The 123,046-nt window shown below is 40.4% G+C and overlaps 1 protein-coding gene across 1 annotated transcript; it reads right to left on the bottom strand.

The window, feature by feature from the left end:
• Window positions 1–21,116: 21,116 nt before the first annotated feature.
• Window positions 21,117–63,531, bottom strand: LOC127624174 (uridine diphosphate glucose pyrophosphatase NUDT14-like). Its single transcript, XM_052098876.1, has 5 exons — window positions 63,398–63,531; window positions 44,623–44,666; window positions 34,531–34,595; window positions 29,405–29,708; window positions 21,117–25,360 (listed from the first exon to the last, which is right to left on the bottom strand). Exons 1-5 carry the CDS (start codon window positions 63,476–63,478, stop codon window positions 25,111–25,113), a joined length of 744 nt encoding a protein of 247 aa, XP_051954836.1. The 5' UTR covers window positions 63,479–63,531; the 3' UTR covers window positions 21,117–25,110.
• Between the last annotated feature and the right edge of the window lie 59,515 nt (window positions 63,532–123,046).

Genomic DNA, 123,046 nt, shown 5'->3' with positions numbered 1-123,046 from the left:
ACAATTTGAAAAAAAAATATTTTTGATGAAATCTAGACAAGCCCCATTTCCAGCAGCCATCACTCCAACACCTTATCCTTGAGTAATCATGATAAATTACTAATTTGGTGCTAGAAAATCACTTGCCATTATACCACACGCAGCTGAAAGCTATTTGGTTAGTTGAATGAAGCTTAAGATTGTATTTGTGTTTGTTTTTGAGTTGCCACAGTAGCCTATGCAATAGACTGGCATGTCTTAAGAGCAGTATTAGGTAAAAAATGGCAAAAAAGAAACCACTTTCTCTAGAAACTCATCAGTCAATCATTGTTTTGAGGAATGAAGGCTATACAATGCTTGAAATTGCCAAAAACTAAATTTAAAAAAAGGTGTACACTACAGTCTTCAAAGACAAAGGACAACTGGCTCTTACAAGGTCAGAAAGAGATGTGGAAGAGCAGATGTACAACTAAACAAGAGGATAAGTACATCAGAGTCTCTAGTTTGAGAAATAGATGCCTCACATGTCCTCAGCTGACAGCTTCATTGAATTCTACCCGCACAACACCAGTTTCATGTACAACAGTAAAGAGAAGACTCAGGGGTTCAGGCCTTATGGGAAGAATTGCACAGAAAAAGCCTCTTTTGAAACAGAAAAACAAAAAGAAAAGGTTAGAGTGGGCAAAGAAACACAGACATTGGACAACAGAACATTGGAAAAGAGTGTTATGGATCTTAAAACCATTGAGATTTTGTGGAATCAGTTTGACCAGACATGGGCAACATACACCCAACACAATGTGGCCCCCCATGCACTACTTAAAGCCTGATGTGGTCCCTTTACCAAAATAGTTGGCTACCCCTGAGTTAGACTGTAAGGTGTGTGAGAAGTGCCCGACAAGACAGCCGCATCTATGACAAGTGCTACAGGAAGCGTGGGTTGAAATGTCACCTGTGTATCTGGACAAACTGACAGCTAGAATGACAATGATCCGCAATACTGTCATTGCTGCACATGGAGGATTTTTTTGGAAGTAGTTTAAGAAGTTCTGAAATTTTTTTTTCAAATTGTAATAATAATTTTTCACGTTCTTAATGTCCTGACTATAAATTGGGATCAGTTGAACGCCACTTTGGTGATAATAAGAGCAAAATCTGTACATTATTACAAACTTTTGTCCGCCCCCCGGCATTGCCGGCAAGATGTCGCCCTGGGCGTTTGCCCATGTCGCCTATACCTAAATCCGCTAGTATTCGTGCCATTCTAAACTGAAGTGTAAGACCAGTGCATATTTGTTAAAGGGGTCATATAATGCCATTTTTGTACAAGTTAATATGAATCTTTAGGGTCTAAATGAAAACTTTGTAATATACTTTTATTAAAAATTCTCATTAGTATTTTAAGAAAACACTAATTTTACCTGCTCAGAAACAGCTCTGTTTTCAGCACGCCGTTTTAGTGCATATGACTTTAAATGATAATGAGCTTTGGTCACCCCGCCCCTCCGTTAGGGTTAGCGATTTGCAAAGATTAATATAAAGGTTAATAAAACGTTACACTTACTTCTTCTGGAGGTGCAGAGGGAATATAAATAGTTGGTACCGAATCTTTTTTCAGCAGCAGCTTCTTAGCAAAACCAGCTTTATACTGACCCTCGTTTATAAAGCAGTCTGGTGAAAAATGATTCGCGCAAACATGAACGCATTGACGTTGCTCGTGGGGAATATTCCCATCGTAAACAAAACTCAGCCACTGCGTCTTCAGCGGTTCAGATTTAGGAACATCAAAATGACTTCTGTGTTCGTTATGACACACCGAAGAACAGAACACCACAATCGCTTAGGCGCCAATATGCTCCAGTGTATCAACAATGATGACGGACATGATTGACAGCTCGCTCACGAGCGAGGGCGGGTCTGTGTTGAAACACTGCTGTCAATCAACAATCCTGGGAGGGGCGTCCGACCGTGTGACGTCACGTGACGCCGTGTGAACGGCTCGATTTGAGGCAGGGGAAAATATATAAGGAGATTAAAACAAAAACACTGGATGGATTTTTATCATAATAGGATGGTTGTGTACAGGCACAGCCAACACACACATTTCAGTACAATCAACTTGAAAAAGTGCATGTACCATTATATGACCCCTTTAAGAGCTACTGTTTGTCTTTTTTTTACAGGTATTGTTTTTACATTATATATGTTAGCCAGCTGGTGGTGGCAAAATAACTTTTTAATGTGCAATATGAGCCAGTTAGGTGACGTGAAGTGAATTTTGCATCAGCCAGTGTTTACATACAACACACTGTGATCGCTCGTATTACTTCTAAAGCTAGGAAAAAGCTTTAAACGAACAACTTCAGCATTACGGCTCATCACAGCCGAGAGACACAACAGACTGATTAATTACACAAAAAGTTGCTTCTTATCAGACTTTCCACATTAGAGTGGGCACACTGTTTAAAATGGTGGAGGACATTGTGGTTTCTATAGTGAATACCTCTTGCGCATCTACTACCAGGAAATAAGTAGAAATATCCCCGCTTGGACGCTATTTTTCACTGAGAAAGCTGATCTTGGGTGTGGCAGGTGATCACACATTCTCTCTCTCTCTCACACACACACACTCACATCATCCATCCTTGTTTATCCAATAACTTGTTAGAAACAGCACAAGCCGTGATACTATTTCTGAAGTGACATTTTTTAATTACTTACGAATGCTTGGATGCATCATTTGGTTTGAAACAGCAATGGCAGATTCTGATCCGCTGCGTAATAAAGTAGTTCCATGCACAAATGCGTTCATTTTTAAAAATGTAGTTGTTCATTGAACAGTTGTAAATAAGCAATATCATACGCACAATCTCGGCCCTAAATCAGCACTTCTGTGATGAACTACGGCACTCAGCCTGCAGACTTGTGTGTGTGTGTGTGTGTGTGTGTGTGTGTGTGTGTGTGTGTGTGTGTGTGTGTGTATATATATATATATATATAACAAATAAAATCTATTTTAAGTTAATTTTGACTGATTTACAAACTGCAGTTAGTAATGTGATTGAGGTGTAATTTTTTTGTATCTAAGGACCTACAGTATAGTGCCATTTCCAACATTCAAAAAATAGCTCTTTGGCTTAATTTGATTTATTTGTGGATTGCGGTTCCTCATGTTTTAAATTAGTTTTTGTTTGTTTGTTTTTTTACTTAAAATTACTATGTAATCTCAACACAAGCACTGAGTAGAAAGAACCTAGCTGAATTGGGTAAACCCCACAAAATTAGAAGTGTCAATGTAACTCTAAACACTCACAAATTTCTTTGTTTCCTAACTAGTGAAAGTGAATGTTAGCATGCTAAAAACATGCTGGTTGGATGCACCACAGATTAAGTGTAGTTAAGTAAAAATGTTATGGATAGCACAGCAATTGCTCAATTAAGCAAGCATTCAAATTCATGGGCTATGTCTATCTGTCCTCATCGTTAGCACAAGCTCCATTCTTTACCATAATGACAACCCACAAAATTTTAAACACTAACAAGTATCCTTTATATTCATCTTGCCCAAAAACACATAAAATAACACTGACTTTTAACATTCACTCTATCGAGTCCCATGCAAAGCATGCTGGAAAAGGGAAATACCCTGCCCTGTTTCATCAATGCTACATTAACAACACAAAAAGTATTAACGTAGTCCCATCTCAAATGATTGAAGTAAAATCAAATTTAAATGGAAAGATGTTTCAGAATTGTATTTCTTTAGTTTTTTAATTAAGTAAATTGAACCCATTTTATTTATTTATTTATTTTAGTAAAGTCCTAAATAGATAGCTGTGGATGCATTTGTATACCTGGTATAACTTGTAAGTTGGTAGGTATATATTGTGAGTGTGTGTGATTTTAATAGAGAAAATGGGAGTAATATAGACAGTGTGGCTGAAGAGTCTCCCTACACCACCCAATGCCCTCTTAGCTGGAAAATGTCATGTCATTAGGCAAAAAATAAATAAATGCAGTGATAACATAGGCAGCAACCTCACCTCATCAGGAATATTTGAAATGCTGGGTGCAAAAGCCTGAGCTTGGAGGAGGAGGAAGAAGAATATGTGGGTGGGTAATAATAACAGATGTGCAGTGAAGTCGATGGGGGAAGGGGAAGTGTTGGACTGATAAATAGAAAGGTTGGCGGCTGTAGTGTGGTGGTGCTGCTGGTGGTAGTAGTAGGCATATCTTGGTGGCTTCGCTCATCCATTTTTCATGGCTTTTCCTCTGAGGCCTCACACATAAACATATAAGCAACACATTGATTCCCTTTTATCTTGAATCATGGCCTTGACCCATTTTAATGGATTTCATGACTTGTTAGTTGCTCATTTTCTTCTATCAAAGCTACATCACCATGGACAGCTGTGACAGGGATATTAGAAAATAATGAATCCCCCGCTGCAATTCTGACAAGACTAAACCATATGTTAAAATGACAGCATCATCCAGCCATGCAAAAACAACAAATTAGGGCATAAAATAGCAACTTTATAGTTGCTGACAGGTTATAAATCAATTGTATGATCCATTTGCTTTTTGTATTGTTGTGCTTAGTTCTCATCCCTTTATTTGATGCATGACATTATTACAGCAGCTTGTTTCCATAGTGATAGGCTTACACTTTTACTGTAAATCAAATACAGGAAATGAAATGTGATAAGGAGATTTCCTAAAGGTGAGAAAAAAAGATCACAGAGATATATGGCTGACAGATACTATGTTTTTGTTTCAAGTTACACATACTGTAAGGTACTATATTTACTCTTCTTATACAGGTATTGATCTCTATAGAATCTATAAGAATTAATCTCCATATTATTGTAATCATGGTTGCCCCCTCCACCTACCAAATGTCTACACAAATCAGAGCTGTATGTGTTTGTGTAGGGATGAGTCAAGAGAGAGGATTCAAATACAGAACTTTAATAATAAATAAAAGAGAATACAACGAAGATGGTAAACAAACTCAACAGCCGTATGCTGGCTTACAACACTCTACATACAAACAAGAACCAACAACAGAACAAGGGACAAGAGGATATATATATATATATATACACACACTAGGGCTAACAAGGAGACAAGGAACACCTGGAATAGAATTAGGGCAAGGGATAGGAAGACAGACATAAGAGGGAAACACAAAACTTCAAACTTGGAGTCTCTTATAAATGTCAAAGTAAGAGTTATGGTGGTGGGGGGGCACAAGAATGACATTACAGAACACCCCCCCCCCCCCCCACACACACACACACCAAAGGGTGGCTCATGAAGCCAAAAAAGAATAAGGAAAGACAACGAAGCAGACCCCGGAGACAGGCATAGAGGGCAGGAGGACAGGAAAGTGGCTCCTGAAAGGGAGCGGAGTTCAACGGCCTGGGCGGAGTTGGTGGAATATCCAGATAACAAGATGGAACTGCCGGAGGATCAGGAGACCAGGACGGAACTGGCAGAGGGTCAGGGGGCAGAGCCTCAGGAGGCAGAGGCTTAGGGGGCGGAGCTGCTGAATGTAAAAACTCTGAGGGCAGAGCTGCCAGGGATGGATACTCCCTTGATGAAGCTGCAGGAGGCAAGGGCTCAGAGGGTGGTGCCGCAGGAGACTCAAGAGGCTGAGCCACAGGAAGTTCAGGGGCAGTGCCGCAGGAAGCTAAAGAGGCAGAGCAGCTGGAGGAGGAGCACGCAGAGCCACAGGAGGAGGAGCGGGCGGGCCGTCAAGGGTGTCTCCGGGCCCAATGGAGCCAGGATCAGAGGGGCATCCATTGAGGGGTCTCTGAAACCACCGAAGATAGGAACAGAGGGGCCTCCATCGAGGGGGTCTCCAGAACGAGCGAAACTAGGAGCAGAGGGACCTCCATCGAGGGGTCTCCGGAACCACCGGAGCTAGGAGCAGAGGGGCCTTCTTCGAGGGGGTCTCTGGAACCATCGGAGCTAGGAACAGAGGGGCCTCCATCGAGGGGGTCTCCAGAACCACTGAAGCAAGGAGCAGAGGGGCCTCCATCAAGGGGGTCTCCGGTACCACCGGAGCTAGGAGCAGAGAATGACAGTAAGGCTAAAAGCAATGTATGGTTAGGAGAATCTCACAGTAAGCCTAAATATCATGGGCATGATTACCCAAATATATCCATAAAGAAAATGTACTGCTGTTTTAAGTAATTTGTGGAACAATTGTATTACCATACAAAAGTGCAAATCAAAAGTGCAAAAAATACATTTTCATTGAGAAATCAATACATTTCAATTTGATTTCATGTGTGTTGCAATAGACACACAAAGCAATTCTAAAATATTTGATACCTTAAGCTAGACATGCAGATAAGTAATTTTAACAGTAAAAAAGTAAATATTTTACAGAAAAAAAAATGTTATTGGTTAACGGGTAGTAACCATATCATGTACGGTAAAAATTATAATATATTTAACAAGACTATATAATTTACTGCAAAATATTGTTAACAATATGTGTTTTTTTTTTTTAGATGTATAAAGGTTCATTTTACCACACAAATATATATTATATTTAACAAGAGAATACATGTAATTTTTATGGTAAACTACTGTTAAAATTATGTTAAAAAAAACAACAATCAGGCGTTTGCAAAAGTCACTGCATCACATTTCATTGTATTTTATGGGAAGAGTTATATTTGTTCTTATTTTTAATATCACATGTACATTGGGGTGTTGAACTTTATGTAGTGTAGTTAATGTTTATTGCATTGTTTTGGTGTCACATGGATGTTTTGTGTTTGTGCGTGTGACACTATGCACTGTCTCATGTGTATTAATTATTGCTCCTGGAAGGGCCAATCTTTTTATCATTAAGCAATCATATGGCCTTGTGTAGTTTCTGCAATGATTAAAACGTCCTGTTTACTTTCGTAACCTCCGTTTCCTGATAGAGGGAATGATACGTTTTGTCGATGTAGTGAAACTAGGGCTCACCCTTGGGAGACCCAAACACCTCTGATCTTTGAGAAAAGGCCAATGGGAATTGGCGAGTGGAATTTGCATACCACTCCCCCGGACATACGGGTATAAAAGGAGCTGGCTCGCAACCACTCATTCAGGTTTTTTGCTGAGGAGCCGAGACAGGGTCCCGGCCATTTCAGCGGGTAGTTCAGTGTTGTGGCAGGAGGGACAAACCGTCTCATTCCCTCCATCAGGGAACAGAGGTTACAAAAGTAACCAGGACGTTCCTATCTGTCACTCACTCGACGTTGTGTCAATGTAGTGACACTAGGGGTCCCTATACGAAACGCCAGAACTAGCTGAACTGTGTTACGTGGACTGGCGGTGCGAGACGGCAAACCATTGCGTGCCTCGTAGCCAGCACACTTGGCCATCACGTAACCTCCCCCAACGCTCCTACGAACGTCATACGGCCCCCTGCTCCTCGGGAACAATTCAACTGCAAAAAATGGGGACAGGCCGCCCCGGCTGTGGCCTCTTCTCTTTTTTTTATTTTCTCCCCAAAAAAGAATGGAAATCGTTCAGCTGGGGGCCATAAATGTCCACGTCATGGGGGTGTCCTTTCCCAATAAGAAGACACCACGGAGACCATAGCCTGCCCGAAGAGGAGGCAATTGTGTGGAAATATGTCACATGGCTTACCGAGTCTTGTCGGCAGCGTTGCATGTGGAGAAGTCCCCATTGTAGATCCTACCCAGAGGGGATGGAACTCTGCAAACACGGTGACTGGTGGCAGAGGGGGACTCTTACCAACAGGGAAACTGTCTCATGGAAGTTACATCACACAGGGTTACATAGAAGCAACCAGCGCATGAAGAGCACCTACCACAGTACAGGTCCTATTAGCACATGTACTGGGCCAGCATCGAACTTCTCCGCGAATCTGCCTGCCACAGGGCTAAGCAGGAAGTACGTCCAGGGCCCACGGTCTCGTGAACACTGATGGGAGGTAAAAAGTGCACATCTCCCCCAGTAGGGGAAAGGCACTATATGCAAGCGGTACACCCGGCCAGTGGTCTCGCAAACTTACCTGTTTGTACCTGACAAACTGCCTCCTCACGGGGCAGATTCACTTGCAGTTTCACCACCCGATCCCTATACGGGGTTGTGGGAACCTTGGGTTTATAGCTTGGTCGGGGCCTCAGGACCACGTGAGAGCATTCTGGACTGAACTCCAGGCACGTGTCGCTGACAAAGTAAGCCTACAGGTCCCCTACCCTCTTGATGGACATGAGCTCAGTCAGGAGGGCAGTCTTCAAGAGACCGCCTTTATCGCAACTGACTCCAGGGCTCAAACGGGTCTCCCCGCAGTTTTCTTGCCCTGCACTTGAACCCGGGCAGGTGCCTGGCAAACTGAATCGCATTCCCAAGTCGGAGGATCCCGGTCAGCCATTGGGATGTGTTGGGGAGTGCAAGCCATGCCCCCATGCTCAGGACGAGGGGGACCAAGGAGACAATCACGTTAAATGTACCAGCAGGTGGGGCCTCATGGTGGGGCAGAGCCGGATGCGCCACATTGAGGGGGCTCGCACCCCAAATTCGTGGCCGTGCTGAGTCTGGGGACATCGAAGCACTTACTTGGCTCTACGCACCATGGTCACGCAGGACTGGTCAGCAACGGGGGAGAGGGAACCGTCCTCGTAATCCATCACAACCTCCTGGGCGTGGGTGTGTTGTGCCGCAGCTGGGCATGCAGGGTCGGAGGGCCCGCCTCCGCAGTGTCGTGCCTGCCATAAATGTGCGGTGTCCGGCGATCACAACAACCATTATATAAAGAGTTATAGTTGCCGCAGAGGGACGCCCCTGGCGACGAGCAAATGGGGTGCAAAGTCCTGGACGGTGTGGCCGAATAGACCAGCCTGGGAGATGGGGCCGTCAAGGAACCGTACCTTGTCAGCCTCCCTCATCTCGACCAAGTTGAGCCATAGGTGGCACTCCTGGACCACCAAGATGGACATCGCCTGACCGAGAGTCTGCTCCATGACCTTCATCGAACGGAGGGTACACAGCTCCTGCATCAATCCCGGGTCAGAAATACCCATGTGCAGTTCTCTCAGCACCTTGGCTAGGTGCACTTGCAAGAGAGCCAGTGGCGACATTAGCCTACAGGCCCTGGACAGGAGTCTAGGGCGGTTCCACAAGGTGGCTGTGCTTTGAGGGCACAGGTGCACCGCAACCGACTTATCCACCTGGGGAATCATAGAGCACCCCCCTGGCAGCCCCACCGTCAAGGGTAGTGAGAGAGGAGGGGCTCAGAGATCGGCGTGAGCGGAGAATACTTTTTTTATAATACTATCAAGAATACTAATTTTGCCCTAATATCAAAGGTCTTACTAGAAAAAGAGAAATTATGATCCAATGTGAATTTTCTTGATTAAAAAATATAATCGTGTCAGGTAACGTGCATGTAAAATGGCTAGAAACGCATTTTAGTTTAGCGTAAAGCTGACAATATTGACTTGTCAATATTTTGTAGAAATCTGTTGAGTATGAAACAATTGCGTGAGTGTGAGGGCATTAAAATAAATTGGTAAGGAAGTCAGAGTTGTGTTAATATACTATATAATTATATAATATATTTTTTTTTTAAATAAATAATTATGAGAAGTGCCCTTTTCCCCAATTGAGCCCCTGCCCCACAAAATGTCTGTGCAGATCCCTGCTCCCCAAACCTGTGTAGGTGTTTGACACCCTTCATGAGTGCTATTAATCAACAGCCATCAAGTTTTTAGTTGTGTTTGTTTTAGCCCATGACCACTACAACAAACACTGTTTTCTGAACAGTCTTATCAAGCACAAATGGTCTTCAATGGGCCGTCACCGCAGAGTGGTAAAAAAAGAGTGATTTGTGGCTACTAGGAGATTGAAGTAACACATGGCAAAGTACACTGCTTTATATCCTCCCATAACGTTTAAAGAATGGACATAAGAATGAATAAATGGCATTGGTTGTCCTCAATGGAATCTCACTCTTCATGGTCTATAAACGATGTTCATAGTAAGCCGTTGGCCACCTAAGCCTCATTCATGAAGACATGATTGACAACTTTGGTAGTGAAGTGTGTCACATTACATAATGAAAATGTCTCCTTGTATGAAGCGTGTCACTCTTAAAAGCTTAAATAATGTGAAATAAACTATTTCCTCATGCGCTATTCATCATTAACATTCATCATTTTCTAATTTATTACAGCAGCTTAGAAAGAAAGAAATGGTTCATTTTTGCCATTTATGTCCCTCATATACAGTATATATGCATAAAAATTATTTCAACAATGAAAACAGTAGCCAATGACAACTTATACTATATAGTTTTTTTCTAAACAAATCAACTTAAACAACAATAAAAAATATTAAAATTTGTTTTCATTATGATGCTCTTTTTGTTCCCTGTATTTCCAAATTCTTACAATATGCAACTATTTTCATGAAAACAAAATATATGGAAAGAAAAAGTTACATTTTATCTTTAATATCTTTATATGATTTTTATTTTGACTTTATTTTAGTTGACAATGTATTTTTAAAATACTGTTTTTGTGTCCTCAGATTATGTTTCAACCCTGTTACCATTCATTTCCCCCATTTAATAAATTAATAATTAGTTAAAACAACAACAATAACAACAACACACAAAAAAAACTGATTAAGTCATAATGACTAAGACAAGTCACTTCTTTTTTTTATCAGTTTATCTTATGTTTTGCTTTGCTTGCCAGAATGGAATGCATTTAAAATGTCAACCCTGTTAACATTGTTATGTACAGTTAAAATGTGAGAAATTAAAGAGGATATTTGTAGACATATCTGCATTAAATGATATAAATACTACAACCTAGTAGAGTCATGACCTCTCTGAAGCCAAAATTATATTTGCATATACGTATTGTAAATTGTGAATTAATATTATTTTACTTTGTATTAATGATAATTAGATTCATAAATTATATTAAAAACAGTATTTGTCTCATATAATAACATTTTACAGAAATGTATTTTAAATCACCTTTTTCAACTTATATATAACAATGTATTACTGGATGAGCAATTACTTCAATAGATAACAGTCCATTTTGTGAGGTCACATCCCTCTACATATTTGCAGTGGTGCAGAACATGAGGGCATCCGACAACTGACAGAGCTGAGACTCCCCACACCCTGATCACTGATGTACTTAGTCCTCTTGGAGGAAACGTTACTTCCTCCTGCCCTGCAACATAAAAAAGTGCAATGGACACATTTTTGGATATTCTTGGCCCTCTGCACATATAGTTATACAGATTATGAAAAGTAATACATAATCAGTGGTTGTCCAGGAGAATTGGATATCTTGTGTCTGCCTGACACAGCCCTGACAGATTTTCTCCATTGGAGCAGGTACAGATTGCTCTGCCCAATCATTTTTACAATTAGACCATTTACAATGGGCCCAGTCAACCCTGACAAAGTTTGTCAGGGAAAAAGAACTCCTGGATTCACTGAGGCTGCAGTCTGGAAATGAAACTGATGCTCTGCATACTTCCCTTATGTATGTATGTATGTATGCATGTATGTACAGTATGGATGGGTGAGAAGCAGTTCACAATAAATTATGTTAACAATGAATAATTAGATCTCACTTGAAAATGCTGATGAGTTGTGTATAATCAAGAGACTCTTCACCCTCATTTCATATGGGTCTCTGAAGAGGGCAGAGAGCTGGGACATGCCTATGCTATTTGTGCCATTAAATACGTAAAACCTCTCTGCTGAGGGTTGAGTGACGATTCTATTTTGTTAACAAATTAATTCAAGTGGGGCACATCTATTTATTATCCATTAACCTTTCCCTAACTTGACAATTTTTTTAAATTCCATTCTCCTTATTTACCATTGCCTTCGTAGTTTATTCAGTTTTGTCTACTCTATTTCATCTGTGCTATTTATGTACAATTGCAAAGCCATAAACAACACATTTGTGAGACTATTGTAATCACAGTCATATCTTTATTAATCTTAATAATTTCAGGGTTGTTTCTGTCTTGTTCTAAAATGCAGTGTCAACCTCCACTCAAGAATGATTTTTTCTTCCATTTGTGAAACACGGTTATATTTAGGCTAGAGTAGACCAGGATGTCCGTCCTGTTTTATGACATCACACCGTGACCTAGTGGCTTCAGAATCTCATGAGAGCTGAGCATATCAAACTCTACATGCTTTGGCTGCCCAAAAACAGCCAGCGACATGAACTCATCCAGGATATCCTACAACAGAGTCTGAATGGTGACTCCCCTGTTTGCTTGTTTTTATTCTAATCCATTCCAAGCCCCACATCCGCCCACTGGTTCAAGAAAGGTTCACTGAGTCTAAGATAGTCAAAACTCCTTTGCTCCTTCTTGCTCATCTCTATAGAAAAATACAGAGAGAAAAGAAAGAAGCAGATTTTGTAGGGGACAGTGCTGGGGAGTGTAGTCGGTGAAGCCCCATAAATATCTACAATGTCAACAGATAAGCAGAGAGGACCTTGTGTTCTCACAGCAGGTCCTCTGCCTCACTCTAAATCAAAATCTGAGATCATTCCTTTAACACAAAAAGCACTGAGAGTGACCCCTTCATGAATTACAATGGCCAGGACATGACTCATGATAGCTGAGATGTTAAATGCATCAATGAACCAATTATAACTACTATGATAATAACCAATGTACATATCCACAACATTCAATTGTTTCTTAAGTAACATTTGTGTCTTTAGCATGGGACTGGTAAATAATATTATGACTCACCAATGCAAGTGGACAAAACAGATTGTAAAATTATTTAAGGAAAAATAAATTAATGACTAACTGGGAAATGCTATGAATTTATTAGGATGTCAACATCCAAAAGGGCCTCCACCCAATTATCATACCAGGGAGTGCACCTATAGGTCTTTACAATTTTGCATACATCTGCACCGTTTTTAGCATACATAGAGCGAGTAGTGCGTTTGCACTGAAAAATGCTACAGGACATAGTGTACTACTGTACAATGATGTACTTTTTCAACCAAAGTGTGGAATGTTGGACACTATATGCTAAACAAATGCAGCTTACCCTTCTCAGCGGAAGGGGTTATCATGCCGCAATGCTAGCCAGGCAAAACAATGCCAAGATGGTGGACATGTTTACTACAGAAAATTCTGAGGAGAAGACAGCACCTTTAAATGAAAGTTGAATGCTTTCCCTTCACCCCAGGTTGTGTGAATATGCATCATTATGCTAACACGCTAATGCTAGTGTGCTCATACATTTGAAACAAAATTTCCCTCCATTGAAAAAAGGTGAATGCTTCTGTGTAGTAAAATAAAAAAAGCACTAGTGTCCCATTTGAGACGTAGCCTACAAGGCCTAGTTCATACTGTATAATGTAAGTATCTACATAGTGTATGGTACATAATTTAAAACACACACTATGACACCTGTTGACCAGCTGTTATTGACCATCATTTCCTATGCAAAAGGCTCTCAGGACACTGAGTGGGCAGCCATATCCAGTTTCGCTGCCCCCAGTTTGCACACCATTTCTCATTAGCATACAGATGGACAGTGTGTTGGAATCATATAGTGTGTCCTCCAACTCTTTGTTGGCGAGTAATAACTCCAGTGGTGGGCACAATGCTCCCTGCTCTTCAAAGGGCTGGTCACACCTGGGAGTGTTCTGAGAAAGGGAGTAGGAACCCATAGCCAGCTGCACAGATGGCCTCTCATGCTAAAACACAATGGGTGAGCTGTAAGAGGTCCATGTGTCGGATTACATATGAAAGTGCTCCGCAAAACTCTGGACGAATTTGGGAGCTATGACGCGTGAGAGGAGCTCATCACTTTTTAATCACAAGTAGTAACATAGTGGAAATATCATATGTTTTGACAGGCATGTGTGGTAGGATATCATTCAGTTGTTCATTACCTGTATACTAACATACTACTATGACTGTAATATCTTTTGTGCATTTCACATTTGTGGACAGGAATCAGAAACGAAATGTTTTTCATTAAATGTTTTGATTTGTTCAGAGAGTTTACTGACATTCCGCAAGACTCCTTTCCAAATGGTAAGGTGTGGTCATACTAGAATTTGCACTCCATTCAATCCCATTTAAATGCATCTGAACACAGGAGATTGGACACGCAAGCTCATGAGAAGAAATTTTGCTCCACTGCAAATTCGGATTATGAGAAGACTTGGAAATGTGACCAAAAGAAGAAAATATCACAAACAGACATCCTGCCTCAATAAAAAAAATATATATTTTTAAGTTGTCAAGTGAGTAGATAGTATATTTTAACATTCTGTATATATTATTATTTTCTATTTGAGATTCAAACTAGAGGCGCTTGAGCGTGACATTATATCCTGTTTGTTGTGGTGTCCAAAATAATTTTGCATGCACAAATCCTTTTGTGACCATGTCTGTAACCCGTTAGAATTATTTGTTTTCAGGAAAAATTATGGGTTAAATAATAACGTTATTAAAGGAATAGTTCACCCCAAAATTTGTATTCTCTCATCATTTACTCACCCTCATGCCCCCAGATGTGTATGACTTTCTTTCTCCAGCAGAACACAAACAAAGATTTTTAGAAAAATATCTCAGCTCTGTAGGTCCATACAATGCAAGTGAATGGTGATCAGACCTTTGAAGCTCCAAATATCACATAAAGGAAACATAAAAGTAATCCATATTTCTAATATCTTCAGAAGCAACATAATAGGTGTGGGTGAGAAACAGATCACTATTTATGCTCCTTTTGACTCTAAATCTCCACTTATCTTTACTTTCAGGTGTGAAAGTGAAACTAAATAGGCACCACATGTGACTTTCAGATGTAAAAGTGAAAGTGGAGATTTAGAGTTAAAAAGGACTTCAATATTGATCTGTTTCTCACCCACACCTATTGTATCACTTCTGAAGATATGGATTTGGCCACTGGAGTCTTATGGATTACTTCTATATTTCCTTTATGTGACTTTTGGAGATACTGATCACCATTCACTTGCATTGTATGGACCCAAAGAGCTGAGATATTCTTCTAAAAATATTTGTTTGTGTTCTGCTGAAGAACGAAAGTCATACACATCTGGGATGGCATGAGTTAATGATGAGAGAATTTTCATTTTGTGTGAACTATCCCTTTAACTGGTTACCAGCATGTAAAATAACATGCTTTTTTGTTCAATCTTTTTTATGTTCTGCCCAAAAAAAAAAAAAAAAGACAAGACAAGACAAATGTTTGTTCAACCATTTCTAATCACATATATGATGTGCATTGATAAAAGCAACAAGAGTAAAAGCGAAAGCATGGAAAGTGAATAATTGATGTTCAGTTGATGAAGAATACAACTCAGTCTCAGCTCTTTGGAAGATACATTGAAGGTTAGCAGATGCTCTGTGAAGCACAAAGGCAATCAGGCAGACAGGAAGACTTGCATCTCATTGAATAAAACCCTGTGGGGGTGTTCCATGACCTGTTGCCTTCTCGTTCCCTGGCAACTAGTTCTTCACACAGCACGACTGTAGTTGTGCTATAGAATGTTTGTGGAATGTAGTAGGTGGGTTGGAAGGCAAGTCACGATTCACAAAATCCACCTCTTCCAAGAAACTCTGCTTTCAGGTCTGGAATGAGAACATCTGTATGTACCTCTGTCCAGGAACCCACATGTTGACAGCATTCATTTCACACCAGCATTCATTTCAAATCCAAAATTACTTTCTCAGAATTTAAAAATCCATCATGATGTTCTCACCTTCATGTTGTTCCACTCCTATATGACTTCCTTTATTCCATGGAACACAAAAGGAGATACATGGGAGCGTCAGTCACCCATTGGGGGGTGGGGGATTCAAATGCAAAACATTGACGGTGCTGGCACGTACCTGTTACTTTTCTCAGTGCTGGCTATATATGGGCAAATAACAGTCATTTATTATTACTGGATGAGAATTTTTATGGTAGTTTTATAAATACTGCTGAAGAGGTAAAACTATCAAATTCATTTTGAAAACACAAAATATATCACGAGTCATATGTGGAGTTAGTGGAGATGTTAAAGGTATCCATAGTAATTATCAGTTGTTGTTTTCTGGGTGAAGAAAGCAGACAGGCATATATTTCAGATAAGCAGGTAAGAATTTTATTTTTCTGAAAGGGTTCATATTTCTGAATGTTTAATATGATAGTGTACAAATATGTATGCCATGAATATTATTTTCTAACTGTTTGCACAGGGTATTGGCCTGTACTGTATATATTAAAGATGCAATCCTGTTAGAATTACAGCCTAAGGATATGCTTGCATTATTTCCCAATGTCAGGATGGACGGACGGACAGACTAGACAGACAGACAGACAGACAGACAGACAGACAGACAGACAGACAGACAGACAGATAGATAGATAGATAGATAGATAGATAGATAGATAGATAGATAGATAGATAGATAGATAGATAGATAGATAGATAGATAGATAGATAGATAGATAGATAGATAGATAGATAGATAGATAGATAGAAAAGCCCTTATCTGTAACACAACCCTACATGATGATGTAGCTAGAAGTAAGAACCAAATGATCAAGCTCATATCAAATTCAGAGTGCCCTACCCTGAGGTTTTGGAAGCCATTCACAAAAGAGTGAAAGTGAAGGCAAGTGTTACTGGAAGTCAGGTCTAGTCTCAGCAGGACAGTATGGAAAATCGAATCTTCACATTAGGCAAAACAGATGATGATGCTCTAATTAATAATTAGTAATAATTAATCTGAAAATGTTAATGTTAGACCTATAATAAATTGAATGAATAAATAAATAAATAATGACTATGATGATAATAATAATATATTTATAAATAGAAAAGCAGTTTTAATTCATAGATGAAAAATAATTATGATTATATGGTTAGATAATAATGCTTTGAAAAACTGAAACTGTTAAGAGACTGTATAACTATAGAAAGAAAACTTGCAGATTTCATGCCACAGGCTATGTTTGAATGGTTAGACTTGGGAGGAAATAACAGGCAGGACAATCCCTTGACAACTACAGTCTCACTGTGCACAGATTCCAAGTATTTAGGCTCTGGCAATTAGCCTACTTTACTACTAATACTGTAAGTGACTTTGTTTGAATCAGTTCTACAAATATCTATGCAATTATCATGCAGAAAACGAATGCAGAACTGCCATAAAATATACACTAAATAGCAGATATTTAAACAAAATGATTTTGTGACCACGAGGCACTTAATTGCTGGTTTGAATTTTTCGTAATTATTTTGGAGGAGAGCAAAAAAAAAAAAAAGTGTACATGTCTTGCATTGACAAGAAAATTATAAATTAGACACGATTATGTAACAGAACCAAATTTCATAGCTAGATTAACACACTGAACTGTAACTATGTTGTCATTTGACAAAATTTCAAACAAAGGTGAATTTCAAAGTTGATGCATATGCACCTGTGACATATATGATACATTTGGCCGCCAGATCACATAAGCTCTGCAAATAAACTAGCAGACAAAACGACAGATCAGTGGCTTGCATATAAGGTACCACCACCATGTTATCTGAGGCTACTGTTGTACCTTTCAGACCCAAAGCAGAAAACAACAGGCCTTAATTAATCACCCTCCTGCCTAGCGTGACAATTCTCTCCTGAGGATGTTTGGGTATTCCCCACTGAAGCACAGCTCTGTCAAACCACACTGCAAATCAGTCCTGCATCTTGGCCTCTACCTTTTCTGGCAAAAGCAAGATAATTTTATTGGCTTGCAATCAGACTGCACATTAGAGGGAGCCAGTGGTTGATATCAAGATGGGGCAAGTTCACATAAACATGCACATCTGTGCCATTAATGCATAAAGATCATTTTATCTACAGTGAATCTTATCAGCTGCACTTGGTGTGAGAAGCAGGATGGGGGAGTGATGACAGATCAGAGCTTCAGAGAAATAGAAGTGCCCTTTCCCTTAAGGGAGGGAAAGATCGGAACCAGCATGACATTTTGAATCTGACGCTCAACATGAGCTGAGATGCTGACCTCATCACCTCATCAAGAACATTTTGTTATGTTACATTTTCCTTTTCATAGATGATTTATGAGAGCATTGAAACTTAAGAATAACAGTAAGCAGGGGTGTAATAGTGGACCTGAGTAACAGGCGCCCTCACTTGAGATGACCGGCCCACTGCAAGGCAATATTGATATTCCATGGTATTATCATGAAATCGTTATATAGTAATAACATGCTATTTGTAGGAATAAAACATTACGGAAGACATTTTCCATCCGTAAAAACAGGGAGTTCCCCCAATCTGCCCTGTCTCCTTCCGTGTTTAGCTCCTGACCCTTACTAAATAAAGTGATGTGTGCGGATCAAACTGTCAGTTAAAGAAACATCTGTTAAAAGCAGATTTCTGATTAAATTGCTTTAAAATAAATAAAAAAATAAAAACAAACAAATCCAATCAAAACAAAGCAACACAACACAAAAAGCAAAGCATCACAACAGAACAAATCAACACAAAACTGAACAAAGAAACACAAAACACAAACAAACAAAGCAACACACACACAAAAAAGCAAAGCAAGCACATGCATAACTTAGCTTTAACCAACTGTGAACTCGGCAGTTTACAGGTGGCAAATACTCAAAACATATGTGACGATGGTACTGTGCAAAAGTTTTAGGCATTTATGAAAATGCGAGGATTTCTTAAAAATAGAATGACATAAATCGTTTTCATTAATCAATTAATGTCATACAAAGTCCAGTAAAAATAAAAAATCTAAATCAATATTTGGTGTGAACACTTTTGCCTTCAAAACAGCACCAATTCTCCTACTTACACTTGGATACAGTTTTTCTTGTTTGTTGGCAGATAAGATGTTCCAAGCTTCTTGGAGAATTCTCCACAGTTCTTCTATGTATTTAGGGTGTCTCAATTACTACTGTCTCTTCATGATCCTAGACTGACTCGATGTTCAGTGGGGGGCACTGTGTGGGCCATGCCATCTATTGCAGGGCTCCCTGTTCTTCTATTCTTTTTGCAAAAGTAATGTTTGGCAGTTGAAATGTATATTTCCTATTGACACACTAAAATTGAAGAAATAATTAACCATCTTAAGACAAATGTTTTTGTGAAACATCTTATGTGCCTGAAACTTTTGCACAGTAATGTATAGGAAATTATAACATACTGACAATTGACTTGAGAAACTGTCTGGTTTGCGATACCTATTAGAAATATGTGCATCAAAACAAAACCCAAATTATATTATAAAAATGATGGGGTTGGTGCAAAACATAATGCAGCACAACTGTGTCTCTTGCACATAATTTACATTGTACAACAACTCTCCCTCTGCAAATCAAAATGATGCCAGGCTCCAAAAAGTACAACTTCTGGAATACAGACCTATTATTCTGGTGCAAGTGGTGGTAAACCTATGGCTGATAATTAGAGGGGCAATCACAGTGCAGGGCACATTTCTCCTATGCTGTGAAGAGAGGGTGAGAAACATGCAGCACAAACTTAAAGTTTGAAAACTTCTGCAGAACACAAAAACAGGTATTTTGATAGAGATATGATGTGAATATACTGTCAGAGTATACAGAGTCCTGAACATAATGTGAAAAATAAATACATTGGTTTAATAAATTAGTTAATATTAACCAATCAAAGCATATTTTCTCTATTCTTAAATTTATTTATTTTTATATATATATATATATAAGCTGACAAATGAGCAAATTATTTATATTATGCATTTAGTGTACAGTGCACAAGCCCTTTCTAGGTCATCTGAACAAAGCCATCAGTAAATCAAGAAGCATAAAACACATGCTTAAACGCACTTGCCACGTCTTCGCCTCTATTCTGCCTCACAGATCATGCTCATTGTATGCCTTGTTGTGAGGCGTGCTGTTGCTATAGAAAATTCATGGTAGTTGCACTCAGTTACTTAATGCTATTATTTGTGACCCCCTCACCCAACCACCTGTCCCTCCTCAACAATCCCTCACCCCGGACATCGGTCAGTGAGGTTGTCTAATGATTACCAATGTGCCTAAATAAAGCAGAGATGAAAACAAACATAACCTTGACAACTCAACTCCTCTCAATGCTCTTCTGGAGACGGCTACACAACGAAGAGCTCTCTCTGACCCCTAGAAAGCTCTGGATGAGAAGGCCTTGATGAATAGTCCCTCATCTTAAATGAAAACATCATGATTGTTTGGCACATGAATGGCAGATTGTAACAAAAAGGTGTGGGACTAGAAAAAGGAGAGGGCAAAAGAGAGTGGCATGGGGGCAAGTGGAATAGATAATCTCACCACAACAAATATCCTCTCACTGAATTTATTATTTATCAGGTCATACCATTAAAGAATACTACAGCAATAGACTTCATACAATTTATAGGAATCCATCAAGTCATTTAAACATAAAGAAATATTTCACCCAAAAATGAAAATTCTCTCATCATTTACTCACACTCATGCTATCCCAGATGTGTATGACTTTCTTTCATCAGAACGAAACAAAGATTTTTAGAAGAATATCTCAGCTCTGTTGGTCCAATCAATGCAAGTGAATGATGACCAGAACTTGAACGTCCAAAAAGGATAAATCCGTTTTTAAGTTAGTTTTAAACCTATAAATCTATAGCAAATGTTCTTCATATCGCCACCTACTGGGTAGGGATGAGAATTCATTGTAAAAAAATTATTAAAAAAAAAAGAAAAAAAGATGTTTCTCATCCACACCAACATATTGCTTCAGAAAACAATCATTAAACCACTGGAGTTGCACGGATTACTTTAATGCTGCTTTTATGTACTTTTTGGACCTTCAAAGTTGGGCCACCATTCACTTCCATTGAATGGACCAACAGAGCTGAGATATTCTTCTAAAAATCTTAATTTGTGTTCAGCAGAAGAAAGTCATACATATCTTGGATGGCATAAGGGTGTGTACAAATAAATGTAATTTATGGGTGAGCTATTCCTTTAAGGCAGTGTTTTTAAAAATGTCTCAACTCTATTTCTTCAGAACTACAATGGCACAAAACAAATATGTTAGTCCACCGTGCGTCATATGAGAGCAAGTTCTAATAAATGAGTCATTAATTACCAATTAAAAGACATCTCTTTACAAAAGGGTCATATCTTGAGAGAAAGCCCCAGTGCTTCCATAGCGTGAGAGTAAATGATAAGAGAATTGTCATTGAGTGAACTATCATTCTTACTTAACAACATTGCTTTAACAGAATGATTAGTGAGCTGACACAGACTGAAATTGACATATGAAAGTAGAGACTCAATAGCCTTAGGCACCAAATCTTTTTTATTCATTTAAACTGAATGCAGATCAAATGTCATACAGTGAACATGCAATATTTACTTTCTGATATATACAAGATATGTATATATTACATATTTTAAATATGTATAGTATATTTGCACGAGGTGCCATAAATGAAAATAATATATATATATATTTTTTGTGAAATCAAAGAGATAAAAAGACATTAATGATGATCTGCTGAAATACTGAAAATCAAGCATTAGTAACAGTGGCACATGACAATAAATCCGAAGCCCTATCCTGAGATAAACATACAAAAAAAACAGAGTTTTGTAAGAAAAAGATACATAATACCTAGTAGTGCCCTCAAAACAATGCATAAATCTTAAATGTCTCATTTGCATACTTTAAATGAAGCATGTCCAATTGAACCCACCAATCACAATGCTAAAGGTGCAGAAATCACCAGTTATCTACAAATGTCTTACACCCACTCCTGTCTGGCAGGAAACTTTCAACTTTAACATTACCAACATGCTCTAGCTCCTCTGTTGTGGACCAAACTAAACCCATTTGCTCTTTTCCACAACACTCTTTTTGATTATGATTATATGAAGATGGTAACGTATTATTAGCATACATTACTGTGCAAAAGTCTTAGGCACATTATATTTTCACAAGAACAGTTATTTTATATTTGTCTTAAAGTGTTTATTTCATATATTCTGCTTTTAGTTTATCAGTAGGAAATATATGTTTTAGATTTCAACATTCCCTTTGGAAATACAATTGAAAAGAAAAACAAGGTGCCCTACAATACATGGTATGGCCCCCACAAAGCTGATATCGCAACATCATTGAGTCAGTCTGGGATTACATGAAGAGACAGAAGTAATTGAAGCAAGTTCTCCAAGAAGCTTGGAACATCTGCCAACAACCAAGAACAATGTGTCCAGGTGTTCCTAGGAGAATTGATGCAGTTTTCAAGGCAAATGTTGTCACACCAAATATTGATTTAGCTTTTTTTTTTTTTTAATAGGCTTTGTATGGCGTTAAGTGATAAATGAATAGCATTATTTTTGAAGACATCCTCACTATAAGTGCCTAAAACATTTGCACAGTAATGTGAGTATTGATCATTTAAGTTATAACACTCAATCACAACAGAATAGTTTTACAACAAGATGCAATCAGCTTACAATACTGTATTTATTTTAAGTGGTGGTGATCATTTGTCGTGGCAGAAACAAAGACTGAGTATTAACAAATGCTAAATAACATGTGTAATTAGCTTGGATAACATGAATATCCTTCACTAAATAATCAAACCCACAATGAAACCAGTGAAAGATCTGTGCATAAGAGAATCAGAACTGAACAGCAATAGAGCAAGAATCTGATTTAGAATTTTTTTTTTTTTTTTTGGTGTACTGAGGATTTCTATGAAACAAAATCAAAATTCAACAATCTTAATAAAATGTTTATAAGTGAATTTGCAAACAACCTCTGAAACACTGGAGGAAGATATTGAGAGTATATTATATTATTATATTCATGTAAGATGAATCAATTGATCTTCATGTATGGGATTCAAGGGATTTGTTCTTGTGACTTTAGAAGGTACTAGTAAATCTAACTATTCTGACTCTATATATTTTTTGGGGGAAAATATTAATTCCAGGGTTTTATTCAACCTCAGCAGGCAAGCTCATGCACTTCTGATATACAGTCATTCTGAAAGATTTGAGAACATTGTTACTATGATGATTATGGCAAAGCAGCTTTAGACTTGTAGGACTAGAATGGTACTAATACTTCTTTAGGATTGAACAATATGTATCTCATAAATTCGGTGGAAAACACACACTCAAAACAATCAACTTAAAGTTAAGCGGCAATGTACAATAATACATCAATACATTTCAGCTTTGTGTAACCCAAGATAAATAATGGTCATTTATAAATATTAAAATTCATATCTTTGATATCAATATCACATTTTATAACATACTGTATATACATAAATATAGAACCCATCAAAATTATGTTTTGGTGGATTCAAGCCTTAAATTAAGTTAATGAGCGATCATGGCCAATCAGAGCTTTGCATTGTTGACTACGTGCTCAGAGTGCACTGAGACGTGCAGATATGCGGAGAGTGATGGAGGAAGAAAACTTTGATCTGAACTTGAGTATATAACACAGAAATATTGTGTTTTAAACCTCTGAAGAGGTCAAAACTGTTAAAAAACTTGTTATATTGCATGATCAAGTGTTAATCTTGTTGTTGGATGCTGCCGAATTTATATTTTGACTTGCTCATTGATGCCATTGTTGTTCACGTGTGCCTTTATAAAAGAAGAGAAGTGAATACAGAGGCCAGGTCTCTTTTCTTGAGCTGGATTGTCCTATTTGATGGCAAGCCTCCTGAAAACGATTAAAAAAAAAAAAAGAGAGAGACAACGAACCTAAAGAAAATGACTGTATCTTCCCTTACCCTTCTGACCAAAAGAAAGAAACTTCCATCACAGACACTGACTTTCCCTTTTCTATAGATTGACTGAAATATTTCTGGTTTCAAATTTAAGAGAAAAGAAAATCGATCAGTATCTTATTCAATGTGAACTTGAATCATGGATTGTTTGTGATCACATATAACAACTGAATGAGAAAGATTAATTCATTTGAACACATTTGAAGATCTTATAAGAGATGCATTCTCTTTTATTTGAGATTTACAAGTAAAATTGTGAATATCGGTATATACAGAGAGAAATGTAACAGGTGCACCCAAGGTAAATAATTGAGGTTTCATTTTGTATTGTTGTCTTTGATGTTTAATGTTTTGTATCATTTATTTTATTACATCTAAAATGTAAATGAATACCTAAAATACTTTAGGTAAAAAGACATGTAATCCTTAACATATAACTCCTGTGTGTGTCTGTTATTGCTCAGCAAACCTGCTACCTATTTCCTCGTGCCTTATAGTCTTCTGGTATTTTTTCCTGGTCCATTAAGCAAGTACCCGTTACAATTGTCACTAACCCTGAATGTACCAAAGTCAGCTTTGGACCTGAAAAAATGCAACAGCTTGTTTATTTATTCTTTGCTTGGTAAAGAAATGACTTAATGATTGTTTACAGTAGTGACTATCAAGTTTTCACAGTTGGGTAGCTGCCTGTGTATTGTCCACATATAATCACATTAATTATTGTGACTAGTTAATATTATTTTACTTTCTTTTTAATTTTTCTAATTATTATTCTGTATACAAAACTGGTGGGAAAATGACAAGTGGTCTCACTTCTTGGCCACAACGTACAGCTTTATAAATGATCTTTCTTTAATTTTCCCAAAGTTAAATGGTACTGTATCAACGTGGACTTTCAAATCTTGCCCTCTCAAGTTTGAGAGGAAATGATCACTGGTACAAAGACTTAAAGGGCCACGGTGTGCTTTCAACAAGATGGCTGTTTGAAATTCCTCACATGGTAAAAACAAAGAATTAAGTTACACCAAACAAACTCACAATGAACCTCTTTAGTTCTATGGCAACCTATTGGGATGTCTCAGCTCCCACAGAAAGCGGATAGCACACAGGTGCTTCTTACATCAGAATTTGAAATAAGACTATAGCTATAACCACAACAAACAGAACAAAAGTGTAAGAAACAACTGAAAAAGTCAACACTGTTAGTGACCATTTTGAATACAATATATACAAAATGTACTGTATGTAATAACTGGTATTTCGAATAATGGCTTGCAACTTTTACATTACACATTGGTGGAGATCTTATACTTTGGCGACATGTTGCTGTGGAACCACATAAAGCTGAAAATGACGCCCATCGTTTTCGGGATGCTCTCATCAAAAGTGAAGGTCATTGCTTCATGTAGGGGAACTTTGACCACCTCAATCAATTCGCCCTCTTGAGGTTTACCCCCGCCCTCTCCAACGCAATTCTCATCGGACACCTCCACGTAGAACATGGTCTGCTTGGATCCAGTGACTCCAACTCCTGACCTGTGGTGGGAGGAAGGCACACGGGACTCAGGCCACTTGACAAGGAAAAAAGAGCAACACAAGAACAAAGAAAACTGAGGACGCCTGATTTTTCCTTAACAAAACACTGCAGCTATAATCAAACCCTCAAAATATCCAGTCATTTTTAAGTGACTATTTGATGTCAGTTGTAGAGTAATGAGTGCTGTGACAGAAGCTCGTTCACAGTGGCATGCATGTTCACACAAGAACTTCTGTTGTTTTTAGCGCTAAACACGCAAGCTACTGTGAAAGAGCCGCTCTTATAGCGCTCGTCAGGACCTGCAGGTATGAGAAAGACCTTTCATACCTTAATGGGCAACAACATAGCAGCATCTGGTGAGTGCCACTGAGGGCTTACTTCACCTGAGACTCTGTCATGGAGATATCACTATGGAGATCTCCCTGACACCCAGAGGCATTACAGGGATGGAAAGCTTCCAGAAGTCCCTCCCTTCCCTAGTACTTTGCAGTGTAGAAAAACTTATTCTGAATGTAAAATGTGCTCATAAAATATGGAAGAAAATTACAAGGCCCTGATGACTGCTCAGTATCAAAGTGATGGATGATTGCCTGAGGGAGTAAAAATGGAATAAGCCACGACAATCAGTTTTTAGCACAAGTTTAAACTAACCACAATGCATTGCAAAACGCCACTCTACATCAAAGTGTCTGAACTTAAAAAGGATCTCCTGGATTCTAATGTATCAGTCACCAAAGAAGAATGGGGTCTATGTTGACACACAGTCATTAAGAGCGAAGAGCAGATATGACAAATTAACAACGGAAGTCCTCCTGAGGCACGTATAGGGGCCAGAAGTTAGGCTTTTCTTTTGATGGATGACAATTGCAGATTTATTTTCAACACAAAAAGTTTGAATTCAGCAATCTTTCAGAAAGAAAGAAACATTTACAAATCATTTTCTTAGTAATTTTGTCAAATTTTTCTGTAAAAATATCGAATTATCCTTCAAATAAGATACATTTACTTGAGAAGCAAAATGACTCATGATAACAAGTCTTGTTTTCAGAAAAATCTAACTGAATTTAGTAAGTTAGTAATATAGTAATAGTAAAACTATTTGCCAATAGAGGAAAAATAATAAACTAAAAAAAGAAAATAATTTTCTGCAATGCAAGTGTAACTTTATTAAGCTGGTGCTTAAGTTCATTCATTTAACAAGCACACATATTTAATCAAAAGTAAAATGAATAGAAGTTACCCCAGTTCCGTGAGCTCTGGTTATATGCACACAGAAAAATAAGTATACAAAGAAAAATAATCTATAGATAAAATGTTCCTAAATGCTCTGATTTTAATTACAGATGAAAGCATGTTTCACATTCTACTTACCTTTTGATCTTTCTTCTCCAAGAATATATGAATATTAAAAATATATATAGGCTATATTTCATTTAGCGTGTCCACAGCACACAATATGTGGAGCACAGCCTGACTACCATATTTACTATTAACATGGAGAAGAATGCCTTGCATGCAGACATGTAGATGGATATTGAAACAGTCAGGTCTAATTTTTTTTTTTTAAAACAACACATTTTGACCAAAGTTTTATGACATCGGACATTATACTACCAATTAGACTGACGACGCAAAGCCAGAGAGAAAAGATAAGCTTTGAGACATGATTTAAAGCTCACGTGTGTAATTTCTACATAATTGACAAATAACGATAGTTTTCAAGTTCTCTTGGTTCTCTTACATATCAAGCTGGAATAGGAGAATATATTGAAACATAAAATTAGGTACTTCAGCTTTAAATATCTCAGTGCAGAGGAGGACTTAAAGATTAGGGAGGCAGAAGGATAGCAGTGGTAGGGTAACAAGGGTAGTTACCGGAGGGGACTGTGTTGTACAGAACACACGTACTAAGTTTGGACAAACAGCAATCTCATTTAAGGCTATCCATTACTGGAACGGTTTACCTACTGAACTGAGAGAAGGAACTAATTACCTAACGTTTAAACATAAACTTAAGATATGGCTTAAGTAATCCAACAACCTATTTTCAGCTCTTTACATAATCTTAATGTTTTTTTTATATATCTCTGTCACTCTTGTAATGTATTTATGTATTTGGAATTGTATTTCTCTTGCAGTATTGAGTATAGTGGACACTGATTTGTTATAACCTGCCCAGGGACTACGGATAAAACTTAGCTTATTATTAGCTAACTCTGGTACATTTACATTGAAGTGTGAAACTGAAATGTTGATTAATGTGCATTGTCCCTGGTAAATAAATAAATTATGGTAAATAAATAAATTCTCTCATCGTTTACTCGCCCTCATGCCATCCCAGATGTATATAACTTTCTTTCTTCTTCAGAACACTTTATTGCATTTTATGGACCTACAGAGCTGAGATATTCTTCTAAAAATCTTAATTTGTGTTCTGCTGAAGAAAGAAAGTCTGGGATGGCACAAGGGTTGAGTAAATTAAAAGAGAAATAACATTTTTGGTTGAACTATTCCTTTAACACCAGTAGGTTATTTAGACATTAATTTAATTTTAATTTATGCATTTGGCAGACGCTTTTATCCAAAGCGACTTACAGAGACCTTATTACAGGGACAATCCCCCCCGGAACAACCTGGAGTTAAGTGCCTTGCTCAAGGACACAATGGTGGTGGCTGTGGGGCTTGAACCAGCATGCTTCTGATTACCAGATTACAAGTTATGTGCTTAGACCACTACACCACCACCACTCCACCACCACAATATATATATATATTTATTATTATTTTTTCTTCACATTTTAGCGCAAGCAACTTGAAGTAGGCCATCCCCTCGCTCTGCATTCCTTTATGTAACAACCCAGCCCATAAAACCAACGGGTGCAGCATGAGGCCCACATGTGTTTCTGATGGTCGGCAGTCGGCAGGTGTGTCTCACTGTGTCTTTGTATGTGTGTATTTTGGTAGTTTGTGACTCCATGTGATATCTTAGCAAATCAGAGATGGCAGTGGTAGAGGTCACAGTAAACAGCAATAAGCAGATGTTGCATGCTCACACAGACTCTGGCAGGTGTGAGATCGTTGAGGTTTATGATGGTTTCCTCACTAAAGACTGATAACAGCATTATGCAGCATGGTTCCTTCTTCCTTTATAGATGAGATTGGGACACATTTAACCCCTGAATTCTTTATCTGAGTTGTTCTTTACTCTAGGGCTGTTAAGGATGGAGGATTAAAGTGAAGGTTAAATATTAAATTGGGAGGCATGAATCCAATGAGATAATAATGTAAGCCAGTCAGAAATAGTGCATATTACTAGACCTCTGTACATTTCCACATGTAATCCTTTTTATCATTATCAGTATTGTATCAGTGATGACAATGTTTGTGTTATTATTAGGCACTTTCACACTTGAAACCTGTTAAACTGCCTTATGAACATATCACATCGGTTTTTAACACAAACAACCATCCATATTTTATACTTAATGTCATCACTACAATCTGTTAAATCTTTTAAGTAATTTGCAAGAATTTACCTTTAACCATTAATTTAATTAACTGACATTTATTTACTGCCATAAGAAAAACCATCATAAATCAGCCTGGTGACGCTAGACTGCAGCTGATTAAGCTTGTCATTTAACTGGTCTCCCAGCCTTGCCAGCTAAACAGTACCCATAAATTATCTAAAACCAGCCAACTAGACCAGGCTGTGGTACCAGCTAAGACCAGCAAACTATGTTAGAATGGTTTAAGATGTTCTTAAGGGTTTCCACAATGCAGTTAACTAGTTAACTAGCTATATCACGAAAATATATTTCAACTCCAGCATCACACTGGCCTACAGGTAATTGAAGTGGAGTAATTGTTAACTATCAGTTGGTTTACACTTCAGTTTTAATACCTGAACTGTTAATGATCTTTTCCAGCAATTCTACAAAGATTTAAGCAAGCAACTGGAATTGATTTAGATTAATAAGGATGTTTGTGTGAAAAAAAAACAATTTACTTACCATAAGACTCTATGTTACTTGGGTTCTCACCTGTAAGATGTGATCCTTCTCAGCTTGATGACTGGCACATCATAGCCGCATTCTTCCAGTACTTCCTGCCTGGCGATCTCCTCCAAAGAGAGGTCGGGTTTGTCCACCAAGCCTGTACACAGCTCATAGGTCACCCCTGCTGAAGCTGGAGGCTGGTGAGGGTTGCTTGACGTCTCGTCGCTTGTCTCACCAGCTTGGCCCTCTTCTGGGACTCTGGGTTCTGGAGATGTAGCTTCTGAAGGCTCTTCCTCGGCCAGCTGCAGGGGTTTATGTTTGCTCCGCTCCCATTGACTCATGTATACGGCTGTGGAGTGTGGAGATATACCAATATAAATATATAATATGTCACTATATGTCAAGTGTAAGAGGGCTTTAGAAAAATTATAAATGAGGAAACATCTGAGCGAACAGCCATTTTGATTGATGAGGTCTCAAATATACAGTAAGTTCTTAGCAATGCCTCAACATATACTGTGTCAGATCATGTAAGCAATCACACTTTGCGCTCCCTTCACATAATAAAATTCAAGTTTGGTGAACTCTAACCTGCAAATTCACATAAAGAAAAGATGTCTCACCAATTGAAAATAATCTTTACAGATTTACCTCTTGGTTCACTTCAAAGAATACAAATTTCAAAGCTGCATTATAAGCAGTGTTGCAGAAATGTAGTAGATGGCGTATTTTTACATTTAAAAGTTACTATTGTTTGTAATTTATTAGTTAAAACAAAGTCCTAAAGTGTAACAATATCCTGTTGCCAAAATTGGTTGCAAAGTCTGAATTTTGCATGCTTTAATAATAGTGTGGCGGTACCTTCAATGAGGCTTGACAAATACCCAAATATTCAGATAACATATGGTTTTATCTAATGGAAATTAAAGTACAGTGATAATTCCCCTGGCACAATCTGAGTTTAAATGCCTGGTTTAAAGGCATAATTGTGATGGCTCATGGATTACAACATTTGTGTAGGAACCTAAAATTTTTGGTTACAAATCTAGTTCCATCAGACAAATGTACTGGACATAAGGAACTGACTGAGAGTGAACTTAAGGAACAACCATTCATGAGAAGTTCTGATGTTTCCCTGAACAAGCATGCCTTTTCATTTAAAGCATTGTTTGAAGACTATAGAAAAAGAAAATAGAAACCTGGAGAAATACGTCTCTCTTTCAATGCAAGGCTTTCCTTCCATTCTGAGAGACAGGGCGCCGTCCCTGGCAAGCATGTATAGAACAATAGTGTAACAGTTGAGTGCGGGGGCCAAAGCTTCACAGAGAGCACTGACAAATGCTTTGTAAGTATGACGGCCATCGACATGAAAAGTTTTCTATTATGAGAAAGTTATTGTTTTAGAGGCTGCACTCTTACTGTAACAGGGAAAGATAAGCATTAAACAATTGAAGTCAGAAGTTTACATACACTTAGGTTGAAGCCATTAAAACTAATTTTTTAACTACTCCACAGACTTCCTATTAGCAGCCAAGACCTCAGAAAAAAAAAATGTGGACCTCCACAAATTTTGTTTATCCATGGAAGCAATTTCTAAATGCCTGAAGGTACCACATTCATCTGTACAAGCAATAGTATTCAAGTATAAACACCATGGGACCACGCAGTCATCATAACACTCAGGAAGGAGATGCGTTCTGTCTCCTAGAGATGAATATAGTTTGGTTCAAAAAGTGCAAATCAATCCCAGAACAACAGCAAAGGACCTTGTGAAGATGCTGGAGGAAACAGGTAGAAAATAATCTATATCCACAGTAAAACAAGTCCTTTATCATCATAACCTGAAAGGCTGCTCAGCAAGGAAGAAGCCACTGTTCCAAAACTGGCATAAAAAAGGTAGACTACAGTTTGAAAGTCCACATGGGGACAAAGATCTTACTTTTTGGAAAAATGTCCTCTGGCATGATGAAACAAAAAAATAACAGTTTGGCCATAATGACCATCGTTATATTTGGAGGAAAAAGGGTGAGGCTTGCAAGTTGAAGAACACCATCTCAACCGTGAAGAATGGGAGTGGCAGCATCATGTTGTGGACGTGTTTTGCTGCAGGAGGGAGTGGTGCACTTATCAAAATAGATGGCATCATGAGGAAGGAAAATGATGTGGATATATTGAAGCAAAATCTCAAGACATCAGCCAGGAATTTAAAGCTTGATTGCAAATGGGTGTTCCAAATGGACAATGACCCCAAGCAATGCTACCAAATACTAACAAAGTGTATGTAAACTCCTGACCTACTGGGAATGTGATGAAATAAATAAAAGCTGAAATAAATAACTCTCTCTACTATAATTCTGACATTTCACATTCTTAAAAAAATGTCAGGAATTGTGAAAAATGTAGTTTAAATGTATTTGGCTAAGGTTTATGTAAACTTCTAAAGGATGGAGTCGCTCTGAAAAGATACAAGGTCAATACACAGCTAGCAACATTGTTAAATGTGAAAAAGCTTTAAAATTGCAGAATACATGGGAGAAATTACCTACAAAATTAATCTATAATGCTTGCACGCCATGCACAAACATCTTGGACATTACATGGTATTAGATCTTAGTGATTTCATCGTGTATTTACTTAATGTTAAAGATAATGCCTTATTCATCCATCCATCCAAGTTAGTGCAATTACAATAATTATAATTTCTTGAACATTGGGATTAAATGTAAGTGTAATTTATCCTTCGGCTCTAATAATAAAAAAAGAGGACTTGAAGTCCCCAAGCATTTATAATCAAAAGATCATCTTATATTACAATATGTTACACAGCCAGAAAAAAACAACAACTAATATTTTCTATGGATACCTTTAACATCTCCACAGAACACATGACATGTTTTACACAGACTATATCACAGCATGCTCAGATTCAAAAACAAATATCAATGGCAGCTTAATTAACATGATGAATTATAACATGCAAACATTCAAAGCACTTATACAATCAAATAATAATACATTTTTTTTTTATCTTTATCACCCCAACGGAGCAGCCACGGCCATCTGCCGGGGGACGAGGTGCCCAGCCACCTAGAAGAGGACGACGGCCGCCGACCGCGAGGGGAGAAGGGGCTCCTAACCGACCACCTGGAGCGGTCAGGGCCGCTGCCAGGGGCGCAGGAGTCACCTACCGGCCGCTGAAACACAGCAGGGTTTGAGACCGCCGACCGCGAGTGGTGAGGGGCTCGCTGCCGACCACCTGGAGCGGGAGAACCGCTGCCAGGGGTGGGGAAGACCCCTTCTGTTCCCCGAGAACACGGCAGGGCGTTCCGTCCACCAGGGGCTGGAGTTCTGCCTCTGATCCGCCCGGAGAGGCGCGGCTGTCGTCCGTTGGAGCGTGGAGGAGTGGCCGAGGAACAAGCTGCAGCGTATCGGAGAACTGGGAGTTACTGTGAGTAAGAGTTTTTTTTTCTCTCCTCTCTCTCTCACTGCCGCTCTGCGTTGGACCTTTTCCCTCTGTTTTAAATTTCACAGTGAACTACACTGTTACAGGAAGTAACCCCCCAGTTTAATTATTTCTGTTTCCCTCCCCTTGTCCCCTCCCTCGTCCAGGTAGATGGGGATGACCTGCCGGCAGACGGTGCTTAGGGAACGCCCTCCCCCAGGGAAGGGGGGTGTACGTCATGCTGGGGGCTCCCCAGCCTGAGAGAACGAAGGAGGAATGTGGCAGGGCGGAGGGTGGGGCCGGGTCGTGATCGTACACTCCCGGTCCCGTATTAGGCTAATCAAGCCTCCTGAGAGGGATAAAGGTCGACTGCAGAGGAGCGACCAGGAGAGAGAGATTGTTTACGGACATGTCCGTCATGTGTGTATTTGTCTTTTAAGTTTGTCATTAAAACTATTATTTATATTATCAAGCCAGTTCTCGCCTCCTCCTTTCCATTGACTTCTTTACAATGACTTAAGCAGAGTTTCCCATTTTGTTCTACAACAGAATTTACACTCCTCACACCTCATATGCCACTTGCTTCATTAATTGCGAGTCATTTGTCCAGCACATAAAGATATCTGGTATTCTAAAAAGCATTGGAAATTTCTGAGGGATCCGATGAATTAAGGTTCCTGCATACTTCCTATGAAATCAAAATAACGTACAGTGTGTTGTAATTTAGAACAAAATCTGTCCAAAATTAATCTGTGTTTTTTTTTAGTTTGTTTCAGTGGTTCGTAACAGCTTGCTGGGACTTCTTATCGACTGCTAAACACTTTCTCACTGACATTGGTCTATGTCATTGTTAAGTGTGACCTGAAGCTCCACCTACTTTGAGACTGACAGCTAATTCCCATTCAGTCAAGATCATTCCAGATGAACACACAGGCATGCTGTTATTTGCTAGCTGGAGCAAATTCACCTACATCTGTACGATCGATCATGCAGACACAATTTTCAAGAATATGTTATGCAATTTTTTTTGTTTAATTCATCAACAAAAGGAATCAAATCTACTCAAATACTCTTAAGTGCCCATTCACTCTTTTATTTTTCTATGCTGCTTCACACATGTACCTTCTACAGCTGTAAAGCCATACATACATCTGCCCAAAGTAAGATATGCCTCTCTTATCATCATTCGTCTGTCTGTATTCTGACAATTAACACTCTTTTATACAACCATATTTAGCGTTAGTGTCATCGTAAATTTCAAAAACAAATGGGTAACCACATACATCATGGCCACACATAGCATGTTTGCTTATTAGCTCTATGAATTCAGAATGTAAAAAATACCATTTATACATTATCCACAGCATCTACTTTAAATAATCAAGTAGTTAAAGCAATGATACTTACATGGATCATGACGGTTCCTCATAGAATGAGGCATGAACTCACTGATATCACATTTTAATGTCACATTAGTTGATCTTTTACATGTAGTCTTGAGAGTCCTCTTAATTAAATGTACATCTAAATGCCTCCCCCACTTACACTGTAAGTGTGATGGGCCTTTAGCCTTCCGGGTTGGCCTACAAATTGACGTCAAGACTGTACAGCACTTTTGGTGCAGATGTGTGAAGGACACACAAAACTACAACTGAAACCAGATAATTCAAGACCAAAGACCCTAGTGTGGTAAACAAAATATACTAGAGTAACAACTGCTTAATGTTACCTGGGCGGAACTGCTTGACCAGTATGAAACAGTGTGAGGTGGTGTTGAAAATCAGCACAGAGACACTGGAGAGAGGAAACAAAGAGATAAGAGAAGAGTATTTAGAAAATGAGTTGACATTTAAAGATGCACTTCCAGTTTGATCAGTACTCGACAACAGATATCTTTCATTCCTTTTGCTGCATCCAGTTCTGCCAGAGTAACAACAAATTAAAGTGATCTGACAACTACACTGGCTTCTTAAGGCTTAGTGACAAGGAGAGTGAGCAAGTTTGTGAACGTGAGCATGAGAGAGAGAGATATTCAGGAAGCGCATGGACACCCACGCTCCATCAAGCCCCAACAATCACCCAGGATTTACACCTTGGATTTTCACTTCATCTCTGTTTGAAAAAAAAAAAAACGTAATGCCTTAAGAAGAGGAGAATAAATCCCTGTGTCTTAAGGATCTCTGTATAATAGGATTTATCCACCGAAGCATAGAGGGATAGACAGACCTTGGTAGACTGAAAGGAAGCTAATTGCTTGGTGTGGCAGGAGGTCAGAGGACAGAGTCTCCTTCCAGCACTTTCACAAATGCAATATCTTTTTTCCCCACTCTCCTACCAGAGCAACATATATATGGCCCTGTTAAAACATAGTATTCATGTCTGTCTTGAGTGATCTGATCAGAATTGGACAGGTGAGATACAGTAGAACACCGTTTACACCTGCATCTCAAATTCATGTAAACACTTGTAATCAGATTTTGTAGAGGGGACTTTGTCATGTATATCACTTAGTAGTGCATTGATAAAGTTGAAAAAACAACAACAAATGAACCCCTCCCCCCCAAAAAAGACTAAAAAAGCAAAACAAAAATTAATCAATTTATCCAAAGCGAGTTATCTGTGCCTTTGCATGCTGATATCAGGCATACTAAAGATTAGGGATGTGCACAAGTGATTGATTATTCGAGTACTTTAAATATTCTTTAAGTTTACATACTCTTTAAATATTCAACTAGTAAAATCACTACTCGAATATTGCAATTTGATTTTCCTTTGAGCCTTTGCCTGCCATGGGCAACAAAAAAACTGCTTCTCTCACCTAAATCTTGATGCTACAAGTTTCTATTTGTGAGTGCAAACGTTTTTTGTTGGGGTTTTTATGTCCTTTTTTTAATACAAATGTTGTTGCTTATGCACTATTCATAAAAATAATAAAAGAAAAACAGATTTAAAGATTGAACTTTAATTCTACAGTTCAAGTAGTCTATTACTTTAATTATATGTTAGAGTACTCAACCACAAAATTACTGGAAATGCCCATTCCAACCAAAAAAATTCTGAGAAGTCTTATACATGCTTTTTTCAGGGAGTTTTTTATTTTTTTTAAAGTCACATGTCATCTGTAAAGAAAAAAAACTTGTTTGACATCGATGGTTGATTGACAGATAAGCAGGTGGTCATTTGCTGCTGTCTGGTGTGATCATAATCATTTATTCAACAAATGTTCAAATGTTCAAACTACCTCTGAATGTGGTTTGAGCGATCAGAATACAAAGCATTTTGGACCTGGTTTACACCAGTGTTTAGGTCTTTCCACTTGCTATTGGACTGCCAGAGATGGATTTTAATAGCAGGTGTAAAGAGTGCAAGATTGTCACAGGCTTCAGAGCATTCTGTTCTAAAATGTCTTGCATTAGCAATGTGAGGGTATGGGAGTAATTGTTTTGACGGCAGTGGAGGGAGGCTGCCTTCTGAGTGGGTAAAGCGGATATGTCTGTAGAGGCAGGAAGCCTTGCCCTGTCTTTCCCATGGTGAAAGCGTGCTAGAGAAACCGCCAGGCCAGTCTGACAGCAAATCTATACACGCACACACAAAAATGTAAAAATATTACATACAATATGCATTCAGAATTCAACAGCCACTTGTTCTGTGCTACACCCACTTTATATTAGGTGCCTTGAACTACTACTGTATGTACTTTGTTTAATGTAAGCATTACTGACATGGCCACTAAACAAGTTAGAGTACACCAATCCTACATGCACATTTGTTTACAAAAGAACAGCAGAAGCTCTTCTTTAGGTGACTCAAATGGTACTGTACATAAGCAAACATTTGGAAGGAAAGCTCATTATAAAGCGACACCATGATGCGTAGTGTCTGTTGTGTCCAAGTGAATTGGCAATTTCGCTCCAAATCTTCTCTTTCTCCACCCGGTTGTGGTACAGTTCAGAAGAAACATCAAATCTGATGATCCCGCCAATGTTCCACAAATTTGTATCCATTTCTTCAGTCCAATGAGACTTTCTTGATACCGCAGCCATGCCAGTTGATGTTCTGTTGCAGGTACATCAGGACTCCTCCCACTGAAACAAATTGGCCCCTTTTCTTGCTCTCTCATTGGCTGTATGTCAACACTGCAGTTGTAATCAGTCAAAACACATTTCACATTGCATGATTTGGAATCGCAGACAGGTCCAGATATTTAACATGCTAGACATCTCTCTGACATCGCTGACATGTCAGCGTTTCTCTCAGATCATGCCTTTGATAATTCATACATTGCATTCGTCACTGCTCACAAAACTATCGGCGAGTGAAAATCGGGCCTAAAATAGTGTAGTTTTAACTCGGCATAAGTGATGATTCGTATGGCCGCCAGAACAACAAGTAGGCTTTTTGTTTTGACCCGGAACTTTTTCAATCTAATAATGCGATGCCGCAGCTTTGTTGAGTGAATAGTTTTTTTATTTTTATTATTATTTTAAAAAGTGTACAGAGATACTCTAATAAACACACACGGAGCAGCGGGAGAGTAACTGATGACACATGCAAGACAGACAGTTTGACTAATCTGATCCACCAATAAGAATGTTAATTTCAGACACAAATGGATATTTGTTAACAAATCATATTTTCCATTTCAGTAAGGGGTGGGACATTAACAGCATCTAATGCTGATGCACAAGCATCCCTGGAGTACCCATAATTTTCACTGTAAATTTATTTCCCTGCTAAAAGTTATTGCACCCGTGCTACTTTTTAATGCTCTTCACAGATGCTGGACAACTATCCAGTAATTATATCAAATGTCTTTTTTGTTTGTGCCTTTTTCTTGTGAAATTTCAAAGAAGGAAAACAACTTCACTATACACAGAAAAGCACATTATAGTAAAAAATAAAACAAATAACCATACATTTTGATGTGCTTTATATGGTAATACAAGACAACATGTTAACGTGAACATTACTAAACTCATATAAACTATAAAATGCTTAACAGTTTATTTTGTATTATGTATGGAGTAGTTTATTAATTGGAGTCATTTTTATAGCAGCCTAATGAAAGGAACATTAATAAGACCTATAAATTGAAATACACATTTAACATCGTTACCATACCATGGCTCTTAATTCTTCTGTCCATCATGCAAGCAAGAACCTTACCCTGATATAGAGTACATTTTGTAAATTCATATGGGACTATAATTACAACAGCCAAACATAAAATTTTTCACATTTTGCATATGTACTGTATATAAATGTAAATATATGAATTTGAGAGATCAGGAGCATATTTTTTATTCATTTGTTTGGTAAATTCACAGTATGCCCACGTCTTCAGACACTACTACACCACTGCCCCAATCTATTTCTTGTCTCCACTTTCTCTTCTGTCATTCTTTTCATCAGGAGGAAGTGGCTTTCTAGGCACAGTCTCATTGTCTGTCTGTCTATCTCTGCCCCTCCTTCTTCACTCTGATGAGCTATTGAGTATGGACTGTCCCGTGAGTCTGGAGAGTGCAGTCTGGCTCAACACTTTGTGGCTGATGGGTCAGTGCTCCAGCGAGCCTCGGCATGTCGGAGTGTTGTGATCCTCGCTGCTTGACCTCTCCACCCTGACGATACTGCCAAAGTCACGCAGAATGCATCACACAACGTTAAGCCTGCTGTCCATTATAGCTGTCTGGTTTTCACTGCAGGATGTGATACAATAAGAGGGACAGTGAGGGGAGAAGTGTCTTGGTGTAACAATGTCACAAGTAGTGATTGACCGATATATTGGTCATGTTGTTTAATCAACCAAATATTTGGCAAATTTGGCTGATAACTGTGCACAATTAGTCGATTAATGGATGTGGCCATTTTAGCAAGAGTCAGCTCAAAAATGTACCAACAGCCTCGTTAATTGATAGTGCACATTTTCTTTTTTGTAATATTTTCAGTGAAGTTTGAGTAAACATGGTAAAATAAAATTAACATAAAATAATTGCATTTGAAGGGGGCCTGAGTAGCTCAGCCACTAAAGACGCTGACTACCACACCTGGAGTCGCAAGTTCGAATCCAGGGTGTGCTGAGTGACTCCAGTCAGGCTTCCTAAGCAACCAATATGCCCGGTTGCTAAGGTAGGTAGAGTCGCATTTGGTTAACCTCTTCGTAGTCACTATAATGTGGCTCTCGCGTTCGGTGGGGCACGTGGTGAGTTGTGTATGGATGCCGCGGAGAATAGCGTGAGACTCCACATGCGCTAGGTCTGCGCGGTAACACGATCAACAAGCCACGACATGCGTGGATTGATGGTCTCAGATGCAGAGGCAACTGAGATTCATCCTTCGCCACGCAGATTGAGGGGAGTCACTACGCCACCACAAGGACTTATGCAGATCAGGAACAAAAACTGATGAACCGCGATCTGGCACACTCTTCCAGTACTGTACAGCATCACTCCACTACTATGATCCAGAAACCTGAATACTCTCTTTAACATGCTGAAAGGGAGCTTGACTACACAGCAAATTTATAAATGCCAGGTTATAACACTCTTCTCCATCGTTTGGTCATTATTTGATAAATTACTACGATTCATGAACATTTACACAAACATGTCTTTCAGTTTACCTCTTGCTTTCCTCAGGAGGTAATAACACAATCTTAATTGTGCCGGGCAAATAGCAGTTTTATTATAGAACCTAAATTACATAGCGAGGAGGCATGTTTGCGCACAATGACGATGACTTAATTTAAATACTTAAGACACAGCATCATTTCAGCACTGATTGTGCCTGCTTAAACTAGAATGTGAGTGGTTAGTAAATAAGACAAAGGTTTTTGCACTGAAAATACAATTATTTTTGTTGATGATGTCAACAACAAAATCTACAGGAAGTTGTCTCTCCCCCTTTTAAAAATTGAAGAGCATATTTACTTATATGAGCCCATTATTATCCCATTTGTTACCTAATATTACATATTTATACACATATTACACAGAAGGAAAGGATCCTCATTACCATGGTTAGGTCAGTGTGCTAGTCTTAAATAATAGTGATAATAATAATAAATGTATATATTTATGAAAAATAAATACTAGCTGAAACAAATCTTGAAACTTTAACTAAAACTTCCACTGTTGATATAAAATGAGGTCTAATAAATTCTATCTTTTAGATTATTTCATATGAAACTGAAACATTTTGTCAAAATATAACAGTTTCTTTTACTCATGTAAAATCCTGAAACAAATTTGTAAAGGTGATGTGTGTGTAATTATTAATATTTGTAACTATTTTGGTAAAGGGGCCACATCGGGCTGTAAGTAGTGCATAGGGGGCCACATTGTATTGCTTTTGAGATACAATGTTCTGCATTGATTTGTTTTTTGTATCTTTTATGCCCAGGAATATTTGTGTGCTCAATTTTCTGAAGTGTATCTGTGACTAGTGAGACTATTCTGCAATTGCCTAAAGTATTGTATTGCTCTACAAAGATAGATACTTTTCTATCAGGCATTAAATAACTGAATAAAGGTAGAGATTATACATTTATTTTGCCATCTCTACTTCCCTGTTAATTTATTATTCAGTTTTAATAATAATAAAAAAATAATGTTTTTATAGAACTTTTAATGTTTGTCGCAAAGCGGGCGAGTTTATTTGCACAAATAAAAAATAAATTTACATATTCATCTCTGGCTTGTTTTTGCTTGCATGTCAGTGATTACCCCTCCGTGTGTCAATGATGCCGAGATCTACTTTTATATTTAATTTAATCACTGAGAAGGTTTACCTGCAAAATTAGTAGCACCAAACATCACAAGCAGCCTCAAGAATGGACACAGAGTAGCCATATAACACTTTTCCTTAAGCAGAATATTGCACTACAGATCGCTAAGTTTGATCAAAGGAGAAAGCGAGACGTGCATGATTGCCAAATTGCACAAAACAAGTATAATATTAGGCAGAATATTTCCAATATGCGCAAGTATAAATCTCAAACTGGGGGTGTTTCGACTCTTATCTGGCAACCCTGAGCATGTTAAACGTTTGTGGAGATGCGTTAGGTTCCAATGCAAGTTAACTGAAATATCCAATGAAAAATAAACACTTTTATGATAAATGCGGGCCGTATGTTGCCCATGTCAGTTTTAGCTGTTTGCGAGATTATCATTAAATCTACGTCGGCAGTCCTAAATAGTCTATCACTTGGGCGCCTGCTAGGGCTGGGATAAACGATTATTTTTTAAACGATTAATCTAGCGATTTATCTTTTCGATGCATCGATTAATCTAACGATTCATTTTTTTCAGTCCGATTCGATTTCGATTTGATTAACCGACTTGTGACAACACCGGTAATACCGGTTTCATCGGGGGTGGGGGTGTATAAAATGTTTAAAAAAAAAAACATTTGCCGGGAGTTTGATTGACTGGCGATCTGATCAATCAATCATAATACGCCATTTTTGTCTGACAAAGTAGTCAGGAGAGAGAAGATTAACGTCGATGGATTTGAATTTGAATAATGGATTGTAGGCTACCGTACTGACGCTCTTTCCGTGGTTAAAACAACAGTCCTTCTGATGTAGGCTACATTCATGTTTAGCCTATTTGATGCTAAAAATTAACCAAGGAAAAGATGATCGGTTCACGAAAGCAGCTTTAACTGAGGCAATATGTCACGACACATTAAAGAGCCACAAAATAGTAGGCCTATTTATGGTTTAATTTTCTTTGAATGACCAAATTTGAAAGTTGAGACTTTATTAAATGTTACCTGCTTGGTCCTGTCTGTCAGCCGTTGTCAGTGTCCTCTATGTATTTTTCACGACATTCATAGCTATAAGCGCATTATTAATAGCTATAAGCGAAAACTTTAGGTGTCGACAACGTATTATAGCCTACTCCAAAACTTACGGTGCTCTGTCATTTGCAGCAGCTGCTCCCGGGTGGCGCCTCTGCAGATGCTGGTGCATTGCCGTGGTGCTAGAATGGAAGGCTATCTCCATTTTGCAAAGACGACATATCACGGAATTTTTTCCTTTTAAATTAAAGAATTCCCATACTTTAGAGGAACGAGTGCATGCCGCCTTGCACTTCTGATAGTCTGAGGAGCGTGTTGCTACTACTCGCCGGCGCCGCCATCTTTGTTTTGGGTCCGACGAATCGACGCGCATATTTTGCGTCTACGTATTTTTTTGCGTCGACGTCATCGATGACGCCGACGCGTTGTCCCAGCCCTAGCGCCTGCCAAAATATCTTAAATGGGAGAACCATGGCATTTTGTTCTTTCCCTGCTGTCCGCGAGCGACCCAGTCCAAATAGACCAGTTGAGAAACACAGCTTTAACTCACACACACACTCATGTCAGACCCCCTGGCTTCTCTCAGACATTTTCATGCGTGCGTGCGTGTGTCGCAAGTTGATGAGTCTGGCAGGCAGACAAGGAATAAAGGAGATGTGCACGCCAGATGTGAATTTCTCCGTCCGGTTGCATTTTTTTCTCAATACCGTAGATAGGCAAATGTACATGGTATGATAACCGTCAATTTTCAAACCGTGGTATACCGTGAAACCGGTATACCGCTGCAGCCCTACTCTCCAGATATGAGTATCATATCGGTCTTACTGTATATCAAGTTATTTATCTACACCCAATGCTATGCATATCCACAAACATACGGATGCAGACACACACACACACACACACACTCATCAACGCTCTTCCTGACCCTCGGGTCCTCACAAAAGACAACTGACACTAACTCCTTACCACCCAAGGACCAGCAAAGCTTACAAATGACTGCAGCAGTGGCACTAATGACCTGAACAGTTGCTCCTCTTAATGGCTTTACCTTTCATCTTTAGAATCCCCCCACCATCCCAACTACACATACACAATTTATCAATACACTGTCACAGTCCATTATCAGAGTCAAATGGTGATGTCAAATATTTTAACATGTCCTGTATATACAGTATTTTAGTACATTCATGAGTACCAAATGGAACCACATGCACACATTCATAATACAAAAAAATTTCAGCTAGCAATATGAAGCACCTTACAGCTACTGCTATCAATAACGCACCTGTTTGTTCCTACCTTACAAACAGAAAAAACCCTGTTGGTTTCAATGGTCAGAGAACGATTGTCTTTAATCTCTTTCAGCTTCATTCTACTTTTCACCTTTCCAAACCACAGTTAACATGATAAAGCAACAAGTTGTGGATCACACATGTCAAACTGAGATTTTATTGCAATTTGGTTTCCATTTTTGTCTAGGTACGGTAAAATTTTGTTGCTCCAAAATTCTGGTCCACATAGCTTTATGTCCTGAGTTCTGATTTCGTCACTTTGAGTCAGCATTTTGCTTACAGTGTAAGGACAGAAAAATGACTTGCTGTAAACTTTTCAAATCTTTCATGATTAGGACATGGTTTTACAAATCCACAGGAACTATATTTTGGTTTGTGGATCACTTTCTCATAGACATGGTCCACATGCTCTTCACTGAAGTCTTCTTAATGAAATAAGAAACTTAATATAAGGACATGTTGTTTCTCTTTCTATAGTATTGGCCAGAGACTTGTTGTTGAGAATGATTGAATCTCCAGACAGCTCCATGAAGAAGAAAATTGTCTGACAATATTGATACATTGCCCACAGAGGTACTCAATCCACATGGATTCATACACATAGCTTTAATGAACCCTGTAAGAGAGGTCAGCCATGATCTCAGGGTAGCAGTGAAAAACTCTAGAGGTACAAAGAGGCTGCTCTTAGGTGTAATGACCCAAGGACCACTTTGGAAGGGGATCTGCAGGTAAAGGCACTAAAGTGGAACTGCTTTAGACTCACTCCTGAACAAGATTCAAGCCTGATCGGGATCAGGGGCTGCACTGTAAGTGCGCAAGGCTTTCTCGCTTACGTGAACTCAAATAAAAACAGCACTGTGTATTAAAGAAAGAGAAAGGGAGGGAGGAAAGGTGCACTGAAGTGAGAGTGAGAGAGAGAGAGAGAGAGAGAGAGAGAGAGATTTATCTTGACAAAGTTTCTTGCAGGCCTGTGCGTGTATAAGATAGAAATGAAGAGAGATCAAGATGTGTACACAAAGAATCCTAGGGCAAGGGAGAGCTTCCTATTGTAGCACCATGGTGAGACATTCCAGGCTCACAGGCACCTAATCCTCCGAGGTTTATTTTTGCCTTAAGGTCGCCAATTGAGTAACACTAAGAACAATACAAGAGACGTCTCTCTGAGAATATGGCTAAACAGGCAAACAGGAAACCCAAATCTCCCATTCTCCCTTCCTAAAGCTGAAAAGATTCAGCCAACCCTGTTGGATTGATAAGAGGACTTGAAGGTGAGCTGCACACTCAATGAATATATGAATGAAGTCTACATCAACTCACGTCAACTATAAAGCGTCCATAGTACTCTGGCGTCATTTGTTTGCGTGTAGAGTGAGATATTTATGAATTTACATCTGTGCATGCAGGACAACACTACCTCTATTTCCAAACGAAACGGTCAATTCCACAGAGGTAGCAATTCAGTACATTGTCACTTCAGTAAATGTCAGCATCTTTTATCTCTATGATGAATAAGACACTCAAAATAGATGAAGAGTGTAATGTACCAACTGGAGACATCTCTGATTAGTACATTAAATAGCTTCTAAGAGGGCAGTCAGAACTCCAAAAACAGAGAGAGACAAAGATAAAGAAAAGATACCAGATTTCACACCTGAGTGAACTCTATCAGGCCCACATTAAACTGGTTAAATAGTATTAAATTAAATAATATTAAGAAACAGTCTCACCTATCATGGGTTTGCATAAAGTCCCAGGACTTCTTTGTTCCATTCTGTGAAAAAAAAAAAAAAAGGCAAAATTAAATATCCTATCACATCTAATATAACATCATCAAATAATTCAGGTAAAAATGTCAACATAAATAACAACAAACAAATAAGACAAAGAAACTTTTTAACACGATAAAGCACACTGAAAGTTGTTGCAAGCAGCAATACGCATAATCTAGCAGGTATTGGAAGCTAAAGAAGTAGATGAAATGGAAATTGAGCATTGAAAAGTTTAGGTTTGACCTAAAATGGCAAGTAAATGTCAAGTAAAAAATAGGCATTGTTAAACTTAGGTGATAGGGCATTGTATATGAAATTTTAAATCTCAATAGCTCAAACGGGGTAGTGGGGCTGCCGTTTTGAAAACTGCTAGGCAACCAGACAACCCAAAATGACATAAAATGCAATTAACCACAATTAAAATAATGCATGCACAGTTTGGTGTAGGAAAAATAAACTTATAGCTTTTCAAAGTGATGTGTAATTATTTTTAATAAATAAAATAATTACTCCTGAAATTAGTTTTTTAGTAAATGTAAATGTTTATAGGGATAGGGAAAAGGTGGGTAAAGGTAAAATATATCACTGTATGGGTTTCCGTTTAATTACTTAAGTCACAATAGTATTATGATAAGCTAGATTGCCAATGTTGTATCTTAATTTAGCTGTATCTTAGTTTATCTGAGTTTCATGTAGTTTATTAAAGAGGCTCGACCAATAGTGGGTTTTGCCAATACGGATAATTAAGGTGGGGAAACAGACCAATAGCAGATTAATCTGCAGATAATTTTAAAATGTATAATATGAATGAAAACTTTCCACTCAATGTAAAATAGTGCTGAACTTTAGTATTACTTTCCATGGTGCTGCTTTAATACATTTATCTCACAATGATACCTTCTTCAAAGACTTTGCCATCTGAAATTATTTAAAATATTAAAATGTAAAAGGTCAAATGTGTTTGTTGTTTAGCAGTAATATAAAACACTGCCTTACAAAGCCAAATAGTGACTGCATGCTTCATCACTACTGACAACATTTTTTATATTATTGTATTGTCATATTAAATATATAAATGATGTACAAGAAACAGAGAGAGAAAAAGGGATAAAAATAAAATAAACTCAAGTCTTGTCTTTTTAAATGTAATTTTAGAATGACATTGTTTATAGTATATGTGGCCTCACATAAACACTTATTATTATAAAAAAATAAACCCTCTCATCAAAATTTATTTCAGACAGATTTTGCCATTCTCTTTCGTTTTTTATACATAACTACATCATACAATTAGGAAGTTTGGACAAAAGTGCATTTTGTCAGAACAGAGAAAGGTTTGGGCAACTTTAGTCAAAAACTAAAAACTATAAAAGGTTCCTGTCCATTCACACAATGAATAGTGCTCGCACTTTTTCTTCTGTAGCAAACGAACAGCGGAGCAAAAACAAAAACAGGAAGCATATTCAGCATATTGGCATTAATGATTGATTTATTACTGATAATTCATGTATAAATTCACTTAGAAACAAAACCTCTTTGAAATGCTCATGTTTATATTCTGACTGCAACAAATTAGACACCCTTTAACCCCAGAAAAAAAAATATATAAATCAACAAAAAATACAACGGATCTGCACAAATTCAAGTGATGTTTTTTCTCTAATTTTTTTAATTCTCTGCAGATTCTGTATCATATTTCTCCACTGGATCCATTATTTAAATCAAACTGCAAATCCAGAATATGTCTATCTTGAAGACTTACATGCCAAATATTTGTCTGAAAAGAAATCAGATCATGATCATGCTTTATATTGCTTTGATAATAAGGTTTCTGAAATTGGCAATTTTCTTTTCATTAGCGCTTTTTGTACTGTTCATTCAACAAAATATATTGAATTAGTGGATCATTTGAAGCATATGTTAAGCATAGGAGGTATCTTATAGTGTTGTCATAATACTTTAATCTCATTTGTACAATACAAGCAGAGGTTTCATGATATCAGGCAATAAGAAATAGAAAAAAAATAACATTTGTACTGTACATACAACAGTAGTTATGGCAGTACAATTTTTAGGCCTACCGTATAATTGTGGCAGAGCAAATAATTTTAGTATAGTACGTGCAACAGTAGTTACGAAAGTAAACATATTTAGGCCAATTATGTATTATTTTATAATATTATAAAATAATATTAGTATTGCACATGCAAGGGTAGTTATGGCAGTACTGTTGTAGATGTGAGGGCATGGTCAAGTTCCTGTCTGGGGAGAGACAAAGTGGTAAGGACATCCACCTGAGATGAATTGTGACTAATTACCATTTCTATGTTCATAGTGAGAGTCGGGGAGATAAAAGATGGCAGAGTCCACAGAGAGAGAATTAAGCCAAGTCTGTGGGAAAGTGACTGCTGAAAAGCATATCTTTGTGTGTTTATTTTATTATGCTGAAAAGCAAAGTTTGTGTATACTGAAAAGTGTTGCGATTAAAAGTGATTTATTTTGGATTGTTCACCCAGCTCCCGCTTCCTCCTTTGAGCCAAATACGAACCTTTGCTACACTGGTGCCTAAACCCTAGACAAGGAGGAAGAGCACGCTGCTATGGAGTCATCTTCGCTGCTGGAGGAAGTGCTCCGAAACCTCACCAGCATCAGACTCAACACCAGGGCCTCATGGATCTACGGGCAAAGCAGCAACAGAGCTTCGAGCTGTTCCTTCGAGGCCAAAAGGAGGACTGACGGGCATTGTGGAGCTTTGTGCATCAGGAGGGGCACACACCACAAACCCAGTAGCAGCGAACCCCCATGTGTTGCTTGCGAAGATGGGGGTGCAAGACGATCCGTAGGCCTTTCTAGAGTTCCGCTTGTGCAATGTGCGGTACCCCTCTTACCGTTGCTGACTGAGGAGGCCCAAATCTCGACCCAACAGCTTCTGGTGGACAACCTCCTGGGGTACCCCAGGTTGAAGAAAGCCATCCTGGAGCAGGTCGGCCGCAGTCCAGAGGAGCATCGCCAGGGTTTCCGATTCCTGACACTAAGCTAATTTGGCCACCTGTTTGCCTTCGCTCAACAGTTCTATGATGCCTGCCAGTGGTGGGTGCTGGCTGAGAAGCCCAGCGACATCAGGCATGCAATCTATCTCATGGTGCTGGAGCAATTCATCTCCCGACTACCGAAAGGATTGACAGAGTGGATCCAGTGCCACCGCTCGATGAACAGTACAGTTGGAGGAGGACCATTTAGCAGTGTACCTGGGGGCTGGCATGCCCTGCTCTCTCTCTCTGTGATCCCTCTGGAGCAGATGCAAGGCGAGACTCTTTAAGCACGCATTTGACCAAGAGAAAGTAATTGATGGCCAACGCCTTCAGCCACACATTGCACTTACAATACATCCGTATTCCTCAAATATAAATGATCGATTGTATCGAGTGACGCAGGACGCTCAGACAAAAGAAGATGCAACCCAGTTGTTAGTACCAAGGAGCCGTCAGGAAATGTTGTTCCTGGTGGCACATCATAGTCCGTTGGTGGATCATTTGGGACAGGGGAAAACACTAACCTGTCTCATGGCCCGTTTCTATTGGCCGGGCATTCGCGGGGATGTTAGCCGGTAGTGTGTGTGTTAGCCGGTCAGCTGGTCACTCCAAAAGCACCGTTGTACACTCTTCCTACCTTCCTTCCTTCAAGGTTCCCTTTGACAGAGTTGGCATGGACCTCATCGGGCTATTACAATGGTCAACACTCGTGCACCACTTTGTGTTGGTTCTGGTGGACTACGCAACCTGAAAGCAGTGCCTCTACGCAACATCTCAGCATGCAGTGTTGCAGAGGCACTCTTCAGAATAATCTCTCAAATGGGAGATCAGAGAGTAATCCTCTACTTTTCTGTCACGTACACTATGCGAGCTGTACAAATTATTAGGTATTAAATAGATTCGGACAAGTGTCTACCATCTACAAACGGACGGCTTGGTCGAACGATTTAATAATGATTCGTAATTTGTGCATGAAGATGGTTGGAATTGGGATAAGTGGCTCGAACCCCTGTTATTTGCAGTGCAAGAGGTCCTGCAAGCCTTCAGAGTTTTCCCTATTTGAATTATTATATGGGTGTAAGCCATGTGGTGTGTTAGATGTCATGAAGGAAAATTGGGAGGAGGGACCTTCACAAAACAAAAATGAAATTCAATACGTTCTTGACCTGAGAGCAAAACTCCACACACTGGGGAGTCTATCACAGGAGAATTTGCTACAGGCTCAAGAACATCAGTCGCAGCCGTATAATAGGGGAGCTCGGCTACGGGAGTTTGCACAGGGAGATAAATTACTTGTATTGCTGCCCACAACTACCTCTAAATTACTTGCAAAGTGGCAAGGGCCATTTGAGGTCCCACAGTGAGTTGGGGAAGTCGACTATGAGGTAGTACGTAAGGATGGCGAGGGGCTCGTCAAATTTACCACCTTAACCTACTAAAACCATGGAGAGAGTCGGTCCCCGTATCCTTGGCGATGGTAGTTCTGGAGAGGGAGGAGCTCGGTCCAGAGGTGAGCCTAAAAGCCAATCAGTTCACTCTGGTCCCTTGTGGAGACCACCTCTCGCCATCACAACGTACGGAGGTTGCCAGATTGCAAAAAAGTTTCTTTGACATGTTCTCGCCTCTCCCCAGACGCACTAACCTCATAGAACACCATATCGAGACAACTCCCGGGTTAGTGGTATGTAGTCGGGCCAACCACTTACCGGAAAACAAGAAAAAGGTAATACAGGAAGGATTAAAGGCAATGATCGATATGGGAGTAATAGAAGAATCCCACAGTGATTGGGCCTGCCCGGTGGTTCTGGTACCTAAGAGCGATGGCTCTGTTCGATTCTGTGTGGATTATAGAAAAGTCAACGCAGTGTCGAAATTTGATGTGTATCCAATGCCTCGCATTGACGAACTGCTCAATCGGTTGGGCGCGGCTTGCTTTTACTCGACACTGGATTTAACAAAGGGTTATTGGCATATCCCCTTAACGTCAATGCCCCATGAGAAAACGGCCTTCTCCACACCATTTAGATTACACCAATTTGTGACCCTTCCGTTCAGTTTGTTTGGGACCCTGGCTACATTTCAGCATCTTATGTACAGAGTCCTCAGACCGAACACTGCGTATGCCGCTGGTTATTTGGATGATATCATTATTTACAGTAATGATTGGCAGTGGCATATGCAGCATCTGAGGGCCGTTCTGAGGTCACTGCAATGATCGGGACTTACGGCAAACCCGAAGAAGTGTGCAATTGGATGGGTATAGGTATGTTATCTGGGGTTCCACTTGTGGCATGGGAATGTGCAACCCCAAATTGATAAAACAACAGCGACTGCGACCTTCCTGAGTTCTAAGACCAAAAAGGAGGTGAGACAGTCCTTGGGGCTGGCTGGCTATTATCAAAGGTTTGTGGCTAATTATTCGGATGTCAACAGCCCACTGACTGATCTCACTAAAAAGGGAAATCCAGACCCGGTCCAGTTGATGAAGCCATGCCAACGGACTTTCACACAGGTAAAAGCTGCACTTTGTAGCGGGCCACTTCTGCATTCCCCTGATTTCTCTCTCCCTTTTGTTTTGCAGATGGACACATCAGACAGGGGGCTGGGTGCTGTTCTGTCCCAAGTGGTGGAGGGGGAGGAGCGCCCGGTGCTGTACATGAGTCGACAGCTCTCTATGAGAGAGACGAAATACAGCACCATAGAGAAAGAGTGTTTGGCAATCAATTGGGCGGTCCTCCACTATTCGCTACTATTTGTTGGAAAGAGCATTCACCATCTGTTCGGACCATGCCACAGATGGCTGTTGTGGAATTCCTCTCCAGAAAAGGTGGGGGAGTGGGCAGTCCGGACGGTTCCCTGGCCTGAGTTGGGCGGTGCGGGTATGTGGAGGTGAGGGCATGGTCAAGCGCCCATCTGAGGAGAGAGATAGGGGCAAGGACATCCAACTGAGATGAATTGTAACTAATAACAGTTTCTATGTTCACAGTGAGAGCTGGGGGAGGTAAAAGATGGCCCAGTCCAGAGAGAGAGGACAAAGGAAAAGGCTGTGGGAAAGTGACTGTTGAAAAGCATATCTTTGTGTGTTTATTTTATTATGCTGAAAAGTTTGTGTACACTGAAAAGTGTTGCGATTAAAAGTGACCCGGTTCCCACTTCCTCCTTTGATCCAAATATGAACCTTTGCTACAATCGTTTTACGGCCAACCATATAATTTTTCAGAGCACATAATATTAGGATCGTACATGTAATGGTAGTACCGTATTGAGGCCTAGCATGTAATTTTGTCAGAGAAAATTAGATTAGTACTTGTGCATACAAGTACTGGTATTTATGCCAGTATTTTGAGGCAAGTTATCACAATACCACTTTTGCACTGGTACACCATGCAATACTAGTATCTTGTGAGCACATGTATTAAATAATAAATGATCTTATCTTATTCCTCACTCCAGTAACCACCAAGATTCCTCTTAAACCAGTCATGGTGACACTGATTATTCTGATAAATACCAATTGAGAATCTGCACGGCCATCCTAATCTGTACCTCCCAGACTGCAATAAGTTATATAGAAAACTCTGCAAGTCTCAGCAGTTTTATTTGAATACAAAACAAGAAAGACATCAATAAGAAATAAGAAAAAAATATTAGGTGAATGTACATTATTAACACAAATAATTATCACACCTTTCAAGCAGACACTGTGCTATTTAAAAATGCTGCACCTTTTTCCAGTTGAACAGCTTAAGTTTGACCTAACTAATCATGGTTGCAGGCCTGATCTGTTAATAAGAAGCAAGGCTCTATTAATGGAAACAGTCATCGGTTACCTGAGGCACCAGAGTAAAACGAGAGTGTGGAAAGTGAACCTGCATAACAAGCGTGGTCAGTGGATCCAAAGGGGTCATGTTTTCTTTGGGCATGCCGCTTTTCGTGCTAATGACCGAGTCTTTTGGCTCCAAAATGTGGCTGTTTTGGAGGGAAAACTAAGAAAGCGGAACAAACTTCAGTTTACAGCTCTGTATGGTGTCAGGATTGATCCATTAAGAAAAGAGGACCAAGTTTAATGCTTTAAAGGGTGCTTATAATCTTCACACTTTAAGCATGGCTACTTTTGTTTCTACAGTTCATTAGGTACATAGGTGCTATGATAAAAGAATAAGAATGCATTTTTTAAGGATGAGTTTTGGTGAACATACAAAAGACAATAATCTTTCAGCAAAAGATTATTATTATTAAAGATTATTTAAAGAGCTAAGCCTTGAATATTAACTGACCCTAGATCCACCCCTGCTTCGAAGCACCAGTAAGAATGGGTTGGAAATGATAAACCAGTCAGAAATGTTTTTTATCATACTTTATGCTAATGCTATCACAAACCACCATATTTCATGGTGTTTTTATATTACACCTGTAATTTCCAGCTATTATTTCATATTTGAAAAGTGTTTTTTTTTTCTGTAAAGAAAATAATAATATTAAAACACTTTACCATAAAAATGCATTACTAAAAACAAGTATTATTTCATTTTTGGGCCAGTAAAAATCTAACAAAACATCTTTATAGTTGAGAAGCTGTGTCAATGCAGAGGTGTTAACCTGTTTCCTAATTATGTCAAAGTGATCCAAGCATATTTGTGTAGGTGTTAAATTCTTCATTTTTCCTGCGGGGCAAGGAAAGTGGGGATAAAAAGTGCCTTTCCATGGCAAGTGTATACTTGAATGCATACTTGTGGAGGCACAAGTGGGTATGTTTATTGAGTATAGGGGGATGTAATTTGGCTCATAATATGGACACTGCTAAAAGGAAAACCTTCACACTAAAGCAGGCCATAATAAACACACAATCCATATGCAAACATCTTATATAAGAATTCCTCATGGCTGTACTACATTGCTACTATCATTTGAGTAATTCTCTAACTGAGGATTTGATTAAGTTTTTTTCAATATGTGATGATGCCAACCAAGTAGAGAAGACCTGCAGTTTACGGAGAGGCTTGAAGAAATACATTCCATGAATGCAAACCCAAACGTCTTTTTCTGAACACCACTAGCTTCACAGCCACCCCTGCAGAAGCAAATTGAAAGAGCACAGAAAGGGAGAGGCAATGCAAGTTCATACACAGCAGATGTGCAAGGATGAAAAATGCACTGCAATGGCAAGAAAGTGAAAGTGCCTCAAGTGCAAAAGATCTTACAGCATAGAGAGTGATTGAGCAGTCTTTAAGCTGATGGGAAACAGTTGAGATATAATATTAGTTGTTAAACCGTCAGGTGTGCACATTCACACACCACATACTCCAGATTTATTGGGCATCTACATATTTACCTGAAGTATTAAAAAAAAAAAAAAAAAGAATTGGGCCTTACCAACGTTTGGAAATGATCAGCACAAATGCTGTGATTCTGTGTAATCAAAAGCATGGATGACTGTTTGAAGATGAGGAAGGATTTTTACTTTTTTTATATACACTGCAGAAGTGGGTAATACCAAATATTTCTAAGATAAATGTATGATAAAACTGTTCTTCCTCTTCCATAAAACCAGTCAACATCAAACATCTTGCATCATCTCAAAAAGCTTTATGAGAGGGAGGGCTTGTTTCAACAAGATGACTATGTATCAAAGACAATTCTGTAAAATTATCTGGAGATCATTGTGTTTAGGAAACTACTATAACTTCCACATTGAGGATGTCCTTTTCTAATCCAACAGGTTAAACTTTAACCTAAGTCGTGCACCCTGGAAAAGAAACCACAATGTTGCAGTTTGTGTTTTGCTTGTGTAACAGTCTAGAGAGTGAAAGGGTATTGAAACCAAATCGATTTACAGCATTCAGCCATTCCCATAATGTTGGTCCACTCGGTTCATCAAATTGACTGAGAATGGGAAGAAATGGTTAGATTGTGCCAAAAGAACAATTTCTTAACTCTACATCAGCATTTTCCAACAATAATTATTAAGCTTAATGAAGTGTCTTTGTTCAGGAGCTATCTAGGTGGTTCTGCTCTTTGAACATAATCATCAATTGTGCTCATGTGTGGTCATGGGTTGCTCTGTTCTTCCATGGTGCATGAGTGGAGGGTTTTTAAATGGATTCATGTCCAGGGGCGAATGATCTCTAAATCTATTTATGCCACTACACTGTGCAAGCAAACTGATGGACTTGTCAAGGCATTGATAGAAATCCAACTGGATTTGTTTTCTAAGTGGAGACCAAACTCAGCAGTTAAGCCATTTTTCTGCTTTTAGAGATTTTACAAACTATCTTATCTAAACAGAGGAAGTAAAATGAGAGTTGCTGCTCTGCAGGTCCTACCTCAAAGTTTTTTTATTCACTTGTGACTGTTAATCACATTACAGTTGTGTTAAATCAACCATTATGTAGGAGGATATCGCAAGATGATCTGCAAACAATTCAAAATGTTTTAAACTATAGATGATTTCTCACCAAAACTCATTCATTTCAGTTAGTGTTCATATGCACCTGCTACACACCAGTTTCAGTCTCAGACACCCACAGACCGGCCACAGTCCGTTCACAGACTGTCAGATGGACAAAAGAAGGCAAGAACTTTGTCAGTCTAGCAAGTGCAATCTACTATGAGCACAATGAGGAATATCTGATTACTGGATTTGGCAAAGTATGCTAGGCTCTTAATAGTTAGTATTCGAGATACCCACAGGAATAACAGTATTTTCTGCTATGTTATCAGTTATATCTGACAAATAATCTGTACATTTTACATTTTGAAGAACAGAAATTCCAAAATGATCACATTGGAAGTCGACATCGAGTTACTGACAGACATTCTTTTTTTTATAATTTTAAGTGCATTTGATGTTCATACCGTCACCAGTGCCATGACTGAGACCAGGGTTCTTGTACCATGATGAAACCAAAAAGTGCTTGCATTTGCATAATCAGTAATAAAAGCGATTAAGGGGTTCCACTTACCCTCTATGATTAAATTTGTACTCAACTGATGTTTAGGTTTAGGGGTAAAGTTAATTAAATATGCATTCCTCTTTACTGTATTAAAGGGATAGTTAACCCAAAATGAAAATTCTCTCATCATTTACTCACCCTCATGCCATCCCAGATGAGTATGATGTTCTCTCTTCTGCAGAACACAAACAAAGATTTAGAAGAATTTCTCACTTCTTTTGGTCCACACAATGCAAGTGAATTGGTGCCAAAACTTTGGAGCTCCAAAAATCACATCAGTCATAATAAAAGTAATCTACATGACTCCAGTGGTTAAATCCATGACTTCCGAAGAGTTATGATATGTGTGGGTGAGAAACAGATCAATATTTAATAATAAATATCTGGGATGGCATGAGGATGAATATATGATGAGATCATTTTTATTTTTTGGGTTAACTAACCCTTTAAATCATTTACAAAAACCACTCACTTTTGGCACCCCTCTGTGGACTTTTTTTTTTATCCAGAAACTGGAGCACATACATGCCTATACATTCAAGAACACTTCCAACTTTGGCCACCTGGGACAGAGTTTATCTCAAAAAAGAGTTTACCTATTTTTTTTGTTTTTTTTTATTATTATTATTACTATTATACTGCAATTGTTTGAAAAACTCAGTGGCAGTGTTAGTTGAATAAATGATCAAGAGTTACAAGACATTCTGGTTTAATTTAGTGCTATAGGCTTCACTTCATAGGAGAAATGTGGTACAAGTTTTGTTGCATTTTTTTGTTATCATGGTTAAGCATCGTGTTATCTTTTTGTAACAGTACAAGGAAGTACATTAATTCATACTGCCTTCAATGCTAAATCAACATCCCTTTGGGTTTTGGCAAGAATCTACATCAACAGTCATATGGTTCCAAGTGTGGAGACCTGACGCATTAAATTGAACTTCCCATTAAGTTTCCATCTCCATGAAACACAATGCACACTCCTGCACTTGTACTTTAAAATACTGAGAAGTAACTACAGTCCAACTCTATTAGGTTCTCTTTGCCATGACAATGCTAGGGAGTGGTGGGTAGTTGCAGAGCAATGCTATTTGTTTGCTCGGGTGTTCTCAGTGCTTTTTAACTTGTTCTTATGCAGTTGCTAGGCAGTTGCAGGGCAATGCTATTTGGTTGCTCGGGTGTTCCGAGTGCTTTTTAACGTGTTCCTAAGCAGTTGCTAGGCGGTTGCAGGGCAATACTATTTGGTTGCTTGGGTGTTCTGAGTGCTTTTTAACATGTTCCTATGCAGTTGCTAGGGAGATGCTAGGCAATAGCTCTATGATATCCTCATCTCGCCCCACGCTTGTGGGCTCCTTTAATGTATATTTTTTTTTCCTTCATCTGTTTAACTGTCTGACATGCAAAGAAATTAAGTCTTGATTATAAAAGTAATAAAATAAATTGAGGTATCATGTATGTAGCACAAAGAGTGCAGGAAGCATTATGCAACAAAATGTAATACTGAGGGTTTCTAAAAATCCCTAAGCCAAATTATAAACTATAATGGTTCTTGCCTTTGCAAGTGCTATTGATTAATTGTCATTTTTCAACAATATCCACAACAAAGTGTTTGTAAAGTAAATCAAATTCCATCAGTTTACCAGCAAACAAATTTTAACCAAATTTCTCCTCTAGAAATCCTGATGAGGTACAATGTGCTTTTATGGCCCAGAGTGGTTTGCCACCTACAGGACTATTCTGTGTGGCCAAGCATGTGCAAGGTCCCTGCTCCAGCACACAGATGGTGGAGGTACCTCATTATCAGGGCCACTCTCTAGGTCAACAAGAAAAGCCTTTTGGTACCCTGGGAATTACAAGCGACATGGATTACAACACAGATTACAGGGAATAGAAGGAGATGCAGGGCCTTGAAATTATTGTGCTCCTTTGGTCCTGGTCGCAATAAAGGCTTATGAATGAATAGGGATGAAGAGACATGTCTTGTTCTTTTACATGCTTAAAGTCTAATTATCATCAGCTTTCAGTTAATAATACTGTGACCCCAACAGCTGCTGAGAATTAAATTGCCATCACGCTGCCAATTACAATCAAGGCCTTTAATTCCCACCAAGTGTTGTTCAACTTCCCAAGATTTAAAGCCTTCATCACTCATCATTCCCACCAGGCTATCATGTGCCAAGCCCTGCTGATATTCATGGAAAGAAAGATGCTCTCTGGATATTCTAGGCTGTTTTTGTGTGAAATGCAAGGGATAATGAACAAAAATTATTTTAATGCTTGCACTTGTTTACCTTTATCACTGAAAATGTTATTTCCAGTGTAGGGACCTGCCCTCATTAATTTAATACAAAACTACTATTAGTGCTCACAATTAGAGATACTTTTCATAATTAATAATTATCCACAGCCACTCCCCCACACTTAGGTACAAAGGTTAATTGAGTTCTCAACCCTACTTCAGCAGTAGCAATCCAGAACTCTAAAGTAAACAATAAGATGTCGTTATACCAAAAGAAACCACTTTACTAAACCCACAAACCACCAAAATAAAACACATTCAGTGTAAACAACAAAGCCCCACCCTCTGACGAGAACACATGCTGATTATCCACAAAACTCTCAGGAACATCCATAAACCGCAATAGAGAACAACACAAGTGACAAACATTTAATAGAGGTTTTTTGTTCCAATTCATATATTATTTTACACTGTTTTATCACACACCCCAATTCTCATTTGTCCTTTCTGTGAGAGGTGTATAGCCTGTAACACTTTAACACACCGATGCTATCATTTTCGGTTGTTCGTCTTTGCCCATCATCTTTAACACTGAAAATTTGAAAATGTAAGGGCTGAGAAAGATATGTCAGCCAATTGAAAAACCTTTGTGTTGTTTCTTCTTTTCCTGCTCTTGCACTTCAGAGCACAGGGCAGGGATGAAAGAGTTTGAAGAACAGAGTGAGCTCAACCTCTGTGTCTCCATCTGCTTTCTTCGTGCCCTCCACCCCTCATCGACCTCACTCTCCTTCTGCCCCTCCAACCCACAGGTGTGAGATTACCTACCGAAATTACCCCCTCCATGTACCCCCGCCCCCCTTCTGGCCCCATGCTGGGCTTAAGTAGTGCTCCTGCCCCTCAGGGTACACGTTCCTGCTGCCTTTACAGCAAATGCCTACTGTTATGGAGCCAAACAAAAGTCCCCAATTACACAGTTAGTCAGTTGATGGATAGTAAAACAAACTTGATTGGTTCTTATGACATTTATGCCTAATATATGCAAAGGAAGAAGCAAACTATTTTCTAGGGATTGGCAGATCAATCCTAATGTAAAGATACTTTAGATACTTATGTTGTATTGGCATGATTGATCCTCAAAAAAGTATCGATACAAAAGTTTTTTTCCTACACTAGTAATTTAATTTTGTATACCATGAAAATTCTTGCATTTTAAAAGTGGCACAAAAAAAACATTTTTTGCATAAAATAACTAAAACCAAAAGTTGTGTGTTATTGGATCTATTTCTCCCAATGCTCATCTTAAAGCACAGAAAAATAATGCGTAAAAAAAGAATAATGCAGTTAATCATGCCACAGATCCATTTGTAAATTCCATAATAAGAAATGTTTCTCCAATCGGACCAATTCAAGCTTGATGTTACACCTTTATGTGACAGTGGTGGGCAGTCAGCTCCAGCTGTACAGGCAACATGCTTCAAACCAATGAGAGCAACAGGCAGAACAGCTTTCCACAGATGTAGCTTTGCACTAAAAGACAGCTGAACCGAGCACATCAGAATGCAGGGATTTTGAGACATGTTTTTTTTAATGTTTCAAACATTCAACTTGACACAGCGTCCTAAAAACACAGCTTGTGTGACTAGAGATGCTGAAACCTAGTGAAACGTGACGCAACCAAAGTGAGATACTCCAAAATCAAGTATATTGATCATCAATTAAAAGTAGCTCAGATGGTAGCAGGCCAATAATACATAATGTTCATTGATATGGAAACCAATATTTAGATTTTTTGTATTGTAGAAAAGCTTGTCTGCTGCCACAATGTATGCATGCAATGTAATGTATTTGAGTTATAATATTTATTATACTATATTTATAATTATTTTATACAAAATTATCTTTATTTGGGGGCCTTTCTCAGTAAATATTGATAAATGTGATTATTTGGGATTACTGTTTGACCAGTAATTCTAAATTAGCCTTAATACATCACAGTCTTTTCTAAATTTACCAAGCAGCTGTTTTTCAATGACATTCTATTTGTAACAACTTTCACTAGGGAAAAAACAAGCTCCACAAAACAACTTTAACATCTAAATAGAGACGGCACTGTACTGTATATTCTTTACCATGTGAGTGATTTATGAACTTCTCAAACCTCCACACTTCATTGTTCCTAAAAACAATCTACAATCTCACTGGGAAATTATATACAGGACACAAATACAATGCCCTGAATGGCGGCTGAAATCCTCCCGCCACAAGACTGAGGCTGTGCCATGCAGTGGGAAAATATTCTTGGGTGCTGTCACTTACAGATTCTCACCATACAAAACCAACATCTGTAAGAGAGAGGATGTCAGCGGTGATACAGTTCCACACAATCTTGGGAAAGTGACAGCATACCTTTAATCATTTGTTTTAGGGGCTTGGGAACAGTTGATAATAGTAAGCTACACTGTGACACACTTACCATCCCATGCAAGATGAGAGACCAGCCTTGGGTGACAAAGAGTTCTCAAGAGCCTTTCTTTCTCATCTCCCTATGCTTTCATTGTTTTAGAGTGTCTCTGTAAAGATGTTTAAAGAGAGGTGGTCTACACAGAGGGTAGGGTTAACAGCTTTCATGGGAAGTGCACATTGGTTGCTCTCACCTTTTTCTTGCTCATTGGGCTCTAATGCATTCATTACCTCTCTTCTCTCTCTTTCACATCTGCCTCACGTAAATCCCATTTCCTGTGTCTATTGAGCACGGCCAGTGGCCTGGTGCTGGGGCGATGGCCGCCACACGTTTCCCATGGCCTCCTCACCCTTCTGCTCAATCCAGCGTCCCTGCCCCTATTGTTCCTCATCTGCTGTTCCCCACCCAATGCACACTGTTGTCTGCCCACCAACCACTGCTTTAATCCAGTACCCCTCCTCTCCCCAATACACTCTCCTTTGATACCCCTTCCCTAGCAAAGACCCCTGCAGCTAAAGCAGTAGCCTTGCAGCTGTAGCGGTTGACCATGTTGGCTCAGCTGCTGGTTCACAAGACCTGAGTGACTCTTAGCTCTGCGCCAGAACAACACTGGGAGGCAGCTTAGGCTAAATTTCATTATCCAACCAGTCTACTAATTAATTACAACTTAATCCTATGGGAGAGCATTTGATGATTACTGTACCGAAGAAGGTAAATAATGTTGAATAACAAATTTTATGTGTAAGAGGCAATGTAAATACATTTGTCAAACTGAAGCATCTTTACATTTTTTAGGGTTACTTGAGGTAAATAATTTCTTTGAGTTGCAAGTCCTACTCCAATGCCTGAAAATGTAATCAAATACAAAACAATTTGTGCATGCACCGATCAAGTAATTAGCAGTTAGGTATGTGTGCAAGCATTCGAGTATTAGAGTACTTGTTCTGTACAAGCTACTTGAATATCGCAAATGAATTATCCTTTCCGCATTTCCCCGCCATGAGCGGTGCTGAATTACACAGTTTTCCTCTGTCTCATCAAATCTTGCAGTTACAATTGAGTCAATTGGGGGCAGGGGGCACTGTTGATCTGTGTTTTCGATATGTTGTACTGGTACTCGTAAAAATGCTCCGATACCAAAATATGTTGGATGAGAGAAGATATATCATTGCATCTGTGCTTCTAAAGCAAAGCCAAGTTATATTTAAGCAATATAACAAGACCCCACTTACCGCACTCGTACTGGTAGTTCTACTAGTAAAAATGCTCCGATAACCAAATCTGATTAATCTAACTTATGAATGTCATTACCTAAACAATCAGCCCACAAATTAAAATCACGTCATGTCCTAGTGAGATTGTTTAACCGCAAAAGCTGCGATTTCATTAGATACATATATAATTTTCTTGTCATTTAAATGTGAGTGCTTGAGAATTTGTGGAGACAGTGTCTGACACCGGCTGCTCATAGCTTTTGCATTTTAATATTCACTATGAGTAATGTAGCAACCAGCTTGAATCTGCTGTCATTATGTCAGAGCTTCTATATCAAAGCAACACAGAAACACTTCAAAATAAAAGCTACGTCAAAATTAAAGTAAAATTCAAAGGAAGAACTTATGACAGAAATATACTGTAAAGTTATGTAATATTCACTGCAATACTACAACTACTACTAATAATAATAAATCAGAAGTAATTGTATTATACTTAAACAGTAACTGTGATGCTGTTATGCAGCACTTTATTTGACAAATTATAATGCCAATGTTGTATTTTGGATTGAGCCGTGAAGTTCTGTATATAAGCACTTCATTTGATAACAAATAATACAATATTATGTTGAAAATTAATTGTTATATTTTCACTTGATTAAAGGATTAATACATTTATTTAAACACCATTTTGATAATAAAATTTAAATAAACTATTGATATGGAGCTAACAAAAAAAAGTACTCTGTATCTGAGGGTACCAAAAATGATGTATTATTACTGTACTTGTTCTCAAAAAAATGGCATCGGTACATCCCTTCCTGTTTGTCACCAAATGTATTGCCTTTAGACAGCAGGGGGGAGGAGGGAAGAATCAAACTCGGGTTTGGAACAAGCAATTAAACCAAGATTGAAAGCACCCAAAACCTTCAAGTCTTAGCCAAGTTTGGTTGTTTGTGTTCAGACAGGGCATCGATTCCCTTCTGTAGAACAAGACCAGGCCCTGGAGGTGAATCTACAGAAGGGGTGTTGCCAAGTTGAGATATGTGTTGGTTGGTGGCAGTGTTCGAATGTATGGGTGGCAAAATGGAGTGGCTAGAGCCATCTACTGCTTCATAGAGCCAGCAGGGCTGTGTGGGTGGCACAGCGTTGTGACTCAGTGATGCGGCGGTTACTAAAACATTTTATTTCCTTAGAGTTGTAAGTGCATAGATTCCACTTATCTTGTATTATACCTGAAAATGTGTTTGGAGTTTTCTGACCTGCACTTTACATGCATTTAAGACCTCCTACTATTATTAATAAAAGACAATTTGGACAATTAAGGCCCAATTATTATTTTCTACTAGCCTGAGCAAGAAGCTTTACACAGGCAGTCCTAACAACACACTGCAATTTTTAGAATGAATTATAACTTCTTTTTTTTTTTATGGACCTGCACAGTGTTCATAATGCAGAACGGATAGGAATACTTGGGTTTACTTTTTAGGAATAATTTTATTAGTTTATTTAATGTGAAAGTTTTCAAAGTAAGGATGAAAATTGTAAGGATGTGGTATTTGTGAAAAGCCAGGATGCTGTGGTAATGTGAGCCACTTGAATACTTCTGCTTTTAGTAAGCGTAAGGGTAACATTAAGACAAAATATTTGACAGCCTGCCAAAAATAATCAAATCTTCATATGTGGGAGCGCTCATTATATTTACATGCACTGAGTAATTCTACTTTTGGTATCAAGTTAACATGTAACGCATGAGGGGTTTTTTTATGTATTTTTTTTTTACAAGCCTTAACCATTTATTTTTCTCTCACTGGATTGAGGATGAATTGACTGCATTTTAAATCCAAGCTACAAGATTTAGGCCTAGATGGTGTGTTAGAGAGTGTGTTGTGTAATATGAAACACCTTGAAAATCCCTTACATTAAAGAGCAGCGGATGTAGATGACCAAGACACCTCATTAGCAACATTGTGAGGTAGATTGAGGGTCTCCTTTACAAAGTATAGCAATATAAAGTATAACTACACTCTAAAGTATGTGCATTGCGCAGATTTAGGAGAATAATAAAATAGGAAAAACCTACTGGTGCCCCTCAAGAAAACAAACGATTTAAAGCACACAAGCACAACAGAAGGGAAACTAATGGAAACTCAAGAAAATCTATAGATATGTTGACATTTTTGCTACCTTAAAAATAAGGAGGTCAATAAAATGTCAAAAAATGTTAGAGGGAATGATCTTAATTGTGTATTAGTCAGACAAACAAATAAACAAACAGACAGACAAATGGATGGATTGCATGCAAAATAATACTTTAATAATAAACCTCAGTAATATTACAATATTACTACTACTACTACTACTGCTAATAATAATAATACAAGTACATATTTAAGCATGTTTAATTCATGTCCATTCATTTTTTTCTTCCATTTAGTTTTAGCCTGTGACATATGACAAGAAACCAATTTCATCCCTCAGTACCAGCTGTTCATTGTGTGAATCAGGCTGTTCATTTTCTGCTAGCTTTCTTGGCCAGCTGTGCTGCTTGTAATGTAAAACATGTGCTTGGGGGAAAGTGGCTGCTCCCGTCTTAAGCTTATTAGCGTTTTGTTAGTTAAGCTTACATTTAAATACACGATCCTATTTTGGAAATACATCGTTTGGAATAGTAACAGCGCTATGAATGCATGCACGTTCTAAATTATGAGACACAGTGTCGGTCGACAGAGGCAATGACAGAATGAATGGGGGTTGGGTTGCTGAGAGTAAAATTATGAGGTGTGACCGCATCACTGACAGATGAGATAACGTGCGAGTAAACTACAGCGACTCACCTGGTTATAATGCACCCTAAACGGTCTCAGATAATCAGAGTTGGTGCACGGAACGACCTGAATATTATTAATCTGCTCCATGGCTTTCTTATAGCTGCCCACTGCTACTTCTCACCACAGATTGCACAACTGCAGACTACAGGAGAACGAGGGGAAATGTCTACGGAAGCCTGTAAAGGGCAGAATAAGAACGTTACTAGACTTTGCGTTGTTGTAGTGCCATTTCTAACGAGAGGACTATGTGGAGCACAAAACTGCAGCATTTTGCCACTCAAACTGCACTGCAGGTCTGCGGTAGTTGTGGGTAGATAAAGTCACGCATTTCTTTTTCAGGATAAACATCGCCCGCCTCAAAACACACCCCCTTCCCACCTTTACCGCGCAGCGCTCCCGACGCACGTATGCAGGTGTGCATGGCTCGCGCAGGCATTGCCTTAGATTACCCGCCAACTTCAGGTTTATGAGTAATGCGTGAGCTGCTAGATAAACCGCCAAACATAGTCATTTATTTAATATAGGTAGTTTTTTTTAATCGTTGAAATATGAATAGGCCTATTGGTCAAAGAACAGAATTATTAATCTGACCCCTCACCTAGGCAGGTTTGTAAATCAGGCATACCGGGAATTTTCCCGGTGGTTCGACGCACTTTGGGGCCGATCAGGGGAGGACTGGCCATCGGGAAAACCAAGGGGTCCGGTGGGTCGCGATAAGCTAAAATGAGCCGCCGCGTTATGCAGAACGGTCCACAAAACGGCGCTGCGATTTACAGAAAAGGACAGCGATTTCTCTGGATTATCCATGAATATCCTACAGAAGCACTGTGGTTTTCTCGCAAGATATGACCCTTTTCTGAAGAGATGTTTTAATTTGTAATGGCTAATTTCTTAGAACTTGACCTCATATGATATGTTGTGGACTAAACATAACATATTTGCTTTTAGCAATTTTAGTTATTTTAAATAAATAACAGAAATCACTTGGACCCTTTATAGTAGACCCTTTATAGTCTCTAATGATGTCTTACACTTATCTGTATACCCAAAAATGATGAGTATTTTAAGGTGTTTCCGCTGTAATGATGGTGTTTTCCAAATGTTATAGTGTTGCCTCGTTTGAAACCTCATAACACTGCATTAAACTGCTACGTAACACAGCAAGATCAGCAATTGTATGCTAATTAAGAAGACTTGTAAACTATTTAAGGTTTTGGGTGGTTCATTTTTTTGTTTACACTCCCTCACAGTTGTTTCCGCTGTAATGACGAAAATATCCAGCGGGACGCGCCGGCATGTCCGTCGACCCCAGAGGGTTAATGTTGTGATCATTAATCACCATCTAAATGGTGAAGCATGCCATCTGCTGAAATAATGAAAAATAACCCCAAAAATTGTCTGCAGACGTGTTTTCTCCCAGAATTATCATTGACTGGTAGAAAGAAAAGAAAGAAACAAACTGTTTTATTTTAAATGAAAATCGACAAATGCTCAAAAAAAAAATTAAGAATAATGAATAAAAATAATCAATTCAAGTTTCTTTTTTTTTAAATATTCTAATGGAAGTGTTACTTAAACCTATAATGACACCAAATTATCGCAACATGGAGTGATATTTATAACAATTAAATAAATCCTTCCATGAAGACAAGATGAGTCAGAAAAAGTGAACAAAGATATTTATTATTACAGGTATTTACTATTCAGAGAAAATAAGTTAATTTAGAAGTCGTTGATAAAGTGCAGTCTGGCCCTGCCTTCACTTATCATATCGCCTCTGAACATATAGTTTAAACAACTGGAGTTTTATGGATTACTTTTATGCTGCCTTTCTGTGCATTTTGGAGTTTTAAAATGTTGGTATCCAACATTTGGAAAGAAATCTAGTATTTTGTAACAAACCATTTTTTTGCAGCCCACATGACTGCTCTCTCAATTTACCATCATATAGCTAACGCATTTAATCAAATGTTTCTCTCTTTTACTCCCACAGAACTGCAACCGCTACTGCAAAGTAAATCTTTGTGGTTATCTAATGGCCTTACAACATCAGTGATATGAGTCAAAGTCTAAACATGTGCTTTGAATGATCTTTAGAGGAAACAGAATCCTGTATTTGATGTGGATGTCTCAAGAATTGCAGATGTAAGCTGTTTGTGTCATGATGGGTGCATGTTACTTATCTGACCCTATGCATCTGTTAGTTTTTCATCAAAACCACCTGAAGAAGCTTCTCCACTCTTCGTCGAAGCATCCTTATTCATACTTCCTTTTCCTAAATTACTGGGTCTTAGTGATAGTAAAACAAAATTAGTTGGCGTCTTAATACTCAAGCAGCTATGTGTGTTGCAGTGCAGCATGCTACAGTTTAATGGCATAATCAAGACACACTGATCTGGCTCTCTGAGGGAGATCTGAAAATAGACTCAAAATAGCCCAGTTCTTGTAACTTTTAAGGTAGAGCTAAAAATTAAAAGAATGCAGCAATTAAAATATTGTCTTTATGTGAGTGTGGCAGCGGGGGCGTGGTCAAGCACCCGTCCGGGAGAGAAAAGCGGTAAGGGCGCTTACACCTGAGCTAAATTATGTCTAACACCTGTGTCTAATTTCAGTAAGCATGGGGAGAGCGGCATATAAAGCAGCAGCGACAGAGCCTCGGGGAGAGAGAGAGAATGACAAGGGAACCCAGTGTTCCCACGAAAGACATTATTGTGTACCGTGTAAAAAAGAGTATTAAAAACCCTGTTACCTGAGGAAGTTTTCCTGTGTTTTCCCTCTCTCAGAGCGAGAGCGTTCCACACTGGTGCTGAAACCCGGAGTCAATATATATATATATATATATATATATATATATATATATTTTTTTTTTTTTTTTTTTTTGTCCTCCCAGTTGGCAGGGGTCCTCCAGTCCCTCGCTGTATTACACCAGAGCCACCAACAATCCCTGCTTGGGCTCCGGCAGGACCAGGATCGCCGATTCTTTGAGATCATGCGGGCTCAAGCAGAGGACCGACATGCGATCCGGAGTCTTCTGAGCCAGGAGGCCGCCCCGACTGCAGCCACGACCCCGGACCCCCGTGCCTTATTGCCCCCGCCCGCGTTACAAAAGATGGAGGAGGCAGACGATCCGGAAGCGTTCCTGGATCTCTTCGAGCGGACCGCCTCATTCCTCTTCTGTCCGGGGAAGCCCAGCTCGCGGCGCAACAACTGCCGGCGGCGAACCTCCTGGCCTATGCGGATCTGAAGGGAGCCATCCTGCAATGGGTTGGTCGGAGCCCGGAGGAGAATCGCCAGCTCTTCCGAAGCATGAGGCTAGAGACTTCCGACCGCCCGTTTGCCTTCGCTCAATGGCTCCGGGACGCCTGCCGGAGGTGGCTACTAGTGGGGGACCGCGACGTCAAGAGAATCATCGACCAGGTGGTGCTGGAGCAGTTCGGCCAACGCTTGCCTAGGCGAACGGCAGAGTGGGTCCAGTGCCGCTGCCCGGCGTCGCTGGAGGCAGCCATCCAGCTTGCGGAGGACCACATGGCGGCGATCCCGAGGGCGGAGGAGCTCTCTCTCTCTCCCTCTCTTCCCCTTCCCCTGTATGTTCCCCTGTTCCCTCCCCTTCCTTTCTGCCTCCCCGTTCTGTTTTCTCTCCAGGTCCCGTTCCTGCCCCACATAGGCGGGGAGGCCCCCCGAGACCAGCTTCCCGGCCGTGGGAAGCAACACACTCCCCTTCCCCAACCTTCAGCCACTCTCCCCCTCAGGTGGGGGCGCCCGCTTCCGCAGGTACAGACGTAGCGCCTGGGCCGGCCTGCTGGAGATGCGGAGACCCGGGCCATTTCCAGGATCAGTGTCTGCTGATGGAGGTGGGGACGGTAGTGTGGGTCCCCGATATCCAGCAGACTGCCCCCGATCGGGCTGGAGCGTACCAGTTTCCGGTAAGAATCAAGGGGTTACTTACCAAGCATTGCTGGATACAGGGTGTAATCAGACCACCATCCACCAATGCTTGGTTCAACCCGGGGCTTTGGGCACAGCTCTGGAGAGGGTGAGGTGTGTGCATGGGGATGTTCACAAGTATCCTATGGTGACCTTGCTGATCAAATTCTGGGGGGAAAAACATAGCTTGGAGGCTGCGGTTAGTTCCCGCCTCACTCATCCGCTGATTTTGGGGACTGATTGGCCGGGCTTTAAGAAAATATTAAGGGGAATTTGTGCGGATGGGTCCTGCACTAAAATAGGGAGGTGTGCGATGTGTGATGCGTTGGCAGGGGAGGCGGAGCCGGGGCTGTCCTCGGCGGCTTCCAGTCAGAATGACGAGAGAAGGGGCGAGGTTATCGCCCTCCTCTCAGGGAATTCCCGAGGAGGACTTCCCTTTGGAGCAGTCAGCGGGACCGAAACCCTCAAGCACGCCTTTGACCAAGTGAGAGTAATTGATGGTCAAAAACTCCGGCCGGGCATCGCCATTTCATACCCTTATTTTTCCATTATAAATGACCGGTTATATAGAGTGACGCAGGACACTCAAACAAAAGAGAATGTGTCACAATTGTTGATTCCACGGAGCCGCCGGGAAATGGTTTTCCAGGCGGCTCATTATAATCCCATGGCAGGTCACCTAGGGGAAAGGAAAACACTGCTCCGTCTAATAGCCCGTTTCTATTGGCCGGGCATTGGCGGCGACGTCTGCAGGTGGTGTGCGGCGTGCCGCGAATGTCAGCTGGTAAATCCGCCGGCCACCCCAAAAGCGCCATTGCGCCCCCTTCCACTGATCGAGGTCCCCTTTGAAAGAATTGGAATGGACCTCGTCGGGCCATTAGAACGGACAGCACGCGGACATCGCTTGTATTAGTCCTGGTGGATTATGCAACACGATATCCAGAAGCAGTGCCTCTGAGCAACATCTCAGCACATAGTGTTGCAGGGGCACTCTTCGAAATAATCTCCCGGGTGGGGATTCCGAAAGAAATCCTCACCGATCAGGGCACGACGTTTATGTCACGTACACTTCGTGAGCTTTACGTACTGTTGGGCATCGATTCGCACTAGCGTTTACCATCCGCAGACGGATGGCCTAGTGGAACGATTTAATAAAACACTCAAAAATATGATTCGTAAGTTTACCACCATAACCTCCTGAAATTGTGGAGGGAAGGAGCGGCCTCTGTGACGGTAGTTCTGGAGAGGGCGGAGCTCGGGCCGGAGGTAAACAAAAACCCCAATCTTAACATCCCAGTTACTTGTGGTGATCACCTCTCACCGCGCCAACTCGCAGAGTTTTCAGAATTACAAAAAGAATTTGCAAATGTGTTTTCCCATCTGCCGGGCCATACAGATCTCATACAGCATCACATCGAGACCGAGCCGGGGGTGGTGGTTCGTAGCCGCCCCTATCGCTTACTGGAACATAAAAAAAATAGATCGGGAAGAATTGGATGCAATGCTTGAATTGGGAGTAATAGAAGAGTCCCACAGTGATTGGTCCAGCCCGGTGGTTCTTGTTCCCAAGAGCGATGGGTCTGTTCGATTCTGTGTGGATTACAGAAAAGTCAATGCGGTGTCTAAATTTGACGCGTACCCAATGCCCCGTGTTGATGAACTGCTCGATCGGTTACGTACTGCTCGGTTTTATTCGACCTTGGATTTAACGAAGGGTTATTGGCAGATCCCCTTGACACCAATGTCCCGTGAGAAAACTGCCTTCACGCCGTTTGGATTACACCAATTTGTGACGCTTCCTTTCGGTTTGTTTGGAGCACCGGCCACATTTCAGCGTCTCATGGATAGGATCCTCAGACCTCACACCGCATATGCCGCTACCTATTTAGATGATATCATCATTTATAGCAATGACTGGCAGGGGCACATGCAACATCTGAGGGCCGTCCTGAGATCGCTGCGACGGGCGGGGCTCACAGCAAATCCTAAGAAGTGCGCGATTGGGCGTGTAGAGGTACGGTGTCTGGGGTTCCACTTGGGTCATGGCCAGGTGCGTCCCCAAATTGACAAAACCGCGGCGATTGCGACTTGCCCTAGACCCAAGATCAAAAAGGGGGTGAGGCAGTTCCTGGGGCTGGCTGGCTATTATAGGAGTTTGTGCCTAATTATTCGGATGTCACCAGCCCGCTGACTGACCTCACTAAAAAGGGGGCTCCAGATCCGGTCCAATGGTCGGATCAGTGCCAACAGGCATTTATACAGATTAAAGCTGCACTTTGTGGGGGGCCGCTTCTGCATGCACCTGACTTCTCTCTCCCTTTTGTATTGCAGACGGACGCTTCAGACAGAGGGCTGGGGGCCGTACTCTCACAGGTGGTGGAGGGGGAGGAGCGCCCGGTGCTGTAAATCAGCCGGACGCTCTCCTTGAGGGAGACCAAGTACAGCACCATAGAGAAGGAATGTCTGGCCATCAAGTGGGCAGTCCTCACGCTCCGATACTACCTGCTGGGGCGGGCCTTCACCCTCTGCTTGGATCACGCCCCACTCCAGTGGCTTCACCGCATGAAGGATACTAATGCCCGGATCACCCGTTGGTATCTGGCTCTCCAGCCTTTTAAGATCAAGGTGGTCCACAGACCGGGGGTGCAGATGGCTGCCGCTGACTTCCTCTCCAGAAATGGGGGGGGGAAGTGGTAGGCAGGCCGGATGACGCCCCGGCCTGAGTCGGGCGGTGGGGGTATGTGGCAGCGGGGGCGTGGTCAAGTGCCCGTCCAGGAGAGAAAAGCGGTAAGGGCGCTTACACCTGAGCTAAATTATGTCTAACACATGTGTCTAATTTCAGTAAGCATGGGGAGAGCGGCATATAAAGCAGCAGTGACAGAGCCTCGGGGAGAGAGAGAGAATGACAAGGGAACCCAGTGTTCCCATGAAAGACATTATTGTGTACCGTGTAAAAAAAGAGTATTAAAAACCCTGTTACCTGAGGAAGTTTTCCTGTGTTTTCCCTCTCTCAGAGCAAGAGCGTTCCACACCCTCTCTCTCCCCAAGGCTCTATCGCTGCTGCTTTATATGCCGCTCTCCCCATGCTTACTGAAATTAGACACAGGTGTTAGACATAATTTAGCTCAGGTGTATGCGCCCTTACCGCTTTTCTCTCCTGGACGGGCGCTTGACCACGCCCCCGCTGCCACAGTGAGATAAAGTTTGTGAGTTGTCTTTTTTTACAAGCAGGGTGACAATTTTAATTGATCTGTTTTAAATATCTGTTATGACACATATCACTTCTGAATCTGAATAAAAGCATCAATTAATTTGGCATTGACAGATAGTGATTATGTCTACTTATGGCCTAGCATGATTTCTAAGACTGTAGAAGTGGAGTGATGTGTTAAATACTCTGAGGAAGTCACTCAGGGAACTATGCCACCGTCAGGTCAATGTTACAAACATATAGGGCTCAATTTTCGCAAGCGTGCAACGACTGTGTGCTACGTTTTATCCAATTTCCTTGTCCGCGCTAATTCTATGTACAATTTGGGATGGGAGTGCTTGTGCTATCTGTGGGTATATGCGCACAAACTGTGGGTGTTTTGCATGTTAACGAAGTGGCACAAAACACAATTTGCTATTTTCCTGAGAAATAGGTCATTTTAATACCATCTCTGTTTTCAGCACAAAGTCTAAATTCAGTTCCCTCTCTGTCACTCACTCGATGTTGTGTTGATGTAGTGACACTAGGGGTCACTCTTGAGAGCCAGAGACACCTCTGATCTTTGTTAAAAGGCCAATTGGTATTTGCATGCCCCTCCCCCGGACTTACAGGTATAAAGGAGAGTACGTGCATACCACTCATTCGATTTTCTCTTCGGAAACGATCGGTCGATGGTTCAAGCGATTTCCATCCCTCACCTCTGCTGGATCCTTATGGCACATTATAGCGGCTTTCTCCCTTCTCTGCACAGGTGCACTGCAGAGATCACCCCTGGGCATTTCAGCAGATCTCAGAGTATATTCTAAAAGAGTGTTTTCTCTCACAAAAGAGTATATTCTAAAAGAGCGGCACACATCGGAACGTCTTTTTCAAGACATATGTTTTTAAAGATGCCTTTCCGATTGTGTATTATTTCTGGTCGCGGTTGATAACTCTCACCTTCTGACGGCCACGATCGCTGTCTTTCGTGCCTGGGCGCTGCCCACGCCAAGACATCTTTTGTGGATGCGTCATGTCCTCATTGCGAGGCCATGACCATGGCAACGTTGTGGTTGCTTTCGTAAGAAAGCAAGCCACCCCAGCGGCTCCCTGCCTCGGTATTTCTACCTAGGGGTATGAGGCCAGTATAGCGAGGACTGGGGGTGATTTGGGGACAACAATGGGACCACCTTCACCGGTTAAATCCCTGCGGACCTCCCATTCCCAGGCACGCTCGTTTGCTCTGGTTAGGCATTCAGATGAGTGCGCCGGCTCATCCCAGGGCGAGTTCGACCTCTTATTTGATGCCCTTGAAGGTGATGAGCTCTCGAGCGCAGCATCGGAGAGCGGGCTAATCCTGTCTGGCACGGAAACCTCTGCTGGGCTTCCCCCATCGGGTGTGGTCGCCCAGTCACAGGCGGATGCTGAGATGATGGACATGCTTTCCCGAGCCTCTCACAGCAACACCTCGCCCCTGTGCCTTTCTTCCCGGAAGTGCACGAGGAGCTGATGAGTTTGTGGGAGGCACCTTTCCTTGCTCGGTCCCGATCTCTTGGCTCCCCACCTCTCGATGGCGGAGTGGCCAGGGGTTACTCGGCGATGCCTCATGTGAATAAGGCGTGAACCTATGCCCGCGAATCGCCGCCACCTTGCACGGGTGCCCGAATCTCCCGTCCAAAGCCTGTAGGCTCACGTCATCCCTGACAGCCAGAGACTACGGTGCCGCCAGACAAGCCGCCTCTGCCCTGCACGCCATGGTTCTCCAGTAAGTACACCAAGCCAAGAAGCTGAAAGAACTGCATGAGGGTTGTTCCGCTCTTGGATTGATGCAGGAGCTGCGCTCGGTGACAGACCTTGCCCTCTGGTCAGTCCACACTTTTGGACCAGGAGCGCCATCTGTGGCTTAACCTGGTTGATATGCGTGAGGCCGACAAGACACGCTTCTTGAATGCCCCTATCTTCTGAAGGACGCATACTTCCACGTCTCGATTCTACCTCGACACAGATCCTTCCTACGGTTTGCATTCGAGTGTCGGGCATACCAGTACAAAGTCCTCCATTTCAGCCTGTCCTTGTCCCCTTGCGTCTTCTAAGGGAAGTTGGTGTCCGCATTCTCAACTACCTCTTTGACTGGCTAATCCTAGCTCACCCTCGGGAGTTGTTGTGTGCACACAAGGACCTGGTGCTCGTGCACCTCAGCCTGGTAGGGCTTCGGGTCAACTGGGAAAAGAGCAAGCTCCTCCCGGTTCAGAGCATCTCTTTTCTCGGTTTGGAGTTGGACTCAGTCTCGATGATGGTGCGCATCACAAACGAACGCTCCCAGTTGGTGCTGACCTGTCTGAAGGCATTCAGACAGAAGGCCGCGGTCCCACTGAAACTATTTCACAGGCTCCTGGGGCATATGGTGTCTGTTCCCTAAGTTGTGTTCTTCCCGACACGAAGGGACCCAGAGATGCACATTCGGCTCAGTGCTTTCCTTTCTGCAGGAGAGGTTGGAGGGATGGCTATCCCCCTCCACCTTGAAGGTGTACGAAGCTGCCATAGCTGCACACCACGACACAGTGGAAGGCAAGTCTTTAGGGAAGCACAGCTTAATTATCAGGTTCCTGAGAGGCGCTAGGAGGTTGAATCCCTCCAGACAATGCCTTGTTCCCTCATGGAACCTCTCTGTAGTCATGCAAGGCCTGTGAGGGGCTCCCTTCGAGCCCTTAGAGTCAGTAGAGCTTAAGACACTCTCCTTGAAGACAGCCCTCCTGACGGTGCTCACCTCCATCAAGAGGGTTGGGGACCTGTCAGCGAAATGAGGTGGACAGGTGAGCGGAAAGGAAGCGCTGTCTCCAAACAGAGGATCGCCCACTGGATCATCGATGAAATAGCTTTTGCCTACCAGGCTCAGCACATGCCACTCATGCAGGGCTACGAGACTATTCTTCCTGGGCTCTGACCAGTGGTGCCTCTCTTCCTGACATTTGCAGAGCAGCTGGCTAGGCTACACCCAACACCTTTGCGAGATTCTACAATCTCCATATTGAGCCGGTCTTGTCCCGTGTTAGCAGGAACGAACGGGTAAGTCCGGGTCGACTTGCTGGGTATATTGCTTGCGCCTAGCACCTTTCACCTCCCTTGAGCGGAAGATGTGCGTTGTTGATTCCCAGTAGTGTTCACAAATGTGTTCCCTGGTTGATTTCCTCCTAGCCCTGCGGCAGATGAGTTTGCGGAGAAACTCACTGCCAGCCCAGTACTTGTGCTAACTATGCCTCGTACAGGGACAGGTGCTCCGCATGCGCTGGTTCCCCATAGGCAATCCTTTGAGACGTATATTTAGCTAAAACTTTTCCCTGTTGGCAAACTGCGTCTTCCTTGGGCAGAAGCCCCTCAGTCCCAGTCTCCATGCTTGTAGAGCCTCCTCCCCCATTGGGCAGGACCTACCTTGGGACTTCTCCTCATGACATACTTCCGACTAGACTCGCAAGACCATGTAACGTATTTCCACTTAATACCACCCCCCTCATTTATACCCATATGTCCGGGGGAGGGGCATGAAAACACCACTCGACAATTCCCATTGGCCTTTTATCAAAGATCAGAGGTGTCTCAGGCTCTCAAGTTTGACCCCTAGTGTCACTACATAGACACAACTTCTTGTTCCCTCCTTCAGGGAACGGAGGTTATGGAAGTAACCAGGACGTTCCTGCATTTGCAGTTTGGAGATTCCATAAAGTTTATCCATCATATTTAATAAAGTTAATGTCCAACCTCTGATAATATAGTGGAACATCTTATTATGTTCCGACGAGTTGTTAAGCCATCTTGTGAAACAAAAATGTACCATATTTGTGTTAAACTATCTATAGTTCATGGTTTATTTTTCAATTATTATCATTGTGTTTATATTATTTCTTCTTTTTTTTTGCAAAACTTGCAGAGCAATTTTTAAGTCACTGCAAAAGGTGCCTGTGAAAGAAGTTGGAAAGGATAAAATATTAGGATTTGTTATATTATACATTTTTACCATTTCATGATTTTAATTATATTTTTGTCTCGTTTGAAGTGTAATTTAAAATGAGAAATAATTTTGGTTTAATTTTTTCATTTCAATAAATTGTTCAAAATCAAATGGTAGAAATGAAGTGTGTGCAGATACAGTCACTACTAATACTAGCCATGATTTGTGTGTCAGTAGATGAAAATGTATAATAATACTTACATTCCCTATCATTTAACGGAGCCTACATCCAAATCCTGACAAGAATACAATTTTCTAAGCATTTTAAAGGAACGTGTCCATGTGTTTTATTTAGTTCATGTGTTTATCTAATTCCTTGTATAAAGTCAATTTACTCTGCCATCTTCTTAGGAATGTGCTGTCTTTTCTATATCGCTGGTGCTTGAGAGAATGGACTATATAATAGGAAGCAGATGCTGCAATAACCAGAGAAAAATCTAAATCTTAAATTGCACGTCCACCATTTGCACATTGCATGCTCTATTTCGCCAAACACACTTGAACCTAAACTTAGCGTATGCTTGCACGAAAATACCAAAACTTCATGGCCATGGCCATTGAATTTCTGCTTATGACTTATGGCATAGCACTGCACTTAGCGCTAGCACTCTTAAAGGCCCAAAAAGTCTGATAATGGGCTTGAAAATCTCAGGTCTTGGATTTGATTCATTCCTCTTTTTAACCCATATTCTTGGACCTTTCCTCTTCTCCTGTTAGAAATATCAAAATAACGACAGCAAAACAATGACCTATATCAGTCTTGGTTTAAAAGATTTATTCTCGTGTGGTCACTGTTTCTCTGTATAACCACCACAGTGATTAATGGGATGGCAATTCAATGCACAATATACTCCACACCCTGTTCTTTCAATCATAGCTAACTCATATTTCTCATACCTCTAATCATAGTTCTCAGAACTCTTTCACACAAGCAGTTTCCGCCCTTCGGTTCCTCTTTCCCACCCTTCCAATCTGCTGTGTGCTTGTCTGGAAAATACAAGTTCTAATTTGATCTAAATTAGATCTTTTGATGAAGGCTGGGTGGAAGTAGGTTGATAAGGTAGCAAGGAAATGCTGTATGTTCCTTATGGACCCTGCAGTGTGCATCTTTCCTAACATATTTACTTTATGGTAAAGTGTATGTGGTTGCCAACAATAATACTATAATCAGTGCAATCACAAAGCACCATGCAGAGCCAAGCCAGGAGGTGTTGAGAGGACTGGAAGATGTGTAACTCCCAGGATGCCCAACTTTGATGCTAAACTTGAGAGAAAGTGAATGATGTCACACAACCTGCAATGTGGCACTCCAACTCAGACATTTAGTGGGTCCCAATCTCTTCAAGCCAGTTTCCTCCTCAGAGGGCAAGGAGTCCCACCCTTCATACACTGGCAGGATGTAACACTTTTGCTATCTGATTTACATCTAAAGGATCATTGCCAGACAAAACAATGTGTGACTGGAATTAAAACACAGTCCTTTTCTCTTCACTAGGCCAATTGATATGGGATGATTAAACAAGGGTGCACTCTATGATAAGCAGTATTGGAGGAGACTATTAGCTCTGTGGTCAGATAAATATGGAGACTAAGAAGTTCATAGTGGTGGCTTTCAGAGTTGTAGGAGAGGTTCATAGAAAGTTTATGGGGTCTGTTGTGGGGAGAAGTGATTGGCGTAACAGTATGCACAATCATTCTGATTATAATTCTGATTAATAAAGTGATTTTGACAACAGTCATGCCAGTAAAGATTGTAATTCTAAATAAAATTATATTCTAAATATTAATGTATTGGATGGTGCTGACATCATGCAGTAATTGAAGCCACTAAACACTGTGACTTGTCAGCTGATGTGTCATAATTGTAAAAGTGCCAGACATGACTAGTACGTTTTCTACATGCTTTATTTCTCTGCATGATGGTAGTTACTTTCTTATGTATCTTATGCAAAAAGGTCAATAGGCCATCTATTATTGCCGTCTTGTGGCATCTTCATGTTGTGATATTGGCGTGTTTAAAGGTTTAAAAAAGTTTTGTTTTATTTTATTTTATTTAGTCTCAGAGACATAATAATATGTTTAAGTTTTAGTTTATCCAATTATGTTATTTTAATTTTTAATTTTTTTAAATTTATGAAAAGGAATTTTTTACATTTCATTTTCGTCTTTGTTAAAATTCACATTAACATGGTGTTTGTACATAAATGTGAGTCAGCAGTGTGTGTACACAACCACCCTACAATTTTAAAAGTCCACCCACTCCTCTTTCTTATATTTCTATTAATCAAAAACAGTTCGTTTCTGCTCTAAAGTGACATCACGTTAGAGCAGGCCTCACCCACTACTGGTGACTATTATCACAGATCCTCCCCTGAGTGATCTACACACAGTCCGCCATTTGTTTCCGCGCTGGAGCAGATAAAGTGAGAAGAATAATGCCTCAGCTTCGTAAGCATCATAAGTGTTCTGTTGTTGGCTGTAAAAGTGAACAGAAGAGTCTTCATGTACTCCCAGCATCAGAGCCACTGAAGTGGACAAGTTTTGTTTTTACAGGAAATGTGCCCCAAAACATAAAAAAATTGGTGTATGTTTGTGCAAATAATTTTACACCGCACTGCTTTGTTAACGAGTGTCAATATAAAGCAGGATTTTCAAAAACATTTGATTCTCAAGCATGGATCAGTGCCAACTTTCCTGTTCCAGCTTTATATCCTGAAGATGTAAGTATCACACGTTATATTTCATGAATGTATGCAAACTGCCTTTCTGAATGTGCTTGTTCGCTGATTTCACCAATAGTATCCAGCTGCAGACCCGCAGCACCACCAGTTTCAGAACCCCAGTTTCAGAACACCAGCGCCAGAACCTGAAGTGAGGGGCGGAGCTTACGTTCTAAACCGAGTAGCGCCACCTAACGTTTTGGAGAGTAGGCTACACCACCAGTTTCAGAACCCCAGCGCCAGAACCTGAAGTGAGGGGCGGAGCTTAAGTTCGAAAACGAGTAGCGCCACCTAACGTTTTGGAGAGTACTTTGCTTTTATTACAAACGAAACATCATACTTTATAATGTATGTTATAATGATTCTTTAAGGTACAGTACAATAAGCATTTTAAAACATTGATCTTGTGTAATATAATTGTATATAGTTATCTGTTTCATTGTATTATGAGAGTTACTTCCTGATCATGATGGTGAAAAAAAATGCTTGAAACTTATGGGTATTTTATATAAAATATACTTTATTTCACAAGAACATGTGCAGCATGCATTTTTCTTTATGTAAAATAAAACATGTCAAAAAACTAAAAAAAGAGAGAAAATTCAGCATAATTTTAAAAGAAACAATAAAAATATATACAACAAATGACCAATTCACCCCTAGGCCCATTTTATCATGACAATCCTGTATAAATTAAACTTAAAATGTATCAAATGAGGCATTCACTCTCAGGCCCATTTTGTCCTTACATTCTTGCTTATATAACTCCATGTCATCCCTGAACACAAAATGAAATAGAAAGGGCTCTGGAAGCTTCTGACTGTTCCAGGAGATTGTTGCGGGCCTTTTCCTTGTGGTCTTCATTCATTCGAAATGTCTCTACAAGAGATGAAAGCACCACACAATAATCTCAACGTAAAAAAAACCCCATCAACTATAAGGTAACATTAACTCACAAACAATGCATATAACAGAGGAACGTGGAACAAACACTTTAACACCTCCACAAGATGTCTTCAAAACGTCACCACAAGGCTCATTTACAACACGCAAAAATGTATCGAACCATCCGTAGAATTTTTTTTTTAATACAGTAAAGTATGACAACATATTCAAGCTTCATTAAGATGATAAAGTTATGAACAAATTAAATATTTAGCCGATAAACGCTGAACTTAATATATGCGATAATTTTTCACAACATGATGTCAAAAACGTTACACAACTCACCATGCTCTCCGCCATGCTTGTCTCATTGTCAATAACTCCGCCCCTCACTTCAGGTTCTGGCGCTGGGGTTCTGAAACTGGTGGTGCTGCGGGTCTGCAGCTGGATATGTCTCGATTTCACAGCTAATGCAGCTAAAGTTACCATTGTCTCTGATTGTATTCACGGAGACCAGATATACAATATATATTCAAACATATATGGCTGAACGCCAGTATTTACGCTGTCAGTTATATTGGTTCTGATTTGTTGTTGCTGTAACATCCAAAGAAGGAGCTGTACAGTCACATCCCAAATCCAGAAAGGGGGCGGGAAGCAGCAGCTCATTTGCATTTAAAGAGACACACACGAAATCGGCGTGTTTTTGATTCCACCCAAAAAGAGGCATTTATAACATGGTATAATAAATAATCTGTGGGGTATTTTGAGGTACAACTTCACAGACATATTCTGGGGACACCTGAGACTTATATTACATCTTGTAAAAAGGGGCATAATAGGTCTCCTTTAAGTTAATAAGATTGTTTCTTTATCTTAAAGCTCCAGAGCAGAGTTAAAGCAAGTTTGTAGCAAGAGATTTAACATCCACATGATTAAAGCTGACAAAATAAATTTTTAATGTCAACAATTGTAGCTATTTACAGTATATGAGAGGCATAGTAAATATAGCTGTCTGTTCTGTGACACTTTTATGTGAACTGCCCTTGTTTTGAACTGTGTACAGTATGTCTCCATATAGTTGAAGAACTGTGTGGGGAAATGTCTGAGAACACAAGATAACTTGAGATGAGACATGGCTCATTACCTAGTGTATCTCTTAAAGGAGAATGGAAAATGGATACCGGATCACCCGTTCTTCATTTCAGTCAACGTGAGGCCCCGTGTAAGACCCCCTATATCTTATCAGACCATCTTTTTGGCTCAGGAGCCCCAACAGTGTGCTAATCCTGCACCCCTGTGCGCACCTCAGGGCGTCACTGTGGTCTGGACCATCCAATCACACTGAATTAGACTCTTTGCTACTACAACAAGCCAGGCCACTGCAGGCTCAAAAGCATGGCAGGGTCATGGCGCCTCATACTCATCTTTTCTTAATTCTGTCTGTCTCTCAGTCTCCTCTTGGAGTCTAGCTACAGTAAGTTTATCAGGAAGGGTCAAGCAGGGATTTGTTGCTGCTGGAGATGAGAAAGGTCAGGCATCTGAGAATGTACTTAGCTGAGGTGCCTACTACCCCTCTGTTAGCGGTCACAGGGTGTTGAGACAAACACGGCATACCTAACTGATTGTGGTCTTGAAGGTCATTTGCTGTATCATGCCTACTACTCTCCTGTTATTTTCCTTGAATATTAAATTTTTTATCCACAGTAAACACAAGGAAAACATTCCTTAAAATCGGAGAAGCAAAATAAAGCTGTGTTTGATTAAAGTGGTACTGTATGACACATATAGTGTCTGTTCCAAAATGTAGTGAGATAACTTTTTCTCTCCTGCCTACATGGGCAGCATCCTAGCTGAAATGCAGCCTCATAAGAGACTGGTATGGAATGCTCTTCATAGGCAGTAATTCACATACTCAAATGAACATAAAAATACAGTAAATAGCGCACACATATTGGGTAAAATAGTGAGTTTTCTATCATTTTTTTTTTTTTTAATCTATATATTTCAGTATTAAATGGTCATATTTCGTATAAAAAATTATCTCACCCTTATGCCATCCATGATGTGTATGACTTTCTTTCCTCTGCTGAACTTAAATTAAGCTTTTTAAAATAATCTTTTAGCTCTTTTGGTTTATGCAATGCAAGTGAATGGTTGGCAAAATGTTGAACCTCCAAAATCACATAAGAGAGCATAAAAGGGATTTATAAGAGTCCAGTGGTTAAATAAAAATCTTCAAAAGCGAAGTGTTTTTTGGAAATCAAAAGTTTGATTCTCATTCACTTGCATTGTTAAAAAATGTTGGAACAGACCATTAAAGGATTATATATATTATTTTCACTAAAGCAATGTAGTGGATGTACAGTGACCATTACAAATCAAAAGGATTGGCTGGAAAATGAGGGGTCATATATGTGATCCCATGTGGGCAGATGTGAGGTGCGTGGCTTTGGCCGGTATAAGAATGGCCATCGTCTGTCACATTAAATGAGACTTCGTTCCTCCTCCATTTCCAGGTAGGGACTAAATTAAGGCAACCTGATCTGTGTGGAACTCGCCTCTCATGAATAGTCCTTCAAAGCAGTAGGCCTCTCTTCCATCCAAGTCCTTTGTAATGGAATCCACTGCTGTTATTTTCCCCCTTGTATTTTAGGCAGGGCTATTATTGATCTTGTTGCCCCGGATGTGTAGCCAAGGCGCAGGCAGAATTTCCACGTACTGCTCCATAATTTGCCCAAGAATTGTGGCTACCTTACACATCACATACTAAAGTCCATTGACATTTAAAGAGTCAAACAGAATAAGATGTTGAGTAAAACTAACAGTTTGTGACTCTGATGTAGGCTGCTGGGATAGATGGTGGTAAAGTGATAAAGGGGTGTTGGGGGCTGAAGAGGTATTTTTAGAAGTGGAGCGAAAGGGCAAGAGACAAAAGTGGCAGCCGTCTTTGGGGATTATAGGACCACAGGCCTGAGAAACCAACTGAATCTTCATCTCTCTCAATTTACTAAGGGACAGCTGACCACCCCCTCTCCTGCAGACAGACTATTTTAAATGCCTTGAAACTCAAATCCTATTGTTATTATACAAGGCTTTAGACATCACTCATGTTGGTGGACCATATTGGCCTTAGATGCAGGGCCCATGTCTGTTACATATACTTTAAAAGTTTGATTTTCAGTCAGACAAAAACAATACTTTATCTTTTTTAAATATTATGTAACCCTTTAGTCTGACTGAAATCGTACTGGTCCAATTTTTGCGAAGGACGACTAACAGACCTAGATAATTCAATCACAGCTCGGCTTCATCCAGAATATAGTCAAGTTTATCAGACCACAACTGGCCTTGTTTATGCTCCTCCGTTATGCTCCAATAGACAGGGGTGATGCACAACGTGTTTTTCTAGGACTTCCCCAGCTGACGTCCTTCCTTCAAATTTCCGATTAGACAGACAGATGAAGACTGTCGCTCAGCTAAGCGAAACACGCTATAGCCCAATTATAACTGTGCATTTAAATGTTCAACACTGTGTTTGTGAGATGGCTTGTGCTTCACATCACCATGGGAATGCACGTTCACCTGCTAATTACTTGCTTGAATTGGCCCACAGAAACACTGTTAATGACACGTAACCGATCTCAAAAACCTGAGACGCTCTACAGAATGTGCAGCCTGCATACAGAGTGGGGGGTTACAAAGGGTGGTGGTGGTGGTGGTGGTAGCGGAGCTATAGTGGAAAAGGTGACCAGAGAGAAACACACAAGTGACACACTAAACCAACTGTGCAAACGCAGCGGCATGTCAGTGCCATCTCTAATTCCACAGACTATTGTATGGCCTGGGAAGGCGGGGGTAGTGTAGAGGGAAGGTTAGTGGTCAGAGTTGTGGTGGTTGAAGTTATGTGGTGGTGATGGGAGGGTTAGGCACAATGGCAAAGTGCCCACAGTTGCAGCTGTGTTCAACCGCAGAATAATAATTACTGCTTTTGTCACGGCAGTGGTATATAAATGAAATTATGTGCCATAGTCACAGCACTAGCTGCAGAACTGTACACACGGTGAGGGACTGCATCAAATGTACATGAGAAAGTGAGCTTAAAAAATATTAAGGAAGTGATTTACAGGCCCTAAACAAAACTCCAGTTACAGTTACTACCAGGAATAGTCCGCCCTCTTCCACAGCATACCCAGCTAACATTTTTTGCTTGATCTGTTGTGATCATAGCCTTAAGGCCAAAGTACATGTTTTCTGTATGCCGGTACGTTTCGCAAATTCGTCATCAGCATTGTGCGCACAGACAGTCTCTGTATGTTGAATGTGTCATTATAGGCTCACGGTCATGAGGCTGTACTTTGAAAGACTGAGCACTTGACGATGCGTGAGATAGAACGACTCGAATAAAAACAAAATATCCTATTTTAAGACCAAAGTATACTTTGTTTTTACGCTTGAAGAAAATGTCGTCCATGTGCAGCATAGTTTTTCTAGGCAAACAGACAGCACATGCACCTGCCGTTGACTGTGATAAAAGAATATGTAACAGTATTTGTAGAGTGCATACCACGAAATTTTTGCAGTCAAAAGAGTAAATTTTAAAAGGCTACAGTGTTTGACCATGCGTGAGATGTAACGGCACATGGAAAAATAGAGCCTAGCCTTTAAGGCCAAAGTATACTCTGGTTGTATGTGTGCTACTATGTCTCCTTCACAGTGCATGTGATGCATTTCATCATTACTACAGTACCCGTGTGTCCGCGAGAAGCCTTACTTTTTCTAGAGATGCGGTTGGTTTGTGTCTGTCTACGTCGTCTGCACATCCGACTGGCGTTGACTATATTAAAGAGTATCGCAGTCATAGTGTGCATGTAGCGAATGCTTCTGAGGTCAAACAAGTGTACTTTCAAAGGATAGGGTGCTAGACTGTGTGCGAGACGTAATGCCACATGTAAAAATGTATTTAAAAAGTATACCCTTAGCCTAGTCATAGACAGTGGTATGTATTATGAATGAAGAACCATTGCTCATGGCTTAATATAGACCAAAACAGGCTGAATCAATGTACTTACTCCAATGCTTCAGTATATTGCTAAAGCAATAATGGAAATTATCATAGCAGCCCCTCCTTTCTTTGTGCTTTCATATTATGACTCCTCTTCTGGGAGAGAGGCAGCTTTTGATCATCGCGTTCATTATCGAAACTGAGTGTAAAACACATGCAGAGTTCAGTGGGGTATTCAGAGCCTTTGTTAAATATTATGGGGAATATTTCATTATCAGTGTGAAGAAACAGTTTCACACCACCACTGAACTACCAGTGTTAATTTTCACTTCTTTCTCAGATAGATCAGACACCTGCGTTTGCAAAAAATCTCCATAATCTAAAAATGTGAGACACTTTTAAAAAAGATAAAGATTGAAAAAGATTTTTCTAATTTGGAACAGAGAAGGATGGTCACAATATGTATTTAGACTGTACAACATTTTATGTGGTTGCATATCAACATTTTGCGTAAATTGATCAGTCACAGATGGTCTTACAGTAAACTGTTAATCAGACAGGGCACACTCATACATACTAATACATATGGTGTCCGTCTACGCCCTTAGACATGACTCTGACCTACGTCAAGACAGAAAACATACAATAAATTAATCGTGAAATGACCAACAGAGGATAAAATTATTATACAGCTATTGTTCTTTCTTATGAGCTAGTTTCTTTAGAAGCTTAGGAATGTTCCAGGTTCAATGCAAGTTCAGCTCAATCAACTGCATTTGTGGCATAATGTTAATTCATTACCACAAAAATAATTTTGACTCATCAATCGTTTCTTTTAAAAAGCAAAAATCATGGTTTCAGTAAGGCACTTTCAAAGTGAGTAGAGCCAGTCCATAAACATTAAAATATGTTTCATAAGTAAGCTACAAGACAAACATTAACCTGTATGTGTTATCATGATTTTAGTGTGATAAAATTAGCAGTTTACCAGTGTTACAGTGTATGCTAGATTACATGGTTAATCACATTATCTCATCATGTTAACGAAGTTGTAATATTGGATATAACTATACGCAGACTTTACTAAGATAAAATAAAAAAAATAAAGGGACAAGCCTAAATACATTTTTGTGGTCATCAACGTTATGACACAAATGCCATTGATTAAACTTATTTAGTAATGACCCTATTCACTCTAGCGCCATCTTTGATTTTTAATGGGAATGACAATGAGGCTGTTACGTTCCCGTGTTGTCTGCCTCGTGTTTTCTGTTTCACTCTTCACTGATCACATTCCATGTCACGTTTTCCTTGTTGTCTGCCCCGTGTTTCACTTGTCCGTCTAAAAACTATACTTCCCACAATTCCCTGATCTCATCACTACCATCATTGCATCATTGTTCTCACCTGTGTCTCGTTTAGTTTACATTGTGTCTGTGTATTTAAACCCTGTTGTTTTCCTTTTCCCTTGTTGTTCGTTGTATGGTTTCTTGTAGTGCCTTTGCCCTTGTTACCTGCCCTTCGTGTTTATTCTTCTAGCCGTGTGTTCTTTTTGTGTTAAAGTTAGTTTTTCCCTTCGTGGACTTTTCTTTGTGTTTTCTTATTTGTTATTCATAAAATAAACCGCTTTTGGATCCAAACCACCCGTCTGCCTTCTCCTGCTTCCCACAGCCATAACAGAGGCTCTCTTCAGTGTTCTGTATTGCAGTTTAAAGTGTTTTTGGATTGTTCCACGGACAACACATTGATCAAATTAACCATCCAAGAACATTCAGTATACAAAGAACTCCACACATGAGTTTGTCAGTTTTATTCAGTTTGTGCCACTGAAGAGATGGTAAGTCTATCCCACACAGCCTCTTTGTCATTCCCATTAAAAATCAAAGATGGCCCTAGCATGAATAAGGTCTATTAAACCCAGGACATTCTTCATGCTCTTGTGTTGAGCCTGCTAATTTATGAGGGATAAGCACCATCCATTGTTTAGAGTCCTGAAGAGCCATTTTCACTCCTGAATACCTGAAGATTTACTGTCCTAAAATCAGCACTATGCATACACACACAAACCCAAACATACAAGGACATCTTTAGCTTAGCTATTGTATATCTGTACTCCTCAAAATAACTCTAAATGAATCATTTCAGCCAACAAACATCCTGCTTTTTGCAGTAAAGGGGCAACCTACAACAATTCCTTAGTTGAAACAGCAACACTTGTGAGGCCTTGAGGAAAGATTTCCAAAGTCAAGGTATATATCTGAAACCAGAATGTTTTGTCATCCAGTGCTTTTGATTCTGCACCCCTCCCGTGGATGCCAGCAATATGCCAGTGACCGGACGGCTGTAAATAAAGCCAGAGAGTTTTGGGGAACTCCCTTGAGGCTCCCTCTTTTCCTGTGCCACCCGCTTCAGAAGGACAATATTATTCTGTCCCCAGGTCTGAAGAATGATTCCATTGTGCTAGAGGTAGAATGCAGCCTTCCGCTGAGCCCATTTTACTGCTGCCGTGCTTTCTTTAAACATCACTGCCTTTATCTAAGCTCCACTCTACGTGCTCTTGCTGTCACTCGCCAGGCTCAGTCAGTTCTGGTAGATAGGCATTAATAAGGGTGGTGTTCTAAGCAAACATGTCCCAGCATGGGGACTGGGTGACCAGCAGGAAGTAACAAATAACAGTGTACTAAAAGCTCTCGACAAGTTTTCCCATCATGGTTATTGTAATGTCCAGTGCTTTAGAATATGGTTATGGTCATCATCCTGTTTTGAATTGTTCATGCTTTTCATTGTTGCATTGTTTGCTGTGGTACTGACAGGGAAAACACTAACTACTAATGAAGAATTCTGAATAAAGATTACTAATTATATTTCGGTAAGTACTATTCTATGCAAAATTTGAAAGCTTTACAAAGGTTTGTCAGTTATGCACACAAATGTTATATAGTAGTAAAAGCTACCTTAAAGTGATAGTTCACCAACAAAATCTGTAATTTACTCACTCTCATGTTGTTCCAAACCCATTAGACTTATTATTTAGAATATGACAGCCACTGTGCAATGAAAAAAATATGCAATGAAAGTGAATGGTGACTGATGCTAACTTTCTGCCAAACATCTCATTTTGTGTTCCACAGAAGAAAAAAACAAATGTAGGTTTAGAACAATGTGAGAGTGAGTGCATTTGCACCTTGGGTCCTTTCGGATCTTTAGTTTGCCATTAGTTAGTTTCTTGTATATCACCACACCTGTGTGTGCCCAGAAATCAGTGAGGGGTCATACAGCCTGCCCATACATGCCAGCATTTTTCTCTCAATCATGGCTCTGGTAATCCTAAAGAAAATGGCTTTGTAAAGGAGGGATCGCCCTAAATCAAAATAAACTCCTGCTTTTGGTTCCAATGGAGCATGTGCACTTATTTCATATGTGTGTCTCCATGCAATCTTGGATCCCAGTCATTTGAAACAGTAACTAAGCCTGTCAAAATTTGTAATTGAATAAATTACAATTAATAAATCGCAATTAATTGCTAATCAGGAATTGCTGAAAAATAAAGATAAAGATAATTAAATAGATAAATTAAATAAAGATAATTAAATAGATAATAATTAAAATAATTATAAAAAGAATGTATAGGATAAATTATCAGTCTGATCATTCAAAGACATTACATTATTGTGGCAGACAAGTAAATCATTGATTAGACAATACAAAAAGTGGCTTCAGATGTTAATGTATTGTTTTGTTTATATTTCCATAACATTGAATATAAGCCTATCATTGTTTTCCAGTCCTCTGAAGTCCATTTTGCAGTTGAGTTTGTCAATCTGTCCGTGGCAGACTTTAGGAGTCACATCTGTAGCTATGTGTCTGTCAGGCATATTGGAGCATCTCACTATGGTTGCACTGTGTTTCACTGGTTGTCAGTGCCTTTAGTCATATACTCCACATTTTAAGGATTTTGTGTCAAGTTAAATGTAGTTTGAACTTTTAAAAGTGCATCTTGATATCCATGCATTGTGTTATACTCTGACCCGCTGACGTTTTGTTGCCTGTACAGCTGGATTTGCGCTGACTGCTCCCTGCAAACTGAGACTTCCAAAAACATAATGGTACTTTAAGCTTAAACTGCCATAGGAAAATTCCTTATTGTGGAATTTACATACATTCAGGTGGTATTATTAAATATGTAAATATTTTAGCATGGTATATCTTTGTGGCAGTGCGGAGGGCGGGGCCGGGTCGTGATCGTACACACCCGGTCCCGTATTAGGCTAATCAAGCGTCCCGAGAGGGATAAAGGTCGACTGCAGAGGATGGTGTGGGAGACAGAGATAGTTTACGGACATGTCCGTCATGTATGTATGTATGTATGTATGTATGTGTATGTATGTGTGTGTGTCTTTTGTTTAAGTTTTATATTAAACTATTATTTATATTGACAAGCCGGTTCTCACCTCCTCCTTTCCATTGATTACTTTACACTGGCGCCGGAAACCTGGGAAGGAGGAGGGATACGCCGTAGTAGAGTTCTCGTCACTACCGTCCACCTCAACGGAGTAGCCAACCGCGAGGGGAGAAGGGGCTCCTATCCGACTGCCTGGAGCAGTCAGGGCCGCTGCCAGGGGCGCAGGAGTCGCCTACCGGCCACTGAAACACGGTGGCGTTTAAGACCGCCGTACGTGAGAGGGGAGGGGCTCACTGCCGACCGCCTGGAGTGGGAGAACCGCTGCCAGAGGCGAGGGAGACCCCTTCTGTTCCCCGAGAATGCAGCGGGGCGTTCCGTCCGCCAGGGGCTGGAGGACTGCCTCTGATCCGCCCAGAGAGGTGCGGCTGCCGTCCGATAGAGGGTGGAAGAGTGGCCGAGAAACAAGCTGCGGCGTATCAGAGAACTGGCGAGTAAGAGTTTTTTTTTTTCATCTCTCTCTCTCTCTCTCTCTCTCACTGTCGCTCTGCGTTGGCCTTTTCCCTCTCTTTTAAATTTCACAGTGTTTTTTGGGGGGGGTACTACACTGTTACAGGAAGTACGCCCCCATTTTAATTATTTCTGTTTCCCTCCCCTTGTCCCCTCCCTCGTCCAGGTAGATGGGGATGACCTGCCAGCAGACTAGGCTTAAAGAACGCACTCCCCCAGGGAAAGGGGGTGTACGTCAGGTCGGGGGCTCCCCAGCCTGAGAGAAAGAGGGAGGAATGTGGCAGGGCGGAGGGCGGGTGCCGGGTCATGATCGTACACACCCGGTCCCGTATTAGGCTAATCAAGCCTCCCGAGAGGGCATAAGGTCGACTGCAGAGGATCGTGTGGGAGAAAGAGATAGTTTACGGACATGTCCGTCGTGTGTGTGTGTTTGTCTTTTGTTTAAGTTTTATATTAAACTATTATTTATATTGATAAGCCGGTTCTCTCCTCCTCCTTTCCATTGATCTCTTTACAATCTTATAAAGTTAATCACACTGAATGCATTAAATCAACAGCCTTGATAATAACAGGTTTCTTCACATAACAACACATCATTTCGTTTCACATCAACAAAGTGGCTACATCAAAGAATTGGTCAGTTGCCATGGCCTATTGACACTCTTCTGCCATCATGCTTGGATAGCACTGCTCTCTTTCTGAGGAAACTAATGCCAGTCCCATATACCAACTGACACTAGCATTTGAAGTGGAGTCGGCTTCCATTCCTGGTGAGCTTTGATTGCACCGACTGACATTAAAGTTGTGTATATTCTGTAGTTCATTTCACCTCCTTCTCTTCACTTCTCTCTCTTTGTTTAATTGCCTCCCCGATGACAACAAGCTCTTATATCGCGGCATTGTACTTTAAGGGAGATAGTGTTACAGAAGAGATCATATTTCTACTAAGCCTTAGCTCATTTATAATGTCCTCCTACTCTCTCTCTGGGATCTTTTGGCTGTACTGGCAATGGTGTTTGGCTCTATTCTCAGTTCCATTGACCATGACAGTCTGAGGAGAGACATACAGTATGATAAGCAGAAATAAAGGGAGAATATCTTAGGGACTTAAGCTGTTTTATGACAAGACTTGTTTAGGGTTTGCCCAAGCAGACCAGACGAAGCCCAACTGTCCACAATGCAAGAATGGCGGGCCTCCTCAATGAAGAATGATTTCCCCCTTGTGATTTAAGAGTGAATAGAGACATATACAGTTTGTTATGAGGCTACAGAACCCATGAATAGAGAAGAATGTGCCTTCTTGGTGCCATTGTTTGGGGGTGCACTGGAGGTGCTGTGCAGCTGGTTTATCCATGAGGAGAAGAGCAAGCGTAGGCGGCTAATGGGATGTGTTCCCTCATGTCAGTCCTGCCGCAAGAGAGAAGGAGGGAGGGCGCCAGGCGGACAGTTTGCTTTCGTGCGGAACTATTTTTCATCTGGGATTAGCTCTAGGGAGCAAACAGGCCTATATACTTTGGCACGTTCTCAGAACTATGTGGTATTACCACACAGAGCTATACCAATGGAAACATGGAATAATCATTAACAACCCAATATGTCAATCACACCATGTTTGAGGCGCTAATAAAGAATACTGTAAATAAAACCTTTGAATACAGTGTTGGTTTAGTTTGAAGTTTGGTTTTAAAGGGATAGTTCACCCCAAAATAAAAATTCTGTGATCATTTACTCACCCTTATGTTTACTTTCTACCATGGAACACAAAAGCAGATGTTAGGCTTATGTTAGTTAGTCAACATTTACTTTCATTGCATCATTTATTTATTTAAATTTTTTTTGCATACCATGAAAGTGAATGTTGACTGAGGCTGCAAGTCCCTGACATTCTGCCTAATATCTCTTTTTGTGTTCCACAGAAAACATGAGTAAAAATGACTACAGAGTTTTTATTTTGGGGTGAACTGTCCATTTAACTACCAATATACAGTATCATTGTAATAGTAAATTATAAGAGTATATGACCCATAAAAATCACAAAATCAACACATATCAATATAACGTATCAAAGGTGCTTCTCAGATTTCTGGAGAGATAATGTAGCGTTCATGTGAGTTTGCATTTTTCTGTCTAATATGAAACTTTGCTAAGGGGCATAACACCCCCTTGTTAATTTTATGGTTCACAGTAATAACAACAAATGATATATAGTCTTTACCGTATGTTGGAACACCTGTACAGATGACAGAACCCTTAAAAGTACTACTCCTTCAGATATGAGACACATGCCCTGATATAACCACATAATTTTCATCTTCTGAATTGTTTTATAACATGCTGCCTCACATTAGAGAAATGCAAAATAAGACATTTTGGAAATGCATTTGCACTGCTTAAATGAATCTGTCTGACAAAGATCAAAACAAAAGCTTGTATATAACAAGGCTGACCGAGACCATACCATCCATCAACCACATCTTTTAAGTAGATGCCTCATGACAACAGGGGATCAACCTGGATGTACATGAAAGCAGGAGCTCTGAATGACATCAGAATTTAGACTAGACGCAAAATCACTGCGAAAAAAAATAAATAAAAAAGAATGTAGATATAAAGTGAGATGAAGAAGGGGAAAAAATATAATAAATGCATAAAAATATGTTTGAAATGTTAAAAAAATTTAATAATAAAATAAAATAATAAATGGGGGTTCATTGTAAAATTTGATAGCACAGATGTTTAGTATTTAAATTCATACAAAAAGGAGAGATCCAAGGTGAACACTGGTTCTGCTTTTCTTCATTTGCTAAACGGGAAAATGCAATGGAAAAGGCCAATATATAGCCTTTGTTTTGTTTGGCAATAGCGCCACCTGGCTGAAATTTTTAAAAAAACATCTACTTGAAATGTCCTCATTTATTTAAATGTTGTATTAATTATGACCAGGTTTTGTTTGGCCCTGCTTTATGATGCCAGAAATTACATTCTGATATAAAACATCACATTCACAAATTCTGTTAGTAATCATGCCATATTTTTTTAAATACATCAATTAAATAGATTCAATAATGACTGCACGGTTATGATGTGTCATAAAAGAGAACTGCTGCAGTTCACAAATTGAAGTGATTCTGGACCAGTGTAGTCCATTAAACATGGCTAAATATAGATGAGCGATTAAACAAAAAGGCTTTGTGCTTGTTTTCCACATCCTTCTACAGGAAGCCACATTATTAACCCTAATGTCACAAAAGCATGTGACTTTCATCCTTAATGCAGGGCATGAGACTGACCTATCAAATTGCTTTTTTTGTCCAAATTCGTTTAGACACTGAAAACGAACATAAACCTGTTGCGTTGTCAATTACATAGTCTAGAACCATCACAATATTAGGATGTTGTGGGTGGGTTCCAGGTCATTGCTATGTGTTTGCAAGGTGTTTTGTAAGGGTTGCTGTGTGGTTACTAGGGTGTCCGCTACTTGCTAGGTGGTATGTATGCTTTCTGGCACAAGTGTAAAAAAAAAAAAAAAAGCCCACACTCAAGTCTCTCTGATATTTTCATCTCAATACCTGTGGACCCTCCATTTTTTAAGCTAATTTATTCATCGTAAGTCTAATCACTAGAAAAGTAATTGCACACCCCTATTCAACATGCCTTGCCCTAACAAGCACCAGTAATTTATACTTCATACAACAAATGTACAGTATAATACATACGACTTAAAACATTGTCAATAATCCACAAAATTTTGCAAAATGTGTATAGTATACAATACTGTACATGTTAAGGCAGCTCAGGCTAGTATCCACAACAATGCTTTCTGCCTGACAGGAGCCTGTCTGTGTGAGCAAACAGGAAATTGCCCATTTCCATCGCACTTGGAAGCAAATGAATTGGAAATTGGGTTAAAAAGATGGATTGAGAAAACGAGAGACTTATAGTGAGAGAGAGAGACAGCAGAGAAGTAAAACAACAAGAGAGAAGGTGCAGAAGAAGCCAGATTCTACATATTATGTGAGAACTAGGGCAAACTAGAGAGAACTTTGCCATTTGTAACGCAAAATAACTAGTGTTACACAGAGGTGCAGTGCCCCTAATTCAATTTTAAATAACACAGCTAATTCTTTTATCATGACAGCATATGATGGTGTTGTGGTAAGTCTAAAAGTATTGTATCAGTCTTGAAGCATTGCTTTTGTTAGACCTTTCTTAATTAGCAGATGACTTTGATGGCCTCAAGTCAGACCTTAATGGCAGTCCTCTGCTTTTGTTGGCTTGGTACAACCTCATATAGATGATGAATGAATGAAGCTGGACTGAGGACTGCAGCAAAAGAGACAGTGTAATTATACCTTAGCAGCCAATCAGATTCCTGTGAAGATCATAGCATTCAATCAGTCTCCCTGCTGCGTTCGGCTCGGCCAATCACGACTCCTGTCATGAGTTGTCTGGGAAACTGCATTACTAGTGGAACCTCAGTGTTAGTGTTGCAAATTTTAAGAAACTTTCGATTCATTATTAATAATAGCAATAATAAACTGTAAGTGGTTAACAACTTGAAACTCAAAAAATACAAGACACACTTTTTTCTTCAATCAAAGCTTTAGTTTTTACAAAGTTTGATTTTTGACCAACCATTCTAATGCAAACTTGAAAATGTCAGCATCGGAGAAAAATTCCTTACTCTGAAAACAGCCATCAAAGTATGTGCATGTAGCCTGTTGACAGCTTAGCAGAGATGGACCACTGCAATTCAAATTAATGGAAGAAATTGGAACAGCCTACAGATGTAGAAAAAAGTCCTGCCTTTCAGGTAAAAGAGAAAATCAACTTTTAGATACAGACATCTCTGTCAGTCAACTCGAGAACACGCATGCACGTTAGCTGAACCAGCCTGGGAAATAGCATTTTTATAGCGTGACCTGAGCTAAAAAGCACAATTTACTATACCATTGTTTTCAGATTTTACTGTTGATTTGAACTACACTGGCGGCCAAAAGTTAGGAATAATGTACGGATTTTGCTGTTTCAGAAGGAAATTGGTACTTTAATTCACCAAAGTGGCATTAAACTGATCACAAAGTATAGTCAGAACACCACTGATGTAAAAAAACTGCACAATCACTATTTGAAAAAAGACATTTTTGATCAAATCTAGACAGGCCCCATTTCCAGCAGCCATCACTAAAACACCTTGTCCTTGAATTGGAAAAGAGTGTTATGGATCTTAACCCCATTGAGTTTTTGTGAGATCAGCTAGAATCTAAGGTGTGTGAGAAATGCCCGACAAGACCCGGCAAGTGCTACAGGAAGCCTGGAGGGAAATATCAAGTGCTACAGGAAGCTTGGAGGGAAATATCTGGACAAACTGTCAAGAATATGCAAAGCTGTCATTGCTGCATGTGAAGGATTTTGGAACTCTTAGAAGTAGTTTAAGAAGTCCTGTAAAAATGTTTTTCCAAATTGTAATAGTAATTTTTTATGTTATTAATGTCCAGACTACACATTGTGATCGGTAGAATGCCACTTTGATGAATAAAAGTACCAATTTCTGTCCATAAGAGCAAAATCTGTTCATTATTCCAAACTTTTGGCCACCAGTGTATGTTCTTTGATCATAATCTTGACCAACCGTTTTGGGATTTCAGTCTTCCCCATTCAAGTAGATAGGAGCTGTACCTTTATACCACTTGTTTACAAATTAGCTGCCAACCTGCCTGGAAGTGTTCCAAAATGACCACCAAGTGGACTGACTTGCCTTGAAATGGTTCATGTATTAGTGTTAATGTAACCAGCCCTGCTTGCCCCCGCTACAAATGGGACTCGAACCGGTGTCTCTGGCATGGGAGGCGGGTGCGCTAACAAGGAGGCTAAAGGCTACAGCCTCTAGCGTCAGTCGCTAGTGCACCTCTTGAGGTCAGGAGAGTGAGGTTTATACACTGCACAGCTATCTACCAGCTGGCTCCCGTTACACTCACCCCCCTAAACCACACTCCCATCCGGGTCACGGCACCATTGTAACCGGCCCTGCTCGCCCCATGCCGAACGGGACTTGAACCGGCATCTCAGGCATGGGAGGCGGGTGCGCTAACAAGGAGGCTAAAGGCTACAGCCTCTAGCGTCAGTTGCTAGTGCACCACTTGAGGTCAGGATTGTGAGGTTTACACACAGCACAGCTATCTACCAGCTGGCTCCCGTTACACTCACGAGCCTTAACCTCACTCCCATCCGGGTCACCGCAACATTATAACCGGCCCTGCTCGCCCCGCTCCGAACGGGACTTCAACCGCCATCTCAGGCGTGGGAGGTGGGTGCGCTAACAAAGAGGCTAAAGGCTACAGCCTCTAGTGTCAGTCGCTAGTGCACCTCTTGTGGTCAGGAGAGTGAGGTTTACACACTGCACAGCTATCTACCAGCTGGCTCCCGTTACATTAATAATAACTTGCATAGAAGATACAGATTCAAGTTCTTAAAAACTTTATGTTGTAAATCGTGGGACATTTAATAACTTATTTTTGTATTCTAAATTAAGTCAAATAGAGAACAGTTAATAATAACATACCTCTACATGGTTGATGGTGAGATTTCACGTGAATGGTCTCCTGGCAAGAACTGATGTGATTTTCTGTGTGGACGACATGGGGAGACCAGTGGATCAACAATGCTTGTTGTCATTTTGTACTTTAACACACTCTAATGGTTTATGCTGTAAACCTAATGTTTCTGTATAGAGAAACACTCCATATTTACAAGCAAGGAAGTGAAGGATGTGCATCTGTGTAGTAATGTGATGTTTGACACAGAATCTTCAATGCTTGTGTTGAGAAAATAAAACATTTCACATTGAAGCACTGTATCGGAGCTTGATTCGTTTTGGGAAAAACCACATGATCTGTGTCATCCGAAGCTTCATTTGGGTGAAAACCATGTGACTGCTTTGGTATGTGGTTCAAAAGAAGTGCAAATCCCAGTACAAGTTTGAACCCAATAGAGTCACATAAGCACATTTCACTGCCCTGTTAATAAAATCTCACTGCCCAGCCAACAAGCATATTTATTTACCAATCTACACAATTATCAGTTACTAACTCTTATACAATTTATTTTTTAAACACAAGGCAGTAACTTCTTAACTCTTATATGGAGCCCTTGAGGCTTGAGCCTTCACTTGGTTATTACTCATTTATTTATTTCTAAACACTTTAGTGAACAAAACACGAAAACAATATAGCATTGATTTAGTACTTTGCAATACATTTGTATTGAAAGTCTAGTTGCTTGATAAAGCTTCACTTTCCCATCACTACATCTGTGTTTTTTATTGTGTGTTGCTGACAGTGCGTGACATGCAGTGCACATTTAGCAGTGCACCCTCTAGTGGTGGATGACTGTATATAAAGTCTCTATTACTGAATTTTTTTTTGCTGAAATTGATTATGATACGATTAATGAATCAAATTATTGACAAAAAAACTTTGATCATCGATTATTCATTACCATCTCTACTTAGTGCTCACACCAATCTGTTGTACTGAATATATCGGTAGAATTGTCAGGTTTTCAAAGCCATGGTTAAATTCAGCACAAAACATGACTCCTGACACACGTTTATAAACAGTTCTAAAAACAAAATTGTGGTAAGTCGCTTAAATTTCAAGCACAGTATAGGACTTTATTTTGACCCACTACAAATATATATTTCCAAATAAAGCTAAAGCCCCACACACACATGCAGCGACTTTAGCGCTTGATGTCGCTAGTCTCTGTACTGTGAAGTAGGTAGTGGGCGTTCTTACTTTGGTCACTCTAATGTTATTGGTGCTCTAATTGACAATGAATGAGATGAGATCGCTTTGTCGCTGGAAGTTGCCGCATCTGTGTACGATGCTTAAAACAGGATACATTTTTTGTGTTGCCAATATAAGTAGAGACTGACTGCTTGTTTTGTCTGAAGTCTCAGTACTGTTATGTTAACATTTTGTTAAATCATTCCTGCATGTCCTAGACAAGCTGTAAAAATGAGATATGTAGTTGCTCCCACACTTCTTTCATTACTCAAGGAGAACCTGGGGCTGTCTATCGAGCAGCAAGGTATGAATGTGCAAGATGCCTGAGGCACTTCCATGAATGAATGAATGAATTCATGGGATCCCAGTCACACCCATCTTATCTTTTCCAGCATCCTCTTGAGCATGGTACACAAACGTGTGGAGATGTTTATGCACATCTACTTACACAGGTCAGCCATAAGTGGAACGCAGATTTCCTTGTGACTATCTACACAGCATTTTGAGCAACACTGACTTAATCTTATGAGGTTAGCAAATTATGCTGCCTCCATAGAAACTGTATTTAGGCTAACAAGTGGTGCAAGGTTACCTGATTTTGTGTCTGTTTGGTGTAGGGAACAGTGTTTAGGTGCAAATGACATGCTATGATGTAAATGGTGGGGGTGGGACTCATTTGCTCAAAGACTTTTCTCATCAAATTGTTTACTTTTCCACGTATATTACACATATCACTTTTTTGTCTAACATATTGTAACCGGGGTCTACCTGCCCATCTATAACCAATAGGGCAGTAGACCCACGCAAGTTATTCAACTAAATGAATATGGGCAATGGTGCAATACACGATCTCTTTAAATTCTTTTAAAAATAAAATCTTAAAATTACACAACCAGTGTAACGACAAAATCAACGGATAGTGTTATCACTGCATCACACCACAACCTAATAGCTGGGATACTGACCCCCCAAGTATACGGTACCCTAAGGTGGCCAAATGAAAATAAATAAAAAATAAACTATACAATAAAACAAAAACACAATTATACATAAACTTTGATTACTGGGAAAAACAGTGGTCTAGTATACGATCAGCTCCCAGGTAAATCTGCCAAAACACCATTACACATTTAAATACACCTACATTCATACACTATTAAAATATACAAATTGCATTTAGACTATACATTTCAGCTAATTAAACTTTTTACAAAATATAGAAAAACACATAAAACATTAAATTACCAATCACAATGTTAGTGTTAGGAGTGTAGGTGAAGGCAGACGAGGGACGAGGATCTACTTGCAGCGGGACTTTATTTAAATGAAATGGCAACACGAAAAAACACGAACAAAGGAAACATCCACGATGGGAAAAAGTAAAACAAAAACACGGAAGGCATACAAAGGGTTAACCGGCGGGATAAACATAGACAGAAAGCACGGAACACAGGCATCCACATACATCAAATGTGGGTACAGGGGAATGGAGAAACAAACAGGGTTAAATACACAGACACCACGAAGACTATACGAGACACAGGTGAGAACAATGATGAGTGCAGGCAGTGAGGGGGGTCGGGAATTGTGGGAAATATAGTTTATACAAGGACAGTGAAACACGGGGCGGACAACAAGGAAAACGTGACATGGAACGTGATCAGTGGAGAGTGAAACAGAAAACACGGGGCAGACAACATGGGATCGTAACAGTTAGACTGACCACATCATATCACAAGTTCAGTGACCACGTTGCCTAGTTTGTTACTACATCGAAACAACCAGAACACATGCTTAAAAACAAACAACACACTGCTTATGGCACATAATAAAATCAACCGACCTACCTAGGTATATTCAGCAACATGAACAGAGAAGCAACAATGATACGAGACATACAGCTCCCAATCAATGACCGCAATGCTAGATTTGTTACTACAACAAAAAAAAAACATACATGCTCAAGAACAACAACACTCTGCTTTTTGCTAATAATAAATCAAACGACCTACCCGGGTATTATCAGCAACATGAACAGGGAAGAATGGACGATACACTCTGTGTGCAGCAGCTCTCTACGCTCACCTAATACAACGCCAAACAACCATATGCGTGTCTCACACAGCATCGCACCATATACCCTTTCCATATACCCTATACCCTGTACCTCTCCAGAACATTTCAGGCCTCCAATTCTTCCTGTGAAACAAATTAGGCCAAACTAACAGTGAAAAATCCACTGAAGGGAATTCTTCTACTGCCACAGGGTGAACTATAGCTACCTGCTCTCCAGTGTATCTCTGTGAATTGAACTCTACTTGTGTTGTTGGCTGCAATGTAACTAGATGAAATTCTCCCAGAACTACCTTACAGCGTATCCACCGATCCTGAGTACCTACATTTACAACAGGTACTTCCAACCTTCCCTGAGTTACTAACAGAAAGGCAGAAGATACAATAAAATCACAGGGTAACTGACAATTCTCCAGAGGCAAAGGCTCCAACAAACCTGAAGAAAATGTAGATCCTAACCCAATGTGACAAATAGCAGGAAAAAACTTTAGAGTACCAGCTGGAACCAGAACAGCGGGTCCAGGACGAATCACGGCCAACCAACCCTGTCTCCAGGACACAGTCAAGCTGTCTGCATTCCACCAGTGCCTTCTTCCATTCTTTTTCTGAAGCTTGTACGCCTGGAGATTGAAACAAATAATCTCCATGCTGTATGAATAACTCTTGATAACACTGATTGATCACATTCATTCCTAACAAGCCGGGAATTTGGCTTTACTGCCCCTGACCCCGCACTCCCTCTGGATTCTTCACTAATAAGATTCCCATACCAGGAAGCAATCTACCCAATACTTGGACATATACCTCCAATTAACCCAAATATGGGATAGCGAGACCATTAGCAGCCTTTAACTTTAACCAGTTACAAGACTGCAACTCTTTTCCCAAAGCTGGCTGAAGATGTTAAAAAAAAAACTGTTCAGTAATAGTAGTCACCATGGAACCAGTGTCTAGCAAACAAGCTACATGATAGTACTATCATGTCTTTTATAGCCCGAAAACTCCCCTTCCGATGCCTGGGTACCAGTTTTCCATCTAGTTTTCAGACTGATCAACTGTAGAGCTAGCTGTAACAGTGGACTGCCTTGAACTTTGTGGACTGTCCCTTCCAGCAACATCCTGAGATTACTTTAAATCTACATTGCAAAACCTAGCAATATGACCTGGTTTATTGCAATGAATACAGATAGGTTTACCATCTGGCTGGTAGGGAAACTTAGTGCCAGCCAGGAACCAAATTGAGCAATCAAATTGGCCTGGTTGCTAGGGAGGGTAGAGTCACATGGGGTATCCTCCTCATGATCGCTATAATGTGGTTCGCTCTCAATGGGCTGCATGGTGAGTTGTGCATGGATGCCACGGTGAATGGCGTGACGCCTCCTCACGTGCTATATCTCCACGGTAATGCACTCAACAAGCCATATGATAAGATGTACGTGTTGACGGTTTCAGACTCTCAGGCAACTGAGATTCGTCCTCCGCCACCCAGATTGAGGCGAGTCACAACACCACCACGAGAACTTAGAACACATTGGGAATTTGGCATTCCAAATTGGGAGAAAAAGGGGAGAAAATCCTCCTCCATTTTTTTTTTTTTTTGCACCAAATGATCGTGTCGCTTTAGAAGACATCAATTTAACCGCTGGTTTCATATTAATGACACCCCTGTCATACAACGCCGGCTGTATGACAGGGGTGCTCAGCTACGGGAATTTGCACTGGGAGATAAGGCACTTGTATTGCTCCCAACGTCGAGCTCTAAATTACTCGCCAAGTGGCAAGGACCCTTTGAGGTCACACGACGAGTTGAGGATCTCGATTATGAGGTTAAACGTACCGATAGAGGGGGCGCGCGGCAAATATATCACCTCAACCTCCTGAAATTGTGGAGGGAAGAGGCGGCCTCTGTGACGTTGGCCACGGTAGTTCCGGAGAGGACGGGGCTCGGACCGGAGGTAAACAAAGCCCACAGTCGCAACACTCCGGTTACTTGTGGAGACCACCTCTCACCGCGTCAACTCACAGAGGTTTCCGATTTACAAAAGGATTTTGCAGATGTATTTTCCCCTCTACCGGGCCGTACAAACATCATACAGCACCACATCAAGACCGAACCGGGCGTGGTGGTACGTTGCCGCCCCTATCGCTTACCCGAACATAAAAAGAAAATAGTTCGGGAGAAATTAGATGCGATGCTTGATATGGGGTAATAGAGGAATCCCACAGTGATTGGTCCAGTCCGGTTGTTCTTGTTCCCAAGAGTGATGGGTCTGTTCGATTCTGTGGATTACAGAAAAGTCAACGCAGTGTCTAAAGTTGACGCGTACCCAATGCCCCGTGTTGATGAACTGCTCGATCGGTTAGGTACTGCTCGTTTTTATTCAACCTTGGATTTAACGAAGGGTTATTGGCAGATCCCTTGACACCAATGTCCTGTGAGAAAACCGCCTTCACTACGCCGACACTTCCTTTCGGTTTGTCTGGGGCACCAGCCACGTTTCAGCGTCTCATGGATAGGATCCTCAGACCTCACACCGCTTACGCCGCTGCCTATTTAGATGATATCATCATTTATAGCAATGACTGGCAGCGGCACATTCAAAATCTGAGGGCCATCCTGAGATCGCTGCGGCGGGCGGGCGGGGCTCACAGCAAATCCTAAGAAGTGCGCGATTGGGCGTGTGGAGGTACGGTATCTTGGGTTCCACTTGGGTCATGGCCAGGTGCGTCCCCAAATTGACAAAACCGCGGCGATTGCGACTTGCCCTAGACCAAAGACCAAAAAGGGGGTGAGGCAGTTCCTGGGGCTGGCTGGCTGGCTATTATAGGAGGTGTCTGCCTAATTATTCGGATGTCACCAGCCCGCTGACTGACCTCACTAAAAAGGGGGCTCCAGATCCGGTCCAGTGGTCGGAGCAGTGCCAACAGGCGTTTATGCAGATTAAAGCCGCACTTTGTGGGGGGGCCGCTTCTTCATGCACCTGACTTCTCTCTCCCTTTTGTATTGCAGACGGACGCTTCAGACAGAGGGCTGGGGGCCGTACTCTCGCAGGTGGTGGAGGGGGAGGAGCGCCCGGTGCTGTACATTAGCCGTAAGCTCTCCTTAAGGGAGACTAAGTACAGCACCGTGGAGAAGGAGTGTTTGGCCATCAAGTGGGCGGTCCTCACCCTCCGTTACTACCTGCTGGGGCGGGCCTTCACCCTCTGCTCGGATCACGCCCCACTGTAGTGGCTCCATCGCATGAAAGATACTAACGCCCGGATCACCCGTTGGTATCTAGCCCTCCAGCCCTTTAAATTCAAGGTGGTCCACAGACCGGGGGTGCAGATGGCTGTCACCAACTTCCTCTCCAGAAATGGGGGGGGGGGTGGTAGACAGGCCGGATGACGCCCCGGCCTGAGTCGGGCGGTGGGGGTATGTGGTAGCGGGGGCGTGGTCAAGCGCCCGTCCGGGAGAGAAAAGCGGTAAGGGCACTTAAACCTGAGCTAAATTATGTCTAACACCTGTCTCTAATTTCAGTGAGCACGGGGAGAGCGGCATAAAAGGGCAGCCAGAGGGCCTCCAGGGGGAGAGATGACAAGCTAACCCAGTGCGCTTGTATCATATTGTGTGTTATTATAAGTTGGTTGTATAATTGTATAAATTACAACGGGCATTAAAGGCTTACCTTGCGGTGAAGACTTGTTTCCTGTCCTCCTTCCTGTTAGAGGTGTTACAATGACGTTTATGCCTCTTTATGTAACTTCAAAAGTCAGATCATGATCCACTTTTTAAGGACAGTAGTATTTAAGTAGATCTACTGAGCTAAGATATTTTTCTATTTTCATTTAAATGTGATCTGCTGAAGAAAGTCATACACACCTAGGATATCACGAGAGTGAGTAAATAAGGAGAGAATTTTCATTTTTGGGTGAACTGACCCTTTAAGTTCTTGCTCTAATGCAGAGCGCCACAACTGCAGTTCCAACTTTGGCCGCTGGGAGGTGCAGTGTAGACATTCGGAAAGCATACAATGATTTTAGCAGACAAAACATTCAAACTCCTGTCAAGAATAACAAGGAAGGTGGAAGGGGATCTGGAAACAATACTCCAGACTTAAACCTGTGTCCCTAGGGAGCACTATTGCCTTAATATATCATGAGCATGTGCACTACTGCTACATTACGACTCTGGCCGGTAAGTCATTGGATTACATAATGTTCTTTGGAGTGAGTGAGAGAGAGAGAAATGACCAGCAGGCTCATTGTTCCAATTTGTATACTCATATCAATCACTGAGAAAAAAGGGTCACCCGCTCTTTGTTGTAATTTTACACAACCAGCATCTGCATTCATTTGAAGTGTCACAAGTGAAATTTTACACCAACTCTTCTTTCTCTCAAACTCTCTCTGTTTCTTTCTTTTTTTCTTTTCTTTTCTTTTTTTGTACTGTATATGCTTACAAAGCGATGGAAAAAAGGGAACAAATACTTTTTTCTTAGTGATGCAGTTTGCTACTTTGAGAAAAAGGTCATTGCTGTGATTGTAGAGATAACAAACAGTAGTGTAGCTGGATACTACACATACTGCTTGCATTCACTCTTTTAAAATCTGTATGTGAACAAGCAATCAATAAAAAGCAATGAGCACACCAAGATAGTGTTCTCTGAGTCTGACAAAAGAAAAGCATTCCCACCCAGTGTAACTGACTATGGAAGGCTCAGTGTGTTAGAAATACAGTACTGTATGTTTTATGATCAGCAGAAACCAAATCTTCTGAACAGCATCTCCATGTTAACTCTGGGAAAAAACAAAGCAAAATAAAAAAAAATACATCAAGGACATAGTTGCTCCAATTGTCTATCTGACCACTTTCAGTGTCCTTATTTAACCCACAAACCACCATTTTCTCTAGGCCTATCTATCTTCACACCCAAATCATAATTCATTATTACTTATAAATATGTCAGCCCATAATGGATCTAAAGAATAACTGGCTACAGAGAAACCATTAAAGCGATGAACTGCAGAAGAGGCGTCTCAACCACAATCTTTAACTTGGCGCCAATCTGAAACACATTTCAATCCTCATCATTATCACAATTACTCGAAAATTCTTGTTTTGAAACCATTATTAATTTTCTACCACATAATCACATCACAAACACTGGGTCTGATTCACTGATAATTGTGTGGAATTTGCTTGCTTATACACATGCCGTGGTCCCTTTCGGCATATCGGGTCACTATATTGCAGCCCATTTCCCGGCCCACCAGGAAAAGTCCGCCCAGATTTGAGTTTAGATTTAATCTAAACAAAGGAGGAAGGGTAAAACAAATTCAAGAAATGACCATTTGACAGGCATTTATAAAAAACAAAATCATCTTTTTTTTATTATTATACATAGTCTGGACTCTGGTCTCTATAGCTTTATGACAACACCCACACTACCCTAAATTGAACACTACCAAGCCCCCCAGCACAAGCCTCACATTTGAAGGCAATTGGCCCTACCTTTGCTTAGGCATTTGCTGCCTAAGGGGTGTCTCAGGGTGTGATTGATTGCTTGTTAAATCAGCATGATAAATGGTCTCTAGCCAAGAGTTATTTTTGCATGGAGTAAGCGACCTTGAACACCTCATTAATGGAGGATTCTGCCTTAAATGTATTCTTTTACTCATTTAGTGCTTCTCTGGCACATTCCAATCTGCCTAAAGGACTCATGGGTTTGTTTCATAATTTTGATTTTCCTGACTGACTAGAAAAAAAAAGTATTTCTTTGAAGTTACTTTCTTTAAAGAACAAATGTTCTTGAAGACACATTCAATAAATGCTTGTCTTAACTTTCTTTTCCACAGATGAATAATGAATAATCTGTATATATTGAAAAAGGAGCAGAGGAGCTTGGTGCTTTTGAAAGCTTCAGGACTCAGGGTCAGCAAAACCCAAGTGAAACACAAAAAGCTACAATGCTTTATTCCCTAATGTTCTATAATATCCCACAGGAAAGCAGCTGTGTTAGATTCAATTAAAATCCCCCAAACCATCTCTGCTAGAATTTTCTGAGATACATTTTTTTCTGTACAGTAGAGAGTAAGGCAATTGTGTTGTGTGAAATTTATACATCGGGTTATTGTTATCTGTGTGGATTTTGGATGGTGTCTGTTTTCTAACTGCAAAGATCCACATAGAATCATCAGGAAATTGAGTGTAACAGGAAGATCTAGATTTACGTCAGTAAATCCTTGGAGCATAATTATTTCCCAGGCCAGTAAGAGATGCTGAAAAACAGGACAAGACTACTACAAAATAAACAGATGGACAGAGATGCTGAAATACATACTTTATGCTCACACATGCAAAGGCATGCAAGCCCATTAGCACATTTAGACAAAACATACAGATACAAGAGAGTTCATCTACCCCTATTATAGGCTTTACTTTAAAATTAATAGTTTATGACGTTACGACGCCTCCAGCATGAAACTAATACGAGCTTTCATATTGCGAGAAACCATCACATCACAGTTGTTCTGACATTGCACAACAGTTCAGTTCAGCTTTAGAAGATAGACTTTGATATAAATAAATTGGTTATTGAACTGAATAATTATCCAATAGTTTTTTTTATATTTGATGTTCCAAGAATGCTGATATTCACAACAGTTTGACTCCATGTGTTTGTGTTCACTACATACTGTAGTTTGAATAAAAATGAAACCAAAATCTAAAAAATCTAAATAAAATAATAAAAATAAAAAACACTAAATGACCCCATGCAGAAATCTAAAATATGGACATATATGAACATATATCAAATTATAGTTAATATATGTGGGCACATATGTACATATTTAATTCTTTATGTATACTTTTTTTACATTTTCAAACTACACACATCAAGCAGGAATATTTTTTCACATGTGATTTATAGGACTTCATACAGAATTATGTGTTGTATACAGTATGACAGTGTATTTGCACAAATTTAATTTGTCTTAAAATGTGATAACAATATAAATAAACTGCCTACTAAACTTTCACATTTTCCCAAACAGATATGTCTATATTGTAAATAGATTTACAAGCATAACTTTACTTCCCACTATACCCCTCTATGGAACAACAGATATACAGTATATTGCACTGTAACAAATGCAAAAAAGTAGTGGTTTGATAAAACCACTTTGATCTTATGGATGCCAGTGGAAATCATTTATTTGATAATTTTTGGTAAAATGCAATCTTCATTCAATTAGAAGGTAATATAGTTCTCTAATTAAAGCCATTCCTGTTCAATTTCTAAGGCTTGCAAAAAATATATGGGAATGCATTCACCAGTAAACCCATTGAAAACAAAGTATCTAAAATATAAATTACACCAAAAGAAAAAGACCCTTCTGCTGATGTTTTAATTGTGAGCAAAACAATTGTTCTATCTGTACTAATGGCATTGAAACAACAGAACATATATTTTTTCATGTCCAAATGTTCAGGTTTTTATGAAGAATATTTTGGAGTGGATTAAGTCTGCCTGTACTAGAATGTAAACACATTATCATGGGAAACAAAGACAATGAGTTTATTTTAAATAGAATTTTCATCCTAAATCTTTATACACAAAATCTTCATTTATGTTGTAAATCTACAAGCTGTAACATTTTTGTAGTAGCTTGAAATATGTGAAATAATAAAGTTTGACATTTTTTTTTTATCAGTGAAAACCATACACAAACATTTATATGTGTTTACATGTTACATGTACACTTTATTTTAGATCCAGTATCTGTATGGGCATTTATAAAAACTTATCACTTGCAAAAGGAACTAATTTATTATGACCACAAGATGGTGTTGCTTCCCTACGGTGAAACTTGGAGACTAATTGTTTTGGTCTTGTATCAAAACTTCCACAGATGCCAAAAATTAGTGATTATCTGTGTCACTGGCTACAGAATCCCTGACCATAATTTTTCTCTCCAAATTGAAAAGACTAAGATTTAATTTTCCATCTCATAATGTAGAAGACAATCCCTTTGTGTTCGTATCTGAATCATAAAATATTCAGTAACTGTGTCTAGAATGGTGCCCCAGTGTACATTTGGTGGAAAACTGTGAAGACAGGACCAACTATATTGCTAATTTTCTTCACTTGAATCCAAAGCGAATATTCATGATTTCCAGCTCAATTATACTTATTTACATGCGCAGAGAGCTAGATGTTGTAAGGAAGTGTAATCAAACTTGAAATCATGATTGCAAGGAGACTGCTGATGTAAAGATTTATAGTGAAAAATAAGTTACATTTTGGTCTGTTCTCATGTTAAACCAATTAGATCACTTCAAAAGACATTGATTTAACCACTGGAGTTGAATGGATTACTTTTACTTTTTTTTGGAGCTTCAAAGTTTGTGAAAAGAGGTGAAATATTCTTCTAAAATCTTCATTTGTGTTCTGGGATGGCATGATTAAATCATTTTCAATTTGGGGTGAACTATTCCTTTAAAGAAACATCAGTTCTTACCAAGTGACATAATACTATGTATTTGACTTATCTTTTTAATTTGACTTATCTTTTTAAAATTAAAAATGGTTTCCTTCATTGGATCAATACAAAGCTTGGTGACTTTTCCTCCACTTGTCATCTTAACACACACACACATACACACACACGCACACACACGCACAAACTGGACTTGATCTGATGAGTCTGATGAGTCTGATGAAGTGGTCGCAAAAAAGTGTGTCATCCATAGGAAATTAATTGATGTGATTAAATAAAATTAAATCAATCAATCAGCCACAATACAGAACACCCTCATATACATGATGGGTGAGTCTCTAGCACATACACAATGCAGAGCACACACAGATACACAAAAACACACACACACACACACACACACACACACACACACACACACACACACACACACACACACATGTTGTGTTTCCATGTTTTATGGGGACTTTCCATAGACATAATGGTTTTTATACTGTACAAACTTTATATTCTATCCCCTAAACCTAACCCTACCCCTAAACCTAACCCTCACAGAAAACATTCTGCATTTTTACATTTTCAAAAAACATAATTTAGTATGATTTATAAGCTGTTTTCCTCATGGGGACCAACAAAATGTCCCCACAAGGTCCAAAATTTCGGGTTTTACTATCCTTATGGGGACATTTGGTCCCCACAAAGTGATAAATACACGCACACACACACACACACACACACACACACACACACACACACACACACACACACACACACACACACACATAGATCAAACTCTGAGTCTGACCCCACAATGCTGTTCATGTCACTGATTAGAATTTTTAAGTTTGCTAAATATTGCATGTTTTCTATTGTGAAGTCTTCTGTTTGTACACAAATTATATTATCACTGTCCATTGCTGTTCATATCTGTTTTTTTGCAGTTTGTTTTAATAACATTTTCATTTATTTACTCTAATGAGTTATTGTAATTTGATGTTTTCTGTCTGAAATAAATAATAGGAAAAAAAATGCATTACGTCTTCTCTTAATAATACCTAAGATTTGACTGTAAGCGTTATGTAGCATTGTTGCTACAACACTTCAAAACAAGTGGTTTAAAAAAAAGCTGAAATTTGATGAATAATAGTCTTTGATGATGTTTTATGATGAAGTATTTATATATATATATATATATATATATATATATATATATATATATATATATATATATATATAAATACACATCTCAAAAACAGGTTTGTTTCAACATTGAATTACAGAGACTAGGACCATTTATTCAATGGATAACTGATGCCATCTACTGGCTTTAAGTGTTATTTCATATCATGTCGTGACTTTTCTTTTTCACCAGATGGCAGCAAATGTCCCAAAAGCCTGACACAATCTGATATTTTCATAATTTGTCAGATTAATGAAGTTATATTATTACAGAAGTGAAATAAAATAAAATGTGTTTCTTTTATTTTTGCATATTTGTATTTTTTATTTATTCAAATTCATTCTAAAAAAACATCGAATTGAGATTAAAACGTTTATTTAAATTAAGTTTCTTTAAAAAAAATATTTGACCCGGAACAGAAAAGGTGTCTGCCTGTAATGAACAGTAACCAGGGATTAAAAGAAGTATTGATGTCAGGGTGTGGTGTGTTGTTGGAGTGATTCTATAAAAATGCTAATTATAAAACCTCATCCTACATCATTTCAAACACTACGAAATCCTCAAAATTAGTGGATACTGACAGCCTTTTTTATCTGAATGTTTCAAAGTGTGACAGCTTCATACTGAGCTGCTGCTGCCTGCCTTTCAGACCTCCTACAGTGTTTAGAAGTGGAGATCACTCCAGCTGAGATACTGAGAGCCAACCCTGCCTTTACCTCAGTTATAATGCCATACCACCACACTGCTCTCTGCAAATCACAGTGGGATCTGTGCGGTCCTATATACAAAGGATTGTGCCAACTGCAGTCTACTGTACACAGCCACACACAGCAACACTACGACATCACTTGAAATACTAAAAACCTACTTCAAAGATCTCCATGTTCCAAGTTGTTTGAAAACCAATCACCACCTCCTTTAATAAATTTACCTGCCAAAAGGACCAGCAATATGACCACAATAAATGAGAGTCACGGTGTCACATGACTAGAGCTCAGCCACAGCTACCTAAGGTTCCTGCTAAGAGGCCAATGAAAAATTCATCTCTCACACATTCATAATTCATCCGCAGAGGCAGACAGCAATAGCCACACATTCGGGTAGTTGACCCTCTAGTGCAAATGTCCCAATACCCCTTGAACCACATAAGAGATAAGTGTTATTCTAAAGCATTATTCACAAGAGATTTTAGATTTTAGAAAAATGCTCTCTGAAGGCAGAGCTACTGTTCTTATGTTGTTGATAGGAGAAATATGAGAAGTATAACTAAGTTTTAGGCCCCAGCAAAGAAGAAGGCCATTTTAAATCCACAGAGAAAGCAGTAGCGGCCCATGATTTTTAAGTCTAGGCCTTCAGTGTGATTCATGTCATTAAGGAAACACAGTTTCATAATTAATTAGACACACTATGGACATTATACATACCGTCGCAATCAACTAATAATACCAATTGACATTTTAAAAATGAGTCCATGTACGAAAGCCAAAACCAAGGAGGTCTAATAACAGAAAAAAGCTATCTAATAATATTTGCGATTTAAATGTTGCTTGCAATAAATTTTGTTTCGCAAGTTACTGGGTAAACGATTACTTTTCAAAATTTGAACCGACACTGAATGCTCCAGCCAGCCTAATTTACACTTAAAAAAACCTCCTAATGTTGCTATAACCATGCAAAAAGCACTTGTAAATTAATAAGTTAATTGCCCTGCTTTCCTGTTTAGATCTCAGGTTTTAAATCCATAAGGATCTCTTTTTCAATGACGATAGCGGCAGTGGCAGCTGATGTGAGTTGGATCTCGCGCTCTCTTTGCTTACGTACATCACTTATAGCATGATTGCATCACTCAATGCCCTCTACAAGGCCTCAACTGGGACATATCCTAAAGACCACACCACCCAAGAACTTATAAATCAATCTGATTGGCTGATGAATCTGACTATCTGACTTAAGATGCCTATTCATTTGCACTGTTGAGGGATTCAGTGGAAATTCTGAGATGAGAAGGAGCCTCATGCACTGCGATGTGAAACAGCTGCCACACTTCTCTTGTAAGCATCAAGAAATAAATTCTGATTGGAGAAACGTATTTTTATAATTATCCGTATTTTAATAAGTATCTGAATTCACATTTAAAGGATGGGAGCTCTGAATTGCAGTGAACATTTTGAAACTTAAGTGAAGTGTGTAATTTCAGTGTCACTAGCGCCACCAAACAAAATGGCAAAAATAATGGATGAGTTTGGATTTGCATACTACCATACTACTCATAATATTTCTATAGACACATATGACAGAAGTAGTAAGAGTCGTATGGGTAGGATGCCATTCCGAACTCAGCCAGTTACTGTTTTCATACAGGTGTCTCTGAACACTCACCTGTTTGCCATTGGTCTGACCAGGAAGTCAGGAATTAGCTGGTTAGCAGGTCCCTGTTAGAACCGGCTGGTAGATGCTAGATCGATTTTACACACCCAGTACCTTATCAGGCTTATTAAGCCTCCGAGAGAGATAAAGGCCGACTGCGGATGGTGGTGCGATACAGAGATAGTTTACGGGCAGCTGTCCGTCATATGTGTGTTTGTGTCTTTTGTTTAAGTTTTTCATTAAAATAGTATTTATATTGTCAAGCCGGTTCTCGCCTCCTCTTTTCCATTGAACTCCTTTACATTGTCTAACAGCATGTTTAACAAAAAACAATTTTAAAGAAAGAATTTATAGAGAGTTTTTAGAGAAATTACCCACTTCACCTAGTATATGGGCCCTAGTATAACCTTTTAATTAAATAAAGAAGATTGCATCTGTTCACAAGTACACGGATGTATATAATTTGCAGGGACACATCTGTTTGCATTTTGCTTTGCGATTTAACTGGAATGGAGTGTGAGCTGCTCAGCAGTGGAGCATGTACAGCGCGCATCAAGTTGCACTAGAGAACATCACCACCCGCTGTCACTCAATGCAACGAGTTTTCATAATAACAAACACCAATTGTGAATGCTTTGTGCATACATTTTGGGATAATTAGCATTGTTGATATTGTTGCTACCTGCCATGGTAATCTTACTATGAGGGACTTATTAGAGTGAGTGTTTACAGAGTGTGCCTACAGACCGGGTGTATGCTAGATTGCTTCTATTCCTCTCCTCTCCCCTATTGTCCACCCTGACGCCTGGCCACAAAGCCAGTCCTCATGTATTTATTGTTCAAGAACAGCAAGCCAAGACAGCCATCAGCAGGCACTGGGCAGATGGTCCTATTCACTATAGCTCTCACAATGCCAATATTGCAGCCTAACAGCACAGGCCTGTGTCTCAGCACTGACTGGGACCCCATGTCCACAACTAAACACTGATTCAATGAAAAAAGAGAAAACATAAATTGCTGCCATGTATCAACCATGTATGTTTATGAGAGTGATTGATGAGTCTCCATCAGGGAGTTGTTAAACAATTGAGATGTTGCCATATAAGAACTCTAGCAAAAACAAACTGGATGTGGGAAGGTCTTTATTTAGGTATTTAGCTAAATATGCACATTTATCTAAATACTTACATATAGTGGTGCCAAAACAAGAATTTGAACACTTAAGCCACACCTACAATATATGAAAATATACTCCCATCATTAAAAATGCATTATTTATCCATTATTTCCATTATATTTCAATTAACAAAATATCAAACCAAGTAGCATTTATTTTAAAGACAACACAAAACATTTTACAAAAAGAGGTTTGAGGTTTAAAATGATAAAATAATTAATATATTGTTCAAATTTAAGATAAAAGTTTGCACAAGTATTCAACACGTTAATATATTGTTTTCTATGCAATGACATCTAGATATTTTAAGTATCACTCAAGTGTCCAAATACGTTTTTTTTGGCACTGTTCTATTGTCATATGTTCTATTGTATAATTACAGGTCAATTGTGCAGTTTCGATAATTTTGTCTTGTGTCATAAATAAAATGGTGTGATACTAGAACTGATAATAGAAAGGATCTAAGCAATGAGGTGAGAGAGACCGAGAGATGAAGGACCTAGACTCCATGCAACTGGCATCCATGCTTTTGTGGTCCATGTAACACTATTGTCAACTTTGTGGTAAATTTTTTTTATGAAGAAATGCTTTCACTATTTATGTTCAGCACCTGCTCTAATTAATTACACACTCCATAAAATTGGGGCCATTGAATTCAGTATGCTAAATATGTTTTGTTTGAAGTCGACACAGTCAGTTGACCATCAAAGCATTTCATATGTCTATCAGTCTAGACTGATTTGAGCTCACTCATGCGATGTGAAATAAACATCCATATAGAATTCAAGCTGGTTCAATGTAATTTCTCTTCTGTATGGTAGGGAGAATGCAGTGTTTCCTGAGCAACAGTGCATAAGCTTTTAACATTTGTCTTTACAAGAACAATATTTAACATACATGACCAGTAGACACAATAGCAACACTAATCTAATCTAAAATTATTTTAAACACAGTTTTCTAATTATTTTCTAATTAATATGCGTGCACATTTTATGAGCTCATATTAATCAAGAGACTACATGGAATATTAGACTTGAAAAAATGACAAGAAATTATTTTTGGATGTGTGACATGCTATACTCAATCTAAAGCCAATTTAATCAGCATTTTCTATTATTTCCTAATTATTATGCATTCAGCTTTAATAAGATATAATTGAGAAACTTCATGGAATATTTTTATTTAAAAATGGATTTGTCACATTGCTGAACCATTTAAAATGAACAAATTAAGGCAAATAAGGTGATTAAAAATGGTAATTAAAAAGGTGACCCAAGAATGTCTAAGTTACTGTTGTAACCTCCGTTCCCTGATGAAGGGAACGAGACGTTGTGTCGAATGAAGGGACACTAGGGGTCTATCTTGAAGGCCTCAGTTACCTCTGAACTTGAGAAGAAGCCAATAAGAATTAAAATTTAGACAAAATTTGCATGTCCCTCCCATGGACATATGGGTAAAAAGGGAGGGAATCATGCATCTGTTCATTCAGGTTTTGCACTGAGGAGCCGAGAATAAGGTTCGGCCATTGCAGGGGCTCGGTTCTGCGTTGTGGCCGGGAGGACATAACGTCTCGTTCCCTCCATCATGGAACGGAGGTTACAACAGTAACCTAGACGTTCCCAATCTGTCGCTTATTTCGACATTGTGTCGAATGAAGCGACACTAGGGGTCCCTATTCAAAGGGGTATTAGTCCTACAGTGCCGCTGGACACGCCACCTCTGCCTTGCATGCCATGGCACTACTGCAGGTAGGCCAAGGCACTCAGAGAACTACACGAGGTTAGTCCTGACCCCTAAGGATGCCACCTCTGGCTAAACCTGGTCGAGTCGCGAGAGGCTGACAAGGTGCGTTTCCTTGATGCCCCCATCTCCCAGGTTGGGCTGTTTGGCGACACCGTTGGAGACTTCGCCAGGCAGTTCTCAATGGTGAGGAAGCAGACGGAGGCCATACAGCACATCCTGCCCAGGCGGAGCCACAGACCCCGCACTCCATCTGCTCATCGCCTAGGGCGTCCCTCTGCAGTGCCAACACCGACACCATCCCCGCCACAGCCCGCCCCTCGCCCCTCTGTGAGAGCCCTGAACCGGGCTCTGCACAGACTCCCGTTCAAGATGCTCACACAGAAACACATTCTAGCGAGCGTCCGGCATCTGGATTGGTTTGCGGTGGTAGACCTGAAGGAGGCGAATTTCCATGTCTCGATCCTTCCCTCTGACACAGACCCTTTCTCAAGTTTGCTTTCGAGGGTCAGGCATATCTGAACAAAGTCCTCCCCTTCGGCCTGTCCTTGTCCCCTTGTGCCTTCACGAAAGTCACAGAGGCAGCCCTTGGCCCATTAAGGGAAGTGGGCGTCCGCATCTCGATGACTGGCTAATCTCACCTCACTCGCGGGACATGTTGTGTGGTCACAGGAACCTAGTGCTCAGGCACCTCAGCTGATTGGGGCTTCGGGTCAACTGGGAAAACAGCAAGCTCATCCCGGTTCAGAGCCTCTCTTTTCTCGGTATGAAGTTTTACTCAGTCTCAATGACAGCGCGCCTCACCAACGAGCGCATGCAGTCAGTGCTGAGCTGTCTGCATGCGTTCAGACAGAACACATTGGTCCCACTGAAATCCTTTCAGAGGCTCTTGGGGCATATTGCATCCTCAGCGACGGTCATGCCGCTTGAGTTGATGCATATGAGACCACTTCAGCACTTCGGCACACACCCTGTCCTTGTCACGCAGGCTTGTTACCGCTTTCTCAGCCCCTGGTCAGACCTAGAGCAGGAGTTCCCCTAAGCCAGGTCTTCAGGCATGTCGTGGTTACGACAGATGCCTCCCAACGGGGCTGGGGCGCCATATGCAACGGGCACTCAATCGCCGGCTCTTGGACCGGACCGCGACTGCGTTGGCACATCAACTACCTCGAGTTGCTGGTGGTACTACTTGCCCTGAGGAGGCTATTGCCGTTGATCGGACGGACAACACAGCAACGGTGGCGTATATCAACCACCAAGGCCTTCAACCACCTTCAGGTGGTCCCGCTGATCTGGAGTCGATTCGGCCAAGCACAGGTAGACCTGTTCGCTTCCCCAGAATCCTCCCATTTTCCAATATGGTACTCTCTGACCGAGGCTCCCCTCGGCCCAGATGACTTGGCACACAGCTGGCCCCCGGGGCTGCGCAAGTATGCGTGTGGAGCTGAGGGGGGTGGTGCCGGTCGGAATATCGCGCGCCCGGTCCCCAATCGGCCTGATGAGGCATGCGAGGGATAAAGGCGGCCGGTGACGATGGTTCGAGAGAGAGAGAATTACGGGCATGTCCGTCATGTGTGTGTTTTTGTTTATGCTTTTAGTTTAAGTTTTCATTAAATATCATTTATATTGACAAGCCGGTTCTTGACTCCTCCTTGCCCATCCTTTAACTGTTTTACATTGGTGCCGAAACCCGGGAGGGAGGAGGGATGCCCGTCGCAGAGTCCTCGACACTGCCATCCACCCAGGGGAGCGCCGCTGCCATCTGCCGGGTGACGGAGTAGCCCGACCGCCCAGATGTGGGGTATGGCCGTCGTCCGCGGGGCAAGTGGGGACTGGATACCCCGACCACCTGGAGCGAGGGAGCCACTGCCGGGGGCGGAGGAGTGCCCTGCCGTCCCCAGAGACGTGGAGGGGTCGAGGGAAGACCGCCGTCCACAAGGGGAGGACGGAAGAAACTCTCCGACCGCCCGGAGCGGTAGAGCCGCTGCCAGGGGCGGAGGAGTGTCCCCATTTGCTGCCAGAAAAGCTGAGGCGCATTCTGCCCGCTGGGGGTCGAAGGTTTCACTCCGGGCTGTCGTCCGCCTGAGTGTGGAGGAGTGTTCGAGGACTGCGCGAAGGTGCATCAGAGAACCGGTGAGTGAGCTTTTTCTCTCTCTCCTCTCTCTCTCTTTCGCACCGTTTTGGCCTTTTCCCTCGCCTATTTTTTGTTGTTGTGGTTGTTTTCTTCCCCTCCTGTCTCCTCCCAGGGCGAGGAAGGTGGGGCTGACCATGCGGGACGCAAGATACACCTACAGGATAGGGGGGGTGTACATCATGCCGGTGGCACCCCAGCCTGAGATAACGCCGGGAGGAGTGTGGAGTGGAGGGGGGCAGGGCCGGTCGTAATATCGCGCGCCCGGTCCCCAATCGGCCTGATGAGGCGCGCGAGGGATAAAGGTGGCCGGTGACGATGGTTCGAGAGAGAGAGAATTACGGGCATGTCCGTTGTGTGTGTTTTTTTATGCTTTTGGTTTAAGTTTTCATTAAATATCATTTATATTGACAAGCCGGTTCTCGCCTCCTCCTTGCCCATCCTTTAACTGTTTTACAGTGCGTTTCCCCCAGTGAGCCTACTTGCACAGACATTGTGCAAATTCAGGTAGGACAGGGAGCAGGTTCTCTTAGTGGCCCCTTATTGGCCCTCCCGGATTTGGTTTTCGGACCTCATCCTCCTCGCAACAGCCCCCTCCTGGCAAATTCCCCTGAGGAAGGAGCTTCTTTCTCAGGGACGGGGCACCATCTGGCACCCGCGACTGGACCTCTGGAATCTCCATGTATAGCCCTTGGACGGGACGCAGAAGACTTAGGTGGCCTTCCACCCGCGGTGGTAGACATGATCAGCCATGATGAGCCTTTACAGTCTGAAGTGGCATCTGTTTGCTCAGTGGTGTTCTTCCCAAGGTGAAGACCCCCAGAGATGTGCAGTTGGATCAGTGCTTTCCTTTCTGCAGGAAAAGTTGGAGGGACGGCTGTCCCCCTCCACCTTGAAAGTGTATGTAGCCGCCATATCAGCACATCACGATGCAGTGGACGGTAAGTATTTAGGGAAGCACGATTTGGTCATCATGTTCCTGAGAGGCGAACGATTTCGTTCCTCTTTTGGATTTCGTTCCTCTTTTGCCACGGCTGGGCAAGCCAGTCCTTATACTTCTGAGCAGTTAGCTGTTCCCCTAGGTGCAGGGGACCGCTTCATACCTGGCAGTGTGTTGGGGGTAGTTATGCGACAGCTTGCTGCGCTGGCTACGAGGCACACAGAGGTCTGTCCGTCTCGCATTGCCAGTCTGCATAACTCGGTTCAGCTCTTGTGGCGTGTTCCATTGAGACCCCTAGTGTAAACTCGTCGACACAACGTCAAGTGAGTGACAGATAGGGAACGTCTCGGTTACTGATGTAATCTTCCGTTGCCTGATGGAGGGAACGAGACATTATGTAGCTCCTGCAACAACACTGAACCAACCGCTGAAATGGCCGGGTCTTTGGCTTGGCTCCTCAGTGAGATACCTGATGTGTGTTTGCAGCGTCACTCCTTTTATACCCGTATGTCCGGGGGACCACACGCCAATTTCCATTGGCCTTTTCTCAAGATCAGAGATGTCTGGGCTACACAGGAGCGACCCCTAGTGTCAACTCATCGACACAACGTCTCGTTCTCTCCATCAGGCAACGGAGGTTACATCAGTAACCGAGACGTTTTACAGTGAGTAACTGTCACTTGCATCTCAATCACAATAATCTTTTTTATTGGGTCAGTCCTGGTCAAATGATTTCTTCAGAATGCATATTTTACATCTTTGGCATTAATATTTGCCACAGTAGTCATACATTGAAAGCAGCCTTATAGGCTGTATACTAACACTTTAACACAGTTACAAATTTTGAGACCAATATCTCTTCATCCAGTCATTCCGTCCTTGTGTGAAGCACAGATATGAATGTGTTTGTTGGGCAGTTCCCAGGTGTTCCACTACAACAGAGGTCAAATAAAAGTGTCCTGTAGTTTATCTGTGATGAAAAAACATGCTGTCTTTTGGACCTGCTGCCTGTGATGGACTCCTTATTGGTGCGTTGTGTTTCCTGTCCAGTTTCTGCACCAACACATGCTAAAGCCATAAAAGCTGACCACTCGGAAAAAGGACTTGTATCACAAGGTGTTTTAGATGTATGGCAGTGTCAAATATTCACATAAAAATATATAACATGTTAAAAGACAAATTTGTTTTTCCACAATGGTGGTTCACAAAAAGATAAACCAGTGAACTGCGTTATCTCAAGTAATAAATGTAATATAATGATAGAAAGTTAAGAAATATAAAAAGACAGGCAAAGAGGTATATGGGATGAGTAAAATGACTGTCTCACAATGTTCATTAAATCAAGTTAAATAGGAGCCCTCAGATGTTTATGAAAGCTTTGTGTCTTCATTCTGACCTTCTCTTCACAGTTGACAGATGAGAGCTTTCTCAAAGCACTTTGTGTTCCAGAACAGGCTCACTCCCTATCAACCTACTATCATGTGGTTTCTGTTGTTCATTTCCTCCTCTTTTTTCTTTCCTTTGCCATCACAACAATCATCTAAATGCTCTGAATCCCTTGTTCTTCAAAGAAAGACCCTCCTTTCATGAGCCTCGCTAAACTGGTGCTCCCCAGATCTCAACTCACTCAAGTGTGCCTCTGACAAAGAGTGAGTGATGAGAGTCTTTTAACCACATTTACATACATTGAGACATACTGCAACATGAACATACAGAGTATAATGTGCATTATACAATGGATAGTTCAGACTCTAAGTTCTAATTGGATGTGCCTCACTTAAAGCCGTTGTAAATTACAATACACACACTTGTGACTGCACTTTCTACGTATAACAGTGTGCCAAGTTGCTACGTTGCTTGGCAGTATTAAACAGCTTACAGTTATGTTTATGAACAGGGTCTTACTTATGCACAGGCTAACCTGGGTTGCACCTGAATATTACAGATGATGAAGATGAATAGGAGTGTGGGGAGGTAATTATGACAAGCATAGACTCATTGAGTACAATTAAAAAAGACATGTGGCCAAAAGAATGACAAAGTGCTCCTTTCACACACACAAAAAAAAAAAACTGAAGGCAGGTTACGTGTCTCCTCTTCAAAAAACCTCTAAATATCATCATACTATCATATGAATAGATTGCCCTTGCAAATATTGCACAAACAGGTTTCCCAAAGTATACAATAAATTATATTATAATTACCTTAACACTAAGGTTATCAGTTTTTAACAAAGTTTAGAAACAGTTCAAGGAATGAAAACCTAAAACTAACACGTGTTTTTGGCAGAATCTTAATATAAAAAGTTTTTTATTAACTATTATTTTTTATTAAGCAACATTTCAATTATTACAGATTGAAAACATTGTTATAAAATGTTAACTGGTTAATCACATTATTTCATTCCGATATTTTTTCATGAAACCAAAGACAAATATTTTTTCAGAAATACTTTTTGTTGTTGCCTGAATTCTGTCAGTGTTTGCGGCCCTGTGAGCTCTTTTGATAGGAAGAGTGTACCAGCCAGTGCGGCTGCTGCATTGGATACATTTCAATATTTGTTTCCAATTTTATCAACTGATTTTGTTGAAAATCTCCCCTTAATAGTTACCATTTTTTTTTTTTACATTTTAAATTATATAGGTGTTGGGGCAAATTGGTGGTATCGCACTACAAATAATTAGGCAATTATTCGTCACTCAGATGGACTGAGCTGTAAAATTTCTGTCATGAACTGGGTTTCCCGATAATGTTGCAACTAAAGCTTTTAATACCACATTATTTATAGTTTGTTTTTTGTTACAATGGAGTAACACTTGTTTTCCAAACCAGCATGTACTGTAGATCGCTTGTTATCATTCCACAAAGCTGTTTGGCTAAAAAGGTTCTGAACTAAGGTCTGAAACTTTAGTAAATATGTTCAGGAGGTTTTTTCTCAACATGGAAATAGTGCAGAAATACTGCCAACATTGAAATTATATGTAATATTATCAAGGTGCTGAATGATTTTAAATACAAATTAATTTAATAAAATAAATAATGATGACTTTGGTAAGACAGGGCTGTTATGTAAATTTACGAGTATCACGTCACATTTGCAGACTGTGGAGACTGCTTATTGTTTTAAACGTAGTCATTTTAAACACTTTTTTACAACACTTGAAAACAGAGTTCAGATGCTTTCCAATTATTAAAATACATCAATACAATTTATTTTCCTGATAATTATTTGAAGCAATCAATGCCTATGCTATGTTCTCTCAGAAATACATAGAATTATTTGATGGTGTCGGAGGGGCCCCAACAATGAGTCCAGCTCAGGGGCCCCCATCCCTCCTAAATCCAGCCCTACCTATGAACTACATACTTGGCGGAAGAACTGTTTATTTTTCCGATTATCAATATTAAGAAACTGAAATATTTATAGAACATTGGTGTTTTTTTTTATCATATTGCTTTAGCAGTTAGCCACTCAAGGTTGTATAACAGAAAGCCACTCAAGGTTGTAGTCTTTGCTGTGATTTGTCTGTGGTAAAGAGCCTAAAACACCTCTTACTTATGGTAATATTGCTGTAAAGCACAGCCTCATGGCTTTTTGCCTTGCTATGCATTCTAATGTATAGTACTAGTGCAGTTTTGATAAGAACAATGTGCTTTAATCAGCACCATTATTACTGGGCACAATAAGTGCAATTCCTTATCATTCTGTTAATTAATTGCCTATTTTTAGTTATAGTGATTAGTCTCAGACTCTGTGTCAGCCTAAATATTATATTCCCTGCATTATACTGCACACATAATCATAGAACCCAAAGGCTCAATATGAGGTGTCCATTGACGCACAAAAACTGTTATTACTCCTTATTGGGACAACCAAACTCCCATTAGAGTCAAGTCCTCCTGCTCTGCTGTGTTGACAGCACCACACAGAAGCAACAACACCTGCCAGTCATCCAGACCCCAAGGGAGGCCCTACTAGAGACAACAGCCTAGAGACCCAAAAGATTGTCTGTTACACAAGGAATCTACTGTATCACATGATGAGGCTTTCTTAGGCATGGGCTTTCACTGTTCCGTTGTTTGGTCTCTCTCACATACTCTCTCTCTCTCTCTCTCTCTCTCTCTCTCTCTCTCTCTCTGTATCTCATAGCATTGTTTCATTCGGTAAACATAGCAGTGGAAGGAAAGATTGGTATTGGTAAGGACTAATTTGTTGAGTATATGCTCAGTTCATGAAATCAAAGACAAAATAAAGAGGAGGTGATTGTAGAAAAAGAAAATCTTTTTGATGGTGACTTTTTGATGATGTTTACTCTAGAACACTTTTTTTGCATTAGCTGGAAAGCCCTGAAAATAAAGCTGTTGTTTTGCATGATCTGATTTGAAGAAGAAAATTGTATGAAAGCATTGTCAAATGTAATTGCATATTTTAAATATGTTTAACTTAATCTTGGAAACCCCATTTGGAGATTTCCCCATTCTATAGATAGTAGATGGTATGCCTATTACAGTCCTACTGTAACATCAGTGTTATCCATCCTACCAACCACCAGAGGGAACCCTCTCCTGATCTTCACCCATTTCTTCACTGCTCATTTCCTGTTTACCAACCGCATGTATATATAGCCATGCAGTTCCACTGTTTATCGTGAAGTATTGCCAGTTTACCCTGCCTTATCGAGCGTTTATCCATTGCTTTTTGATTCATGTTATGACCTTTGTCTGTTTTTCTGGATTTACTGCTTTTTGGATTACTCTTTGTTTTATTTGCTAGGTTGGACTGTCTATTTGTTTTATTGGATTTATCTGCATGTTTTACAACTAGGTCTCTCTGCCTGCTGTTTTGGATTGTTTATCTTTTAATAAATTTCCTGCACATGGATCCTAACACCATCTCCATGGCCAGTTCGTTACAAAATACTTTGCCTACCATGGATCCAGCAGAAGTCTCACAGCTCCAGGCTGCATTTGCACACCATTGCAAGGTTTTAAAGGGTTATCATGACCAGCTGAACAACCTACGAGACGCTAACGAATGTTTGACTCACTACATTCACTCACTGCCAGCTCCCCATGCTAAACAGGTAAGCTTTGTTCTTCCTGACAAGAAATGCCAGAGTTTTTTACGACTGCGTAAGGTCTCTAAAACCAACCTGAATCATTTTATCAAGACGCCAAGAAATGTACCTTTTGTGATGTCTCCGCTTATCTGCTTAAAGCACTCAAGTGGACCGCCGCTGTTTGGGACAAAGATCCTCAAATCCAGATCTCGTTTGACTATTTAGTTGAACAGATCCACAAAGTCTTCAAGTATGCAGCGGGTGGTCAAAATATCTCTGTTCAGCTGCTTCATTTATGCCAGGGCCATCGATCAGCAGCTGACTACACAATTCTGTGCAGGACGCTAGCGGCTCAAGTTGGGGGGAAAGACATCGCTCTGAAAACTGTTTTCCATGAGGGGCTTCACCAAGAACTCTAGAGAGAACTGACAAGCAAGGGTGAGGGTTCTACTCTGTCAGAATTCATTACCATGGCTATCAAGATGGATAACCTGCTTCGTAATGCCCCACGGCACCAGTTTCACTCCGCTTCGAAGTCTACTGTCTCAGCACAGGCACAGGCATCCACTGAATCACCCGAAAATATGCAAGTTGTTTACACCCGTGTTTCTATGGAGGAACGCCAATGTTGACGTAACATAGAATTTTGCTATTACTGTGGTGAAACCGGTCACCTCAGTGCTGCATGCCAACACAAGAAATCAAGTTCACATGAATCAAGCTGAAAGTGAGTACCACGAACTTTGTATCACCTATCCTTCACAATTTTTGTTAAAAGTAGAGATCTCCATTGGTGATCATGTAAAATATTTTGCAGCTTTAGTGGATTCTGGGGCTGCTGTGAATCCATGCATTCCAACATTTAATATCACCACAGTTGATGATGCTCCCATTGGTCCTAGTATAACCCAACAGACTGTTCCCATAACCACCAAGATTGGACCATTTCATGTGGAGAACATTTCACTGTCAAACTCACTCAATCATGCTCTTATCCTGGGTCAACATTGGCTGGCCATCCACAACTCATCTATATCCTGGAACCAGGGAGAGCTCTCCCAATGGTTTCTGTCTCCATGTTGCTGTCTCCATGCCTTGTCTTACCACTTACCAGCATTGACAGCCCTGAATTACACACAGTAACCATGATTCTCGAGGAGGATGCAGAATTCTATTAAGTTTTTATAAATACTCCAACCACTGCCAGTACCCCAAAGACCATGGTCACACCTGCCCATTGATTTCATCACTGACATGCCACACTCCAATGGAAACACCACCATACTGGAAATTATCGACCGATTTCAAAATCATGTAGACTTGTTCCCCTCAATGGTTTACCCATGGCTATGGATACTGCTAATGCTCTATTCCACCAAGTATTCAGAGTCTATGGATTACCAGAAGACATTGTGTCTGATCGAGGTTCACCGTTCACGTCCCGAGTTTGTCAGGTGTTCTATAAGCATGTGGACATCAATGTGAGTCATCTCAGGCTATCACCCCCAAGCCAACGGACAGGTGGAACATTTAAACCAGGAGAGTGGCAGATATCTTCAGAGCTACTGTAGCCGTGAACAGGATAAGTGGAGCGACTTCTTGCCCTAGGCTGAATACGCACAGAATTCCCTCACTCATACCAACCCCCATTGTTCCCTAGGTCAGGAGAACCATCTACAGTGCCAGTGGTGAATGATTGATTAGGTGGAGCGAGAGGGTGTGGGGCAACGCACCTGTCTGGTTACAGTGAGTGGTCTGAGCGCAACGCTTCCCGGCTGACCGGCATAGGCGTCCTCACACCAACTATCAGCCTGGACAGAGGGTCTGGTTATCCAAAAGGGATCTCAAGCTGCGGCTACCCTGCAGGAAGCTCAGTCCATGTTATGTTACTTACCAATTAGTGCTTCCTGTTAACCAGTGCATCTCTCCTTCATTCTATGTGTCTTTGCTGAATCCGGTCCACTCAGCGTCTGGACCTGGAATCGTGAATCCCGTGCCTCCAGTTGGAGCACCAGAATATATGGTTAGTTTGTCTGTTTCTCTGGATTCACTTTTTTTTTTTTTTTTTTTTTGGATT

This window comes from Xyrauchen texanus, chromosome 30 (assembly GCF_025860055.1).
Source record: "Xyrauchen texanus isolate HMW12.3.18 chromosome 30, RBS_HiC_50CHRs, whole genome shotgun sequence".
NCBI classification, from domain to species: domain Eukaryota; kingdom Metazoa; phylum Chordata; class Actinopteri; order Cypriniformes; family Catostomidae; genus Xyrauchen; species Xyrauchen texanus.
This window is presented reverse-complemented; position numbering and strand designations above follow the sequence as displayed.

Excerpts from the sequence above, each read along its gene's own strand:
- LOC127624174 (XM_052098876.1), bottom strand. The coding sequence starts at position 63,478 with ATGGAGCAGATTAATAATATTCAGGTCGTTCCGTGCACCAACTCTGAT. Across the intron at positions 44,667-63,397 it reads TTAGGGTGCATTATAACCAG|AATGGAACAAAGAAGTCCTG; the intron begins GTGAGTCGCTGT and ends TTTTTTTCACAG. Across the intron at positions 25,361-29,404 it reads AGAAGGATCACATCTTACAG|GTCAGGAGTTGGAGTCACTG; the intron begins GTGAGAACCCAA and ends CTCCCACCACAG.